The sequence below is a fragment of the Daucus carota genome, chromosome 1 (genome assembly GCF_001625215.2).
Source record: "Daucus carota subsp. sativus chromosome 1, DH1 v3.0, whole genome shotgun sequence".
NCBI lineage: Eukaryota > Viridiplantae > Streptophyta > Magnoliopsida > Apiales > Apiaceae > Daucus > Daucus carota.
Genome location: NC_030381.2, coordinates 36,652,392 through 36,772,732, shown reverse-complemented (window position 1 = coordinate 36,772,732; position 120,341 = coordinate 36,652,392). Strand labels below are relative to the sequence as shown.

Sequence of the window (120,341 nt, the reverse complement as noted above, 5' to 3'; positions counted from 1 at the left end):
ATGTTTCAAGAAAAAAAAAATTTTAAAAAATATTCTGTTAGTTTTTATTGTTGAAAATGCGTAATACGTGATATCCCATTGAAGAATATGTAACAGGTTCTTTAAAAAAATTAATAAAAATATTTATTTAATTTACTCATTCTGTAACATACAATATCCTAACTAGAAAATACAATCATTCTTTCATAGAGTGATATTTACGTTAGAATTGATAAAATGCGATAATTTTGGTTTTTAGAGTATCTCTAATGTACTCTTCAAATAAGTAAACTTTAAATTTAAAAAAGATGTGAAAAAATAATATTCCAACGAGCTCCTAGTGGCTTTTTAAAAATTTAAGTGACGTTTGTCTCTCCTCTCTTATAAGAGAAAATGCCTTAAATGACTAATATCCATGTATTATGTGTCCAGAATAACGCATGACGGGTATTATGTCTTTTTTACCTACCGACATACGCATTTAGGAAATGCGTGAATGCGTAAAGTTGTTTTAAAGTTGTTTTATTACATTGAACCAAGATGATTTACTGTATCTCTGTTCTATCTCAATATCAGTGCTTCCTCCCCATCTTCTCTATTACAAGCACTCTGTAATTTGTATACACACAGACTTTCATTCAATATATCTAGGTGTAGGACTTGTAATTAATATTATATTTCTGGGTTTGTAATTGATGATAAATATGTGGAAAAGTGTTGACGTGATGCCGATTAAATTGACGGCGTACAAATTGTCTACTGAGGTGCGCTTGTATATGATGTGCATGGAGAATGAAATGTAATCAGGTTTCGCATCTCTTAGATGCGTAGGGATCATGGATACAGGAGATACGTAGTTATGCTATGCGTATATAAAATCTTACATATACCGGATCCTTGTAGTATTTGAACTTCGAATATGTGTGTCCATACATGATTAGATGCTCGCATTCACAATATGCGTGTACTGTACTCGCATTCCTCAAATGCGTAATCAACTGGTTAGTTTGGGCATGTTTACTGGCCATTGTCATTTTGGGCGTTGTTTGATCAGAAAAGGATATTTTAGGCTTTCACCCCTCTTATAAAGACGTATTCCTAACTTATTATTACTAAATATTATATTCATTTCTCGTCCATTATATTCACTTCTTTCCTATTCTCTCACCAAATTTTTCTTCAAATAATAATAAATATGAATAAAAAACAAGTATAAAAAATAGTGTCGGGATATTCATTATATTGATTTGTTAACACTGGTATATTATATTCTTTTTAAAAAATTAAGGGGCCCCACCGTACTGTAATACCACACGCAGATCCTAAAGATAAACACTACCGTGTAATGAAAACCAGCAGGCGGGGAGGAGACTAGCAGAGTAATAAAATTGCTGTGATTTTTATCATTTACTATCATTTAGCACACAAAATAAAAATGTTCAATGGCTTGCATGGCTTGATGTATGGTCCAAGCAGGAAAGGTAAAAATTCTCTCTCACACAGTCACACACACACAGCGAGTAGTGCAACTGCAGATTGTTATGCTTATTTCATCACAAAGACTGACATATTTACTCTTGCTACTGCTGCGTTTCTGTAGTTTTGTACCTCTGTCTTTCAGCGCCACTTGATTGGTTGGGTACACACACTTAAAATATTAAATTGCATCACTTAAATTGTCTGTAAATGCACTCATAATGAATATACATGATCTGTGTACTTGTAGTCTGTACATATTTTTTATTCGGTTTTTCTATGGTGTGCCCATGGGCACACACTAGCCAAACCGTTTTTTATTTGATGCATGTATATAGATGGTTTCACCGTGAGTCATAATTCAAAGCCATCAGGGGTTCGAGATTTCATCAAATAAATTTTATATAGATATATATAGATGGTTTTATCATCCACTGAGGCGGATCTAGGAAAAGGCAGAGGGGGACACGTGCCCCTCCTAAATTTTTTTTTTTTTATATTTTTTCACCATTCTAAACTTTATAAAATTATAGAAGTGCCTCCCAAAATTTGAAAATATATAGGTGTTTTCTAGAAAATTTGCTTGGTGCCTCCCTAAGATTTTGTGTCTAGATCCGTCCAAATCATCCATGAGTCATCATGAATCATAGCAATTGGGGGTTTGAGATTTTATCAAATTTTTTTATATTTTTTTTTAATTTTTGTGAGCTGTTCTTTTTATTTTTCTACTCATTAAAATTTAAAGGGACACCCTGGTCCCTGCTCATGAACTTTTATTTTTACCACGATTTTTGGTTTTATGGGCCACTTGAAAAAGATATTATTGGTGTCAAACTTTAGTCCTTGCTAGTTGGTCACTTGTTTTGATGGGGACGGACCCAAACCATGACTCGCTTTAATTTTAATATTTTTTCTGTTGAGAGTTTGTTTTTTTAAGATAACCCCATCAACGTCATTTCAATTTCTTTGTCAAATGTTGCAAAAATTGACCCCTTTTTAGGTTCTTTTTGGTCATCAAACACAAGCTATTAATTTATGTGTTTTGGGTATGCATTTATGTGATTTTGGGTATTCTGGAATCTGTCCATAACTGGAAATGGGGATAATACTAGTTTAGGTTTTAATCTACCGAATTCCGCAACTGACAGTAAATACTTATAAAAACAGAGAATAACTCGATAAATATCTTGCCTAAACAAGTTTTGAGAATTCGAATTCATGACCTTGTTGCGGGGTTAAGGGAAGGATAGATCTTTATTTTATAGGCTATCTGAAATCCTCTGGGACATAATTACTTGCAAGTGTAACAAGCTTTATAAAAGGTTTTTGTTTGAAAGTTGGTTGAAGTGTCTTAGTCTTATAGGTGTCATATGGGTACTAGGTAACTTCTCATTATGATGGACTTGACACTGTTCTTGCCATGATGCCAGTTAGTTATAGTGCTTGAATGAATACCAGAGTACATTTTGTTAAATTAAGGTTTGAAGTCCTAATGCTATGTGGGTCTCAGTGTCTCACTGATTAACTTGATCACTTTGGTTGATTCAACATTTACGGTATCTGTGTTGAAATGAATCTTAGTTCATTGTTTCGTTGATTACCATTGACATACCTTACACAGCATTATTCCTGGTGCCTGATTTTCAAAAGACCATCTTTTGACATTAATAGAATTTTTTTACTGTGTGGTGTTACTGAACTGATCAGAAATGATTGAAGGATACTCACTGAAACCGTAAATGGAAGGTTTTTTTATGCTAAGATTTTTGTTGGGCATTTGCTGTGAAAATTGCGGTTGCTAAATAGGGGATTTTGGTTATTAGTATTTTGTTGGGATCAAAATTGGAAAACTGAATAGTGTTGTTATCCATTATAGACTTTTGGCTTCTTCCTTGCTTGATTGCATTTTGGTCTCTTTCACATTTCACACAAAGCATGAATTATTACCAGTATTGAATTCACCGTCACCATTTATTTTCCCTTTTCTTGTGTGTGTGTTTCTCTTTCCTCTCTCTACTTTGTTCAATTTATCATTTATTAGTATCTTGATTTTTATAGTTTTCAGATATATCTCATGCTCTAACTGAAACTGTTGCCTTTCTTCATCAATAGGAGTCAGCAATTTTAAAGTAACCAATTCTCCAAGAAAATCACCATAGAATTAATTCTAGTTTTTCTTCTGTTATGATTCTGTTATGATATTTATTGAAGTTTGCCTATGGTGCAGCTCATTTAGCTACTTTCGGGGTCTTTCTATTTTTGCTTACCTCGCGGTGACACGTCTACTTCTTACAATTTCTGACTAGTACCAGTTGTCTCTTCATACCTTTTTATGTGAATAATTCAGATCCCAAATTCAATTGCTTTTCTAGAGAATTCCATAGTTGTCAGGATAACTATATGAGATTAGATGGTGAATCAGTTTGCAGTGCATCTTGTCTAACTCTTTCCTTGTTGACATAAAAATAAATTGTAGGCTGGATGAGTGGCGATGAATCAGCTAAATGTTCTATTTGGACCAGAGAACAAGATAAGAGCTTTGAGAATGGTCTGGCAATTTATCCTGAGGATTTAGAAGATCGATGGGAGAGAATTGCTGCTGACGTTCCTGGGAAAACTGTAGAGGAGATTATACAACACTACAATATCCTAATTGGTGACCTTTCAAGAATTGAGTCTGGCTGTGTGCCACTGCCTCGTTATGATACTTCTGCAGATGACTTAACTGGCCAAGTGGGTGACGAAGGAACTGGTAGGAAAGGTGGTAATTCAGGACAATATGGAGTTGATGGTGGCAAAGCTTCTAGGGCTGAGCAGGAGCGTCGGAAAGGGATTTCATGGTCAGAGGAAGAGCACAGGTGAGTGATATTATCCCTCCGTATATGTTTCTTGATGTGTTTGTCTTCTGTTAGATACAATTAGAATTTAGAATTTAAAAATGATCTTCGTCATTTCTATATTGTTTTTGTGGGTTCTAACTTCTAATCAACCATATAATTAATGTCTGGATTATGTGTATGTCAAATCTCTTAGTATATATTAATGATTTTACCTGCTGTTGTCACCGAGTCAGCTATCTTAACTTGCTGATCGCTCATGTAGAATTCTATTGTTATCCAAATAATTTAAGGTTAGTGAAGGTGATGTTGATTAAAGTGTACATTCCGCAAAGTAGAGTATGTGACATTTCCTCATATCTTGTGCTTAGGCTCTATGTGCTATAGTTTCCCTGGAATGTGCTGTAAGTACTTGAAGTCTTCTTTATATGCTATATTATTCACATATATTCCCCTGAGTTGCTTTGCTTGAATTGAACCACACTAGGGCTATTCGCTAAACATTTGTGGTTTTACTTGTACACGTATATGGATGAATCTGATACAGATGAGGTCAGGAAAAAGTATACTAGACAGAGGCTGTAAAAGGACACTTAGGGTTTGCATCTAATCTATTCTTAGTAAAAAGATTAGCTTCAGATCATATTCATATGTTGAGAGAGAGATGCACACACAAAGATTTTTCTGGAGAAAGCGTTTGATAGTAAGCAATGGCAATGCTAGTGAAACATAAAAAAGCCAAGTCTGCATGTTGAGATATTGTGTAAAACAAACATATCATTCTTGTGACCCGTAGGTTGTTTACATTTTTACCTTATCTTGAGAAGTCAGAGGTCACATGTTATCTACCTCATTAGAACATGCTCTAAGCTTGTTTTGGGGAATGGTTATATTTACCCTTTTTCCTTAAAATAAGTTTGCTTCATGCTGGGAAAGGGGATGCAACATAGATAATTTGGTACTCCCTCCGTCCCCTTTTACATGTCCCTTTTGAAAAAAATTTTTGTCCCAAATTACTTGTCCACTTCTCTTTTCAAAGCAACTTTTTGTATGTTTTTTCAAAATGTAACAACTTCCAATGTTTGACTAGCATATATATATACACAACTCTATCTAATTCATTACATTTATTAGGGATATGTATGAAAACAAGATATCCACCTAACATTTTCTTAAGATGCGTTATTTTTTCAAAAGGGACAAGTAAAAAGGGACGGAGGGAGTAGCTAATTGGAGGTTGTTCCCTTTATTGTGTTTCTTCCTTATTTTTCATGCGCCGAGCTGATACATTTTTCTGGCTTCGGGGTTGGAGCATGTTCCCCCTAGATTTGTGGCCCTACGGTATCCCCTTGCTCTTTGAATTTATTTTGTTGGGTTAATATAATTACCACTCAGCAGAAAAGCAGTAAAATATGTTACAAACGTCATTTAATTTACTACCTAGTTTCGTAACTGATATGTGTTCCCTTTGTTGGAATATATTTATAGTTAAAAAACTTTCTAGATTAGGTCATTAGTCTCAAAGGAGCAACCGAGCAGGTCACTATAAGTATAGCATTTATGTAGCAGTGTCGTAACTCTAGTTGTTGCTGCATACTATACACAACACTAATGTGTCGCTGCAGTCTGCAGCTTTGTACTAAGCAACTTAAAAGCACAGAGAAGAGTTTGCTAATTGTTGTCATGTTTCTTGCTTTTATCTTGCATTTATACTAAATAATATAAACGATTAAAATCAAAGAGGAACAAGTATTGTTACTTAATGAATTTCACATAAATTGATTGCTACTGGGCAGAAAACATAGTTTACTTTGAATACCCCCAGAGTGACACTATGCTACCTCTCTCTCCCTCCCCCTCTCTACGCCCTCCTGGTAATTAAGAAAGCACGATCTCCAAGAGCAATATATTAATTAGCATTTCATACACCAATAACTTGACGTGGTATGGTAATAAAGCTAAGGCAGTAGTGGTCCTGCGTTATTAAGTCATGAAGTCTTTTTTTTTTGCTACTACATTTGATGGTGTTTTATTGTGAAGACGCTGTGGACTTTGTTGTTAAATGGGCTCCAGGAGACTAATTGATGGAGTGTGAGATGGGCATGGTCATATATATGTTCCGGGTTTGAGTCTATCTCCAGTTTAGTATTAAGATTTTACCCCTTTGGTTTATTTTGGGAGTCTATAAATGCCGGTGTCCTGCATCTGAAACAAATGCAGTCTAAGATCCACAGACTTCACTAGGCAACATGCAGTTAATCGACTTAATTTTTTGTTGATTATATAGCTGTACTGGGAGATGTCATAGGTATGAACCTTGGGCTCAAAGCTTCATGCCCAAGAATTTGCTTTTCTGATGTAATAATCTAAACAGAGAATTTTTGGTCTGCCTAAAGACTTAAGCCATGAAGTATCTCTAAGTTTGCAACATTTTCTGTTAGATTGAAACAAACACATGCACGCTCTCTTCAATCTTTATCTTTTATTTGTGTACATGGTGATACGGTGCTTGTAGTAGTGCTAAAGCCTGCATTCTCCTCCACCCCCTTCTATTTTTAGTTCGTCTGCACATTATTCCTTTTAATCTGTGGTAACATACAAACTGGATTACTATATGTCATATATGTCATAGGTATGTTTTGCCTCTTCAATGAAAAGTATATATCCTGATCATCTTTTACATGTGCACATGATGTTGTGTTTGAGATCATGCCCCTGTCTTGACACTACGATGAATTGATTTTTTTTCCCTTTTCTGACGCAGGCTATTTCTTCTTGGTCTGGAGAAATATGGGAAAGGTGACTGGCGAAGTATATCTCGCAACTTTGTAGTGACAAGAACACCTACACAAGTCGCCAGCCATGCACAGAAGTACTTCATCCGTTTAAACTCTATGAATAAAGATAGGAGGAGGTCAAGCATACATGATATCACTAACGTCAACGACGTAGCAGTGCCTCAAGGGACAATAACTGGTCAGACAAATGGTTCATCAGGAGGCTCATCTAATAAACCAAGCAAAGAACTTTCTCAAGCTCCATCACTTCTCGAAGGAGTTCTTGTGTATGGTGGAACCACCATAGGGCAGCCAGTAGGAGGACATCTCGTCTCAGCAATTGGAACACCGGTGCATCCTCTCCAGCATATGGCATTTAGTGTGAGAGCCCCAGTTCATGGACAAATGGTTCCAGTCGCCCCAATGAACATGGGTGCCCCAGTCAACACGGTTCCCGGGTCCAGCGCTTATCCAGTGCCTCACTCATCTGCTCATAGGTAAGCGATATGTATACTTACAGAGGAGGGTAGGGGGGGCTATATATCTGGCGCTCATTTTGTCAGGAGTTAAGTTTCTCTTTGACAAGAGCAAACATAATAAATTCCAGTTTTGCAGACATGTTTTAGCTGGATTTTCGGTGACAGTTCTTGTTAAGTTCACTTTGTAAGAAATGAATTGCATGCATGTGTTGTGCTGCTGGGATGTGAATTACAACATTCTAGTATGACTTAGTAATGCAGGAGAATTATATTGGAAAAGGAAAACATTTGCGAACTTGAATCTATGATCGTTTGGTACAAGGGCAAGGCCACAAGATTTTAATATGGCTCAAAGGCTGAGTTACTATGTTCTAGTAATACAAATTTCATCTTGTAAGAAAATGTCAATTTATCACAAAAATGAGAGAGTAACACTTCTAGAAACAAACGATTCTGCTTAAGATGAAAGAAATAAACAAGATGGAGTTTTCTTACTAGGCCAACCAAGATGATCTTCGATCCATCCTATAGATTGCTTGGTATAGGAGGGAAAACCGTATAGTCAGTGAGAATCGAAAAAAAAACAGGAGAAATTACCTAATGAATGCTAATGTGCATGCCTCCAATGTGAAGGACTTGAAATGATGCAATACGTGAATCCCTTTTTCGGTAAAGCAATGTACATCGTTATTTGATGCAAGTACCTTGCTGGAGGACTTGAACATTTATGCAAGACTGAGAAGGTTGTCTGTTATTGAAATTTTTTAAAAACTGCTGGTAACTGCTATCATGTGACTTGTGAGTGATATCTTCGAGAATAGTGGATTTTTCTTTGGGAGACCAGAGTGTTTTACCAGATATAGTTTTCTACCATTCTCTCCCGGTATCGTATGGTGCCTGAGAACATTTGCTCGGACTTGGTTTTGGTGCTCTAAAACCCGAGTTGAGACTTGGTTCAGTTACTATTTGAATCTGATTCACGCACGCTTTAAAAGGCTGCAGATGATGCATTTGAACCCACCAAGGATCAGTTGCAGAGAACTTTACACACAGAAAGATAAATGTGCTTGCACGGATTCTTGCCCAAGTCGACCAACTGTTTTAAGAAAGATGAATCATAGATTCAGAGTTTCGCGGTTGATATTCACTCATGAATTATGGCTGGCCTACACTCAGCTCCTTTACACCTCAAGAATTTGAAAATAAAATCAAAGAATGTCAGAAGATTGTGATCCAGATGAGATTTACTTTAGATACTAAGGTCCCATAGCCTGTGAAAATTTTCTTTGCCAACCAACTTAAGCAACAATAATTACCAGTTCATTGATAAAACAAAAATTTCTCCAATGGATTCTGAATACCTGGAAATTCAGTCACCATTTCTTTATTAGAGTTCAAAGATTTAGATTAAAGAAATACTGTCTAAAGAGCATAATGGGTTAGTTTCTAAGGCATTTTGACTTTTCTTAGCAATATAGCGTACCAAACCAAACATATCCGGTATGTCCCACTCGTAAGTAGGATCCCACAAAGTTGAGATGTATGCAAAACTTACCTCCTTGAGGAAGTAAAGAGGTTATTTCCGTGAAAACTACTTCTCATAGAAATATAAGACAATAAATCCCATTTATTTACAATATCAGAAGTGTTATATTTTTGCACTCAAAAAACACTCCTTATATATAAATACTTCTCTTCAAACATGGAGTAAAAGTTGCAGATTCTGAGGATGATTTTAGGGAATCTGCTATGTTTATGGTTTGATAAATTTGTTCCTTGATTATTTGATTTCAACTAACATGGTATCAAAAGTCGGTTTACTTGCATCAGAAAGCAGGCAGGCCATCTCAGAAAGTTCTCTTCAAAATGCTTACACAGTCAGCCTAAAACAAACAAGGTAGCCACACTGAAGAAGGCTTGGCCCTTTGAACAAGCTCCTTTTGCAGCTAGCAGACATGCCATCTTCTATATACATTTTCTATTATTCAACTTTATCCATTCACCTTTATTGATATTAATGGTGGAATGACGAAAAGATGACCAACTAAAAGTAAAGATCCAGATGCCGACCTTATTCTATAAATACCGGTTGAATAAACATATTTAAATCCATCTTACACTAAACCAGTCATTGCCTCAGAGTTGTAAGGGTATTATATTACCTCACAATGAAGAACCAGGTTGGAAAGAATGTTATTCCATATTCACGAAGCTCTGCAATTCCTGTTGAGAGGTCTCTGAGAGGAGTTCTAGCCGTCCCTGTTAGCCGTTGCCATGCATCACCAAAATTCAGATGGGGTAATTCTTGATTCTTCGTGTTCATTTAGGGATGATGATTTTCTATATTATATAGCATGCAACAGTCAATAGAAACTCATCGATTTATATTGTTCTTTGGAAACTGCAGGTAGATTTGATTCAGTATTTAGTCGGATGACCAGCTTTGGTGAAAAAATTGATTCTTTAGCAGAAGGCATCAAAGAGCATGGTAATTATCATTTCTACAAAGCAAAAAATTTAATTTCCTTTATTTTTTTTTATTTACTAATTACTAAAAACAATATTCTTGGTTGTACACTTTTAGTGGATGGTAATCTCAGATTGTTTACTAATATCTTGTCTGTAATTTTTGCAGTGAGAATAAGGTCCGTAACTGAAACTATGAAAGGGAAGTTGAGTTTAGGGGCAAAAATCTTACAAGTAGGGGGAGTGAAGAAAGTGTTCAGACGAAATTTTAGTGTGAAAGAAGGGGAGAAGCTACTGAAAGTTTGTCAATGCTATTTGTCGACCTCAGCAGGTCCGTTAGCAGGCCTACTCTTTATTTCCACTGATAAGGTTGCCTTCTGCAGCGAACGATCAATCAAAGTTTCTTGCCCTACTGGAGAGTTTCAAAGAGTACATTACAGGGTCGTGATCCCACTAGGAAAGATAAAGAAAGTGAATGAGAGTGAAAATCTGAAGCAGCCTTCAAGGAAGTACATGCGGATAGTTACTAGAGATGATTTTGAATTCTGGTTTATGGGACTCTTAAATTATGAAAGAACGATCATATCTATTCAGAATGCCCTCTCTCATGCACAATGAATTGAACTCGGATCAAGAATCAGCGGTTTTACCCCTGAATCTCTGATGCAGCTGGAAATACACTGAGCTATGCTATGTTACCCGGACTCGGCTGAAAGTGTCCAAACTGGATACGTGTCCGAGTGTCGGACTCGGCAATATTTTGAAAATTTCATATGTTTTTGGCCTAAAATAAGTGTCGGAGTGTCCATACCCATGTCCGAGTGTCGAGTGTCCGACATGGGTACTCGAGGCAAAATGAAGAGTCCGGGTAACGTAGGAGCTATGTAGTTAGTAGTGCACTAGTACTAACCTAGCTTAGAGTGTACATATTTTGTTTCTTAGAATTCATCTGCCTTGATGAAAAGATTTGCTTGTAATTTGAAAATGAAGATGTCAATTAAACTTGTTTATATAATGTGTTTCACCATGATTCGGTTGCTATGATCCATTGTCTTCTGCATTTTGATATCATGCAATCTTGATGTCTTATGTACTCCTTTAGCTAGGAGGGACTAGGTATGTGCACATTTTACGCTCCCCATATCCTACTTTCATGTGGATATACTGGTAGTTTTGATTTGCAGTGAACGGAGAGTTATGTAATAGTTGGCAAGTAATGTATGCATCTTAGTCTCATCATATCCAACTTGCTAGTCAGATACGCTGATAGTTAGTCACCATTTGGTACTTTCATGTGGACGAACGCCCCAATGATCAGTTGCAGAGAAGTTTGCAGTTTGCACACACACAGAGATAAATGTGCTTGCATGGATTCTTGCCCAAGTCGACCAATTGATTTTAAGAAAGATGAATAACAGATTCAGAGTTTCACGATTGATATTCACTTAAAAATGATGGCTGCCTACTCTCAACTCCTTTACACCTCAAGAAGTTGAAAATAAAACTTAAGAATGTCAGAAGATGATGATTAAGATAAGATTTACTTTAGATACTAAGGTCCCATAACCTGTGGAATTTTTTGGCCGAGCAGCTGAAGCAACACTGTTCAGTTCAATATTAACAGAAAATTTCTTTAATGAATTCACAATACCTGGACATTCAGTCACCTTCTTTTCTTTTTGAGTTTTCAAAGATTTGGATTTGGAAAAACTGCATAAAATTATTCCCAGCGGAGTGTTTTAGAAAGACCAAACCGTTGGCCTTCAGGTAGTTATTCTGAGGGCGGAGCTGATGGTTAGTTCCAAGGCATTTTGACTTTTATTAGCTATTATAACATGCTTAATCAAATATGACCGGTATATCCCACTCCGGAGTAGCATAAGATATTTTGATTTTCTCATTAGTCACTACCTACCTGACAAACATATCCGGTATGTCCCACTCGGAAGCAGGATCCACAAAGCTGAGATGTACACAAAACTTACCTCCTTTAGGAAGTAGAGAGGTTATTTCCGTGAAAACTACTTTTCATGGAAAGATTATTGACGTGGAAACTACTTTTCATAGATATAAGAGTATAAATCCGTTTCAGATATATTATTTCAAGTAAATAAATTTAAAAATTATATTTTTGCACACACACAAAAAAGACCCTTAGTTATAGATCCTTCTCATCAAACATAGAATTAAAGTTTCAGATTCCTTAAGATGATTTTAAGGAATATATAGGCTATCTTTGTGGTTTGATAAATTGTGTTCCCTGATCATTTGATTCCAACCACTCCTAGTATGGTATCAAAAGTTGATTTGCATCAGAAAGCAGGCAGGCCATCTCAGAAACTTCTTTTCCAATATGCATACACAGTCAGCCTAAATCAAAGCATGTTACTGCCTACCCTAACTACCGGATCATTTTTACTTTCTATAGCCACACTGAAGAAGGCTTGGCCCTTTGAACAAGCTCCTTTTGCAGCTAGCAGACATGCCATCTTCTACACACATTTTCTATCATTCAACTTTATCCATTCACCTTTATCAATATTCAAGATGGAATGACGAAAAGATGACTCAGGCAACTGAAAGTAAAGATCCAAATACCGACCTCATTCTATAAATACCGTTTGAATAAACAATATTCAAATCCATCTTACACTAAACCAGTCATTACCTCAGAGTTTAAAGGGTATTACTATTTACCAGAGAGTTGGTGATCCAGATAAAACGCGAAGATTCTACAATTTGCTCACAATGAAGAACCAGGCTGGGAAACATATTATTCCATATTCACCAGGCTCTGCAATTCCTGTTGAGAGGCCTCTAAGAGGAGTGCTAACTAGCCATTGCCATGCATCACCAAAATTCAGATGGGGTAATTCTTGATTCTTTAATTGTATTTAGTCAAGGGATGATGATTTGTCATATTATATTGCATGCAACAGTCAATAGAAACTCATAGATATTATTTTTTGGAAACTGCAGGTAGATTTGATTCAGTATTTAGTAGGATGAACAGCTTCGGTGAAAAAATAGATACTTTAGCAGAAGGCATCAGAGAGCATGGTAATTATTTATTTGCAGAATTTTGCTATTCTTTCTACAAAAAATAGCACTGTTTCCATCTAATATCCTTACTAATGTTTTATATGTAATTTTTGCAGTGAGAATAAGGTCCATAACTGAAACTATGAAAGGGAAGTTGAGCTTAGGAGCAAAAATATTACAAGTAGGTGGAGTGAAGAAAGTGTTCAGACGAAATTTTAGTGCGAAAGAAGGGGAGAAGCTATTGAAAGTTTGTCAATGCTATTTGTCGACCTCAGCAGGTCCATTGGCAGGCCTACTCTTTATTTCCACTGATAAGGTTACCTTCTGCAGCGAAAGATCGATCAAAGTTTCTTTCCCTACTGGAGAGTTTCAAAGAGTACATTACAGGGTCGTGATCCCACTAGGAAAGATAAAGAAAGTGAATGAGAGTGAAAATCTGAAGCAGCCTTCAAGGAAGTACATGCGGGTAGTTACTAGAGATGATTTTGAATTCTGGTTCATGGGACTCTTAAATTATGAAAGAACGATCATATCTATTCAGAATGCCCTGTCTCATGCACAATGAATTGAACTCGGATCAAAAATCAGCAAAATGTGCAGTAACCTAGATGAGGGTGTACATATTTTGTTTCTTAGAATTCATCTGCCTTGATGAAAAGATTTGCTTGTAATTTGTAAATGAAGATGTCAAAATTTGTTTATATAATGTGTTTCCCCATGATTTAGTTGCTATGATCCATTGTCTTCCGTATTTTGATGTAATGAATTCTTAATGTCTTATGTACTCCTCTAGCCGGGAGGGGCAAGGTATGTGCACATTTTAAGCTCCCCATATCCGACTTGCTAATCAGATACGCTGATAGTTTAGTCATCATATGGTACTTTCATGTGGATGAACCCCCCACTGATCAGTTGCAGAGAAGTTTGCACACACACACAAAGATAGATGTGCTTGCATGGATTCGTGCCCCAAGTCGACCAATTGATTTTAAGAAAGACGAATCACAGATTCAGAGTTTCACGGTTGATATTCACTTAAGAATGATGGCTGCCTACTCTCAACTTCTTTACACCTCAAGAAGTTGAAAATAAAATTTAAGAATGTCAGAAGATGATGATCCCATAACCTGTGGAATTTCTTTTGGCTGACCAGCTCAAGCAACACTTTTCAGTTCAACATTAACAGAAAATTTCTTCAATGAATTCACAATACCTGAACATTTAGTCACCTTCTATTCTCTTTGAGAGTTCAAAAATTTAGATTTGGCAAAACTGCCTAAAATTTTCCCAGCAGAGTGTGTCTTAGAAAGACCAAACCGTTGGCCTTCAGGTAGTTATTCTGAGGGCTAAGCTGACGGTTTGCTATTATAGCATGCTTAATGAAATATACCCGGAATGTCCCACTCCGGAGTAGGATAAGATATTTTGACTTTTCTCATTAGTCACTACTCACTACAATACCTAACAAACATACCCGGTATGTCCCACTCGGAAGCAGGATCCAAAACTGAGATGTACACAAAAACTTACCTTCTCTCGATAGCAGAAAGATTATTTACGTGGAAACTACTTTTCATAGATATAAGAGTATAAATTCTTTTCAGATATAATATTTTAAGTAAATAAATTTAAAAATTATATTTTTGCACACACAAAAAAGAACCCCTTAGTTATAGATCCTTCTCTTCAAACATAGAATTAAAGTTGCAGATTCCTTAGGATGATTTTAAGGAATAGGCTATCTTGGTGGTTTGATAAATTGTGTCCCTGATCATTTGATTCCAACTACTCCTAGTGTGGTATCAAAAGTTGGTTTGCATCAGAAAGCAAGCAGACCATCTCAGAAACTTCTTTTCCAATATGTATACACAGTCAGCCTAAATCAAAGCATGTTACTGCCTACCCTAACTACCAGATCATTTTTACTTTCTTTAGCCACACTGAAGAAGGCTTGGCCCTCTGAACAAGCTCCTTTTGCAGCTAGCAGACATGCCATCTTCTATATACATTTTCTATTATTCAACTTTATCCATTCACCTTTATCAATATTCATGATGGAATGATGAAAAGATGAGTCAGGCAACCAAAAGTAAAGATCCAAATGCCGACCTTATTCTATAAATACCGGTTGCTTAAACATTATTCGAATCCATCTACACTAAACCAGTCATTACCTCAGAGTTTTAAGGGTATTACTATTTACCGGAGTTGGTGATCCAGATAAAACGTGAAGATTAATCTACAACTTTCTCACAAGTCACAATGAAGAACCAGGCTGGGAAACATATTATTCCATATTCACCAGGCTCTGCAATTCCTGTTGAGAGGCCTCTAAGAGGAGTGCTAGCTAGCCATTGCCATGCATCACCAAAATTCAGATGGGGTAATTCTTGATTCTTTGTATTCATTTAAGGGATGATGATTTGTCATATTATATAGCATGCAACAGTCAGTAGAAACTCATAGATATTATCTTTTGGAAACTGCAGGTAGATTTGATTCAGTATTTAGTAGGATGAACAGCTTCAGTGAAAAAATAGATTCTTTAGCAGAAGGCATCAGAGAGCATGGTAATTATTTATTCGCATAATTTTGCTCTTCTTTCTTCATAAAATAGCATTGTTTCCATCCAATTTCCTTACTAATGTTTATCTGTAATTTTTGCAGTGAGAATAAGGTCCATAACTGAAACTATGAAAGGGAAGTTGAGCTTAGGAGCAAAAATCTTACAAGTAGGTGGAGTGAAGAAAGTGTTCAGACGAAATTTTAGTGTGAAAGAAGGGGAGAAGCTATTGAAAGTTTGTCAATGCTATTTGTCGACCTCAGCAGGTCCATTGGCAGGGCTTCTCTTTATTTCCACTGATAAGGTTACCTTCTGCAGTGAAAGATCGATCAAAGTTTCTTTCCCTACTGGAGAGTTTCACAGAATACGTTACAGGGTCGTCATCCCACTTGGAAAGATCAAGAAAGTGAATGAGAGCGAAAATATGAAGCAGCCTTCAAGGAAGTACATGCGGATAGTTACAAGAGATGATTTTGAATTCTGGTTTATGGGACTCTTGAATTATGCAAGAACAATCATATCTATTCAGAATGCCGTCTCTCATGCACAATGAATTGAACTCGGATCAAAAATCAGCAAAATGTATTATACCCTGAATCTCTGATGCAACTGGAAATACACTAAGCTATGTAGTTAGCAGTGCACTAGTAGTAAGTAGTAACCTAGCTTAGGGTGTACATATTTTGTTTCTTAAAATTCATCTGCCTTGATGAAAAGATTTGCTTGTAAATGAAGATGTCAAAATTTGTTTATATAATGTGTTTCCCCATGATTCGGTTGCTATGAGCCATTGTCTTCTGTATTTTGATGCCTTGCAATTCTTAATGTTCTATGTACTCTTTAGACAGGAGGGGCAAGGTACGTGCACATTCTACGCAGATAGGTAAGGTATGTGTACATCTTAGTCTCAGTCATGTTCGACTTCCCAGTAGAATATACCGATGACTTTGTTTTGGTAGTAACCCCTGATAGTTTAATAACAATTAGATACTCTTATGCATCCTTAGAACTCATATACACTACATTTTAAACAGGAAAAAGGGAAAAAGTGGTATATGACATATGAGAAAATAAAATTGATTTTAGAAGTAAAAACAGATCGCTCCAATATACTACTTACTATAAGTTTATAGCATTCTTCCTTCACATACATATGATTCAGGATAGCCTGCTCAAAATTCTAAAACCTGACTAATTTTAAGAAATGAATCCGGGGACGACAAGATAAATACCAATGTGCCTGTCAAAAAATAAAATTAAATTGATGTTCAATTAATTTAATAATCAGATGATTTGATTATTGCACTAATTTATGCTGCAACATTCAGATATATGAAAATTTTCTTTAAGTACCTTCCATGGTTTCAGTCTAATGTCCCCACAAGGCAACAATCCATTTCTTTACAGCTCAGGATAAGGCTATAAGAAAATAAAAAGAAAGTTAGACGATAAAATGAATTGCAGAGTGATGTCAGTCCAGATAAGCATCTGAAACTTTGGCACCAGCAGCTGTTTATGACCTGCATGTGATAAATCTACTCTTTCCTTTGCTTAATCAAGTTCTTATTCAAAAGCAGAGCCATAAAAGGTATGCTGCCATCACAAAGTGTCACTGCGCAGATTGGAAAAAAGAGAAGATTATATATTATAATATGCAGAAATGTATCGGCTCTTGGTGAACATATGCAGACATGAATATTAACATATATATTGTTTTAACACAAAGAAGGGCCTATGTAAAGTTTGGTAACTTGGAGTTATTCAAATGCTGACACTCTACCTCGGATTATCTGCAAAAGAAGACGGAACTGAAATTGTTTAACTATGAATTAGCAATTAGTGTCATGGTTAGCATGATATAAGCTAAATAAACTCTGCAAGAAGTCTTTTATTTCTTATTTCATTTTCTGTCAGCAGACTTTTGTCTGTTGCACACATGAACACTTTTTACTTCACATCCTATCCACCTGATCATGTTTCTGTAGAAGATGCTAAAAGCTGTAGCGCTGGATCTTATTTAAGATTATATCTTGAACAAATGAAAGTTTTTCAGGACATCTTGATGAAGGAGCTTGAGAGCCTCTGATTATTTGATTACTACCATTTAAGTGCATGCTAGGGTACATGCATAGTTAATCCATATCTAGTCCAGTCTAGGAGCAACTACCAGTACTGTTTTCAGTTAGTTCAATACCTTCTATTGACATCGAACATGCCTTCCAGTCACCTAACTGCCCTATCGACATCGAACATGCCTTCCAGTCAGCTAACTACCACTAGCCGGACTTTTTATTGCCCCACAACCAACTTTTACAATAGCAAAGATATAAAACATATGCAGAAAAAAAAAAAAAAAAAGCTTGCTTTCTTAAAGAAAGCAGGCATACAATTTTCTATCATATCTTATCTTAGAAATTTATGCACTGTCACACTTGTCTCATAGATGATCCCAAGATGAGTCATGCAACTTAAAGTTGAAAGCCACTAACTACCTTATTAGCACTATAAATACCATGCAAGCCGCGTTGATTTAATTCATCAGACAATATACATCTGCAAGAGAAGAATATTCAATCAGGCTTTAGAGACAGAATCAAGCATTTTACAGTTCATCAGACATGAAGAACCAGATTCTAGGACAGGTTATTGGAATTCCAGTCAGTTCAGCAGCATATCCAGCTGAGATGCCTCAACAAGGAATTTTATGTATCACTTCCGATCAATACTACGCATCTCCAAAATTTAGACAGAGTAAGTATCTCTTTTCTTTATCGTGCACATGAAAAGAAAGAAATTGGAAACTATATATGCATACACATACTTATTGATTATAGGCCAAGATCGTAAAGTAACGTTTCTCTTCTTGATATTGCAGGTAAGATGGACACTGTTTTCGATAGGATGAACCAATTGGCAAAAGGCATCCGTGAACATGGTAGGTCTTGAGCTTACAAATTTAATAGAAATTAACAAGGACTCTGGTTTCAAGAAAACATAAATATGGGTTAACATGATTATGCTGTTTGATTTATAAACTTGATCACTGATATTCTTTTTGCTTTGAAATATGCAGTGAAAATTGGGCCTAAGTTGAGTGAAACAGTGAAGGGAAAGTTGAGATTAGGAGCTAGAATTCTCCAAGTAGGGGGTGTCAAGAAAGTGTTTAAACAAAACTTCAGTTTCAGTGAAGGAGAAAAACTGTTGAAGGCTTCACAATGCTATTTATATACAACTGCAGGTCCAATAGCCGGATTACTATTTATCTCAACCGACAGAATTGCTTTCTGTAGTGAAAGATCAATGAAGGTCTCTTCTACAACAGGGGATTTGCTTCGGATTCATTACAAGGTTTCAATCCCATTAAACAAAATAAAGAGAGCAAATGAAAGTGAAAATATGAAGGATCCATCAAGAAAGTACATTGATATAGTTACAAAGGATGACTTTGAGTTTTGGTTCATGGGATTTCTTAACCATCAAAGAACTTACAAGTTTCTTCAGCAAGCAGTGTATGAATCTCAATAAACACTATAAAAAAAAACCTGTTCATTCTTCCCTTGTTCCATAACATAATTTGTGTTATGGGATTAATATGTAAGTATAGTACTAATGTCTCTGTAATCTAGAATTCATTTTCTTAATGAAAATTCACTTGTTTCCAGATATGACAGCAACACTGCACACTCTCTGCTACATCGTATTCTTGTAGGTTTCAAAAATTTAAGAATCAAAATGCTGAAGACAACCAAATACATATACTGAAGATCACAGCATAACAGCATAGCATTTGTTTGAATTTAACAAAATACAAAAATCTTCATTCCTCACTTTCTTAAATTCCCTATAGTCCTAATGAAAACATGAAAAAGATTGCATGTTTTAACAAGTCCTTGGACCTGAATCATATTGAGGTATTCCAGATGTTATTCATTCATAAAACCATTTACCTTTCTCTCCAGTCTCTCAGATTTAAGAAGAGGATCTGGCGTGGCAAGGCGCGGTGATGATTCTGTATTCCACAAACAAGGAAATTATTAAAGAATATATGATGACATGTATCAATGCAATGAACAAGTGGGATCTCACAAATCTGAAATCTTAGTTAGTTGAAGCTTTTTCTTCCAACAACTTGATTTGAATTCTCATGCATGCATAGATGGCCTTTCCATAAAGCTTGTTACTTTCTTGTGAAGATTTGCTTTGTCCCTACTACATTTAGTGGAACAATATTATAGCTAGAGCAAAGGAGGCAATTTTTTATAAAAATAGATATTGCCAGTAATTTCCTTATTACCATGACCCGCAACAGCTTAATTCTTGGAGTCGGTCGTGACTAGGGTCACAAAGAGAGTCTTATGCACCGTGCACAACCTTTGGGGAAGACCCAGAGAATTTGTATATTACAAATTATTTCCCAAGTTGCCTAATAAGAAAAGCAATTCATTAATAGTATAACTTTAATATAAATATTTGAGGAATTTTATATTAATGAATATTACTGCCTCACCGGAGTATCTGAATGGTACAAAATATTCAATGACAGTGACTTAAAGACAAAATTTTCCTGAAAATCCTCTGGGATTCACCTGATTGTGGATCCTCAGAGACTCAAATGATTGCTGTAGAATCCATTTTTTATTTGGCCTTTGTACAATGAATCTTAAAGAAACAAAATCAACAATGCGTTATGTTAGTTGAGGTAGAATGAATAATCACCTGAAAGCATTTTGTACCTACCACTTATGTAAACACAGTCTGGACCTCACTGAGGAACATTATTATTAGGTTGGTTACTATGATAAATTCAAAATTTTGTAAATAATCAGTCTCTCTAATGAACACTACCAGACCAGGGAAGATATTGATCCAAATCGAATATACATGGTATGTCTATCCCGGAAGCATGGTTGAAGAAGGTAAAAGACATGCAGACGTTATACTACTCTAAGGAGTAGAGAAGCTGTTTCCATGACATTACATAGAGGATGGGGTCGACTACTTGTAGATATTAGTAATATTCTACATCCGTCCAGATAAGGAAAGCTACATGAACGGTACCTATAAAATCTTCTTGACTACTTTAATTAAATATGTAAAATCTTCTTGACTTGTAAAGTTTGGTGCCAAAAGCAGGCTGGCCTCACAAAGCTAAAAATCCAGCTCAGTTCTGTGTCAGCATACAAAGACTTGCACAAGTGCTAAGATTGGAACAGTGGACAGCTGAACCAATTCAAACCAAAGTTGGTTGTGTGTTTAAGAGTTAAGTATGGGGACCTTTGATGTTGTTGATGACATGGGTATGACTCATCCGACTAAAACCTTCTGTGCACCTACTACGTTTATGTTCAGATAGTCATCTTCAGCAAGAAATCTCTCATGTATGAAGAATCAAGTTCAAGAACATGTTGGTATATTCTAATAAGCTCAACCTCTTAACGGACCATAATCACGATATCCAGTCCTATAATCAACTTTTTGATACGAACTCCAGACTCAATCAGAGTAAGCATCCCTCTTATTCTACGGATAAGTTCAGTTTTATTGTTCCAGTACCAATTTATGCATACTTGACTTAGAAGGTGATTTTTACCAATGTTCTTTGCTGTACATGCAGATAAATGAGAAAATTTCAGGACAGACAAGCTTGTCACAGGAACAGGAAGTTTTGCACATAGAGTCAGAGAGCACAGTAATTACTTCCTAAACATGATCTGAATATATACATTAACTACATGAACTTGATTATTTTAATATATATGTAAGGTGCCAGAGGGGGAAAACCTTGCATCTTTTTTGGATACCAATAAAAAGAGAAGATTTTATTTTATTTTACCGACAATTGCAGTGAGACTAGGCCACAAGAAAAACTGAAACTCTAAGCTGAGTTCGGGCGGGAAGATTATCCTGTTAGGCAGGATTAGAAAAGTTTTTAGCCAGAAAATTAAGAGTACAGAAGGTTAAAAGTTCTTAAAACTTCTGAATGCTATTTATTGACTACAGCATGTCCAATTTGCAGGACAACTCTTTATCTCCACAGACAAGGTTGCCTTCTGCAGCAAAAGATTAGTCAAAGTTTCACAATGTAAAAGATAGAGGGAAAGAGCGAGAAAATCTGAAACAGCCATCAAGTACATAGAAATAATTACATAAGATGTATTCGAGTTCTGGTTTATGAGACTCCTAATTTATCAAAGAACGATTAAATACATTCAGAATGATCTTTTCGCCCACTAGAATTTCACTCTGGTCAGAACTGAACAAAATGTGTTTTACCTGCTGATGCAGTTGGGACTATGTTAAGCTCCTAGCCCAGGGTGTTCATATTATATTTCTTAGGCTTTATCTGCTTTAATACAAGATTAAGGGTCACAAAAATCAGCCTTTCTTTCCTGTTAATCTTGGTTCAAATTTACTTTTAAAATTTTCCCTAAAATACTATACTTGGGGCATTTTTGCTTCGATAAAAGGATCTGACGTGGCAAGCTGTGGATATTCTCTATTGCACAAGCAAATTTTTTTAATAAAGTATCATGACATGTACATGAACAAGTGGGATCTCACAAATCTCAGTCGAAGCTTTTTCATGCATTCAACTTGATTTGAATTCTGATGCATGCATGGTTGGCCTTTCTATAAAGTTTGCTACTTTCTTATGATTGCTTTGTCCTCCTACATTAGTAGAAGTGTAGAACTATACTATATGCAGCAAAAGAGAAGGTAAAAAAAAACAATTTGAGATAATAATTAAAAAAACGATCTAAGAGTACAATTTACTTGCATGGTTCAAGATGCCATTGAAAATTTTTACCCCTCAGCAGAAGGCAAGGTGTCCTAAGTCCCTTATCTTTAACTTCGTATCTACACTTTTCAGTACGTTCAGAGTTTTAATACGTGATCTACTGGATAGCCAGTATACAAAATCCGAGTCTATATGTTATCTAGCGGATAGCCACTAGAAAATTTGACCATCATGCTAAGCAAGACTTACATTTCCACCTCAAGATGAACATACCTGAAGGCAGTTAGATTTTATAAAGGAGTGAGACTAATCAATACATCTAACATAGACATGCACAGTAGAAAAAAGGTTAATTCAAGCAAGATCCCTTGAATGCTCCCCTCAAGATTCGATTGTTGGTTTGTGACCTGATATCACAAATAAAGAATTCTGCAAATTCTACTGAATTTGCCAGATTGTGGATTCTCAAATGATTAAAAAGAATCCAATTTCCTTTTACTATTATTTCTCATGAGGCAAATACAATGAATCTTAAACGAAACAATGTGCTGTGTTAGTTGAGACTCAATTATTAAACACCTGAAAGCATATTCTGCCTACTTATTTAGACACGGTTTGTCCCTCACTAGGAACATATTAGTCCTACTCGGTAACATGGAGGGTAAAATATACACATACATTAATTAACCTAATCCGAGGAGCAGAGAGGTTGTTTCCGTAACATGATATGATCATGCATTCTCTGGAAGCAAACAGGCAGCAGTAATTAACATGAATTGGAGGTCGACTACTTTTGGATATTCAAATTTGACATACTTCAGCGGATAAGAAAGCTACATGAAGCTTAACTGTGAACCTTCTTGACTTTTAAAGTTTGGTGCCAAAAGCAAGGTGGCCTCACAAAGCTAAAATTCCAACTCATTTATGTGTCAGCATACAAAGACTAAGCAATGCACTAATATTGTAAAATTAACAGCTGACCTAATTCAAATCTAAGTTGGTTGGGTGTTTAAGATTTATGTACTAATGGGACCTTTGACATTGTTGATGACATGGATATGACTCATCCAACTGAAAAACCTTCAATGCACCTACTCAGTTTATTTCTATATATACGTGCACATAGGCTAGCAATATTCTATCTACCCGATTATCTACTCTATCTTCAACACAAACCTTTTCACGGCAATCTCTCAGATATGAAGCACCAAGTTCAAAAAAATGTTGTTGGGGTTCCTGTAAGCTCATCTGTGTATTCAAATAAGAGATCATCAGGCAACCTCGTAACAGACCATAATCTTGCTATCAAGTGCTACAATCCGCCTGCAAAGACAAATTCCAAATTTAGTCACAGTAAGTATTCATCCATCGTTCTCTGAATTAGTCCTGTTATCTATTTTCACTACCAGTTTATGAATAGATGTTTAAAGGAAATTTTTACTAATTTCCGGTCTCTGTACGTGCAGATAAACTAGTATCAACAAATTATAGGACAAACAAGCTTGTCGGAAGAACAGAAAGTTTTGCACAAAGAGTCAGGGAGCACGGTAACTACTTATATACATGATTCATTTAGATAAGGGCTCTTTTTTGTATCTTTCCAAGCTTGACATGAGGTTTTATTGCAATTGCAGTGAGATTAGGCCCCAAAATTACTGAAACCCTGAAGGGCAAGCTGAGTTTAGGAGCGAAGATTCTCCGTTTAGGCGGAGTTAGCAAAGTTTTCAACAAGAATTTCAACACAAGAACAGGAGAGAAGTTACTAAAAGCTTCCCAATGCTATCTGTCAACAACAGCAGGTCCAATCGCAGGACTCCTCTTCATTTCCACCGACAAGATCGCCTTCTGCAGTGAGAGGACAATGAAAGTATCTTCTCCAACCGGAGAAATATTAAGAGTACATTATAAGGTGCCTAATTACTCTTAACTTATTAAGACCTCGTAACACTTTAAAGTTTTGATACAATTATACTATAAGAATACAATCTGAAAAATGTGTGTATACTTTGTGCAGGTGATGATCCCTCTAGGGAAGATTAAGAGAGCCAACAAGAGCACAAATATCGAAATTCCATCACAGAAGTATATAGAGATAGTGACCGGTGATGATTTTGATTTTTGGTTCATGGGATTCATTAATTATCAGAGAACTTTCAACTATCTAGAACAAGCAATCTCTCAAATGCAATGAAGAAAGAAATGTTTTTATCCTTTCTGCCTTGCTGCATGCAACGCACGTATATAACTTGAGCTATAGATTACACATATGGAAGTTGGAAGGTGCATTCTCTGAAAATATTTGGATGTAAAACAAAGTGTAGATACATGAATATTTCAGTTGGATTAGATATTAAAAGTTCATGATTCTGCCTTATCTGTGTGGCTTATATGTTTTAATTTAAGTGCATGATTTTATTTGCAAAAAATATTCAAGACTTACTGAACATTAATAAAAAAAAAAAAAGACAAATGATCCAGAACATACGAATGATACCGGCATACATCCTGCGGGGAAAAAGAAAAATCTGGACGTGAAAAACTCTAAGAGGGGTGTATTGGATTGGGATTTTAAAACATTTTTTTGCATTCATGAAATCCGAGGGTATTCGATTGGGATTGTTTGAAATCCATTAAAATCTTGAGGTATTCAATTAGGATTTCAAATTATGCTACCAAATCTGGTGGTATTCAATTGAGATTTTAAATTATGCTTTAAAATCCGATGGTATTCAATTGGGATTGTTTGAAATCCATTAAAATCTGATGGTATTCAAATACTGATGGATTTTTTTGCATTTCATAAAATGATGGATTTTGGGGCATTCTTCAGTGTATTTTAAGTTTTTTGAAATCCCATCAAAATCAATGGGATTTTGAAGCATTGTGATTAAATCCTATCAACTCTGAGACATTTTATCAAGAATCCGCACAAAATCAAAATCCATAGACTAAAAACAATCCATTAAAATCCCAATTGAATACACCCCTGTAAAATAATGCAATTTTTTGCTGAATGACACTGTAGCACCTCCTATATATACCATCAAAAAGTTAGGGTTATCTGTTCAACGCTTTTCTTCCGCTGAACGTATACTACTAACATACGTATGTATGTCAGGGATCCGGACCCGATAAAAAAATTGTCAGTATGCTGACCTACTGCGACTTTTGATTTAAGTTTTTCTCAGAAACAGAGGATTAATCTGTTGGAATCTTGTAACAGTAAGGGCTTGGTCCCAAGGTGTTTGTTCAAGAAATATCAGAGGTCCCCAAGAATTATCAGAATTCAGAGGTCCCTAGTTTCCTATAGTAAACAAGGGCAACCTACTTCCGGGGAATCCTAGCGGAGCCAGAGTTGAATTCGAGGACCATTTTTCTTTTGTTGTTTTATTTTTTCACGACGAAAATTATAAAATACACAAATGAAACACTCAGAAAAAATCTATCTCGAGCTTACACTAGGATCGCTCATTTTCAGATCGTATGCCTAAGCCAGAATATCTCATCAAATTTATAAAATTTGCTGAAAAAGGGGCAAATTTAAGATAGTAGAAGTTGAGTTATCAAAAACAATTAATAGGAGATGTTTAATGTTTTGATGAATCAAGAAGGGTTCTGGACTTGACAACACAATTTATTTAATACACACTTCCAAGACGTGAGATCTATATTTCAAGGGTTCAGATTAAAAGGCGGAAAATTATGTCGGATACTTAAAAAAAAAGTTTCAATCCAGACCCTTGAAATACAGATCTGATGATAATGAAGCTGTGTGTTAGATAAAGCCTTCACGACAACCAGTTGTTCGGACCAAAACCCAATGAAGAATTACCATTGTTAATGTATTAATGTTATTTACGCCAATTTGTTTTTTTTTTTTTTTGACGGAAAGCCAATTTGTTTTGATGAGTAAAGAATGACCAGTTACTGCATTATGGTTATCTAAATCAAGTCCGAGTTTTGAAAGAAACACATGTATTCATTCAAGGCCAAAATAAAGCAACCCACTCCTACGAAATTCTGTCAAGCCTCTGACGGGATTAGTCTTACTCTTACCCAATGTATCCATGAACGCATCAATAGTGGGAAAAGCTCCTGGAACACCACTGAAGTGAAGAGTCGTGCATTGATTCCATGACGGTGTTAATCAGGCACATAGGATTCAGACTGCTGATCTTGCGGACACTTGGGAAGGTAGTCTCAACAAGTTATGTCCTATTTCATACAAGTTTTAGGATTCAGATCATAACCTAGCAAACAGGAGCCGAACATGATCTAGCAGAAAGTTGGAAAATATCCACGCCAGACAGAGCCTGGAAAGGTCCTGTACTATTTATATGTTCCCAAGTCGATCCGAAATCAATATACTGTCTTCAACATCACTTCAGTGGTGTTACTGAAGCTTGATCACAGCCATCAGCTTGAGACAAAATGAGATGTACATTTCTAAGGTAAAATAATGCAAATGATAGACCAAATGAAAGTTATAGCATCAAATCCAGTAAAGAATAATGGTACAACTCGCTATCAGATTTAATAAACAAACAATTGAAACAAGAAAGTCGACGGCAAATAGTAAGAGAGCAAAACAATGGACAGAAAATGAACATACACAGCCTGAGATATATTGTCAAGTGGCAGATGATCAACTGTACAGAAAGCCAATATCAAGTACTGAGGTAACTCATTCTCCATCCACCGAAATCAACAATTGAGTGAATATGTTACAAAGGGAATTCTCCCTTCACAGGGCGTTCTCTTGTTGACGTCATATCAACACAGCAGGTTCTGCTAAACTCCCAGAAAAATTTATTTTACAACAAGTAGGGAACTGCAAACCAGCCTCATCGCAAACAGATTTCTGAATGTGGGGGCATGACCTAACATCAAGATATTCTAGAGTTTTACACGACCCCAAAAGCATGCCTAGTCCCACCACGGTAATCTTCGAACAGTTACTGACCTTTAAAATCTTCAAACTTAATTCAGATCCTTCACTACCTAATCCCTGGAAAGCTGCATCAGTCACTTCATCACAGCAGTTAATGTCAAGAATCTCCAAACTTCTGCATTGCAATAGAATGCAGTTCACTAAAGAGTCCGAAACATTCAAACACCAATCCATCTGAAGTATCTTTAGATTGACGCTACAGGCAGTAGCCACCAACTTAATTGACTTATCAGATAAGTTCCTGCAGCCACCAATAATGAGAACCTCGAGATTATTGCAATATTTCGCCAATGATAACATAGATTCATCTCCCAGTTTATAACAATCTGACAATTTCAATATCTTAAGAGAAGCCGCGCAAGTTTTTGATATACCACATATCCCAGTGTCTCCGACATTGTTGCACTTACTGAAGTCTAAACACTTTATCTTTTGACACCCCTTAACCAGAAAGGCCAGTCCAGAATCAGTGATGCAGGTGCAACCTTGCAAAACCAATTCTTCTAAATTGTGACAATGAATTGAAAGAGCTTTCAGTAGTGCATCCGTAACATATCTGCAACCGCCAACATGTAAACTCTTCAAGTTAGGACAGCCCTTAGCAACAGCTGCCAACCCCTTGTCTGTTAGCTTTTTGCAGTTAGATACATCTAAGAACTGTAGATGAGGAAGAAATGACCCAATTTTTGCCAGCCCGATATCAGTAATACCTGAAAAATAACAATGTCAATTTTCACAATTAAAATTTTATAGGTGGGGCCACAATCTCAAATATGATTCCATAACAAGGAAGCTCCAACTTTAAAATGGTGCAACCAATGCATCAGAGCAAATTGTAAAGCAGAAATAAATACGTAACCAGAATACCAGATCCAGGACTGATGAATGAAGTGGCCAACCAAATACATAAGTAAACATGGTTTCGTGTTTAGAACCAAAGATAGCATGCTCTGCATGCTAATGAGTAAAACAGAGTTTAAATTCTATTTTAGCAACACAAGTGAACTTTAAATGGAGTGACATAAGTTCTATTCTAGCAACAAATTCATTTTTTTTGTTTGCAAATCATAGCAATGGCTATAACATACTAGCATCAGCAATGGATTTGCTCTTTGGGGATAAAACTAACCATAAACAACCAACATCAAAAGCCTTATGTAATATGATTCTTCTGCAAATTCTAAAGAAGCAATAGAACATAACTATATAAAGTTTCACCTCTAATAAGCAAAAACCATGGATAGAAAGTGGATACCAAAAAAGGAAATAACCCCGAAGCAAGCATAAAAAGAATTATCCTCCAGGCTCTAATCCAAGATGGTTATAAAGACAAAATGTCATATGATCAATATATAAGACAAAAATTAGAGATTGAATTTCCTTACTACTTCAATAAGGTCACAAATTATACACACAACAAGATTATCTTGATACAAACTTTGCCTCGGACAAAGTCAAAGATGATACACGATCCAATACATAACAGAGATAAATGTAAAGCTTTATTGAATTCCCAGATGACTACGGCTTTAAAATATACAAATTATACTAACAGATGTGTACAATTCATCTAAGACTTTAAAAAGTTCTTCATCATATTTTCGGTCCCATTATAATCTAAAATCATCCTCTTAAAATTTCAAAAGCAGATTAATAAATTCCTCCATCAAAAGGGCCACCTAGAATCCAAATTATGTCCACAATTTTTAACAATACATACACTAACCCTTCACAATCTTCTAAAATTCGAATTGAAAAAACCCGAAACATGAAAAAAAACGCACAAGATCAAACCTTTAAGGTCCCTAAGCTCAAGAATCCTCAAACACCCAAAAGAAGAAGCAATCACAGAAAGATCAGAATCAGTGACACCCGGGTAAAAAGATCTGTTCACAGACTGAGACATATCAAGATGATGAAGATTGGTGAAACGGGCAGCCATTTTCTGAAGCATGTGGGGCCCAGCACGGACACAAAGCTTCCTCCTCTGACTGCTCTGTAAGAAGAGCCATCTCTTACACACCAATCCAAACACTTCCTTGTCTTTTTGAGTCTCTAGTTTTGAGAGTATAGAGATGAGCTCATCGTCTGTTAGCTTGTTGTTTATGCAGATTTGGTCAACTGGGGCGTTGACTTTTGAACCCATCGGATAATGCTCGGATCGGTGGTGGTGGGTTTCAGACGGCCGGCGATATATGTGTGTATCTACGGTTTATAGTGTCAGATGAAGTTGTCTTTGTGTTGTGTTGGGCTGGCTCTTTTAAAGCAAAATACCTAAAATAGCCCTCATCTCAAAATAATTATTCCCGGAATTTTGAGTAAATTTTAATAGTTTATGAAAAGTAATTGAAATATTCTTGAAACATTTTTTTTTTATATTGCAAGATTAGTTGTGGTGTCAGGTGTGTTTACTTTAAATTATAGCCTCGTTTGGTAGCCTGTAACCCAGCGCAGTAACTCATGGTTCCATGTAACTTCTACTAGTTACACCGTTTGGTTGCATCACATTATATTTATACACAGGAACTCAAATTTCCAAGGAATTTGTAGTTGCGGTAAAACGCTGTAACCTAGTTACACAGCTCAGGCGCGGGTATTGTGAATTACATAGCTGAGCACAATTAAAATATTATATACTAAATTAAACACAACATCAATATTATAATTCAATATCAAAATTTAATACTGAAAATTAATTCTGAAAAAAATAATCCATATTAAATGTTGTAATATAGTAATCTTTCAAATTTACTTATATTATCATTATTTATATACAAATCAATTTAGATTTAAAATTTATATTCAGTTTAAGTAATGTTATATATATTTTTTATTTTCTATTATGTATAATAATATTATACATATATATTAATTTATTATCTATTTATACATTTTTAATAATAATATATTTTAATTTAATTTTATATATTTTTCTTAATTTGTTTGTTATTTATCTTTTAAAATTAAACTTATTAACTCATTATAATATCTATTTAACAAGAAAGCCTTATTGTCGTTATTTGAATTCTACATTTATTTTCTTTATTTAAAATTTGTTAAACTTTTTTAATATATACATAACATAATTTCTTATATAATAATTAACTATATACTTATTAATCAAACACTACCAAAGCAGGCATCAACTATTCATTATTTTTAATATTATATAAACATATTGACTCATCTTAATAACTATTTTAAATATATTTTATAAAGCTTAATATTTTTTAAAATGCTTTTTGTAAATAATTAAAATTTATTTCAGTAATGCATCTAACTTTATTTTATTTTATTTAGATATTATATAAATGTATTTAATTTTATATTATATAAATAGTTAACTTTCTGCACAAAATTCTAGTCACACACCACACATCATATATAAACCAAACACAGGTTTTTTATTTTCACGGGAAGTGCAACACTGTAACTTGGTTCCAGGTAACTTCAAGTTCCTACGCAACTACAAAATCGTGAAAACAAACGAGGCCTATGTTTAGCGGTTGCATATTGCAATGGAACTCCCAGCAACCAATAGAAACAAAATTAGCAATGCAATATCATTATTTTACTTTTAGCACAACTTTATCTTTCTTTCTTTATATCGTCAATCTTCTTTGTTTGTTTTCTAAGATAGGAGCAGGAGTAATCAACATCTTCATTGTTTGTATTCTAAGATAAGTTTGCATTTGTCATTCATTCATTGCTTTTCTTTCGTATCAACATCATGTTTATGCATGCGTACATATATAATTTCATTCTTATTATGTTTGGTTTAATTTGTGGTCTGAATCTCTATTTTATTAGCGTCCATTTAGCCGGAAAAAGCGTCAAACGGTTTAATTTTTTGATTTATATGCAAGACACGAATACACAGAATTATTCACCCAAAAATTGTCTCATTCTGGGATTAAGTATCATTCGGCGAATATTATCTCATCCTAAAATGATTTTTTGATTTATATGCAAGACATGAATGCACAATATCATTCAACGAAAAATTATCTCATTCTGGGATTTAGTATCATTCGGCGAAAATTATCTCATTTTAGAATTTTTCACGTTCAGCATATTTTTTCCTGCTCGATGTATATTAATATGACTGATATGTTCTATATCTTCCAGGAGTCGTAAAATTTTTCACGTTCAGCATATTTTTTTTCTGCTCCATGTATATTAGTATGACTGGTATGTCCTATATCTTCCCGGGGGTCCAGGTATGCCAAATCTATTAACCGACATTCAACTTCCTGACCGTTGGATGAATATCCAGCGACCACGATTAAAACAAAAGTAGAAAAAGACCCCAAAAATCCTGGCCGTTGGTTAAGGGTTCCTGGCTGGACCCATCTTCCAGACCTGCCTGATCTTTTGCCATCTGCATATTCGTAATATGAGAATATGCACGCACACTTGTATGTTGCAAATACTTGATAAAACATGTCAAAATGAAGATCTTGAAATATTGTACCAACCTAATTGAGACATATCATTCACAACTAGCAACTTGGGTTCGCTTCTCATTTCCCCTGATTGTAATGTAAAATGATTCAAAATTGAGTAAAAGACCATTTGGTCATGTATTTGTATATCTTTATCTTGCAAAGGACAGTATTGTAACTGTTAATGATGAGTGAGAAGGAAAGAAAAAGGAGGTGTTAAACTATGGTTTTGGCTTTAGAATGCAAAACCTCTAAATAATAATTTTTTTAAAAAAATCTATAATAGCTTAGGGGTTGGGATCTTGTTTGCAACAGAGCATGCAATCCTCCAAAAATTGGGTGAGTTGAGATGTGTACAGCTCTGGATCATTTCGAAGATGATCAACATGTGGCGTGGATATGAAGTTGCAAGACCGGACTTGATGTCCTATCCTTTGCTGCTCGGTTATGAAAGACTCGACATATTCGGCAGGAATGACTTTGTCCGCAGAGCTGTAGATGTATAACTGCGGGCAGCTTGGTTGTCTGGACTTCAATTGACCCATTAAAGAAGACAGCCTCCTGTTGAAAACAAGAAATAACCCGTTAGTACAACCTGGGAGAGGGAAGATATATGACAATCCAGGTCAAATCCTATATGACAAACTGACAATGTGCCTATCCCAAATTCAAATCCTAAATACGTCCCTGTCTAAATGCAACCAACTTGGGTGTTCCACGAAACCCACCATCGGGCCCAATTTAAGTCAGAAATAAAATTAAACTTGTTTTTTGATAAAATCTTCTAAATTGCTTAATCCAAAATGTGACAACTACTAAGTTGAGCATGAATTAGAAAGTCTTACCCATCCACGGCAGGAAGTTTCAAAACCACCTCAAAAACTCTCTCTAATACGACTTGCAAAGCTGCTTCCATAAATGCCGGCTTGACTTCCTCAGACACATTGTTATTACCTGAAACTTCAAGATTTCTTCTATTTGCTTCAGTGTCTTGTTTTGTTGCAACACTTTGCTTTTTCAAAATAGCAGCAGAGAATCCTGCAGCCCATACCTAAGGAGAGAAGGTATTCAGTTAAAAAGGTTCAGCATAAGTAAATGAGAGTCTATAATAGAAACCTAACTACAGTAAGCTTCCTGGAATTGATTAAAATCATTGAGGAAACCTCAACTAGTCAAAATTAAAATTTCAATATCAATGGCAGAACCACATGGTTACTTAGACCTTTGTTTTTTGACAAGTGAAACAGTAGTTCATGTTTAACGGGACCTGGAATGCAAGTGTCTAGATACTAAAACAATACTACAAACCAAATACAGTTGAAGTCGTTGCAAAAAGCACAGGATATGGCCAAGTGGATGTAAGCTTCTAAAGCTCATTAAACATTTTGCAAACAAGTATGACATATATGAGCAAGTAGGTTCTACCTGTGGATCAGGGGCTGCTACAGGAGCTGAATCAACAATACATCCTTTAATTCTCTCTATTAAGCCATCATCCTCCTGCTGAAATTTTTCCAAAATAGCTCCATATCTGTGAAAAAAAATTATTATGATTATCATGAAGGATATTTGGGCAAAGTCAAGAACCTGTTAAAGAAGTTAAAAGAGGGAAAGCTTACGTTAACCACCCTGTGTTACTGAAAGTGTGAAACACAAGATTGTTTCCATGCTCTTCTTCCAGCCAATCAGAAAGATGATTGACTAGCAAATCTACATGCTCTTCAGCTTTCCAGCCAGCCTGATAGCTTAAAATCTCAGACATGGGGAAGGTAAAGGTAATTACATGAAATCCTCTTGAAGTATAATATTCTGCATATTTCCTCATATGTTTCTGTTTTGCACCTAACCATCCGAGCAAAACTACTACTGTCCTAGACTTGGCCAATGAACAATCAGAATTATCAGCTGTATCAATGGTATTACGTTGGGGCAAATGCCATTTATACAAAACGTCTTCAGATAAGGGCGGTACAGGGAGAATAGGTGTATATGCAGTTGGCTTAGCACTGGCCAACTCTGCAGAGCTATATAAATTCAAAAGGACAGGAGAAGAGATGGCAGAAGAGAATAGAGAGTTTGAGACAGAACCCTGACTCGTAACAGGAACAGGGCATCTTACATAAGGAACAGGCACCCTAATCCTGGCTACAAAAGATAAATCAGACAGCTTGGAAATAGACAATTGAGATACCCTTGAAGGATTTGTTTCAATAGACAGTTGTGAGGTAGAAGTTGATTGTTCCAAAGAAGAATCAGTATCTGATAACTTTGATGGCATAAATTTGTCATGAAGATCAGTAGAAACAGAAGCTACCGCAACAGCAGAGGCTGCAAGGAATGGTCTTTGAAGGCTTCCCGCTAAAGAACCCATAATAGAAAACAAGCTGACAGTCTCTTATACCATATAAAGTTATGTATGGTAATGGTAATAGCCACTCGCAACTTCAAACTCTGATTAGTACAATCACAAAGCCAAAACCTTGATTGAGAATGAATAACCTGCAGGAGCAAAATGGAAATGGATAATTATTTGTGAGGCCAATGCTTAATAGCCTTATGTATATCCAACAGATGTTCAAAGAAATGTGGAAATGAAAATAAGCAAAATGAGAAGGAAAAAAAACTAATGTTGGAATCTGACATTCCAATAAGCATGCCTTGTTATGTCATACATGGTGCGGGTGTATATTATATTTGCTTCCAAAAAAATTAGCCTGTTGACACAGCATTGACAGCACAGCAAAAGTGAATATATAAAACCATTAGTAGCCGGCCAAATTTGATCCCCAAACACACCCCACAAGAATGTAGGAGCTGAGTTTGTCGATGTACTTCGGATTGACAGTCCTAAAGAAGATTATTTAGAAACATTTAATTCTAAAAGAGTAAAAGTAATATTTTAACTTCAGATTTAAAAAATACTTGGCCAGGAATAATTACTTCAAATAAGCTAAAGAAGCAATGCCATGTTAAGATAAAGCCTATGGAGCTGCAAGAAATGCCAATCACAACGCAACATGTGTTTGATTATTGACTTCCCACTTGTCAATAATAATATTCTTTCCCACTTTCTTTGGGCCATTCATGTGACAAGTTGGTTAGCCTTCTTTCAAAACAGCTATCATTTTGAACAGCCTCGCCAGACCTTATTGAAAAGCACAATTTTTTTAGGTAAAAATATACGATAACAACCGTCCAAACTTAAATTCTCTTTTTTACGAATTACTGCTGACTCCAAAAGTAAATTCTAGAAAGCAACACAAAGAGGTACTTATTTCTCAGGAGACAAATATAATTAACAGCTTGTATTTATTCATAAATTATAATACAAAAGTTTCATCTTCAAACACAGAAGCATTCAAACATAATTTGATTCATTCAACACCACAATTATATAGTCCAACAAAGTAGTCAAAACTAATGAAAACTACATACATAATCCCAATCACTCTACTAATAAAGCCCTAAAACACAAATACAAATTGTGGCAAAAACTAAAAGTTGGGGAATAAAGCTCGGATCTTTGAATGAAAAATGCAAAACCCAAAAAAACCCAGATCAAAATAAGCCTAAAAATTGAATCTTTACAAAAAAACACAAACAGATAAACACATTCAACCAAAAAGAAAGTAACAATAAAAGCATATATAGATTGAACATGAGAATAGAAATGAGAGAATGGAGAGCATACCAAGATGGAGTGGATTGAATGAATGTCTTGTTTGTTGTTGTAATACACGAATATAGTTTACAAGATATGTGTTTGTGTGTGTATTGTAAGAGAAAGGGTGAATGTGTATGTGTGAATGTATCTAGATATGCGGTTGCCTATATAGTTGGAACAGAACAAGAGGGTTTTGTGACGCGTGATTTGTATGTATGTATATGTGTATCTGTGTGTATATATCTCGCTTTTTTGGGTATAAAAAAGAGATTGTCAAGAGGATACCAAGAATATTCACAGTGTCAAAGTGTCAACGTTCTAGCCAGACAGTCAATGCCCACGTTCTTTTTTCACTATTTTGAGTTTTTATTTGGTTTTAACTGAGAAATAGGCTCATATCTCACAAAATCCGGAAATAATGTTCACAATGATAGAGTCAAATATCAGTTTTTAGCATTGTATTATTTTAATCCTAATAAAAAGCTACGTGATATTACGTTCTGTTATGATTAATCTAACGTTTAGGATTAATCTAACATAACGCTACATAGATTAGCGTTCTATTCTTTTAACTCTAACACAACTATAGACGTATTCAAAATGTTACACGATACACTGTTAATAAATGACATTTGAGATTAGTTTTTCATATCTTGATATTTAGCGCATTAATAATGAATATAATTATAATCACGACCAACGACCTTTTTACAACATAAACACATAAATAAGTAAGAAAAGAAATTTAGGGTCTTATAACTCGGATTTTATTATTTACAGATTTTAATAAGTCGCGTCTGATTTTGATTTTACACATTTTTCATATAAAAATGTCGTAAATTTTTAGGATTTAAACATAATATCTCAATATTTTATGGATTATGTTGAACTTCAAAATGTACAAAATAAACTGAACAATCACACAAGATCAATCATTATATAATGTCCCAAGAAAATCCACCAACATCTTAATACTATCGAATTTTAATAGATCTTAAACAATTCTAATTAAATATTATCAAAAATTTAATTTAATTTAAAATTCTAATTGAATATCATATGATTTTATAATATAATTTATGAATATCTCAGTATTTTGATATATTTGATAAAATCTGAGTTAAATATATCCAAGTTTATGAATTAAAAAATATCTTAAAATTTTAATTGAATATACCTTTCGGATGAATTAGAAAATCTTATCTTGCCGGAGGATTTAGACGACATTTCTGCTCCCCCCTCACCTAAATAAATAAAATTTATAAAAAACAACGTGATTTAAAATGAAGGGGGAGTACAATACTTCCTTTTTCACCAAAAAAGAAAGAAGAGAAAGAGAGTATATTAAGGGGTCGTTTGGTTGGACAGAGTGTATGAGGTTGGAATGAGGAATTGGGTTGAGATGGTATGGGGTTGGGGTATCATTTTTAATATCATGTGTTTGGTTAGGTGCTGGAATGAGCATATATAATTTAAATATTTTTAAGTGATTAATTATAATTAATTTAAGAATATTCTTGAAATAGATTTTTTATATATCTATGAGTCATCAACTTCATGTGGTACTAATAATTTGAATTTAATGACATAAATAAAAATAAGACAAACAGAGTTGATTCCTCAAACCTATGTTTCATACCCACCTCTTATATATGAAAATTTCATACCTTATAGGTTTGAGGTATGGGTTTGAAGGAAAAGAAAATCTAACCAAACACCAGGTATGGGTTTGAAATGAACAAAACCCATACCAGAAATGTGGGAACCAAACGACCCCTAAATGGGATATTCCTTATCTATGTCATGTCATCTCCATGACAAGAAAAGGCATTGTGTTGGAAAGTGTGGGGTGAAGATTTGAACCTCCCTTCCCTTGTACAACTTGTTAACTCTGTTCGTCAACATCGACCCATCACTTTGAAGCCATCTTCTCCCCGTTCTACGCAATACATTCTCCTCACTTCTTATTACGATTATCAGGACGGCGGGTCTCACAATAATAATTTTTCATCATTATAAATTTTATAAAAATATATTTCGAAAATTTTATCACTTCTTGTAAATTTCCAGAATCACATAATAGTGCCAAGGTTCAGTGAGGATAGGATAGCTTGTATCCCCACAGGCCAAGGTTCAGTGAGAATCACATAATAGTGCCAAGGTTCAGTGAGGAGGAGACAAATTTTATCACTTTGTGTGCTTGTAACATTGTTAGCCACAGAATACTTAGCTATCACTCACATGTTCATCTCTCACTGACTTGATTTAAGTTGCAATGCGATATCGTCCACATTGCAGCGAAATCAGCAGCACCGCTAATGCTGAACCTCGTCTTGAAAGGCGTTGTAGTGGAGTCAGCATCACCCGACCATTGATTTTGAATCTTAACTGAAAAGCATTATCCGAATTGTCAACCGCTTTTACAGGCTTACATTTGATCTCCACTGAGTGCAAGTTTCCATCAAAAAGCTAATGATTGAGGATGCATATACACAAATACCTTTGCGCAAGATACTAAGTAAAGAGAAACTATAAGATAGCCGTACTAATAAATAAATAGATAAAATTTAGAATAATATAAATCCCCAAATTTAATTTGAATAACTACAGAGTAAGAACTAAGAAGTGCAGGGTCCTGTGCAGGCTGCAAAATACAAAATGTAGCAGAACTCCGGAGATATAATTCTAGAACAAGAACTGCAACCTCCTCAAAATCACCAAACAGACGGTATCCGACCAGAATCAGCTTGCAAAGAAAATTTTAGACCATAGATGCAACAAAGTTTATATACATATTTTATAGAACAATTGTGAAACTTGTCAAACATATCAAGGGATGCAAAACAAAGAGTTGGTTGTTATTGTTGTCATATACAGAGAAAAAAGTGTCCCGGAGCAACAAACTTTACATATGAAATTTGAACAGCCAAGCCTGGCATATCATGAAAGTATATAAGCAGTATACACAATATCAAGTAGTAACAACTAATACCCAAAAGCATATACTCCTGTGCCCTCATTAGTGTGAGCTCCTCTACATAATTATACAATTACAAACTATGGTAACCACCTCTCAAGCTTTAGACTGGAAAAAAAATATGAACTGCGAGCTAGTGTATTGCTAGTTTAACATCATGCCAGAACATCGACCCAAGAAGCTACAAATGATCTTTAGCTTACGGCCAGAATACAGTCTACTACATTCTTTATGTTTTTGCTGTAATTAGTAAACACTACTCAAATTGAAAAATGAAATAAAAACTAACAGAATTAATATATACCAGAATATTAAGCTAAACATGGAGAAATGAAACAGAATAGAATCACAAGTAAGAGCCAGCTGCAAAGAAAATCTGACATGTCAAATTCCAGTGGTATATAAATATTACCTGTGATCTAGCTGACAATAAGTCTGTCTCCTTTAGCTCCCGCGCAGACTTCAATCCTTTTTCCATGGATCTGAAAAGTGCAATGTGCAGAGCAACAATTTCTAGCCAAAAATTAAATATTAGTTTGTGAAGGCTTTGAAAAACTTGATTCCTACAAGGTAGATAACTAATACAGAAGAGAAAATAGCAAATGAGCCCAATAACAAGCAACTATATACGACATCAGCAATTCAGTACATATGTTCTCAGCCAGTAACAAACAATGAAACAAGGAGAAGTTTGTAAAAATGGAAGCCAAGTCTAGTACACCCTGATGTAAATGAATAAACAGCAAGTGATGCACAGCCATTTCATACAACATTTATCACAATGGTGGATAACCAACAGAAATTAGAAGTTTAAAATATCCAGCACCGTGTTGAGTTTTCAAGTTCAAGGTATGCCTTGAACTATGTAACCAGAAATAGTATTGTAAAGATTCTGGTTTACATATCATTCCCAAAAGTTATATTGTGACCATAATATAAACCTGTCATAATGAAACCAGAAAATTAACAAGAGCATTTTCAACCAAACGCACACTGTTCCCTCAGTCAGAAACCATTCACATTTTACATTACGTACCATCTGTTGGTTTCAGCAAGTTACATCGATGTCAATAAAATCTATACATTTATAAAGTAATAGGTCAAATATGCATACGACCATCGCATTTCATTGAATGTATGAAGCTAATACCAATAAACTGACCATTGCTCCTGCACAAGAAGAACCATATTGGTAGTTACACGTGTACAATTTGCAAATATAGCATAGAATTTAGTGAACAAAATTGAAAGGGAAAAATACTTAAGAAATCACAAACTTTAGCCAACAAAGTCTATACCCAAGAACCGAAAGCCTTGAGATAATATATGAATACATGTTTCTATGTCATCCAACTCCAAATAAATATGTGTAGTATCAATATTTACTCTGCATGGTACAGAGTTCTCGTCACCAATCACAACTGAGCAGTTCTCATACAGACCCTCTTTTGGTGGGAGATTTAACAAGCAAGACTTTGAAGCTGATATCCTATTATTTTCCCTAGTAAACTTTTCCCCAGCATTCCACATCAACATAAGACGATGTTTTCGACCCAATAACTCTGAGACATATTTCATATCTCCCATGTCAAGAGCATGACGTACCCGGGTAGATGAAACTTGTCCTTGCTCCTTTGGATTATCAAGACTTATGGCTCTAGAATCTTGTTTTTTGTCCATGACAGAGTTTATTATGTAAGCTTCCATGCCATACTCCTCGCACAATTTCACCAGATCTGATGCATCACCAGAAGCTCTGTAACCAAATCTGTAGTTTTTTCCTAGATAATCATAATAACAATATCACTATTATAACTCAATGATCAAGTATGACGACAATAAACTTGAAAGCAACAGTAATAGTAATAATAATAATCTTCTAATGCACCTGCAACAACTCCACATACTCCGAGTTTCTTTGATAACTTTTCAACAAACTGACGAGGTGTCAGAGATCGAACTTTTGAAAAATCAAGCTCAAACTCAGTGGGGGTGACATCACCACAGTATGGAGCCCATGAAGAAAGGATCCGCTTACGATCACATTTGGCAACTATTGGAGCCCTGTTACAAGTTATTAACATTATAATAATTCACAAACCCCTATTCACCTTGGCATAAAGACATCAGTTGCGGATACTGAAGAACAAACATTAGCATCACCGATAATTATACCGCTTATATGAAATTTAAGATAAATGCATGACGAGAATATAAGTGCTACACTTTTCTGAATTAGACTACATGCAATTTACATCTATAATCAAGATTATTAAGGAGTATACTTAATAACCAAAAAAAAAAAATCATCATTAAGAGCAGATAATAAAGCAAACTTGAATTTTAGATTAACTTGTTGGATGTACAGTAGGCAGATCTTGTATATATTATTGGCCCACTATACAAGACCATTGTATATATTGTTTCCCCATAATATTACTTCTTATCAGTTCTTATTGTTCTTTTGGGGTTGAAGTGGTTAAATAGCTTATCTCTGAGAGAAGTCACTTCCCCAGCATATACAATGTTTGCTACTGATTTTCTAACAAAAGACATGCGAAGAGTCATACCTAGGCTCCCAACCTAAAACTTCAGCCATTCCAACAAATGATAGAAGAAATGGAACTCCGACCTTTGCTGCTTGTATTGCAAGTTCTCGATGACCAACGTGAAGAGCTTCAAATTTTCCCAGAGCTACCATACCTCCTAGAAAAACAATAACCAATAAATCTTAAAACATATAGACTAAAATAAGATGTATTATCAAAGAGACATACAAACATGCCTGATATTTAGAACCTAATCTTAATGATAACTTAAATATTTCAATGTTAAATACAATATAAAAATCACTAAATAGCAGTCAGAATATATTTTTATCTTTATTTCTTAACACTTTATCGACATGATTAATGAGATAGCAGCCAGGTCTTCTATATATACATTTATCGCTTCATACTCAATCGACATAACTAATGCAGTTAGGAGCTACCCCCTATTCCAATCACCCGATTAACATCTTGAATATGCAGTGTGCAATATGAACAATACACAGAATTAACAAGTTTGTAATAACATAAAATTGATTTCATTCTGATCAGCTGAAAAAATTACTAACATGAAAAAAAAAGAAATAGTAGTATCATAATATTAAACCTTCCACTTCTGACAGTCGTTCAGATGGAGGCTCGCTGTCATCCTCCTGTTCACTTCATAAAATGAAAACAATAAGATAAATACAAGAGCACTCACATTATCACGAGAAGACAGCCAGATGAACATAATACAAATTATAATGTTATTAATTTGTGTTACCACTCATCAAATGAGTTAATACAATGTTGCACGAAGCAGCAGGTAGCAAAACCAAACTTATTTGGGCTATTTCACATCTGTGAATAACTATTATTCAAATATTATTAATGGGCTACACAAGCAAAAACAAAGATAGATACTTGGTTGTATTCATTCTAAGGAATTTTATTGTACTTGCAAGGAGAATTCTGGTTTTAGGAAATACGAAGATTTAGTAGAGTATCACTGATTTTTCATGCTATGTTAGGGGTTAAATTTCAACAAATAGGTAAAGTAATTCTTGCATACTAAAGAACCTAATAGAAGCTATGACCCTGATAGAACTCATTGTTGACTATTGAAAATTTCCCCTTTGTATGCTTTACATTCCATTAGATTTTTAGGAAAAGAAACATCTAGTTGACATATTACAACGGCAGTAGTAATTCTTTGATTGGATCACTATATTTCTATCCTCACATTGCTTCAACCATTTGATTATTTACACTTAATTCGTGTCACGCACCGACCATTCCTTTCAATGCTTTCCAAAAAAAAAAAAAGCTCACAATCCATAATTTCTTCATTATCCTGACATTAAATTAAACAATTTTTTCCAACCTAATTCGAATCAAAACACAGTAATAACAATATACAGATAACAGAAATTACATACAAACATAAATTTCACTAGAATAACAGTGCTGCAATCATAAAGAGAGGAACTTTAACAAAAAAAAAGTTACCAGTCTATAGAAATGAATACATACCTTAAAGAATGAGAAAGAATGGGAGTTTGCGCAAATGGGGAATTAGGTTTGATGCAATCAGCAACAAGGGGTGCTTTAGAATCAAGATTTGATGAAGAAAATTCATTCAACTTCTTCTTCTTCTCAGAAATAGAGCTAAAGGGTAGTTTCAAATGGAGCTTATTAGTATTAGTAGTATATATAAATCCAAAGCCAAGACCAAAGTGATTACAGTGTTGTAAATGGTGGGTCATGCGAGACGGCCCAGATAACATTGCTCTCTTGCTCCAACTGTAATTACCAAACGCAGAGAAGAAGATACAAGATGCTGTTTATATATAGTTGGATACAGTTTTACATACGCACCCAACTGCATACGGGCCAAATCCGTAAGAACTGAAACCCCAAAAAAATATGAATTGAAGTTCAGATTTGTCACTTTGTGAAGAATGATTTTTATTTTTTAACCGAGAAATTCGGGACGGATTTGGGATGGTGCAGTATACCTAAATCCGGCCTAAAAAAATATATAATTATATCAAGATTCAAGATTATTTTAATAGTTAATCTTTGAAATTTAGTTTTTTAGCAATACTTTTTATGGTGAAATATAAAAAAAAATTAATTTAATTATTTTAATCAATTTATATATCATTTTAAAAAATTAGTTTTCTATAATTTATTAAATTATTAACTATATTATGATAAAATATAATTATATATGATAATATTTTTTAAAATATTTATATGCAATATTTCAAGTTGAAATTAGATTAGTTTTAAAAATTTTGGTTGTAAATTTGTCTTTCTTATAAAATTCAGATCTTTCTTAAGTAAAAATTTCCTATACATATTAACAACAAACCATTGCATTCAATTTATATTAATAACATTTTCAGGGGCCATTATTTTTTCATGGACCGTATCTGTGTGGAACTTTCTATACACAAGTTTTTCACTCAAGCACGATTGCTGGCATATACTACACAGTAATCTCGTTGAACTGCACACAGCAACTACAAGGCTGGACTCACATTCTGTTAACCGGACTCGTTAACCAGACTCATTGGTCATAACGAAACGATCCTATGTTTATTCTTACCCCCTACTTTGGTAGCAAAGCATAGTATATATCAAAAAAAAATTAATTTGAGCTCATACTCAATGAATAGATCTCAACTTCCAGTAGGATAATTTGGAGAAGTGATAATCAACCCTCATGTAGTTTTCCAGTGGTGACCATTTTAGAGCATGTAGACGTGTATATATCTATTATGTAAAAATCACATAACATGCACTAGTCTGTTGTGTAGTATATATTTGGATATATTTAACCTATTTTCATCAACTCATCCTTGTGCTGTTTAATCTTCCCCACCATTTCTTCTTCATTTTCTCACCACTTCCTCCATCACTTGCTAGCTTGTTCAAGATCACCTTTGTTTCCCTCAGTCTCGATCCGTAATCTTTTTTCCACCCTTCGAACATTTGCTTTAGCCTTCTGAGTTCCTGTTCCGGGTCCAAATTTGCATCCACCTGACCGGATTTCACTTCCACCAAGAACTTGGCATCATCACCAAATATTCGGCTCCTCTGATCAAACTCTTGGGCCAGTCTGCTTATAACACTCAGACCTGTATTTGTTGGCCTCGTATAGTCAACTGGTGATCCGTAGCTGGAGTCATTATTGACTGATGCATCTGAATCATCAGCGGCTAGGCTTCTCTTTGCAATGGATAGGCTTGATTGCAGTGATCTCATTTGTTTCTGCCACATTTCTTCCATTGACTTCATTTTCCGCTCATATTCTGACCATCGGTTGTCATATTGTTGGATTCTTTGTTGAAGAATGTCGTTCTCCCCATCTTTAACTCTTAATGCAGACTCGGCTTGAAGTACCCGACGCTGGAGGTCAGCAAGGTATGATGCCTTCACTAGCACATTATCTGTCTCATGACCCTGATTAGAATGTCATGGTTTTCGAGTGTCATTAACTTCCCAGCAAAACAAGTGCATTGAAATATAGCATATTAAGACAAAGGATAAACTCTTTAATCTTTTTAGCATTACTACCCTAACAATTAAGACTTAAATCAACTCTTGTGACAAATGGATGAAAACAATAATCACAAATCTCAGTTCCATGCAAATGATTGATAAATTTTTGGTTGACTGCACTGGTTGCCTCGCCTGTAGTGAGAACAACCAAAACATAAATACCCGAAGGCTCTAATTATATTCCACTTGATAAGGATGTCTAAACTCAGAAGTATACTACTAGAACTATTAGACTTAATAGGTAAAGAGGAGTACTTGGTGAAGGGGTTGAGATGTGTAAATGTTAAGCTAAAACTTTGTCAAACTTTGTTAGAACAATATGCATTTATTACCTGAAAAAGTATGGTCAAACACAAGAAAAAGGGAAAAAACGATATGTTTCCACAAGCTAACAATAAAATGAAGAGTCTAAGAGTACCTTCATAACCCCAAATTGTAGTAAAGCTGCGTCTCCCGAGCATCTTCTAACTAACCAGCCACGTATCACTGAAAAATAATCCATTCAGTTGTAGCACAAGAGTGACTAATGTACATATACATACATATGAGGCCGGCTTCCGGTAAAAACCTCAAATAATTACCAATATGATTAAATAGATTGAAAATGCCAACACAGATAAATGACAATGAGCGATCAATTAAGAACAGACTTGGAATATGGTTATCAATTTGAAGTTGTTCCAGAGATTGACCCTTAAACAAATATATGTTCTGTGGAGAGTTATCAAGGTTAAAATGGAAATTTTACGTAATTTTGATGGGGAAGTAGCTACTTTTTGGCCATTTTTCTGGAAGAGCCGACTGAACAAATTGTGATAACTTCAGAATTTAGGTTTGATAGGCTGAACTCAAAATTTAAGGGTGTCATTAGATTAATGTGACTAACTTAAAGGTTACAAATGGTAATAAGCTGAAAAACAGGAGAGAAGGCAAATTTAGCTCTTTCAGTTATTAATTATTTGACCTGTCACTTTGTACTTTATGTGACAGGGGCGGCGGTTCTCTGCTAATACGGGTATGGGAATCTATATAATTGTGAAAGAGGGTAAATTGAACAACTTTACTATTAATCATTATACTCATTTAGAAAGGATGATGCTAAGCAGGATAATAATGAGTCTGAAGATATCGAACTATTACATCATGCAAGAACCTGCAGTATTAAAGGGTAAATTATTGCTTTAAATGTAATGAATCAGCAAATACAGCTACACGGTTAGTACCTGATTGCAACAACACTGATGCATCTTGGATATGTTTGAACTTTTCCCTACCAATCCTGCCTTTAAATTGCTTCTGAATAGCTACAGCTGCTCGATATTGTTTTAATAAGACTGAATATTCCTTCCTTGTTTTCTCAGCACGGATAACTGCAAAGCATATCCAGACATTACTCTCCAAAACCCTCAAGATAGGTTGTTTGATTAAACACCCTGCAAGTGCAAGGAAAAAACTAAATGCTATGAAGACATACATGACTGGAAAGCAGTAATTCTTCTCCTTTGATCCTTAACCATAAGGCGAGCTTGATGACCTCTGAAACAGCTTTGCACACGCAATATGCTATGGAGAGTACGATTTCTTGTGTCCTCGAGAACACTAATCTGGTCAGGAAAACTTTTGCTAGTTAATTGAAAATTAATAATCTCCTACCATAATTAACTAACTTTTGGCTATGGCTTACCATTTTTGCTTGATGAAATATAAGAAGTATACTAGTTTCATCCATATGAACCGCATTTCATTTTGAAATATGACATAAAACAAGAGGCAAAACAAAGAGAAGACCTAAATAGTGGAATAAAAAACAACAGTGCTAAACATATCTACCTGTCCCATTCTAAAGAACAATTTTGTGTATCCGATATGATACATTTCAGGCAGAATACCGAATTGATGAAGAATCGAGACTGAAACACTTAGTGGATCTTGGGATGCTACACTCTCGAGAAGGAGGAATCCGTACCTAATTAGATAATCTCATCAGAAAGGAGAAAATGGAACCCAGGATATAGCAAGGACATATCATGTAGGAAGTTCAACAAAAACAAATTGGCCACACCTTCTGGCAAATTTTTTATGAGACATCCTAGTAGGAAAACCAGATCTCGATATCCGAACAACTTCGAGGACCCCACAACATTTTAGCTGCTGCAGCACGAGTCCTTGGTCATATAAACCTGAAGACTGATTGTTATTGGGCTTAATACAGCGGATAAAATGTGGTGTTGTATTCTCTAAGCGTTTCATTAACTGGAACAGCTGGCCCTGAGCACCAAAGAATATGTGCACTATATCAGGTACAAGAAATTATCAATGCTAAAAGGATGACAGAGACAGAAGTTTAAGGAAATACTGCATGAAAATTAAGCAAAGAGGTACCATCTTTAACAATAAATCAGTTTTTTTTAAGGTCAAAAAATCAAATTAATGTGTATTACTTCAGCTATGTAGCTGATACAATTATTAATACTAAAACTATGAACAAACTATTATTAGCCTAAAATACAAGTATACTAGCATATAATATTATTAACTGGAAATGAGTCGATTTAAAGAAATCCTAATTGCGCAAGCTTTAAATGTGGTTATTATTACTGATTGTGTATGACATTTACAACTAGGTCAATTTAACACAAATATAGATAATAAAGTAGGGCCTATAAAATGAACATCATAACATAGAAGCAGCAAACTACACTACAAGGAGGCGCTAGGATGATATCTTAATGATTTACATATATTAAATCTGAGATGTTAGCTGGAAACTAAACGGAGTCTTATTGTAATCAAAAGGAAATTAAAAACCCAATATCCATAATGCATTTCAGATATTACAGTACTGTTTCATACGAAAGCATGAATAAGAAACATCAAGATCCTTGAGAGCCTATGTACCTTAAATTTGGTTGCAACACTTAGCTTTTGAAAATCTGCTCCGCCTGATTTATTTAATAGACCACTTAGACTCGACTCTGATTGAGCAACTAAATTTGCTGCAAAAGCCTGAGGAAGGTTGGACTGGCAAGAAGATAATAGTTGAATGGAATCCAAGTGCAATAAATCTCTGTTCTTTTCCAGAAACCCTGTTGTATCGTACATAACCTATGAACATATAAGAAGAAAACCGGAGCTTAGAAGCGACAAAATCAATATATGATCTATTTTCTTCTTACTTTTTTCGTAAAAGTCTAAACTTGCAAGAACTAAAAAGATTTACAACATGTGATTTGATGCATGCTACCATCCTGGCTGAAAAGTATACAGGTTGATGAAACAACTCTGATTAGACAGTGGCGCTTTACATTAGTGCAACGCCAATTTTTTATATATCTATCTGTTTGTCAGGGTATTATGAGGTAGCAAGAAAGATGGAGAAACAGAAGCAAAAGAAGGAAGGGTATCAGTGACATATTACATACTTCCCCTGCATAGTGGCACACAGTAAAAGCCTTTTCTCTTTCTCCTCTGAAACAAGGATCAGAATGAAGGTGCTCCTTAAGCTTAGTTGCAAATGTCAAGTCTGTGCCATTAGGAAAGGTGGATTCCTCGTCTAATAGAGACAATAACCCCAACGGTTTCTGCATAATAGTAAGAACGCAAGGTTTGTCAAAAGTGAGATACATATATTCTGCTTGCTTGTCACTGCAATAATAATGATGCTATATAAATCAGACACATTTGTCCAGATAAATAAATGCAATGCAATTGATGCACACAAGCTTATGTTGAATTTGCACACAAGTTTGACACTGTCTGTAGTAATGGTTTAAGGACAAAATGACCTCTCAATAATTTGGAAAATCAAAACTGTATTCGGTTCTGATTGTAAATGATATTTGGAAAACAAGAATTATGCGACAATGCAAATCCAAGTAAACCAAATCTGTGGTTAACATCCTAACAAAAGTTGTATGAAAAAAACAAAAGTCAAGATGATACATTAAAAATCTTGCAACAGAAAGGCGACCTTCTCAAAAAGACTTAGACAATCTTGATTGTCTTCAAAATCCACTCTGGCCCATTCAATGCCATCTTGGATATACTCCTGAAAAAGATATATAATAGAAGATATCATGATAAGGATGAAATTAATGACATGTTTTCCATATAATTATTAAGAAAGGAATTTAATGTAATGGAAAGTGTCTGATGCTTAAGAAAGGTAAGAAATCATATGTATGAGATAGATATAAATGAGATTTACCTCTTGCTCCAATTTAAATAAATGACGATTGAAGTGTTGCTGCAGTCTCTCATTGGCGTAATTAATACAGAACTGCTCAAAACTATTTCTCTGGAAAAAAGAAAGTAGTTCTCAATAAAATGTGTCTGTAAAAATCAGAATAAAAGACAAACACAATGAACGTCAAAAAAACATACAATGAATGACTCGAAACCATAGATATCAAGAATGCTAATGGATCTTCCAGTACGGCGCTTGCCTACCACAAGTGACTTGTTAATTTGTTCTACCAGCCAATCAAACAAACAAGAATATATTGATTTCGCCAAGGCATCTCTTGCGTCAATAGCCTGAAACATGGGAACAACACTCACATAAATATAAGGAGCCCATCTGATACAAATCTCTGAAATTAGAGTCCGCATGTTAGGCAATAAAATCTGTATATTGAAAATTATGATAACTTTTGGCCATACCTGAGATAGAGTCAACCTTTGCACTATATTCTCGTTTCGTACTTTCATATTCCGAGTTGACAAGGCTAACTTTAGGTCCGCAACATTACACCCAATCAATTTAGCAACAGTCACCAGACCTGAAATACAAGATACCACCTTGAATTTTCACAGGAAGTGCATTTATAAGTGAAGTAGCTATATCAAAGCTTTTTACAGTAGATGCCTTGGTACAAATTAAACTCGAAAAGAAAATACCTTGCAAACTACAATCTAAGGGACAGATAAAAAAGTTGGATCATTAGCTAAACATTGCACATATATAGATTAGTTCATATAGATTTTGCTTTGAATCATATAGTTGCATTACTTGTTAGTTTCATTGCATTGCATTGCATAAAATATCATGATCCCATAATATTAATAGTCCAAGTCAGTAACCTATGATGATATTATATGTAGCTTGTTTTTTATTAAGGGGTCGTTTGGCTACGGCTTAAAAGCTGGCTTCTGGGTTTATAAGTTAAAAGCACTTATTTCGTAAACCTATAAAAAGCTGGGAATACTAGCTTTTATTTCCTGACTTCTACTTCTTTCTCAAACACTTTAATTACTTGCTTTCCCAAACACTTTAATCACTTATAAATCGCTTATAGCTTCTACTTCACTTTTTACTTTAGGAAGAAGCACTTATTTTAATCTCTTATTTTAATCTCAGCCAAACGGCCCCTAAGTCTTGCTATGATCACATGTTAATGGTGTTAAATGTGTAGTGTCATGCACATATTATACACTGACAGTTTCATAACAACCGGTCCTTCAGAATGTCAAACCTCATTCCTACTTGTTGATCTATTTTTTTTAAGTATACATAAACATATAGAAATTTTACATTGGACTACTAATAATATCTACACAGCAGGGTAGTTAGTAATAATGTAAATCTAGCCTGAAAAAAGTTGGTTCTTTTAGAAAAAATAACCTTCATCATTCACAGGTTCGACGTGATTTTCATCATCAACAGCCGCAAAGGATACATTTCCTAGCCACAGTACTGCAGAAAGCATTGCAAAGACACTCTCCTGGTCTTCTTTGCTGACATGAACAACATCAAGTGCTTCCTGAGATTATGGTAAAAAGGTTGTTAAAAAAGGGAGATACTAGATGTTTGAACTCACTGCAAATATATAAGAGGAAAATACAGTTAAGTTTTTCTGTTCAAACTATACAAATTAGTGCAGTACCGTTACAACACGAAATTCTTTTGCATCATCAACCCCAGGAATTGAGTAGCAACTGCTTTGCCTCAAATAGTTATACTCCATTGCTGTCTTCAAATTCAACTTCTCTAAAGTAGGAAATCAAGTAAGATAAGAAGGCAGTATAATTCATTAACAAAAATTTGACACAATATAATTCTTGAGTTCACCCTCTAACATGGTGTTTGTGCATGGAGATGGCAAGCTTGATTTACAAGGCTGATCTACAATTTTTATATTCGCATTTCCAAACACTATGTTTTAAAAATTTCCGTACATGACAGCCAGAGTTTAGAAGTTTCTCAACTAAAACATCTCTTTTGTAGGGGGCACATTTAGTCTTACATCCCAACATATGATGATATATGTGAAATTACTTATAACTCAACCCAAACTGTGTGCCCTTATAGTCTTGGACATATCTAGAGCAGGAGGAGGGGGTAAGGATATCAAAATCTTCACAGCTTCCTAAAAATAATGTTGAAATGATCATAATTATGAAGCATAGCAGGAGAGGTTAGTTATATCAAAATCTTCACAGCTTCCCAATAATAATGTTGAAACGGTCATATTTATGAAGCATTTCCCGATACCTCAACATTCCTAAGTCCTATCAATTATTTTCTAATTTTGTTATCATCAAATCATTATTCTTGTAAAACCCCCACCACAGACTTTCATCTTCTGTTACTGTTGAATTTATTAATTACCTAATAGAGACGTCCTTAGAATTACAAGGTATTATGATAAGCCGAATTGTTAATTCCATTACAAATATACAGTTCTATCAATGTTCTTTGGAGCAGCAGATCTCAAACCAAGACGCATACAAGTTACAACAGCGTAGGTGGCAAATAGTAGAACTTATAGTAACGGTATTACTAAAAGTATTAATAAACCACAAATATGTAGAAAAATATCATGATTAAGGTGAAAGAATTTAAACCTCTAAGAGAAGGTGGTGCTCCTGCACAAAGCTGATAAAATGAATGATACGACCTCTCTCCCTCAGCACATTGAACCACCCGAGACTGTTCAAATAAAATTAGTGTGTTGTGTTAGGAAGAAAGGCTTGGTAAAATGCATGATCAATGTATCAAAGATTTACCTTCTCAAGTAAAACTGTGTGAACCAAGAATTCCGATCCAGAATGATAGCAAGAGAGCACAAAAAGAAAAAACAATCAGCCTAGATACATTTTAAATGTATAACATGTATTGAAAATTAATATAAAGAAAGAGGACCCAGTGGCACCCAAAACAAATGGAGCCTTACAAGTCTGAATGTTGGCACCGGATATCCTTCCAGTTTCACTAAAGTTAATTTCAATAAGTTTCCCCTGTCATAAGATTAATATATAGACTACATCAGATGCAAGTTGTCACCCAGGAAAGACCAATTTCACAACATCTCCAACATGATTTCATGGAATAAGTTAGAATGTCCATGTAAAAAAGTATGACTTACAAATCGACTTGAGTTGTTATTTCTTGATGTCTTTGCATTACCGAAGGCCTCCAGAATAGGATTAGTTTTTAATATTTCATATTCTATGCCACTTCCGCCTCCAAGTGCAGCCAAATATTGCATTGCAATCTTAGCCGTTTCAGTTTTTCCCGCTCCACTTTCACCACTTCACAAAAAAAAAAATTGCTGATCAGTGCAAGAAATGGATTTTTTTATCTCACACATAAGACATATACTTCACTGGGCAAAATAAAAAATTTCTTGTTAGATAATTACTCCCTGTACAACACTTAATCCTTGATATAAAGAAGAAGATAAAAACTCTGATTGTTTGAAACTGATTTAAGATTCCTAGATGTCCATTGGACATTCTTGCATTGATGCTACAAAAGATACTGCACCTCTGTACTGGAAATTTTGTATAGCAAAATCTTACAACATTAGCAATATAGTATTCATTTCACTGCAAAGGGCAAGCATCAGAAAAAATAAACAGAGGCAATTCTCAGCAAACTGTAGCTAGGTATGATTCATTTAAGCAATAATATATAGATTGGTATCGTAGAACTAACCTTATTACAATGGACTGATTTACTTCATCTGAAAGATAAATTAAAAAGACCTGGTTCAGCACCAACAGTAATTCTAGATGTTGAAAATCAATCTTAAATAAAGATACAATAGTAAACAATAAGATAAGTACCTCGTATCATTTCCCGTAAGGCTGTATCTGTAATGGCATATACATGTGGACTTGCAATGGTTTTACGCCTATATCCTTCAATGAAATCATTTCCATACAAGGGAACCTTTTTGAAGGGGTTAATGGCAACCAAAACCGGACCTGCTTTCGTCTAGAAATTAATAGGTACAAGGCCACATCATTATTAGATACACTACAAGTGTCAATATTAATATTATAGATAAACATGAAAAGGCATGCTTATGCTTACATATATCATATCCCGGTCATATCTGAACTGAAGATTGTGTAAAACTGATGGCTCATTTAGATAACTTAATTGCATAAGATCATCAACACCATCAAGGATATCAGGATTTGCAGGTGTCAGAGTATCACCACTCACCTTTAGAACCTAAAAGTTGAAAAATAATGAGGATGCAGAGTGTGCCAGTTAAGTTTAAGTATATACTCAAGATTAACATAAGACTGCTTACTTTCTCATCTGACAATGATATGACCAATTCTGTCCCCGAAGTTGTCAGGATTTTTGCCAATTCCCAGTTCCCATCTGGAAGTTGAAACCAGGACTGAAGCTTCTGAAATAGTCGACTCAACAAGTAAGCCAACCAATTAAAGATTAATTTCCTTAACTACTTGAAGTATTATGATAACCTGCATTGCAGAGAATGTACCTAACAAATATTTCTTCACTTCTATTCTTATGCTAAGATGGATGAAATACACAAACATGCGTCTAAATTGACACTCATATTTAGTCTTAGAATACCTCAAGCATGTGTTATTAATTTTTTGTCCCTACAAAATGTACCTTCTCAACCAAAAACGTGAGAAATGAGGACATTATCTTTCTTCAGGAAAATGGAACTTTCATTTCTGTCTTTAATATTATGATAGCATAATACGAATCATGAATTAGGAAAAAGACAACGAACTGATGTTTGCAAATGCTCTAAACGAATAGTTTAGACAAATAAATATTGATTTACAAGTCCATAGACGTATATAATATAATATAAATGAAAACTTGCTAAACTATAAGTAGAATTTGAATATACATGTACATATAGATGAGTAAACTTATTTAAAAAGGATTATACACATAAATAATTAAGACAGATAAGTATGATCTCGTCCAGTTTTGACAAGAATACAGTGGCAGAAAATCCAGTAGTGGAGAGTAAATTGTAATGCTAAGTATATAGTTTTACCACTTACCTTCTTTGCATCATAAGAAGTGTCACTCCATTTGGAATCATTAAATGATGAGCCATATGATTGCGAAGTAGAAGCTGCAGAATTCAAGCTTTCACCCCTGTAAGGCCCTTTTCCGTAAGGTGATTCATCAAAACCATTACTATCAACCTTATTATTGATATTTGTACCAACCACCTCAACATTTTTGGTGAGACTATTATAAACCCTAGTACTATTCATCATAGTTACAGTCTCCGAATTCCTGGAAGAATGATCTTCTAGTGCATCCTTTAATCTAAAGTCAACAGGCAATGATCTGATCGATTGAAGATGTGGAGCCCTTTCAACTTTATGAGACATTTTTACAAATCAAACCTTCTTTTGCTTCTTGCAAGAAACAAACCTTGGCTCAAAAGATCAGATGGTTAATATATTTCACCAATAATTCACATCGGTCTCAGACACTTATCGCCCCACTGTAGTGGAGGGTACCACAATATGCTCAAGGATCACCTCAGTGCTGCTCACTGATCAGTCACCAATAATGTTAAATTCGATATCAAGAACCTAAACTCCGCTATAAAATATAGCCCCAGACAGGCCCTTGAAAGTGATTACTATTCAATCAAGAATTCAAGATCACTTGAGTCCACCCAAAATTAGGTTATAATTTCAACCAATGTTTCTTTAATCAAGGATCAATTATCAAAATTTACCCGAACAAGACAATAATAATCAAGTATCACAAAAAACAGATCACACAATCCTCAATTCTTCAAAAATCAGATCAAAACCCTCAGAAAATCACCTTAAGATACTAAAGATCAGATCTTTATCAAAGTTGGAGAAAACCCAAAACCCCTTACCTAATTCACCTTCAAACAAATCTGTCAAAAGGGTTTCTGCAGCTTCTGTTATACAATCCCACAGCAAGATCACAACACAACCCTTGTAATAAAAAGATGATCTTGATCAAGATCCAACAAGTACTAACAATTCCAAGATCATGAAACACATACACACAAATGCATATAAATGTATATGTAACAGCTTAAGATATTAAAGGAGCTGATCAAAATTGTTGAAATAATTAGAGAGAAGAAATGAGAGAAGGGTTTAAAAAGTTGTTAAAGAAGATTGAATGAGTCTTCTTTAAAATATAAAAACAATAACCCTTCTCTCTCTACCTACATGTTCTCCTCCAATCCAAATATATATTCTCAGACAGAATAAAAGCATATGGTTTCAGTTTCGTTTATTACATGTATGTCTGACTTGGTACTTTTACCCCTCCCATAAATTCTCCAATGTTTCCGGGTTGGTTCTTGTGGACTCTTTTGCCCTTCACATTTTCTTGAAATGACATTTAAGATTTCAAGAAACAACAGCTAGAGACTAAAGTGTGATGATTTTTGTGTCTGTTTATATACTACTAGAATATTATTTGGAATCATTGAGTTTGCTAAAATGTATGCACTAGTGTCATGATGAAATCTTCAGCGATAAGATAAAAAGTGTGGCTCTGATTCATTATCATATTTTATGCCATTAATCATGGTTACTGTTTGGTGTTTTTATATCAAAAAGAGAAAAGATTGAAATAAACCAGCCAAATCCATGCATAAAAATTGATGCCCCTTCTGTTTTAATACGAGTCGTTTTATTTTTTAACACGTATTTTTAAGTTTTTTAATCGGATTGTTAAAACTATGATTTAAAAAATATGAATAACAATACATATTTAATATTTTAATTTTAAAAATAATAATTTTAACTGTACAATCATGGAATTTCACATTGCGAATTGCAAAATTAAACAACCTTATATTTTAAAACAGAAATATACTTAATCAAAATATGTGTTTTTCAAAATACTAACCGATCATCATAATCTTAAATCTCAAATTTCGTATATATGCATGATGAAATTAGGTCGATAATAACTTTCAAAGTCAAATATAATAGAAAGAATATGACGAATAAGAAGTACAATAATTCAATCTCGAATGGTTTATGTTATTTGGTACCAGCCTATCAAAACTAGTTGTGAGGTGAGTACAGATGGTAGGACAATAGGCAATAAAGAAGGCAGGGGCAGAAAGGTCAACTGGTGAAATCAAACCACCACGTTACGTTGCGGACAACAAGTCGTTAACGTTTGGGGAGGGAAATGGAATCAAAGGTCAAAGGCGCGAGACACTTGTTTTGACCGTGCCTCATTATTTAATTCAGAAGCTTCTCCCATTTAAATATTCCGTTTTTAATCTGTCAAAAAAAAATATTCCGTTTTAAGAGAAAAAACGTTTTATAACACAAATAATAAATACCCAACATAATTTGTGAAAAACCTGTCCTTTTTTTATCATTGTCAGACTTTCTTAATATTAAGTTTTTAGACTTTCGATTATATTAGATGTAAATAACAAAATTATTAACAAGTACAAATTCGGTTATATTAGATGTGAATAACAAAATTATTAACTAAGTACAAATAGAATATGTTTGATTCCAAGTGACAATTGGGATTGGATCGGATATGACAGTATAAAAATTTAAATTCAAATTTTTTTTATTCATATTCGAACTCGATCAGCACCCGAAAAATATCTGAAAGATGAAAATCCGAACACGCTATAACGGATTCCAGATCGAATTCGGGCGTAAATTTATAAAAAATAAATTCAAATCGGATATCCGTTGATAGGTATTATTTTTCTCATCTCCTGATTAGGGTGTGAGATATGGTTTAAAATAGCAATATTCGGAATGAAGAAAAAAATAATTTAACAACTATTTTATCGATAACAAAAATATATATTGTTTATTCATTGGGAGTGGAAAAAGATACTAGTAAAATTGTTATTATGTGGATTATTATTAAAATTAAGATTTAACTGTATAGCGTTGGAAAATCCAAACAATTGATTATAATTTATTAATTTACATTTATTTTATTAATTATTAGTATTATAAAAAGAGTTTCCAAGACCATTTGTCTTCAAGGGTGGAAGTTCTTGAGTATTATTTTCCGTGGTCACATTTAAGGGCCGAAGTTGAGCCTCGTGAAGATTGTGCCAACTGCCAAAGCTCTAGACCAGCACCGCCAATGTGCACCTCCTTTTCCCTTTTAGAAAATAATGAAATTAAAGAAAATACCCAGATTAGTATTTTTAGTTCCAGAACATATTCAATTCTCAGCCTCCTTGCATCTACACAAATCATACAATTTCAATACATATTCTTGCAAATTGATCTGGATATTAAAAAATCGCTTTGGATATAACATTTCCTTTTCTCGGGATATATTGAAATTTTGTATACAGGATCAAAAACAATTCAAATTCATAATAAATTTAAGAAGAATTCTTCCGCTTTATGATACCAATATTACTTGATGTTTTGAACTTTATCTGTATGTTGTAGATTTTCTGATTAGATTTATATATGAACTGTGCAGTAAGAATATATGAAGTAGGGAAGACCTTTTAATATTCTGTCGTTCAACATATCTGAAAGTCGAATCCAAGAATTGGAACCCTTAAATCTGAGACACGAATCTAGCTACTAAAATCAGTAATAAAGAATGAGAATGAAGGTAATAGAATAAGTAACCGTCAAGTTCACGTCTTCTTTGATTCATTTTGAAAGTTGGTTACCTTTTTTTGGTTTGCTGACTAAAAGTGCACACCTGATTGTATAACTAGACCTGATGGGTTAGGTTAAGCCTCGGATTAATTATGCAATACTTCTGTAATTATTAATATAGAATATATGATATTTTAGCCGGCCATTTCATAAAATAATCGCACCGTCATATTTATATAAATCCTTTTGCTGGGAAATAAAATATTTAAAATGATTGGACTAAACTACAAAATTATTTCAACAATTTTCAAAATAATCCAAACAGGGAAGAGAGGATCCTCGTGCATGTACTTCTGGTTACTTGTACCTTTCTCGACGCTCTCACATGTTTTTCTGAAGCATTTCAATTTTCAGGCAACAGGAATGTTGGGCTCGCCTAGATTAACAAATGCCTGAGCACGGACTATGCGCACCATTGCCACGTCCCATGACACAAGGTGGTTCATGAACACGTTAACATACTTGCTTTTATCATTCTGCGAGAGGATATAAGAAAGTGCGAATTTACTTGGTACTCAAAATGGACAAAATTATTTGGTAAAATAAACAAGGAAAGTGAAGGAGATACCCTGTAATCCAGATAATAAGAATGCTGCAAACAAAGTAAAAACATAATTAATACAAACAGGATGGGTAGCTGATTGATATTTAGAGAGATGAAGATTATACCTCCCACATATCCAAACTCATCAGAGGCTGCAAAAGTAGGAAAATGTTAGTTCAATATATAAGGTCGCTGAGACGATATGAAAAAGTAAAAGAATCCATAGGACCTCACTTACAATTTCGTCCCATACAATTGGGTTTATGGCATTTGATGTCTTTCTTATAGCGAGTCGCTTCTCATCTTTTATTACTGAAACATCAAGGTGAAAATTGCATTATACAGGCTGTTGAATGATCTGAGTTGGACGTTAAGGAAATTGAATCACAATCACATTGACTAAAAAGAAGAAGCATACTTAGAACATATTTTAAACATATAATATGTTATACTATCTCATATTCTGTAGATAACAACAAAACTTAATCAGAAGGTCGAACTTTATTTAGTACTAAAATAACCTGGTTAGACTTGTTAATATAATTTCGATACTTACAAACAAGCCAAACCCAACCAGAACCAAATAGTGTCAGTGCTGCTTCTATAAACTTCTCCCTAAAGTTGGTAAAAGATCCAAAATCCTTTTCAATCTGCTTCAGTAAACCCAATACAGGCTGATGACCGCCTCCTGGTTGCATTGATTCCCAAAAGAAATCATGATTCCATACCTGGAATAATAACTCAATCAGATAACTGAATTTAGACCAAAAGATTTTGTGGATCTTAACAACAATAAATAAAATATTTTATAGATATAATTGAAGACAAGTCTGAATTTTCATATTACAGTAAGAGCCGACATGCATAAAGAAACTTCATGGAAGTAAAATCAAAACAAACATCGGAAAAACTTCAGCTTGCATTTAGCAACAAAAAAAAAAAAACTTCAGCTTGCAACTAGGCCATGGGAAGGCCATTAGGCATTGACTTTTAGGTGCCACGATAATGTAGGAGTCGTACAATCCTACATTATAATTAATAATTTAATATCATTTGCTACTGTTGAAACTTGAAATTAATACAATTGTAAACCCTTGAAGTCCTCGAAGGAAGAGGTTGGGTAGTTGGGTAAAGTTGTTGCTATTTTGTTAAGTGCAATATGAACAAAAGTTTATTTCACCCATCGCAAATGGCCAGTTGGGTCAAAACAGATGTAGGCTGGGGAACTCAGGTTTGGGCTTCCTGACATAAGACATGATTCGTTACATCATTGATTGGTCCGCGAGACATCCCAAGTCTTAGCAACAATAAATAAAAGATTTTCTTGAAATAATAGAAGACAAGTCTAACTTTTTATATTACAGTAAGGGCGCAACATGCATAAATAAACTTCTGGAAGCAGAATTGAAAGAGCAAACATCAAAATACACACTCGCTAAAGTTGACAAAAAATATGACTGCAGCTGGCAACTAGGCAATTGGGCCATGACTTTAAGGTGCCATGACATTGTTAAGAGGTGCTGCAACACATAGAGATAAGAAATCGGTACAGCAAGGAGTCCTACAATTCTACAATACAAATAATATCATTTGCTACTGTTGAAATTAATACAATTGTGGAACTCTTGAAGTCCTCGAGGGTGAAGTTGGGTAATTGGGCTGAGTCGTTGCTATTTGCTAAGTGCAAAATAAACAAAAGTTTATTTCACCCATCCCAAAAGGCCGATTAAGTCAAAACATGGTGACCAGACACCTTGCATTTTTCTGGCACCGGGAAGCTAAGTCATTAATATGGCAACTCCATGATAACCATGCTTTGGATTCACACTTTAAGTTACACTGATCAGGGGATGCAAATCTCATCATTATCAATGCCATTATAAGAGATTGTGCGGATATCTTCTATAGATATTATTTAATGAGACAGATAATTTTCTAAATGATAAAACTCATTGGAGGCTCACTATAAGAGGTCAGACTCGGTTAGTTCTTAATGCCAGAATGAACTTTTACAGAATTCCCAATTCTTTCCCGACTGGCTTCCTCTAAGGATTTTGGCAGGACGTGTTATACCTAAGAGGACTTGCATCTAACCCCTTTGTCCCTCTCATTTCTTTACTTTTTTTTTTTTTTTGCATTGCTTGACACGCATTTTAAGGCGCATATAAATCATAGTTTCATAAAAAAAATTGAAAATTTTCTTTTCTGTATAAAAATTTAGATAGTAAATAATTATTCAGAAGAAAAAAAAATCAAAATAATTTATCAAACTATATTTTATGAGAGCATTAGAATGCGTGCCGAGCCCCCGTCTCCCAATGTAAACAATTGAGGGGGACGGGGGGATTAATAATTAAGGAAGCCTATTAAAGTCACTAGCAAGCATATTCGGATTAGAAGTTGAGTTGAAAGAAATATATACGAAAACTTAAAATGTGTAAATATTAAACAAGCTTTGGCTACTTCATCTCAATGTGTACATATGCTTTGAAGTATCTGGTCAGGACAAGCCAACGAAGCCAGTCCCACACAAATTCAAACAAGCCTGAACCATTTTTTAAGGTGCCTGGTGCATAGGGACAGGTTGTAATGTAAAACAAGGGTGGTTTGGTTCTGTATGCAGGGCTAGTGAATGAAATTACATATGACCATTTGCATGCATCATATATACATACACATACATGCACCACACAAAGTTCTAGAATAAAAGAAACCTCAGTTAAACAGGTTTATTGATAACTTAGAAACATGTAGTGCATGCATTTTGCTACATATACATAGACATACATGCAGCATACTTAAGTTCAGAGTGGAAGATGACCTCAACTAAACATGTTTATAAGTGATTTGGAAACATTTAGTGCATTCATTGTGTTAATTTACATACACATACATGCACTAGATTGCAGTTCTAAACTATGGAAGATGACCTGAAGTAAGCATGGTTACTAGTAACTTGAAAAAACCTGGGCAGCGTTGTTGAATTCAGGTAACGGATTGCCATTGTTATACGTCACTTTGATAAGCTCTTCCATAGTCAGTCCATAAAGTACGTCATTCCTTTCAAGCTGTTTGTTTAGACCCTCCACATAATTATGATGATGCCCTCCCCAATGCTTCTCAAGCGTCTTCTGGCTCATATATGGTTCTAGGGCATCCTACATATAAATACACAAACACACACAGAGATAGAAGTAAAAGCTGTGTTCATGTCGATCAATAAAAAGAAGGAAAAGTTAAACCGAATTATAAATGAAGAGGCTGCAAGGCCTCAATGGTTTCAAAATAGGACACTCCACAGTCAAAACTGCATAGGAATGGATTGATATAGTTTCTGAGAGGCATTCTGGTTTCTCAACCTCAAAGGTTGAGGCCATGCGGAATCTGTAATTCTAGTCTGACATTTAACATTCATACAAATTAGAACAAGTAATAATAATATCATACTATTACCTATGGTACCATGATTTTATGAATATAAACAATTCTATATTAGGCATCCTATAGCTATATCTAATCCCAAGTATGAGAAATGTCTGGGCTCGAGCAGATACCATATTTAACTATAGTTCCACATACGCTAAACAATGACACTGAAAGCAAAAGGTAGGAGAACATATGTTAATCTAATAGTTTGTACGAGTAAGATTTCGGGCCATAATACAAAAGAAATATAAAAGGTAAAATAATATATATCCAATAGAATTTAGTTATAGGAATTGGAGAAGATACAAGTTTACTTACAAGTTCGTATGGAGGAGTTTTCAAGCCATAATAAGCGCATATATCTGTTTCTCTGCCAGACTTGCTTAACCTTCTTTTTGGTCTTTGGGCCTGCTATTGAATAGGATTGTCAGGACTTATAGTACATAATAATCTTATCACCACGATCCAGTTTTTTAAGTAGAATATAAGAAATCAAAGAAAACAGCTCCTTCAACAACAAGCAATCGAATTCTGAATTGTCAAACTAATAGTTCTCTATCATTCAATGAACCTTGATCAGTGTATCATAAGAGTGAAAATCATCAACTGCAACAAAATTATCAGTCCTGACACCTTGCCTGCTATCCTAAAAGAGTACACGTTATGTTATTTGAGCACTAAACTCCCAAGTTCAAGTTTAAGGCTTAAAGCTTGGGAGAATGTAGTTCAATAACTACCAATTCTCAGTTAACCATTAAACCATATTTTAATTTTGTATACGTTAAGGACATAGTTATTTACATGCCAATATAAAGTATTACAATGTGTAGACATCCTTGAAAACAATTTAGCTATGTAGTGCAGAAAGGCCAAAGATTCACTCTCTCAAAAAATGACCAGCAAAGTGGTACCTAAAGCTAAACAGATTCCCAGCACTACAATGTAAATTCTTCTCACTTACACCTTCTAAGCAAACAATATACCGACATATGAAAGAGCAACTCACACAAACCATTCAATTGTGTCAAAACAAGAGAGTACATAAGCAATAAAAAACATACCGGAAAAGAAACTTTGTTCCCATTAAAACGCTTAAGATCGTAACCTATCGCCAGAAAATTAGAAGTTGAAGGACAGATATTACTACAACAGGCCCAGCTCATTTCGTCGAATCCTAATCACAGCTACACCAACATAACAGAAGGGCATCAGAATTAGATATTCAGTTCTTCGGGGGGGAAACCCAATCTAAATGTAAGCACAAAAAGAGTAAAAAAAAGCAATGACGTCTCAGTGAGGCATTTCATCAAACACGTTACGTACTACATACTATAATAGATCCGTTACGTCAAGAGTAGAATTTATATCTGTACCTCTAAATATAAAACTGTGTTTATGTATACGGTAACAATCTCTATATCTCTCACAACTTCTTGTTGAAAGATTTCCCGCCAAAATGTTGGGAGGAGTGCAGAAGATAATGAACCCTTGGTATGCTTTCTGGCTGCTAGGGATGGTTTGATTCGCTCCTTTATTTATTGATTTGGTGTGTACTTTGATATTTTAATGGTTTAATTTATAGATTTCAATAAATTTCATGCTATTTTGATTTTTTGTGAATTTTGATAGAATGCGGTAGGGTTGGATATAATTTTTTTAGGCTTTAAAGATAATATAAATATAAATTTTGATTTTGAAAAATCTCAAATTGAATATCTCAAATTTTTTTGAATTTAAACAATCTTAATTTTAAACAATCTCAAATTGGTCACTGAAGTGAGTTTAAAGTATCAAGTTGGTCACTGAACTCAAAAAATATCAAGTTGGTCACTAAAATCACCATAAATATCAAATAAATAAATAAATATCTTAAAATATGAGTTCAAGTAGTAAAAATATTATTTATAAAATTTTTACGCATTATTTTTAAATGTTATCACAACCAACTAAAAGGTTAGGACTTCTACTATTTAAAATAATATATTAATATTTTATCAAGTTTATTTTATTTATATTTTATTATATAGTTATTTTCTTTGTTTTAATTAAATATAAATAATAAATAAACTTAATAAAATCTAAATATATTATCATAAATATTAGAAGTCATAACCTTTTACTTTGTTTTGGTAACATTCAAAAATAATGGGTAAAACTTTATAAATAATATTTTTACTGGTTGAACTTATGTTTCAAGATACCATTTTGAGTTTAGTGACCAAGTGACCATCTTGATACCATTTTGAGTTTAGTAAATAATTAACCACTTCGATAAATATTCGGAGAAGATCCATTTTTTATAGTCCTCCATGGCTTCATCTCAATTACATCTTTTTTTCGTAATATTTTTCAATTTATTGAATATATGAATTTCAGGCACTCATAATATTCTTATCTTATTTTATTAAAAAAAATTTAATATTAAAATATACACTCTCCATCCCTTTTTAAATGTCTTTTTTGAAAGAAATATTTGTTCTAAAATATTTGTCTCATTTCTTTTTTCAAAACAATTATTTTAAATGTTAAAATATCTTTTGAATACAAGTTTCCACATTTAACTACCACGCATAGTAGCATATACTGATAACTCAATTTAATTTATTATATTTATTAGAGCTAGACTAAACAAGTCAATCAAATACTCAATTTTTTTTTAAAAAATGCCTAATTTTTCGAAAACGATATGTTAAAAAAGAAAGAGAAAGGAATTGATTTTTTTAATGAATATCCGATTTCCCGTTAATTCAAAATCTTTATTCAGACCGGATCTTATTCACGATGTCTATCATTACTGCGTAATATTAGTCTCGTAATAAGCGAAAGCGGGAGATTAAACGCCTTAATTTGAGCAAAATCGGGTTACTAAACCTCTTACAAATTGCATATATATATGAGGTCTTTTTCTTCCCCAATTTACAGCCCCAGCCCCCCACAATCACCAGCGAAAAACCTAACCCCTGAGATGGCGAAGCGAACCGAGGGGGTGGAGAGGTTAAGTGATGAAGATCTTTTAACCGAGGTGCTTTCTAGACTCCCCGTAAAATACTTACTCCAATGCAAAGCCGTGTCAAAACCCTGGTACTCTCTCATTTCGAACCCTAGTTTCATCAAATCTCATTATCAACGTCATGCTATTACAATCAACGGCGCTGTGGATGATAATAATGAACAAGCTCCTACTCTCATTGTACGCCTTTTCAAACAAGAAGATCGTGATGACCATCCTGAAGAAGACGGCTCCTATTCACTCTTCCGACTCGGTAATCGTGATGAATATGTAGCCGATCTTGGTTTTCCTTTCTCCAGAGGTGATTATCCCTTCACGCCTCCCTCTATTCTCGTTGGTTGTGTTTGCGGAATTGTTTGTGTTTGTGTTGATCCTTCTGCTCCTATTGATGCTATTCATTGCGTGCCTGCTTGTGATAAAGCTACTGACATATACATTTGGAATCCCGCAACTAGGCAATCCAAACTCATTCCCTCGCATGCTCTTTACAACTGTGATGATAAGAATAAAGTTGCTTTAGGCTTCGGGTTTGATCCCGTTGATTTTGATTTTAAGGTTGTTAGGGTTGTATCTCGTGCTATTTTTCCTCAGGTCTATTCTGCAAATAGAGATACTTGGCGAAACATTGAGATTAAGTTGATTGATATTCCCTACAACTGTGCGTTTGATATATGCCTCCATGGATTTTTGTTTGCCATGGGATGTAGTGGTATGATGGCTTTTAATCTAAATAAGGAGGTGTTTATTTGTGAAATTAAGCTACCTATTAAACCTAGTGACCCTCACAAATGTTACGATGCCCGAATTGTTGATTTCAAGGATTCTATAGCTATTATGTTCTCTAATGACGAGGAGCTGAGCAGCGGAAAAATTAACTTGTGGACATTAGATGACGAGGCATGCCTTCGTGATGGTGGAGTTGAGGCGTCATGGACTTTCATGCTTAATATTGACGTAGGTAAGGAATTCGACTATCTCAAGGGACTATTCAACAATGTTGAATTCTTATTGATAGATGGTGACTGGATCTCTTATAACCATGACAGGAAAGTCGTAATTGTATCGAAACTAATCCTTGGTTTGATTTTGATGACGTTTTCAAGTATACAGAGAGCCAGCAAATGCTGCTAGTCACAGGATCAAAATTAGTCAATTGGTCTGATGATGAAGATGTGGAAAGCAGTGTTGATTTGGAAGATGATTCAGAAGGTGATAATGAGGAAGACAGTGTTGATTTAGAAGATGAAAATGAGGAGAGTCAACAGTATTTCTCAAGCTGATAAGCAGCTTAGAATCTGACGATTATTGCGAGGAAAAAGTGCAGATCCTGAAGGTGATGATGATATTACTCATCTTGATTATTGTATTTCTATGTTCATGTTCCTCAATTCATTTTACATTTCTAAACCGTGTGGGATAATTCGACGTTTCTCACCATGACTTGGACATGAATAAATATTTTATAATGTGTGTGTTTTATCCTGGTGCTAGTTGACTATATTAGCTATTGGATTGAGTCAATCGAATTGAGAGATACAAGTTATGACATTCTTGCAGGTCGAGGAACCCTCTTAAATGGGTACACAGGTATATGAGGATCCCATGAAGCCATACTAAAAACCATTCAGCGAATGCCACACATATGATAGAGGCCTAGTTACACATTGAAATCTCCTTTGTTTTCAAGAACATGATTGTAATTTGTACATGGAGTATTATTTACTCCATAAATTCTATATTTAATCAATAAATTCTCGATTAGTATTATACGAAGGTTGCTATTTGATTCAATTAATTTTTAGAAGTTTTCTTATGGGAAATATATAATCATTTACTAAATCAAAATAATATATTACTTTAAATATGAATAATTGTAAAATTTTAATATAATAAATATATATGTGTGAACGAATTACTATTAATTAATAAAATAATAACTAAATATTATAATGTGTAATAACATCATAAAAAATGTATAAGCGGGTGCAAACCGGCGGATTAAAAGGTCCTGATGAGAGCAAAATCGGGTTACTGAACATTGTAAAAATTGCATGAGTACTGAGGTCTTTTTCTGCCCCAATTCACAGCCCCACCCCCAACAATCAGCAGCGAAAAACCTAACCCCTGAGATGGCTAAGCGAACCGAGGGGGTGGAGATGTTAACAGACGAAGATCTTTTAACCGAGGTGCTTTCCAGACTCCCTGTAAAATACTTACTCCAATGCAAAGCCGTGTCAAAACCCTGGTACTCCCTCATTTCCAGCCCTAATTTCATCAAATCTCATTATCAACGTCATGCTATTACAATCAACCGCGCTGTGGATGATAATAATGAACAAGCTCCTACTCTCATTGTACGCCTTTTCAAAGGAGAAGATCTTGATGACCATCCAGAAGAAGACGGCTCCTATTCACTCTACCGGCTCGGTGCTACTGATAATTATATAGCCAAGCTTAACTTTCCTTTCTCCAGAGGTGATTATCCCTTCACGCCTCCCTCTATTCTCGTTGGTTGTGTTTGCGGAATTGTGTGTGTTTGTGTTGATCCCTCTGCTTCTATTGATGCGAATTATTTCTTCCCTACTGCTGATAAAGCTACTGATATATACATTTGGAATCCCACTGCTAGGCAATCCAAACTCATTCCCTCGCATGCTCTTTACAATTGTGATGATAAAGTTGCTTTAGGCTTTGGGTTTGATCCTGTTGATTTTGATTTTAAGGTTGTTAGGGTTGTGTCTCGTACTGTTTTTCCTGAGGTCTATTCTGCGGAAAGAGATACTTGGCGAAACGAGGTCTATTCTGCGGAAAGAGATACTTGGCGAAACATTGAGACTAAGTTGATTGATATTCCCTACAACTGTAGATTTGATATATGCCTCCATGGATTTTTGTTTGCCACGGGATATAGTGGTATGGTGGCTTTTAATCTAAATAAGGAGGTGTTTATTTGTGATATTAAACTACCTATTAACTGTAAAGGCCCTCGCAAATGTTACGATGCCCGAATTGTTGATTTCAAGGATTCTATAGCTGTTATGTTCTCTAATGACGAGGAGTTGAGAAGCGGAAAAATTAACTTGTGGATATTAGATGATGAGGCATGCCTTCGTGGTGGTGGAGTTGAGGCATCATGGACTTTCATGCTTAATATTGATGTAGGTAAGCAATTAGGCTATCTCAAGGGCCTTTTCAACAATGTTGAATTCTTATTGATATACGGTGAGTGGATCTCTTATAACTATGACAGGAAAGTTGTCAGATATATCAGAACTTATCCTTTGTTTGATTATGATGACGTTTTCAAGTATACAGAGAGCCAGCAAATGCTCTTAGTCACAGGATCAAAAATGGTCAATTGGTCTGATGACAAAGATGTGGAAAGCAGTGTTGATTTAGAAGAGATGATTCAGAAGGTGATAATGAGGAAAACAATGTTGATTTAGAAGATGAAAATGAGGAGAGCAACAATATTTCTCAAGCTGATAAGCAGCTTAGAATCTGATGATTATAGGGAGGAAAAAATTGCAGATCCTGAAGGTGATGATGATATTACTCATCTCGATTATTGTATTTCTATGTTCATGTTCCTTAGTTCATTTTACATTTTCTAAACCGTGTGGGATAATTCGACATTTCTCACCATGACTTGGACATGAATTAATATTTTATAATGTAGACTGGGTGTGTGTTATCCTGGTGCTAGATTTTATAATGCAGACTGGGTGTGTGTTATCCTGGTGCTAGTCGACTATATTAGTTATTGGATTGAGTCAATCACACATATGATGGAGGCTTAGTTAAACTTTGATATCTCCTTTGTTTTCAAGAACATGAATGTACATGGAGTATTCTTTGCTGGGATGCAAGCGTTCTTACATCTAAAAATTAAAATATCTGCTCATGAGCATACCAAAAACTGCCAGGGCCTTGCCCAATGCCCATAGCAAGAAATGACACAAAAACTATTGTAATCCTGTTGGCAAAAACTCTAAGCCAGTTTTTTGACTTTATGTCTTCTTTTGATTTATTACATAAACATACATTTTTTTCATGTTAAAATCGGAATCGGCTTGAAATCGGAGTTAATAAATCCCGCCAAGTAGCCTGGACTTGGCAAGAGTCTGAAAAACCACAGGCATCGATGTCGATATGCATATTTGGGGATAATTATAATTTGTACTATAAGACCCTTCGTCCCCTGGATAATATATATTAGAGAAGAGGGACGGCACACACTTTAATACTCCCGTAAAGTATAAGTATAGTTGTGTAATTTATTTTTAAGATTTGTTTTTTTTAATATAGTTTGGATGTTAAATTTTTATTAAAAAAATTCTTAAAAATAAGTTACAGACTTCTAGAATTAAATGGGACAAAAGGATTAAGTCTTTTGACCGCAGATATTTTCATCACAACTGTTCAAAATACCGTGAGTTTTGTATAGTGGCTAAACTCTTGCAACATACTGTATAATTGGCATGAAGATAGCTCACAAACAATTGTTTGACTGACAGTTGACATAATATTAGTATCTTGCCACAAGATGAAGTTCCTGATTTAAATTAGTAAAAAGGACAATTAACTGTTCTTTTTGCTAAATAAAGGTCTTGGGTATTCCAAATTTTATTGAAAGATAGGTCTGGTGATTTATGATATAGGGGAAACAAGATAAATATATCAGTATCCCGTAATAGTAAAAATATCAGGATGGTAAAAAGCGTTAATTGGTGATTAATACCGATTTTTTACAACAATGAAAAATATAAAGTTTCAAATGATTTGTAGTTTTGCATACAACTTAAGACAGAGCAGAACATAGATTTCTAAGTCTTTGTAATCCTATAGGAAGAAGCAATATTGACAGAGTGGCATTTGTGAAAGATAAGGTGGTGGAGAAACTTGATGCAACACAACCTTATATTTAGATGGATGTGATATGAAAGGCCATTGAAGAAAGCTAAAAAAATAATAATGCAAATAACAAAAATGCAAGAAATAAACACAAAAGCATAGCCATATAATGTGCAAGACCTCTATCTATCATTCATAATCTCATCCACATTCTCTTTCCCAAATAAATCCTTCTCATTTCTCATCTCTTTGTACTGTCACAACATCACACTAACCATGGCCTCTGCTGCTCTTTCCATGGGCAGCTCATCTCTCCAGGTCTCTTACATTCCATTTCTGCTAGTCATGTTGTTAAATTTATTTATTGTGATCACTGTCATTTCTTTTTAGTCTGTCAGTACTGAGGAATGTTTGAAAATAGCTAGACAGTAGCAGATAGAATGTTTTATGGCTAGGCACATATCATGTAAACGTGAAATCATGTTATGTGCATACTATGTTTTTCCAAATCTTCATTTTGTTTCGAGTATCCATGTCGGACACTCAACTGGAACATGGTATGTACACTCGGACACTTATTTTAGGCCAAAAACATGTAAATTTATCAAAACATTGCTGTGTCCGGCACTACATATATCCATGTTGGACACTTTTAGCCTAGTCCGGGTAACATAGTGTGCATATAATTCTACTTGGCTGCAAAGTAGTAATGTAAGTTGGTGATCAATGTACAGGTGAACAAAGGGTTCTCAGACTTCGCGGGCCTGCGCTCCTCTGCTGCTCTTCCATTCAACAAGAGAACATCTGATGACTTGCTCTCTCTGGTTGCATTCCAGACCTCTGTTGTAAGTCTCCTCTTTTAAGTACTGTAACATTGTAAGCACTAGATCATATTATTTCCTAATGTTGATCAAGCTCTCACATTACTGCTTATTCAGAGTCTGTTTAGATAGGACACAATATTTGTAGTAAGTGTGCATTACCTTAAGACCACTAAATAAAGCTATATTGAGCAATGAATATTCGAATGACTTAGATTGGAGGAGGCAACAAAAGGGGAGTGGTGGAAGCCAAGCTTAAGGTTGCCATCAACGGATTTGGAAGAATCGGAAGAAACTTCTTGAGGTGTTGGCACGGAAGGAAAGACTCCCCTCTCGATGTCATTGCCATCAATGACACTGGCGGTGTTAAGCAAGCGTCTCACCTTCTCAAGTATGACTCCACCCTCGGGATCTTTGATGCAGATGTCAAGCCTGTTGGTACTGATGGCATCTCTGTTGATGGGAAGGTCATCCAGGTTGTCTCAGACCGCAACCCAAGCAACCTTCCCTGGGGGTATTTACACCTAGTCTGTGTTCATTACTGTTGTTATTGACTTGTGATTGTCACATTTTAACAGAGATTTGTTCTACAAAAACTTACAGGGAACTAGGAATCGATTTGGTGATTGAAGGAACCGGGGTGTTTGTGGACAGAGATGGTGCTGGCAAACATCTTGAAGCCGGAGCTAAGAAGGTGCTCATTACAGCCCCGGGGAAGGGTGACATACCCACATATGTTGTTGGTGTCAATGCAGAGTTGTATAATCACTCTGAGACCATTATTAGTAACGCGTCCTGCACTACTAACTGCCTCGCACCTTTTGTCAAGGTTCTGGACCAGAAATTTGGTAATACGTTCTTTCTTAAGCTTTTCTTGTTTCTTTCTTAAGCTTTTCTTGTTGAAGAAAGTAATGCTGCTATGATCTTGAGAGCTGACATGTTTGAGTATGACCTAATAGGTATTATCAAGGGAACTATGACTACTACTCACTCCTACACCGGAGACCAGAGGCTGCTCGATGCAAGCCACAGGGATCTCAGGCGTGCACGTGCTGCAGCACTCAACATCGTCCCAACATCAACTGGTGCAGCAAAGGCAGTGGCCCTCGTCCTGCCAAATCTCAAGGGCAAGCTCAACGGCATTGCCCTCCGTGTGCCCACCCCCAATGTGTCAGTTGTGGATCTTGTTGTTCAGGTCTCCAAGAAGACATTTGCTGAGGAAGTTAATGCTGCATTCCAGGAGAGCGCTGACAACGAGCTCAAAGGCATCCTAGCTTTGTGTCTGGAGCCACTCGTTTCCGTCGATTTCAGATGCTCAGATGTTTCCTCAACAGTCGATGCATCACTCACCATGGTCATGGGAGATGACATGGTGAAGGTGATTGCCTGGTATGACAATGAGTGGGGTTACTCACAGAGGGTGGTCGATTTGGCCGATATTGTTGCCAACCAATGGAAATAATTTCTCCCAGGATTGGTCATCTTAATTTCTCCCATCTGTAGATTTCTGATTTTGTTTCAAATTGTAATATGAGTATCAACAACTTTCTCAATTTATGTTGGAATCTGAAGTTCAGCTTAGAACAAAGCCACTAGTGGACTTATTCTCAAGTTTGATGCTTCAGATTTGGGGAGCTTTTCTGTATGTAAAGCATTTTAGGCATTATATATCATAATAATAAGAATAAGATATACAACACATGTCTTGCCTGCATTATTGAATTTCTACTGAAATTAGCTTGCTTCTAAACACTGGCTATTTTTCTGGTGTCTGATATGTCAATGCCATAATTTATACAGACAATGTTCCGACACAGAATATTACAGATGCACAGGGTGCCTATCAGCATATTAACGTGTTTGTGTACAATGCATGTTAAGACATTCTGTAGTCGCGTAGATTTGTCAAATGACTGGAAACAACAAAATGTTCATGCAGAATTGAACTGATTTCTACCATAAAGCAAGAAGGCTTTTAGACTACATATTCCATTACAACTGGTGATGTTTACAGACTGTGATCTGCAGTTAGCTGGAAAATTGGGTAACATAGTACCAAGATTATACTGACATGCCTATGAAAGGAAGCTGATACATTCATATGCCAAAATTTTCTATCATACACCATCACATTTTGAGACATGAAATGGAACAGAACATTTAGCAAAGCACAAAATTGTACCAATCAAAGTGGAAACTTTGATCATAAAAGGTTGGCATTCTCATATGAAGTCGAAGATTTGTAAAGAGATGGCCATACATCAAACCATTAGCATAAGCGTGGTCAGTCACAAAACTATCTGCAGTCTGCTCCAACTGCTTCATGAATAGACTTGAAGCCATCCCTTTCTAAGCAACTAGCAAGTTCAGCCTAAGAAAGAGCAGAAGAAGTTAATTAAATGATCGCAAATGATGATTAATTGGACATAAAGTCTTCTGTGTTCAACTTATGTAGATATTTTAAATTATGTGATGTCCGCACACGGCACACCTAATAAGTGGAACCCTGAAATAAAACTAGAGAAGCTGATCCCCTCCAGAGACAAGTGAACCCGGGGTATTATCAATTTTAAATTAGACTGCAACTTCTTATCACATTAAATCATAAAGAGCAGAATTTGTTTGAGGGAACTACTAGAGAAATAATGCAACAAGGAAGCCATTGTAGTGGCTGCAAGGAAATCGAAGAAACAAATAATGTGAAAATATCAATGCAACTCATCTCCCTAATCTACAGATAATTACTTCATCGGTTCCTCCCTCTTCGTTTTAAGCACACTCTTCAGTCTTTACTTTAGCTGAATATTAATATTTCAATAAATTGTGACACACCAGTAATCACTGGTACAGCCCACAACCTTGGTACACATGCACTGAAGTTTTGTTCATAAGCTATGGCTACTTCCTAAAAAATACAGCTAGAGAAGTTTAACCTTTTACCATTCATGGTCAAAAAAGTGTAAATACAGAGAAAGAAATGCATTAAAATTTTCTAATAGTTGCTACTCATGCATCAACTTCTCTGTGACATCCCAGAGCACGAGAGTAGTACCTTGATCCGAGGTATTAGGGCAGGTCCCCCATAAGCAAATGCAGTGTAAAGCTGAACAAGAGTTGCGCCTGCTCTTATTTTCTTGTATGCATCTTCACCACTAAACAAAGTACACAGTCAGTTGATTATCCAAATTAAAAAGTACAGAGTAAAACAAATAAACATAATCAAAATGGCCATGTCAACAAACACTTACCTGCTAATACCTCCACAACCAATCAAAGGGATCTTCCCCTGATTTAAAAATAAACAAAGTTTCAGGTCTAAAATGCACAGAATCAGGAAAAAAATGATATAAACTGGGCAGAAACCAAAACAGAAAGGGTAACATACTCAAGAAAAAGTTTGCCATTATACAATATAGTTTGTGGATATAAAACACAAGGATGTCTGGTTTGCTCCGCTACACATCTAGTTTTTCAAGATATTTAGCAAAAGAACTCCCTATAACTGTAATGTAAAAATGATGAACCTTGGAGCAATACTTCTTCGTCTCGCTTCTTTTTTGTCAGGATAATTTAATCAAAGTTAAAGGTTATAAAAATTGAAATTATCTGACAGCTTCTGATACATAACTTACTTTCGTTAATAAATATGTCTCCTTCAAGATACTGGTGGATAAATCAAATAGAGGCTTCCCACTTAAGCCTCCAGATTCTTTAGCAAGTGGGTCTTCCCTGACAGGATCTGGCCTTGAAATAGTTGTGTTTGATATAATCTACAATGATTAAACAGATTATTTAGATGGCTTAATAATAAAATCTGGCATTCGCACCACAATAATGAAGATTAAAGATATAAGCTAAATAATATGTGAACACAAAAAAAATGTTAATCAACACTATGACATGAAATTAGAGAAAAGATATATATCATCCTTCTGAGCTAAAAATAGTCCGAGTCAAATATAGGAACCCAGAGGTGACTCGCAAACAAATATATTAAGAGCGACTGTTTCATTTTTTAAATAAGTACTTCCAAGGTTTTTCTTTCATTTACAGTATAAAAAACAGTTAGACAGGCATCTGCCAATGCACAAGCTTATATAGCTCTAACAAATAGGATATGTCTGCTTAGCAACAACCATACGGTGTTATTGTACAAATAAATACAAAAATATCATAACTACAATTATCTATTAAGGTTTGTGGTAGTGAACTAACCAATCCATCCAAGTGAAGTGCAAGAGCAACCTACAATCAAAGAGAAAACAGATAAGAACAGATACTATAAAGGAGAAGCTTCACAATCAGAAGGGTTTTCATACTGCTGCAATATCTTCAAGGTCTTGCTTAGACAAGTCTGGAGCAATTTTTACAAGCAAAGGAGGTGGCCCCTCCTCACCCCATTGCATTTCGTTACGAGCTGCTTGAACCTTCACCAAGAGCAAAAGTTAAGAAAAAAAATCTTGAAACCTTTTGCTTCATATTCCACAAATAAATCACAATACCTTCTTTACGAGGTCCTTCAGCTGCTTTCTTCCTTGAAGTTGGCGCAGTCCAGGTGTATTGGGAGATGAAACGTTAATAACCTAGAGTCACAAACGTTTACAAGTATAAAGGTGACATAAATCCAAACTTGGAAACTATGATAATGTAGATTTTATAAAGTAGGAAAACTGGCTCCACTAGCAGGCACGCAATATGTGATGCCCCAAACCCTTTTATGATCTTTGTGGAGGCTGTTCTTTCACTTTTCATTATATTATTTTATTTTCTCGGTTTTATTTCTGTTGGTGACACCAAATCTAGACCCCATATTTGGGCCATCACAGTTGGTATCAGAGATACAGCCTGCAGGTTATAAGTTATTAAAATCAGAATATAGATGGTGATAACAGGCTTGATAAAAGGAACACATAGAGGTATTGTAAGACTATTTGGGGATGGTTTTTGTAAGTAAAATAGAATCAAGTTAGATGATAAAATTTTAAGTGTTTATAATTATAGATATCACAGTTTTCTTATTTTAGTGTAATAAAGTCAGAAACTCAACCTTCAAGAGGTGGCCGAGTGGTGGTTGTGGAAATTGTTCGAAAATTTGTGGTTAGGGGTTCAATCCCTGTGAGCGGCATACATTTCTTGGGGACCACCTACCAATGCATAAGCACTCGATTTATCTGGTCTTGGGTCTAGTAGGGTGAGATTTCCTTAAGTCTTCAGTTCGTTGATCGATCTAGAGTTGAGTCCATTTGAAAGACGAAACATAGACTTATCAGATGAACCTTTATAACCAAAACTAATTGAGGTCAGACCAGTAAATATTTTCACACAACCTCAAGTATTCCCGATATATAGTTGATTGGTTATCATCAACTCTTCTTATCGAAGTTTATCTAGTAATGTAAATTGAGTTGTAATAAAGTTTGATAGTTTTGGTTTCTGATTTCAATACTGTAAGTTGTATGTAATCCTGTTTTCAGGGGGTCGAATTGATTTTTATTTAAATTTTTTTTAAAATAGCAAGGATTTTGATTTTTTTTTTCTTTTACTTCCTTTTATCAACACAGGTTTTATAATATCAAGGTTTTTGGGTTAGTCACACCAGATCTAGACCCCCGGATTTGAGGGATGTCACACAATAGATAACTACTTCCACACCTACAACTTTAAGTAAAGAAACTCCTTGTAAACAAACTTAACATCCAATCTTTGAATTTTTTTTATTTGAAAGCATTAAGCAGTGGTCTTCATTCCTCAGAAAGCCATCAATAAAAGAAGGTTAAATTAATGAGTTAGCCTAAAAAAGAAAGATACCAAGTAGTCAGCATACTGAGATAATGTGTGAACCCCTTGTACATAATCTGCATCTGCATCTTCGCTGGTCTTATTCTTTCCAAGATTGACTCCAAGTATTCCAGGACCGGCTTTTCCTCCATGTGTGACTCCACCACTTGATTGAGATGAAGATGTTGATGTTTCATCAAGTTTCCTCTTACCATGCTGAGCTCCCAACCGTTTCGCAACAGCAACGATTCCCTCGCTATTGAAGCCACATCTGTTGATTATAGCACTGTCCGGGAAAAAAAAAAGGAAGAGTATAATTTGACTTAGATAGAACAACAGCCAAGTAAAGCTATATACGAATACTACACACAAAAAGTAATATAGGTTAAACAAGCTTCTTTCATATGGCCAATTATCAGAGGAAACTGTAATTTCTTAAGCAGAGAGTTATTATCATGGTTTAGCACTTTTCTTAAACATAACTTGCTTACAAATGAAAATAAAATAAATGATAGAATCATATTCACTTTAGTTCAAAATTCAAAAATTTTAAAAATGTAAGTGGAAAATGTTAGGCAAAGATGAATTTTTTACCCTTCATTTCGCAATCTGAATATACGAGGTTTTGGGTTACCCTCTTGTGGAACAGGTGTAACTGAGCCAACCTCTACAAACCCAAAACCTACTGCTAGTAAGCCTTCAACCGCCTCAGCATTTTTATCAAAACCAGCAGCGAGGCCTAGAGGATTAGAAAACCTCCTCCCCCAAACTTCTAGTCCTAATATTGAAGGATCAGGCCTCTTCTCTCTTGGAACCCATCCACGAGCTGCAGCTGATACAGCCAACCGATGAGCAACCTCTGGATCAAGAAATGCAAAGAATGGATTTACAATCTTCGTTGCATTGAACAGCCAGCCACTGCAAAATGAAATAAGTGCAATAAGCCGCCAGTCATCATAATAGAAGTTCTACCCATATCAACCTAAAAAAACAACTGGCTTCATATCATGTATTAAAGATAAACAGTGATAACTACACATAACACTGTACAGATTAAACCCTTTCATCTGTACTACATTATCCAACAGTAATGTTGGCATACATTTAGAAACATAAGAATTACCAGCATGGGCCCCAAACACATCATAGGAAACTAGGAAAGTAAAGCAAATTCAATGTCGAAATTGGTCAACTCATCAACTTGAAACAAAGTGTAGATATTAACCTAAACAAGTTCATATACTTAATATTTTATTTGTGATATGCTCCAAATGCACAAGCACTGAAAACAAATGAACATGAACCTTTTTAGCTCCTACCAGAAAGTTGCTTCGTCCACAGTGCTTGCATAAGCTCCTCCCCCAATAAGCAAGCTGAGGGTGGCTCCCGTCAATATTCTCCCCTACAGTTCAAAATAACCAAAATGCCTTGGAGTGAGAAAAAATGTAGACTTTCAAAAGAACCACTTCGAACTCAATTTTTTTCAATAAAATAAGTGGGTGTTTGGCCCTCCCTTTTAAGCCGAACTTCTCGACTTATAAGTTAGAAGCACTTATTCGTACTGTTTGTGTAAGAAGTCAAGAAGCACTTAAAAAAAGTTAGGAATGCTAGCTTTTGTCTCAGGATTTCTACTTATTTCCCAAACACTTTAATCACTTATAAGTCTTATCTTGCTTCTAACTTCTACTCCACTTATTTATTTTAAGAAAGAAGCACTTATTTTGAGTTCACCCAAACGACCCCTAAATTACTTACACAGCAAAAGTCGCCAAAAAATCAGCTACTTTATCAATACATTGCATATAGAAGTCCGTCTAATATTACAATAAAGCACATACATTTTATGTTCCGATGGTCAATAGCCCTTTTCTAAAACTTGACTTAATTAGCATAATATCTAGTTCACTAGAGCAAAAACAAGTTCATTTGCACATAACTACAATTCCAGCTTAAATATTATATTAGTACATGGGTCAAGTCTAAAACAACACAAATTCACCTATTAAGATAAATTCTGAGCAGAATAAACACATACAGGGAGGGAGGGAGGGGGGGGGGAGAGTGGAGTTTAAAGAAGTTACTTTTTTGGAAAACTGAGGAATCTTGGATCTAGCAGGGGGAAGGGGAGGAACAGATGAAAAATGAGCAGAAAATTGTCTAGAAGCAGCAACCCCAGGCTTAATCTTATGCAAAACATGTTCCTTCAAGAATTTAAAAGCAACCCTTGTGGTCATTCTCTTCAAACTTGTGCTTCTTCTTGTTCACACAAACTAAAACCTCAAAACAACGCAACCTAATTAGAGAGAACCCAACTTCCAAAAAGCAGACTTTTTATGAATACAAGATATACATATATGTGTATGCCTACAGAAAGTTAAAATCTTGGTAAAGTTTGGATTTAGAGAAGGAAGAAAAAGAGAATGAAGGCGGGGAAGATATGAGAGGTTTATGCAGCCTGTTGGAAAGAGGGCATCGGTGGAGGGGTTTTAGCAAGTTAGATTTTTAGAAAAGATAGCAAATTGCAATTTTTTTTTAAGTAAATGTTTTTGAGAATTATATAGTTTATTTATAATATTAAGTATTACATAAGCTAAATTTCATATAATATTATTATAATACAATTTTATTATTATTCTCTCTTATGAGAAGTGAAAAATAAATTCATTTCTCCTTATTTTTGAACTATCAGCTTTATCAAATACATCATTTCAAAGAATTATGATTTTTAAAAAGACATTAATTTAATATAAGAATAATATTTTTCTTTACGACCATATTTATTTAAGTCAAGCATAAGAGTATATATTATTTTAATGATGATATATGCCTCATGATTACTATGTTTAAATAAGAATCTATCGGTCATGTGTTACAAGAGAAAAAGTAGAAACAAAAGAAATCAATAGACATTATTAAAAAGCACACTGTAGATAAAATTATTAATTTTATATCTTTTTTCTTGTTCCTTTACACAATCGTGTTCAAAAAAAATAAAAAGTCCATAAAAAAATATAGATTACTCCACAAAATTACAAATGCATCAAGATTAAAAATTCTGAACACAATTGATTTGAGTTGATGGAATCAGAAAGAAATCGATAAAAAAGAAATCGATATATATTACTAGTGAAATCCTTCGAATCTCTTGACCAATTTAATCATTGATGAGATTATTTCACACAATATAGATATCATGAATCATATCAAATAAATCGATTTTGGACCAAATTTTGACACATTAAAAATAGAATGACGTATCTTTCAAAAAAAAATAAAAATAGAATGACGTAGAAGTGTTAACATCATCATTGGACATTGTCTAATACCACACCAAAAGAGCACGCCTACTTGCCAACTAATCAAAGTCCATGCTCTCTTTCTTTCCCTTGTCTAGGGGTGGATTTGGAATTTTTAAAGCTAAAGATGGTTGTTAACCATTTTTAAAGGTCAATCAACACTTTAAAGTATTTTTGTGATTTATGATTCATTATTGCTGTGGAAAAATATTAATAGACTCTAGGCCCCAACTAATTTCTTTCATCCCTTGGAGGCCTCTAAGTGGTCAGGAGACTCAAGAAGGACCCAGGCACCCATAGTAGGTGGCTCTAATATTAAATCAAAGAACATCATTGTTGATTCTGTAACCAAACCAAACTTAAGGTTTGTATCAGAACATGAGGACTCAAGATTGACCGACAGTTCAGCAACAAAACTGAGCTGCCTCTGAGTTCTTGAAAGATTTCTCTCAACTTCAGTTCTTGAAGTTATGAGTACTACTATCAAGAAAGATTATTCTCTTCTTTATCATGGCGCAGCTGATTCCAAAGATGCAAACACAGCATGCATTGTTTCCGGAGTAATTCAGAATCAGAAACCACCTCGGTCTTCACTTAAAAAACATCTGAGTTCACTGAAATCTGCATCTAACTCGACACCCAAACAGGCCGAATCAAAGTGCACGTGGGTTCCCAAGGCCTCTTCCTCTCGTCGTGGAGTTTCACAAAAAAACATAAATTTGATCAGCACAGACGCTGCACTGGAGGATCTTGAAAAACCTTTGTCTGAACCATTCATTGAGTCAAATTTATCATCGTCTTCGCCTTCATATAGTACTGCAACTCCACATCCTCCAGAATATCCACTCATATCTGTTAACCCTGCTTCATCTTTTGGTTTATCTAAGTCAACAAACCGACAGACTAAAGCCAAGTGCATCCAGCTCAGGAAGGATGCTTCCACACATGGTTTAGCTTCAGAGGATCGCAAATATGTGATCAAGATGAACACTATACTTGAAAATTCTGAGAATCCTGACTCATCACCTACTTTTTCTCCAAAATCTCCTCCAATCTTCAAAAGAACTCAGAAGAACAAAACCAAGCACATCTTAGTTAAGAAGCGCGCACTCCCTCTGTACATAGTTCCCAAGCATATAAAAAAATTGATCAAGAGAGACATTGTACCAATAGTTCTCAGGAAGCCTTTGTCACCCTTGACATACAAGGATTACTTCGCTACGCTGCTCTATGCTGAAGACTACTATTTCGAGGTACCTTTTTTTTCCTTTCCTGCAAGTCAACAGTATGAAGGTTTAGTTTATTTCAGCATATAATTGTCTACAGATACCACATATCGGGCACTATATTTACTTTACAGTTAGATTGCGTTTGAAAACATGTATTGCATTTCAAATTTTGGATTTCAAATGACATGATTTGACATGTCATATCAAATTCACAGATTTATACTAGTATTTGAATGATCTGGATTTCAAATGAGCAACAAATCCAATTTCTTTTGTGTATCCGAAGTTCAAACATGTCACTTGATCAATTCAAGATTTTCAAATGAAATTCAAGTTCCCGAACAGGCCATTAATTTCTATATTTCTGAACACAAAAGGAAAGTGTAATGAGTCCAAGTCTGGTTAGAAATAAGGTTTTTAGAAGATATTGATTAATGGATAAATTTTCTTGTAGAAGTTATCTCATTTATTCTCATATAACATGTGGATTTGAATCATTAATACATTTACTAAGCTAGTTGTGCATTTCTCCCACTGTTCTAACAGAACTTCTATTTTGCTGAATCAGAAATGGGATGGATTCGAAATGCTAGATGTATCTATGAGGAATGTGAGTTTGGAGTTGCACAAGGCAGTGATGCACCGAAGAAAAGGAAAATCAAAAAGCTTAAGTAGAAGTGAATTAAGCGATGATGAAGATGTCAGAACTTTAGTACAATTTGAAATTGATTCCATTCCTGGGAAGAGGCCCTTCCTTTTATCTAAAGACTTCGCCTACATTCGACAATCTGGCACAGAAGACACCCCATTCAAGGTTTAGCTCACACATATTTTATTAATTAATACTCTATTATTCTTACCATGAACTTTTCCGAGGGTTGCAGATTTGACAATATATGAAATTTGATTTTGTTTCACTTGACGTATTAAATAGGGTATCATCTATCGCGTTGAGAAGAGCAAGAACTTGTTTGTTGAGTTCGGGGTAGAATTCTATGATCAGCACTACTCAGGATGCAAATATGATGTCAAATTCTCATTAAACAGAGTCTGTTTAAAACGGACTCACAACGCAATTGAAGCTGCATCAGATGTGTTGTTCAAGAATTTCCTTTTTCCTGACTGCATTCCAAGTAGCAAAAATATCTCTCTGGAGGAGCTTTGGCCATTTCATCTCACACTTAAAGAGGACCAACTGCGCGCTGTACATAGGATTGTAATGCATCAAGGCCCGTCTCCTTATCTCCTGGAAGGTCCGCTTTCTGTAACCAGGGCAAAAAAACATACAAGAGACAGAGTCATTATTGCAGAAAAATTGACAAGTACTGGAACCGTGATTCAAGAAGCAGTACTTCAATTATGGAAGGCCTCTTCAGTAAACCGGATACTAATATGCACAAATTCAAATAGCGCTTGTGACGCGCTCATGAGTAGCTTGCAGAAGGAAATCCCTGTATCAGACATTTTTCGGTCCAATGCTGCATTCAGAGAGCTGGATGAGGTACCTGATGACATCCTACCTCATTGCCCTTACGAGGAGAAAGACGAGCTTTTTTCTTGTCCTCAGCTTGCAGAGCTCGAAAAATTCAGACTAATCTTGTCAACTTTCCTGAGCACATCACGGCTACATAATGAGGGTCTTAAGCCAGGGCACTTCAGTCACATTTTTCTTGTGGATGCCTCGTCTGCCATCGAACCCGAGACTCTGGTGCCACTGGCCAATCTAGCAAATGAGGAGACTGTGATTGTTGTCAGTGGTAAACCACAAAACTGTTCGAGATGGGTTCGGTCCAGCATTGCAAGATATAATGGCTTGCAAAGATCATACTTTGAGAGACTTCGGAATAGTGAATTGTACGTGACCCTCAATCCAGAAGTTATATCAGAGCTGGCCTGAACTGAGAGTTTGTGAATATGAAAGACATATTCAGTTGTTCTATCTGTGTCTGTTTGCTTGTTCCATATCTTGGTTTTTGGTTTGAGCTTCTCTATCAGAACCTTGTAAATCTGTTTAAACGTTACAGTCTTTATGAGTTTCTTTTTCTTTTTGATATTAAGAAGATAATTGGCAATGGCTCTTAACTCATAAGAGCAACTCCAGCAGCTTCCCTATTTCATGTCCTAAGTCCAATTATAAGGAATGTGACATAAATTAGTGCTCCAGCAGTGTCTTAGAGGTGCCTTAGAGCAACTCCAGCAGCTTCCCTATTTGGAGTCTTAAACCAAAATATGAGGAATATGGGAAAATAATCTGCTCCAACAGTATCTTAGTGATTCCCTAAATCACTAAGATCCACTAGCCATGCCTTATCTTTAGGTAACCTCTCTCCTCTCCTAAATCTTATTTTATAATAAATTTTGAATACAAACATGTTCTCTCTCTTCACCTATTGCAATAATGGTAACTTTTAATAATAAAATAGTATATAAGGAATGAATATAAGGAATATTGTTGGAGGTGAGAATAGCTATTATTATCTTAAATCACTAGGATCCAATATTTTATATTATATTTAAGGAATGGGCTAAGATGCTGCTGGAGATGCTATTGCCAAATCAATACGGACTATCCGGTGTCTCGGCTCATATCCGGCTCGAAAATATGATACATGTCTCATATTCGTTTTGAAAACGATCCAAATCTGGCGGAAATATTAAGCCCGTATAATATATGATCCCGGATCTGAGCACACCTGTACCCGCTCGGACTCGGTCTCATATAATTTTTCATAATATGATCCTACCCGTATACCCGAATATGATCCACGGTTCATATTTAATTCAAACTCATATACATATTATATTTTAAATCCATTTGTAAGTAAATAGTCATCATTTTATAAAATTTTAATATCTTATTTAAGTTTATGTCTTCATAAAATGTGATTTATTTAATCTGATCATGCTTATTATCTTCATATATATTTAATAAATGATATATACCAACATATAACTATAGGTTTTAATTAAAATTATTATATTTTATAATATTATTTTTACTTAGACTAAATGATAATTATTTGAATAATAGAAATAATAATGATATTTAATGTTAGTGGATCATATCCGGCTCATATTCGATGGATCATAAACTACCCGTTAAAAAATGGAAAATACGATACTGGATCATATTCGGTTCAAATCCGAATCTCAAATACCCGGGATCGGTTTATATCCGAATAAAACGATCCCGAACCCAAATCTGGACAAGCTAAAAGTTATATGATCCGGTACTCGAGCAGAGGGGTACCCGGGATCACCCGGATCATTTTACAGCCCTAGGCATGGCTAGTGGATCTTAGTGATTTAGGGAATCACTAAGATACTGTTGGAGTGGATTATTTTCCCATATTCCTCATATTTTGGTTTAAGACTCCAAATAGGGAAGCTGCTGGAGTTGCTCTTATTTGATTTCTTTAATAAAAAAAATCATTTCTCTCTCCTATTGTAACTTATTTTCTCTCTCTTCCTTCCATCTTTTATCAATCCTTTTCCAAATTTATTATTATAATAATAATAAGGAATGAATTATAAGGATCATTGTTGGAGTTGAAATACAAAATCTTGTCCTAAATCACTAGGATTCAATATTTTATAATATTTATAAGGAAGACACTAAGACACTGCTGCGATGCTCTAAGCTAGTTGTCGTGTGAGAAAATGCGAGACCTAAAAAGTGTTTCCAAACTTTTACCAAAAGTTAGGGCTGTACATTCAATCCGCTCAACCGCATCAACCGCAACAACCACCCGCAACCGATCCGTGTATTATGGATAACCGCACAATGTGGACGATCGCGGATGGATTTTTTAATAACCATTAATTTGCGGTTTGGTTGCGGATTCATTTTTTTTAAAACCGCAAAAAACCAACCGCAACCGCCAACCGCACATTATATAAATTTAAATATTTTTATTATATATGTTTATATATTTACATATAGATATTCACATAAATTAAAAAAAGTTACTAAATTAATGAAATTTGGACTCTTTGAGCAAGGCCCAATATAAATTAGTCAATGTGTCCATGACTGTAATTTATTTCATGCTCCAAATGGAAACTTATATCAGAGTGTATGATAGAACTTCTTTGTCTAACTATTTTAGCGGTTGAACCGCAACTCAAACCGCAACCAACCGCAATTACGTGGGTGGATTTGGTTGGTTTTTTTTAACCAACGGTTTGGTCGCGGTTTGAGATTTTAGAAAACCGCAAGTTGCGGTTTGATTCGGTTATTACCCTCCAACCGAACCAATCCGAACCGCGTACAGGCCTACCAAAAGTGATTATACATTTGTTTGAGAGAGACATTGTAGGCGTTTGGCTTAACTTAAAAGTGTGACTTATTGCTTAAAATAAAGAAGTGGATTATAATTGATAAGTGAACTTGACTTATAAGTTATTAAAAGTGTTTGGATAATTTTTTCTTATAAGTCAATTGAGTGTTTGGTAATTTAAATGTATAAATTTTAAAAAAAATCAAATTATTAAAATATTAAAAACTTTATTAAAAAATAAAGTTTATTATATATTAAAATTTTTAAAACTTCATAATAAATGCAAATCACGGGAAAAGCTCAAAAAAAGCTAGCATGTTTAGCTTCCAGCTTCTGGCTTAAAAACCCAAAATAAGCACTTCTGCTTATTTTTGCCAAACACCACGTAAAAAGTAGAAGCTACTTAAAGTGCTAAAAGAAGCCCGGAAGCACTTATAAGAAGCTTAGCCAAACACCCACATTAACATGCTTTATTTATAGAATCATTGTAGTTGCTTAGTTTATAAGCCGATTATTTTATAAATGCAATAGACCCGAATATCCAAGATTGTTAAGTCAAGATAAGTGCAGAAAAGTGACCTATAGTTGCATGACACCATATCACTAGCGTCTTGGAAATAAGTATTAGTAGTTGCATCCTCCTCCGTAGCTCATAGTACAACTTTTTTCTTGATATGCTCCAACATAAGTATGGAGACTTGTAGCAAACCTTAATTATGTATCCTCAAGAGAGAGCAGTCTCATTGTCTCCTGTTCTCCATGTTTAGGAAATGTAAAAAGATCTTGTTACAACTTATGGCAATTTACTTTGGTCATCTCCTTTGATTTCTCTCAACTCATCAAGAAACAAAATCTCTGATCAATTTCAGGTAAGCCCTCTACTTCCAAATTAGTCATTACACACACAGAATCCCAGAAGCAGCAGCATGCATGCCATTACTTTGTCAGAATGAATTAATGAAATGCTGTTTATTAATAGACTAACTCTCATTTTTCATTATTTGTATGTGTATCAGAGGTAGAAACAACATGTTGAAGTTCTTGGGCTGGATTTTTGGCCGAAAAGACACACCAGAATGTCAATCTGATCCTAACCATGAAATTGAAATCTTGGGCACAAGTTATGTAGATAAAAGTAACGCAACTAAAAATCAAAAGCACCCCTTTTCTGATATTCATCAGATTCATACAAGTTATGATCCTTTCCGGGGTACTCATCACCTAGGCCATAATCAAATGTTTAATTGCTTGGATTCCTCAAATATATCATCGAACTTTAAGGATAGATCATCTACTTTAAGGACCGAGGCAGTGGTAGTTAGTAGTTCTTCAGATAGTAAATCAGAGAAGGTTATTGATGATTCTCATAGCAAGCCTAACACTAGAGTAGGAGCATTTGAGCATCGGTTAATAGATCAAGAGTTAAGCAGCAAGCATAGGTTGCATTCGTCCCTTGACTCTTCTTTGGTTTCCTATCCATCTTCATATGAGAAACCCCTATCTTCTCCGAAAATTTCTCCAATCTTCAAACCAGTTTTGTCTTCAGATTCGTGTAGCTCAACAACCCAACAGAACAAAACCAAGTACATCTGGGTTGAGAAGGGTGCATTACCTCTGTTCACTGTTCCGGAGGATATCAAAGATTTGATTAAGAGAGATATTGTACCAGAAGTTCTCAAGAAGCCTTTGTCACCTTTGACATATAAGGATTACTTTGCAGCTCTGCTTTACTCGGAGGACTACTATATTGAGGTACCTAAAAAACTTCCATTCTCCTCTAGGTGAATAACATGAAGAATTCGTTGATATCACAGAGTATATGTACCTAAAAGTAACAAGTATCAGTATTAAATTTTTACATTTAATATCTTAATTTATGAACTTACAAACCAGGTCCATTACAAGTAAACGGTGTACTAAAATACTAGCATGCTTTATCATTCATATTCCTCATTCATGTTTGAAATTAATTCCTGAAAGAAGCTTGAAATGAGCATGAAGAAAATAAGTTTACTGTTGGTTTAAATTGGAGGTTTGTTTTATAATTCTTGAGTGGTGACTAGTGTACATGCCCTGTGAAATTCTTGTACAAGGTAATTTCATTTAATCTTATAAGTTATGCAATTATCTTTCAAATTGTCAATACAACTTTTGTTTTGTTTAATTCAGAAATGGGATGGGTTCGAAATGGAGAATGTATCCATGGAGGTGAAAATGAAGAATGTTTCTCTGGAGCTGCACAGGGCAGAGATACATCGAAGAAATGGGAAATCCAAGAACTTGTGTAGTAGTGATGACAATGAAAATAGAACCTTTGTGCAATTTGAAATGGATTCCATTCCTGAGAAGAGGCCTTTCCTTTTATCTAAAGACTTTGCCTATGTACGGCCATCAGACACAGATGACACACCATTCAAGGTTTAGTTCTCTTATCTAGTCAAATTTCATCAGCTGATACACTAATACAAAGAGTAGAGGCACCTTTACCTGTAGAAGCATAATGCATAAAAATTTCCTCCTTGTGTTGAACCTGCTTCGTCTATATTCAGTATTTAAAACAGTAACCATTTAAACTAAAAGCTATTTGATTAACAATCTGCATGTTATTTATTTATATTCTTCAAATGTACTATTTCAAGTCTTGCAGATTTCACAAATATGAAATTTCATTTTGTTTCACTTGATGTTATTAAACAGGGTATCATCTATCGCATTGAAAAGAGCAAGCATATATTGGTTGAGTTTGACAAAGGATTTTATGATCAGCATTACTCAGAGTGCAAATATGATGTTAAATTCTCATTAAATAGGGTCTGCCTAAAACGGGCTCACAAAGCGGTTGAAGCTGCATCAGATGTGGTGGTCAGGAATTTCCTCTTCCCCGACATCATTCCAAGAAGTAACAATGTTTCTTTGGAGGAGCTTCATCCGTTGCATCTGACTTTTAAACGAGAACAAATCTGTGCTGCAGAGGAGATTATAATGCATCAGAGACCATTTCCTTATCTCGTGGAAGGACCACTTTCTGTAAGTAGAGTAAGGAATAAATTGGTTTCCAAAGAAACATTGACAAGTACTGGAAAAGTGATTCAAGATGCAGTGCTTCAATTATTAAGGATCTCTCCACTAAATCGGATACTAATATGCGCACCTTCAAACAGTGCATGTGATGTGTTCATGATAAACCTGCAGAAAGAAATTCCTATATCGGATATGTTCAGATCGAATGCTGCATTTAGAGGGTTGGATGAGGTACCTGGTGACATACTACCTCATTGCCCGTATGAAGAAGAAAAAGAGCTTTTTCCTTGTCCTCCACTTGCAGAACTCCGAAAATTTAGATTAATCTTGTCAACTTTCATGAGTACATTTCGGCTACACCACGAGGGGCTACAAGCAGGACACTTTAGTCACATCTTTCTTGTGGATGCTTCGTCTGCAGTTGAGCCAGAAACTCTGGTGCCTTTGTCCAATCTTGCAAACGAGAACACAGTCGTAGTAGTTACTGGTAAACCAGGTAACTGTCCCAGATGGGTTCGCTCCAAAATTGCAAGGAATAATGGATTAAGGACATCTTACTTTGAAAGACTCCGGAATAGTGAACTGTACATGACCCTCGATCCGCAAGTTATATCACAGCTGAGTCTGACTGACTAGACTCAGACTCAATCCCAACTGACTTTCCCCAACTCAAGAATGGCTGGTCTGACAGAGCATCTGAACATGTCACTTGTGTATTCTAATTGTGCTTGTTACATCTGTTTTTCCCTTGATTGGGTTTCTACTTTAGAACTTTCTAAACTGGTTTGAAGTTGTGTATGGTCTTATGGAGCTTGTTCAATTTAGACTATTTTCTAGACATAATACTGTTATCAAGTCTTTGGTCATCCCTGCATAACACTAATTCTACATTTTCCTGGGGCCTTTTCCTTCAACAAACCATAAACTTGAATACATAAATGGTAGCAACTCTATTATGGCCCAGCCTGAATGTTATGTTTATTAACAAAGAGAATGAAAGAGCATCCCTTGTGTGTTTTAGAGTAAATCGAGCATTCTAAAAAACATATTGGTTCAAATTGTATACCATCAATTAGCCAAGTGGTAATCATGTAATCCTTCGACTACAAACATCATCTGATTTTAAAGCTGAATGTCTATATAAAGCTGATATTAAAATAATCAGCCCAAGTTTAAGCTCAACTTGAATCCAACAGAACAATGGTCACAGATGTATCATTGATTACACTAAACAAACCAAACTACTATATTGTAGATTCTACTCTCACTCTACAGTCTACAGTTCCAAAACTGAAGTTGATACAAGTTCAAATATAAAAAAATCCCCCTTCATCGCATGTTGCCCTCTTGTAGGACATCGATCATGTTGTAGAGCCGCTTTTCTGCTCTTGACCGGACCTGCAATTTCACATAATAATTACAATCAGCCTAAAGGATAGACAAATGAAAGAGCAATGACGTTAAAATAGGAGCAGCATATCTTGCTTTAGTGGTATGATACCTATTTCTTAATGCATTAGGTTTTTAAGAATAGGGGGAGGCCATGTAGAGGCGCAAGGGAACGAGTATTCAATCCTCTAACAAGGTCATGGGATCGGGGAGAATGACATGTAATAAGTTTATAACTACAGATTATATGTGAAGGAAAGGCTGTAGCCAGAAAGACAAATATAGGATGATATCAGACTAACTAAAACATTTCAGTCATTTAGGGTTCGCAATAGGGATTGATATAAGGTGAGAAGACACAATCACCTTTTTGGCAAGAAAAAATGCGGCATCAATGCTACCCTCTGCATAAATGGATCTACCACAAACATTATGCTGAAATTCAAAAGAAACTCTGCAAAGCACTAAACTTGGTGAGTCCTGGGACATAACAGAAATTAGAGAAACCGAAAGGAAGACAAGCTGAACTTACGTTTCATCAGGGGATGTAAGATGATACATATGGAATGCATGACCAGATAGGTACTCCTCGGGGACACCAACCAACTCAATTTGTTGGTCTGGGTCGCGAATTTGTTGTACCTAATAATATTCATATAAAAATTTCGTAAGTCATAGACTTGTAGGAGTAATAGATTAGGGATCCTTCAGATGGTCAAACAGTATATAAAGTGACAATACAAACCTAAACCAATCTTTATAGGCAAGAATAAAAGTGTAAGAAAGCACAGAAATAATATTTGAAGGTCATAATTCATAAACATGCCTGATCTAAGTCAAAGGACACCCCTAGTTTCTGGAAACAGGAAATGACAGCCTTGGCAGTTCCGGATATATCCAACTTGCTGGCTTGGTGGGACTCCAAAACCTGGGGAGTTACAGTTAATAAGCATCAGAATATATTGAAAAGTATACATTACATAGAAAATGTATTGATTATTATACAACTCTAACGTAGCTTCTGTAGTTTAGAAGACTTCAATTTAAAACTAATTTGCATGCTAGGTTCATTGGCTGGTTTATCCCTTCTTATATACATTCTAGTTCATTTTAAAATCCACTAAATTAATACATAATCTGAGTGAACCATTGACAAAAACATTGCACATGAAGTAGACTGGTGGTGACTCCACATGATGTATCCCAGCCACATCGCAGAACAATAGATGTGTGCATTAGAATTGTTAAAAATTTACACAACTGCAAATATTAATAAATTAAAGATGATGGGATATACTGATGCATGACCTTGGATAGCATAATTATTCACCCAATATCCGTGGCATCTTAACAGAAACAAATGTACCTGCATGCTATACCCTGAGAAGGCTCCAGGAAATTGTGTGGCCATATATTCCATTGCAGCAAGAAAAGCAACGACCTAAACCAAAATTGAATAAGTAAAATTAACAAGAATAAAAAGAAAATGTGACATAATACCAGGTCTACTATATAAATGATTCAACACCTGTTTTCCCATCTGAGGTGAGATCACAGCATAATTATTTGAGTCTTTAACAGTTTTGTACAGTCGTTCCCTGTCGCCGCCAGTGGTTCCCATTACAAAAGGTACTCCAAGTTTGCAGTATAAATCAGCATTATCTGATCGTCATGTTCAGTGGTTTTTCAAAATAATAATGTAGCTTATCAATACATATTTATAAATCAAAGTGAATAATAACTCAACTTCCAGATTCATATGATACAAACTCTGTATATAATAGTCTACTTCTACACCAACTAATGGGACCATTTTTCACTTAGCTACACATCAAGTATGAACATCAATGCTAAATCTGAGGGAAACATTACGGAACACAAACTTCTGAGAAAGTTGATGTAGACAGTCTTCTATTAATACAAGTATAATTTACAACTTGAAATAGGCAGGATAGGCAGACTAGTGCATCCATAATTTCAACTCTAATATAAAATAACGAACCCCTTCTTGGTATTCAATGTCTAGGATGTGGCTCTTTTAATATGAGGAGTTTCTGGTTTAAGCTCATATGCTGTTGTAGCGCTTATGTAAAGAGGCCAATGGTAATCCAGAACATACAGATTCATATGGGTAGAGACTGATTGTATCTCTATAGCACTCGGGTGTTGCTTTTATCTTGGTTGGAATATACGTAATTGGGAGGGAACGGAATGCAGTTTATACATGAGCGAACATTTATTTTTGATATCTTCCTTAGTTTATTTTTAGCAAATTAAACTAGTGCTCAATCCCACCAATTTGACAGAGAAGGCTACATTCTCCTTCCTACTCATTTTTCCTACAAATGCATCACACTCTCTCATATTTGTTAAGAGTATATATTTGATCTCCGTTTCAAACAATATATAAGGCTTTCAAGATGCAGAGATCTGTAAAAGAAACATCCGGTTCTTTGTTCCTTATATTACCCTATAAAATCATCACAAATGCTTACCATTCACAGCCATAGGCACTGTGTAGTCCACCACAATCAAACCCGGATTTTCATTGAAAACTTTGGCCAGAGCATCCTCTCTTTCCTTAGGACCGTACAGCTCAAAGTCCTTTCCCCCAACTTCAATAATCTTACCAGAATCCTCCTCACAAGAAAACGATACAGGAAGCGGATCAAGCCCAGCATTCATCGCTGCTTCTATAACTGACTTCCCCATTTTCCCAGTACAACTATTCACCTAAATCAAAACCCAAATCAACCTTCCATTCACATCAATACCAAATGTAAATCAAGATTGTACAAGTACTAATACCATAATAGGAAAAGCAAACTTCTGCGAAACAATCGAAGTGTTCTCCTCAACAGATTGAACTGGGCTTTGCGATGTAGCTGAAACCAACACAAAAGATCTCGCCTTTCGAATACCACAAGCATAATTAGGGGGTCTTCTGCTACTTGAGAATGAAAAATTGTTTCTTTGTCCAAAGACATTAATTGGGACTTCAAGAACTGCCATCATTATGTATACACCAATCCTAAACACATAAAAAAAAAATTAGCAACATAAAAATGATAACTTTTAAACATTAATCAAGAATTCAAGAACTAGGGTTTAACACATTTAAGCAGACAATATCATAACATAAGTACAATTAACACCACAAGAATGCTTTAAAATGAGTAAATAAGGTGAGATTTACCTGTTTATAAAAGAAATAAGTGATATAAACAAGACCCAGATGTTAGATTTTGCAGCTGCAGTGGTGGAGCAGTGCTATCTTGTATATATAAGTTTATACACACTTGCTGCTACATATGTGTAGGCAGTGGCAGACCCTAAAACCCCTCTTGGGTTTATTTTGGGTTGCACTCATTTTATTTTTCTACCATTTTGGAATTAATTTATTTTTTGTTCAATATTTTGGTTTGTGATTTTTTGCAGAACTTGAAAAATTATCACACTTCATGGGTTTTTTATGCACGTTCCGAAATGAAATTAGATGGCAGTGAATTTATTTATGAATTTATCATCTTTCTCTTATTTTTCTTCAAAAAAATAAAATAAATCTTTCTCTTATTTCTTCCTTCAGTTAAATTAAACTTTCTCATCCGATTCTTTTTCGTCGGGAACTTTCTCGTCCGATTGTTTTACTTTTTAAGGAAAAAACTCTTTTTTTAAATACCCGAATGTAGCCACAGCATAATTTATGAATAAACAGGGGAAGCACTCGTCAGCTGTTTATTAATTCCAAATCTGACATCATCAAATTTTGTTAAGAATTTAATAAAGATAGATTTTCTTTCATAATATTCTATAATCTATCTCCAATGGAAATAGAAAATGATGAAAAATGAGAATCAAATTTTGCATATTATTTCAATCTGAATGCAAAAAGGAATAGATAACAATTGTTCTCTTTTTTTTTTCAATTTTATCAATTAAATCTTTCCTCAACAATATTTATATATTTTAAATGGAAATAATTTTGTTATGTTCAATTTTGTCCATGAAGAAGAAACATATTGGGGCTGTTGGATTGCTCATGCGAATTTTAATGAAGGTTTGAAAATGATGACTCCCATTGAAGGTATGAAAAATGCAGACCAATTTGGCTTTGTTAAGGTGTAAGTGGGAATTCTACATTCCATCAAACGTGCAAAAAGTGCTCTCATTGTTCACATTCCACAATCTACAAATCATAACTTCTTCTACAACAGAATGGAATTCCTCGAGGGCATGATTAGAAGGCGAATTCACCAAGGCATTTAAGCAATCTTATGTCTGAGTTTGATCCGTGCAAACTCATCATAGATCCTTCTATATCCTATAAACTAGGCTTAAATTGCCATAAGACAAACACAGGACCGTGCTATCTTTAATATAACATCACTTGTATACTGGAACATGGAGTTCTATTTCAAAAGAGAAGAGCTGAGGGAAGCATCACTTGCTCTGAAACATGCTACTCTTTAACTAACCGAATAAAAACAAACCTATAAATGAAATGTGCCACTAGTATGTGCACAGATCTTACACTAGTCATAGAAAGCCAAATTTGACACTAGATCTTCTAATCCATTAACTAAGATATGGTCATATCCTTAAAATGTGTTGACCAAGGTCCTGAGCACAGTATTACTGTAATACAAGTCCTATTGGCCTCAAAATATACGATACACATAGCACATTACATGAAATTTTTTAAATGCAAAAATCAAGATTACAAATATATGTATCTTGACATGAAATCGAGAAAATCTTTCATTTTAACACAGGATGATATAAAATTAGAGAACTCATGAAACATAAAACTGCACAATCTGCCATACATTTAGAATTCTCAGCAAGAAGTAGCTACTACTGTGTATAATCATTTCATAGGTATCAGGATAGCCACTTCCATTTCTAACCTTTGGGGGTGAAATTACAACTAAAGTTCTTTAAACACATGAAACATATCCAATCATTTATTAGCAAGTAACCTCTCTCTCTCTCTACATATATAGGTATTTCATCCCCGGTACTCTCCATTGCTTACATTCTACAGACAAAAGTCATGAAAAGCGTCATGTAGCTTATGTTGACTGATACACCTATTCCCTGAAATTGTAAAAGCATCAGAATATATTAGCATAATGATATATGAAATGAGAAAAAAGGAACCACTTTAATCAAGGAAAAAAAACGGACAAGCTGCTTAAATTGTGGTTACAAGGTATGCGTAAAGGTGTGCTTTAATGCAATTCTAGCAATTAAATTTCATAGTCCATCAAAGGTTTAAGATTCAATAAAAGAGCAAAGAACTACATGAAGACAGAAGCTATGAAGTACACTGTGGAGGTGAAACAAAGCTTCGGTATTTCAAATTGTGATTACAACTCCGGACTCCACTAAATTGGTAACATAAAACAACATTATGGCAGTGCATAACTAATATATATGTAGTGTCTGCCACTAATTCCTATTTAGAAAACAAGGGATGGTGTCAACATTAAAACTGTAAATGAGCTTTATCAGTGAAGCATTATATATCATCAGGATCTCCACAGTTGCAATAAAGTTATGTGCTAGTTCGCTAATGAGTAAAGATCAGGGACACTGAAATGTTCTGGTCGCATCACGATTCAGGGCTAAAAAGACATTGCTTTTTTATCATGCTATCAATTACACCAAAATTTACTCCAAGTAACCCAAAGGAGTCTCCCTTGGCCAAACAGGTATAGAGTAAATTAAATCAAACTTGAGACAGTAGCAAATATTGATATCCTACTTTCATACAATACGTCATTCTTTCTGTATGTATTCGATCCAAAATGGATCTATTGATAAATACAGTATATATATATCAACTTCTTATGAAACATATTGCATGCATAAGCAATAAAAAGTTGAAAAGCCATAAGATGACAATACACCCTGACTTCCCGACATCAAATTTATATCTTCCTTGTTACAAGCTAACCTAATTTTGTTCTTTGCCTCCCGATAGCTTGCCATTAAAGGTATTGCCGAGTTAAGTTTGTTAACTACATATGCACACAAGCTATTAATTATTGTTCTAAAGCAATAGCGGTATCGGATTCTTTTACAGTTCATAGAGCATATTATATTAACTAAAAATTTATATTATACTAAGCTAGATTAGTAAGAGATAATGACTTGCACCATTAGAATTTCAACTCCACAATAATTACTTAACTCCAGCATAGGCCTACCGGCTATTGCATATCCAAAAGTAATTAGTAACTGCTACAGCCTACAGTAATCAAAATCAAGTATAGATATCTTACCACGGAATGATCGATCCAAACAAGAAATGCTGCATGATAGGAACCTTCTCCAAAACCTCCACCTTATACATCTTAAGCAACCCACCATTAACCTTCTTCCAATTTGGCACACCGCTAATATCATCCAACAAAGGAGAATGCTCCGCAAACAAACCCTTCTTCACCTTCTTCACAAACGCAATGCACGATAGATACAGATACTCTTTCGAAAAATTCTCAATAATATCATCATTATGAATCGACTTCGGCTTCATATACTTGTGATCAACCAACTGAGACGACCCACATATAAATGGCAGAAAATGATAATCATCAAGTCCCCAAACACCATGAGACCCCGCAGGCTCAAGACTATAAACCAGCTGCAACCTCCTCATCAAATCCAAGTACTTAACAAACACTCTCGAAACTACAGCATGATAATCCTCACTCTTAATAACACCTAACCTGGCCAAACAATACAAAAACGCAGCAAAATTCGTCTCGTGACCCGTCCCATAATCAACCCTATTCCAATTCCCAAAACTATCAGTAAAATAAGGAACTAACTCGACAACAGCCCCCTTCAGCTCATCACTCAGCAACTCCCCCACAAAAGACTCAGCCTTTTCAGTCATTCTCTCATGCCAATCTCGATACGCTAAGTTCCCGTACCTCGCAGCCTGAGGCAACGGAGGAATCTCATCAACAAACCTCTCTAGGGTTTCAAGAACTGACAAAAGGCCCAATATTTTCCCTGATTGGTGACATGGGTCAGACAATTTATGCCCCCTTATCGATTCAGAGAGCGAAACAACAAAGCCCAAGAAGTTTTTACAAACGGGTGATTCCTTAAAATGCTGAATGTCAGATTGAGAAGTGATTTTCTTAATAGGGGTCTGGAAATTAAAAGGGGGTTCAAGAATTGAGATTTCTTGGGCCTGGGGAACTGGGGTTAGGATGATTTGTTGTTGGGTGTTTTGGGGATTTGGGGGGAGATTGATTGCTGGAGCTCGAATGGGAACGTAGACTGGCGGCGGTGAGTTGATGTCGGAGATGTGTGGGGGTGGTGGGAAGGCGGTTGGGCCGCCGCAGTTGATGCAGGCTGAGGTGTGGTGGTGATTGGGGTGGGACGGGGGTGGATCCATCGGTGATTTGTTGAGTTTGTCAAGGAAACAATGTGTCTGTGTTGAGAAATGTTTGAAAGGAACTAACGAAGGTGAAGCTGACGGGGTATTTGGAGCACGATTTGAATACATCTATATAATTCTTAAAGCATGAGTCATTTTTTAAGGCTGTTTTGGTAATTTCACTTTCTCTTGGATCAACCCATTAAGCTTCGGATCGACCCGGCAGCTTTCTCATTCAACTGAACACTATGAAAAAATATTCGGGATTTTTATGCGACCCACCCGATTTCCACTGGACATGAGCGTGGCATTTATTGTTGTTCCATTGATCAAGCCACTCATTGAGCTTTTTGTATGACAAGAGAATCTTTCAGTATCACCAGCGTTGTTCCAGTTCCATTGGACTGTCTAGGAAGATCGGAAATTGTTTGCACATCCTCTTTTTTCAATGTTTATGTTATTCTAGCCTTGGAACAGGTCTGGATCAGGTCTAACGAGGTGGCATCCTGGGTCAAACATATGGGTAATATGTTCGAGATGTGGTTTTGCCGAATACATATGACCGCGTTTAGTTTTCCATAATCGTGGATGATCGATAATAGATGTTTACAATTTCATTTTTGGTATTAATATGGATTTTCTAACTTTGTTCCTGTAGGTTATTTCAAGGAACAACAAAGGTACCTGGACTAAGAGCGATGTCTCATGGATGCAACAGGTGATGTTCTTTTACTGGTCTTTTTTCAGAAAGAATTGTTCAATGATGTAAATCTCCATGCGTAAATGGAATTTACATCAGGACGCAAAGGGAATCTGCCCGGATCAACTTCTCCAAATGCTTCGCGTATTTGTATGCTTTGTCTCTGACTTGCACCATTTCATACACACTGTATAAAATTAAGAGTCTATTAATTGCATTGAATGTGTTTTTGTTTGTGCAGCCCAGCGACGTAGGATTGTTCCGACCATTCCAGATGAAAGCACCAATCCGCCTATTTGTGATGAAACTGTTGTTAAAGCTCAAGCCGGTCGTGATGAATGCGGTAATTCTCCCTGTTTTGTTGATATTGATTAAACTTTTCTTGATATTGATTTTTCATGATTTTTTAAGACCGTAAGTGTCGAGCAGGCCACATAATTGTTGATGGTTTAGATTGATTAACCCAAAATTCACGATCCTCATCGGAGGTGAAAGAAAATCATGATGCTCTACATTGACAAAATAAAATTCACATACCTCAATTGTGACCGTAGCCTCTTGACGGAAGAGGATATACATCCCAAGGTCTTCACCATGTATTTTATTTTGTAGTACATAGAATAAATTTGACTTCGTAAGGTATGGAATATTGAGTGTTGCTGATCTTTTGTTGATATCCAGGTATCTAAATAGCGTTACATGTTTATTTCTACTTTATGGTATCTAAACTTTTTTGTTTATTATTAAATAGAGTGATAGATCGACTACAACTCTAAATTAAAAAATATACATTTTTCTAATGAATTTTGTTTGACCTTCACAAATGGATTAATGATTAGTTTACATCCTTATCATATATGTTGGTATCTGATTACTATTTAATCACCAACCAGGAACCATTACTGGTAGGCACTGCATAAGAATTTGAGCAAACATCTCATTTAGGCAAACATGACTTTTTAGTGCAGTGACACTATGAAATATCTGGATTTTACTCTTTGTTCGATTTACATTCAACTCTATGAAATATTGTTGTCCTAATAATTTCATTATTTTTTTGGTGCCTATCACATGGACTGGTGTGCAGCAACTGCCAAGGACCCTAACTGGTTGGAGCAAAGGGAAAAGAAAATTATGCTGATTGAGCTGGGATGTTGTTGTTTTGTGTCTTACATTTATATGACGCCAAAATTGAAGAGTGTGGGACAAATTTGGTATTTTCTAAACTGTTCATTTCCTTCAATGTACAACTGTATGCTCTGATTAACTTGCAAACTGCATTATTTATATGAGTAAAGACAACATCCTAATTCCTCCAATCAAATCATTTTCTTGGCACTAAGAACCATTTTAAAGAATCGAAGATGAGGTCAATTGCATTTACCTATAATGCTAGCCTTCTTCACGGGGATTAGAGTTCTTACCTCATTGTGGTACATTATTATTTATTACTTTGATTGTTGCTCTTTTGGTTCACTGATTTGATCATTGCTAATGTTATTCATTATTTTACTGTTGCTTATGACCAGTTGCATATTATGAATGTAATTATGAAATTAATAGCGATGTAGAAATTGGTCATGCATCTATCTTGAATGAGAAGATTTGTGTTCTCTTTTTCTTTATTTTTTGTATAATTGCTTGAGAGGGCAGTGCTACATCTTATTTCTTGATATATGTTGATTCGTGGCCTGATTTCTTATATCTTAAGTTTTGATTCAGTGATCTGGTTGCAACTATCAGCTTAGATAATGGACTCGTGGTTTATCACACATGTATGCTAATTCTATATATTTAAAGTTGTTCTTTTTCAGTATAACAGAAATATAAGACATAACTTGCTATTGGCCAGTAACTATTTTAATAATGCTACAGAGGTCTCAAGCGAGTTCCCATGGGTCTGGTGTTAACTCTGTTTTTAGCATAGAATGGTAAAATATATGATCGATTTCTGATCCTTTTTTATTTGATCATTCTTATTTCTTACTAAATAATTTTTTGTCGTAACCCAAAACATTCTTCCGTATTTTTCTATTTAAAAGTGCTAGATCGTACAATTTGTCTGCTTCATATAAATCTATTATAGATATTCATTTTAATCTAATTATTAACTTCTATTATGTATATAATTATAAGATTATAGAGAGTATATGATGGTTCTCCTAATTTATCATAGAGGTTATATGATGTTAATTTGTCGGATCATAGAATTATATCTGATAAATATAATATAGGTATAGGGGTTAAATGGCATTTTGATAACTTAACTCACATGTAACTTGCAAGTAGGTCATTATACTGAAAAACCTTGCAGTCAAATAAGCAATCTAATTAAAATTTTCAAAAAGGCTACTCGCCGTTACAAACCGTGAAACTTGGATGGAAAGATGACTGTGCATGCTAACATGGCTGGTGCAGCTTTAAAAATTTTGTTCGCATCTGTTGTAATGGAACCCAAACATATGACTAATTAAATAAAATAAATTAAAATCATGAATCCTCTTCGTATATTTTATATACAGTATAAGTTTAATAGTCAATTGATTAAATTATAATGGTTTAAAATTTTACATTTAACATTAATTAATTATTATAAATAATTTAATAATTTTAATATTTTATAATAATATATTTTTAATAAATATAAATGAATATGAATATTTTATGATGCAATATATCAACATGATACAAGAAATAATATCATTTTTTCCTATAAATATGAAAAATATAAATTTGTAATTAGTTAAGAAAAATAAAAAAAAGTAAAATCATCAAAAATAATATATTAATATTAAAAAATTGATATATAAATGATAATATCTATATATATTATTTCTATTACTCATTTATAATATATAAAAATTATTATAAATATTAAATTTGTGAGAGAAATGTATATGTATGCTCCTTGACTCCACTGATACAAGGTGTTCTTGAATTGTCATTACTTGTTCATTAGGAAAGCTGTAGCCCTGGATTCTCCTCTGGGCTGAAGGCCATCGCCCCATTCCTTTTCTCCTAGCCGGGCTAGCCACAACCATCTTCACCACCCCTCCCTCGTACACACCCATCTCCACCTTCCCCTTTCACCATCACAAACTCCGTCTCGATCTCCCAACTTCCCATCCATTTTCACATCCTTCCTCACCCCTCTCCGTCCACTTCCATTCTAGTCTATGCAGATGTTAGAACATAAATGTTTTGCTTTTTGTTTTTTTTTTAATTTTTTTTAATTTTTTTTGTTTTTGTTTTGGGTTTTGTGAGGTGTGATTTAGGTTTTGTTTTAATTTATTGCTGGCCCAGGTGTAGTCCATGTGGCAATAGTTAACGAAAACCGTTTAAAGTCAACTAGATTTAACGTCAGTGAAAGTTGAGTCTGAGTTTAGTCATTCAATTGCAAGTTCACTTGCGTTTAATCACCCATTTGCAAGTTTTTTTAGTTTGATAATCTATTTGCAAGTTGGGCTTCAGTTGGATGATCAAATAGCCATTTAACCCTATAATATAGTATGTATGTATGTATTCTGCAGTTGCCTTGAATTGCCTTCTTTACTATTCTCTTGGTCTCTTTTATTTCCAAAATTTCAAAGATAGAGCAGTCTATATCTTGAAGCAGAGTCGATGTGAAATAGGTTCAAAAGAGAAGGGTTTTATATCTGAATCTTTCTGGTAATCATTCATGTTTCTTTTTTAACAAGATGCATGATTTTATTCATGTTTCTATTCTAATAAGATGCATAATTTAAAGTCCTAGACGCCTTGCTATGTATAACTAATTAACTATCATATAATTATACTGATTATGCTTTGTGCAAGATTTTTATTAATAATTACTTCTCGGTGATCCATTTTTAATACAAGCACGTATGCGTCAAATTAGGAGTAGAAGAGATGATGATGTATCCCTGACACAGAAACTAATTTTTCTCTCTTTATAAGGAGATTGCCACGGCAAGGCTACTAATTAAGTAAATAATCAAGGTAAATGGAAAGAGTCCACTTCAGCTATGTCCTTCCCCATGTATGCAGTTCTTTGACGTTATTACAAATGTAAAATTTGATGGTCAAACTATTCCAAGCTGATTTCCTCTTTTATTTTGTATGGCAAGGCTATGAAAAATTGAGGGACGTTGTCTAATAATTTATAAGATGAACAACCCAAGAAAAAAGTACGGTTATGTAGTCATGCAAGCCTGCGGATTTCTGTTTTACAATGCCGGGCATCACTTGAATCATAGATAAGTTTGCATTTTTTATAAGAAAGTTGCTTAGGTGTGTTTCTTGACACAGTTTTATTGTTTATAATTACTTTTGGTTTTGGTGGTTAATTGGCTATGTCACTTTGCAATATCTGAGTAAATTGGATAATTATTAATTCCGGTTGAATGGAGGAATCAAAAAAGAGAAGAGAAAGGCTGAAAGCAATGCGAATGGAAGCTGCTCAGAGTGGTGCAGATAGTGAAGGTGGGAATTCTTCTCGGACACAAGGCCTCCCTAATCCATTGCTTCAAACAGCTGCAACTAACCAAGAATCATGTCCTCAGAGGTTTGGTTACTCCACAGACCCAATGGCAGCATTTTCAGGAAATAACAGGAGCAAGGTCAGCCAGAATATTGCACAGGAACATCTTGCACCTTCAGGTAATAACATACTTTCTGGGTGTTCTTTCCGTTCATGCTTTAATCTTCACTTAATTGACTTTGCACACGTAATAAAAAGTCATCATTTGTCTTCTTAATTTACGTGTCAAAATTTATAATCTCTCTATATATCCTCAAAACAATTTGGTGATGAAGTGAATGTATGGTGAGAATGCTACCTTTTTGACAATAGGGGAGTTCAGCAACTTAATTAAATATACTATATATGTTTATCACGTTCTCCCCTTTTGGCTTGAAAATCTATCTACACTTTCACTGTACGTGTGAGATTAGATTATGAGAAATTTACTTCATTGCTTTGCCAGTACAACAGATTACTCCTTGGCCCCTTCCAAGTCTAGGTAAGTATCAACAACAGGAATCTGTCTGGAGTCCAATGGGAATGGTTCGTCCTTCTGGCATGCAGCCTGGAACACCTCATGGTGCCTGGAATGGACATGGTTCCACATATGGCTACAACATTCAAATTTTATCATAATTCAAATTTCTTAGAAAAATCTCATTATAAGATCGACTCAGAGAGAATATGCATGCCTTCTTAATTAGTATAATAGCACAGAGAAAAATACCAAGTGCTGTGATATATTTAAAATTTTAGTTTTGTTTGTAAACAAGTATTATTTTACTCCTTGCAAGTTTACAAGTGCATTTTTTTGTCTTTCCAAATTGATATGTGTAGGTGGAAATAAAACTCTTCTATTAATTTATTTAAATTAAGAGATAAAGGTGCTCATTTTTCTCAAATCTGAAATTTTTTTTGCCCATGCCAGCATGAATTTTTTTTCGTGCTTAAAAATTTGACAAGTTTTTCTACTCATATTTGCAGTTTTTTTTCCCAGCTCCAAAAGGTATGGTGACTATTTATACTACCAAACATTGCGTTCTTATGGAATCATAGTACATATTTGTCGACTAATTATTTTGTTGCACATAGGCCAAATTCACACAGATCATCCCAAGAGTACATCCCAAGAATGTAACACTTCCGGTGTTAAGAATCTGATATAAGCATTTAATGAAGCTGGTGCAGAAAAAATGAGTGATGGAAAAAAGCTGCAATTCTTTAATGAAAGACCTGTTGAACCTTTCATCGTCAACTGCCGAGCAATCAAGAAAATGCAGGTTAGGATTAGAATATTAAATATCTAAACCACGCTGCTTATACTATATATTTGAAATAAAGAAGTATCAAATTAAGCAACAGCTAATGTGACAATGTAGACATCAAAGTTGCATTTTGTCTAATTGCCCTAGAGCTTTGCAGCAATAATTCGAATTTAATTTACTATGCTAAGGAATTTGTTGTTTAAGTACCTTTAGCATTTCCACTTTGTCTCCAGCTTAGAGATACAAAATCCATCAATACTTCAGCAGCAAATCTACAATTATAATGGCCATTATTAACACTAATTACATATTGTCATCAATAACTATTTGCAGGAACAATACTGTCTATAATCAGTTTGCCAAGTTTCAGCCTAGAGCTTTTGCACATGTTCAGGTCAGAAAAACTTTGGACATAAGTTTATAATGCTACTCCAGTACTGGTATTAAGTTATTTAATAGTTTTATAAGCAAAGTTTTTTAAGGCTTCCCCTGAGTCCTGAGAAAACTTATTTATTTGTTGGTGTAAAATTCTAGAAATCACCATAGGAACTTAACAAACGAAAATAAATAATCAAATATACTTGCATTATATGCCATCAACATTTAGCAGCTTGACTGATATTATTTCATAGAGGTATCAAGAACCAAGCATAAATAATAGTTAATCACCATTACACTACAAGCACTATGCATGGTCATTAGTCATTACTATAAAATATGTAATACATTCCTTCATGTTCTTTATTATTCATACTCATATTCTGTGTTGGATTTCTAAATTTAATCTTTTACTTTCTTCTTCCTTTTATTATACGACTCAGGTTTGATCTGATTAAACTTTTCTTGATATTGATTTTTCATGATTTTTTGAGACCGTAAGTGTCGAGCAGGCCACATAATTGTTGATGGTTTAGATTGATTAACCCAAAATTCACGATCCTCATCGGAGGTGAACATTGACAAAATAAAATTCACATACCTTAATTGTGACCGTAGCCTTTTGACAAAAGAGGATATACATCTCAAGGTCTTCACCATATTTATATATTTCTTAAAGCATGAGTGATTTTTAAGGCTATTCCGGTAATTTCACATGCTCTTGGATCAACCTATTAGCTATCTGGATCAACCCGGTCTCTTCCATATTCAAATTAACATTATAATTTCAAATTTCGGATCTTCATGTAACCCGACCCAGATAATGTTGAATCTCATAGCATCTTCCAACCACATGAGAGTTTGAAAAAGGTATTGAATTCGGTTCCTCCAATCATGACACTCATTACTACGTCTGATTGATTTCAAATTCAAACATGATAGTTAATCATAACAAATCCATGTTTAATTATCTTAATCAATCTATTCCTCCTCCATTATGCTCTCTGCTATTTTTTTTATTTGAAATTCGAAATTCTTATAATCAGCTTACATCTGTAATCATTTGATCATTTTTTTCCTCTCTCGATTTGCAGAGTGTTTGGTAGTAACATTTTTTTTTATATTGTAGTGATAACGGTGGTCGTGTTAGCATGAAGACGGATTCAACGTCGTCAATAGGTTTTGCAATCCTTTTTATGATAGGTCATGTTGCGTTGATCCGTGTATGCATCAGGTAGTATCCATCAAATTCCTCTTGCGACGATGCTTCGACAAAAGATGATGTCTCGAAGTCAAAAAGAGAATAACACCATTCGCCGTGAAATAGGTCTGCACTATATCTAGCTTAATTTACAATATTTGCTCCATTGTGTATATTTGTTCATTCTATTTTTTTTTGAACGGGTTTCGAGTTTGTTGTTTGAACGGTGCAAGTATAATAATCAGTACATGATTTTGTATTTAACGTGTTTGATCATTTGCTACAGAGAAAAACTGAGAGATCCGTCCTCAAGATTTCTATTGATTTCATGTTCTAGGAATTTGAGAAAAGGTTCGAATACTTTTGTGCAAATGAAAGATTTGTGTTGTGACATAGAACTTGAGATTATTTTTTGAACGTCATTTTTAACTCTTCGTGTCGGGATTTGTGTTGTGCAAAAAGTAATCTTAGTGTTTTCTCTTTTAATTCTTCTAGATTCAATTTATTTTGATTTTGTTATAGTTTGTCATGTATGATTTCTGATTTGTGGTTAGTATAATTCATAGGTCATGAAGTGTTTGTTAGAATGTCTAAACTAAACTGTTTGTTCTTTGTGTTTTTTGATTCATTTAATATATTTTTTTATTCATAACATGTTAATCTCTTCAAACTCTATTTGTGTTTCAGATTAATGTTAAAAGAAATGCATGAATATCTTAGAGTGAAATCGGTTCAAGTATTACAAAATAATTTCGTAATTGATTTCCGCACTAGAGTATAGTTTCCATACGCATTTATTTTCAAGATACAATACTCTTGGTCTTGGTTCCTAGAAAGTCTTGGACGTGATCGTATTGTTGTTAACGTCTTCATGTAGAATCATTTGTGTGATATACAATAATTTGTAATAAGTTTGTGTCTGTTATTTAATAGGTATTCTCATGCGGGGCGCTCATTTGATTCACTTGATTTTAAATTAAGGCAGTCACTGGGTGAAAGTTTGGAACGCGGGAGAGGCTTTTATGAAAGTGTATGACCTCCACATATGGGATTATGGCTTAGCATTGGTGTATGTTCTATTTTTTGTATTTTTGTTCCAGTTTTTAAGTTTTTTTATTATATATAGATGACATGATATTTGTAATTAAATTTCTTACATTATTTTTGCATAATTATTCATATTGATAGTGATTATGATGCATATATGTCCTATAATGCATTTATCGAGCCTCTTTTTATTATTGAGTTTTCCTTGCAGCTGCTGAATAAAGATGATTTGTTTAGGCCACTATCGAATGCTCTTTTTATTCACTTTTTCTCAACATCTGCTCATTGATCAAGACTTTTTATTTACTTCTTATCGCGTGTCATTGTATTTTGACAAGAGGCACCGAGAATGAATATGACACAATTTCTGTCCAGATACATGAATCTAGCATGCTATAACTCATATGTGAATAGTGTAATGTAGTCAAAATATATTTGATTTTCAATGATTTTGGCATTAATCCTTTTTTGTATAATATGTAGTGGTTTCCATATTCACTATATTCAATTTTCAAATCTAGACTTTTTGTTATAATTTCAAATTAATGGAGTCCTTTTTCACTCCACAATTTTAGCTCTTGATAAGGAAGTTTTTATATATTAGATTTTTAAATATTCGGATACATAGATCTAAACTGTTATAGCTCATATTGAAATAGGGAAGTCAAACTTTATTTGATTTTCATTGATGTTGACATTAATTACTAAAATACCATTTACATTTAATTTTTGCAGTTTCCACGTTCATTATATTCAATTTTCAAATCAAGACTTTTTGTTATAATTTCAAATCAATAGAGTTTTTTTTCACTCCATAATTTTTGCTCTTGATAAAGAAGTTTTTATATATTTGACATTTTAAAATTTTTGGATACATGGGTCTAGCATGCTATAACGTATATGTAAATAAGGAAAAATAGTCAAATTTTATTTGATTTAACTGATTTTCGCCGTTATTATTACAATCTTTTTTTGTACGATATATACTGGTTTCCATATTCAATACATTTAATTTCTAAATTAAGACTTTTGATATTTTTATATATTTTCCGATACATGGATATAGATTACTATAATTCATAGCAAAAAAGGAAATGTAGTCAAACATAATTTGATTTTCACTTATTTTAGCATTTAATACTACAATATTTTTTCCTATAATTTGTGTAGTTTTCATTTTCACTATATTCGATTTTCATATCGACTTTTTGTTATAATTTCCGATTAATGGAGTATTTTTTCACTTCACAATTTTAACTCTTGATAAAGAAGTTTCTATATATTAGATTTTTAAAATTTTCAGATACATGAATCTAGCCTGCTATAACTTATATTTAAATAAGGAAACATAGTTAAAGTTTATTTGATTTTCAATGATTTTGGCATTTATTATTACAATCCATTTTTGTATAAAATGTAGTGGTTTCCATATACAATATTATATTTAATTTTCAAATCAAAATTTTTTGTTATAAATTCAAATTAATGGAAACTTTTCTCACTCCATAATTTCAGCTCTTGATAAGGAAGTATTCATATACTAGGTTTTTCAAATTTTCGATACATGGATATGGACTGTAATAGCTTATATGCGAATAGGAAGTCAAACTTCATTTGATTTCCACAGATTTTGACATTTATTACTACAATACTTTTTCGTTTAATTTATAAAGTTTTCATATTCATTACATTCAATTTTCAGATCAAAATTTTTTGTTATAATTTCATTATTAATAAAGTATTTTTTTCATACCCGTATCATACCCGTGTGTGTAGCACAGGCCAAAATGCTTAAATAATTTTCATGTGGTAATAAATGAGCATATTTTTATTTAAACAAAATTAACAATAAAATTTTTTACATTTTCTCAAAAAAAACAATAAAATTTTTTACATGCAGTTTATTATAATTTTTTGTTATTCTATTCAAGATACGAGGTGTTGTCGTTAGGCGGCACTGAGAAATTTTAATTATATAGTCATTACTATTTTCATGTCTTTTATAAATATTTTTGAAAAAAATTGTTTTTTAATTATTTTAACTATACAATTAATGATTTAATAACAGATCCATGAACTTATAAATGTTTATTCCAAACATAAAATATTATTATTATATTATAATTTGGTTATATTAATGATACCAATGAAAAATCTATTCCGTTACAAAATCGATTCTATTATAGATATTTATGACGTATGTATTCTTATTATCAATATAGGCAATAATTGTAGCATATAATTTTAGTAATGTAACTGAATTATGACTACATATGTATTTTTTTTTTAAAATCACATATGTATTTCTTTATTGAGGTATTCCCACAAGGTTAATTATTTCTTAACATGTTTATCAATTTTTATTAAGGACGGGAGGAAACTCTATCAACAGCTTCTATCAGAGTTCTGTTATATTAATGATACCAATGAAAAATCTATTACATTTTCTTTCTTAACTTATATCTCATATCATACTTTTTGTTAATAAAAAAATGTATAGCTTCACTGGAAAAAAAGACAAAAAAAATCTTATCAGTGTACGTAGCACGGGCCAAAATGCTATGAGCATTTTTTTTTGAATAAAAATTTGATAGATGAGCATCGTTTTATTCAAATAACTTAACAGTAAAATTCTTTGCATACAGTTTATTATTATGTTTTGCTATTTTATTTAAGGTATGAGGCGACGCCGAGAAAGTTTATTTATATTTTAGATAAAAATTACCTAATATTTTTTATTATTTTAACTATACAAATAATGATTTAATAATATATCCATAAACTTATGGATTTTTATTCCAAACATGAAATACTATTATTATATTAAATATTTGATTATATTAATGATATTAATGAAAAATCTATTTTGTTATAGATATTTATCAATTTTTATTAAGGACAGGAGGAAACTCTGTCAGCAGCATATTCACCATAATTTTATAATTAATGAATGGAAGAAAACTTTATAATCAGCATAACTGGGTTAAGTTTATAGTTATTTATGTTTCGAAATACAAAGATTTATATAGTACGCGTCGTTATAATTTCTGTTACGTGATTTTATTTTTTTTTCAATCAACATTCGTATATATTATCTTTAACATCTACAACGTATTGATCGCCAATAACATAACTCAGTTATTTTGACTGTTACCTACATTGCCTTTCAGAACTTATATCTCATATCATTACCGTTTGTTAATAAAAAAATGTATAGGTTAACTAGATAAAAAAAATCAAAAAATCATACACGTGTGCGTAGCATGGGCCAAAATGCTATGAGCATATATTTATTGAAATAAAAATTTGATAAATGAGCATATTTTTATTTAAATAACTTGAGAATACAAAATTTTACATACAGTTTACTATAATTTTTTGTTATTTTATTTAATATTCGAGGGGTCGCCATTAGGCGACATCGAGAAATTTTAATTATATAGTCGTTACTATTTTGGTGTCTTTTATAAATACTTTAGAAAATATTACCTGATATTTTTGATTATTTAACAATACAAATAATGATTTGATAATAAATCCATAAAGTTAATAAATTTTTATTCCAAACATGAAATATTAATATTATATTAAATATTTGATTATAATAATGATACTAATTAAAAATCTATTCTGTTATAAAATCAATACAGAATCTATTCCATTATAGATGTTTATCACGTATATCTTTTTATTATCAATTTTCAATACAGGCAACAATCGTACCGTATAATTCTGTAATGTATCTGAATTATGACTACATATGTATTTCTTTATTGATGTATTACCTTAAGGTTAATTATTTCTTAACTTATTTATCAATTTTCATTAAGGAATGGAGGAAACTCTATCATTTGCATATTCGCCTTAATTTTATAATGAAGGTATGGATGGAAGCTTTATATTACGCATAGTCAGGTTAAGTTTATAATTATTTATGTTTCTAAATACAAAGATTTATATAGTCCGCGTCGTCATAATTTTCGTTGCGTGATTTTATTTTTTTCAATCGACATTCGTACATATTATTTTTAACATGTACAACGTACTGATCGCCAATAACAAAACTTAAGTATTTTGACTCTTACGTATGTTGCTTTCATAACTTATATCTCGTATCATACTATTTGTTAATAAAAAATGTATATGTTCACTCGACAAAAAAAACAAAAAATCATACACGTGTGCGTAGCACGGGGCAAAATGCTAATAAACATGTAAAATTCTATAATTTAAAACTCATAATAAATAATTTGACTGCGCCGATTACCCGCTGGATTTGGGGTTAATCACGACATAAAGTATAAATTAAGTTGATGAAAATCAAAGAATCAATACCCGTGTGCGTAGCACGGGCCAAAAAAGCTAGTAATGTGATAACGTCCGGGTTAAATAGCTAATTCATCGCTAACCTGGCTCGAAACTTGCAACTGAGTCATGTTGTTGAAAAAACTTTCAAACGCATCACCAAGTAATTAAAAACTTTCAAAAGCATCATTCTCCGTCAGTTCCGTTAAGTAATTAACGGAAAGTTCAAAAACATTTTTTTAAAAAAATGAAAAAAAATCTGAAAAACACTTAAAAAATTCAGACAAATTTGGAGGAAAAAAAAATTCATAATAAATTCAAAAAATTCAGAAAAAAAAATCTAAAGTTCAAAAATATTCTGAAAAAAATTCAAAAATCTTAAAAGAATTTGAAAAAAATTAGGTGGCAAGTTTTTTTTTCGGGTTGTAGAAAAATTGAAAAGAATAAAAAAAAGGTTTGAAACTTTTTGTTTTCCATTTTTTTAATTTTTTGATTTTCTTTTATTTTATTCACATTTTTCAAAAAAAAAATCAGGTTTTGTTGAATTTTTTCAGAATTTTTCATGATTTTTTTCCAATTTTTCCAATTTTTTTGGTTTTTTTTTTAATTTCTTTTTTGAACTTTCCATTAACTACTTAACGGGACTGACGGAGAATGATGATTTTGAAAGTTTTTAATTACTTGGTGATGCGTTTGAAAATTTTTTCAACAACATTACTCAGTTGCAAGTTTCCAGTCAGGTTAGTGGTGAATTAGCTATTTAACCCAATAACGTCCCAAACCATGGAAAAGGTCCATGTTGTCACTTTAAAACACAAATTCGCGTTGTTTTATATTTTTCCAATAAAATATAACATGAATACGAAGATATGTTTTGATGTTTTTCAATTTTTAAACAAGCGAAACGTAACATGAATTTATATTTTAATGACTAAAAATGTAACACTAAGTTACGTTTTAGATATTTATTTACAAATAAAATATGTTTAAAATTAAATCGGCTGATCGTTTGGGTTTAGGATTGAGGTTTTAGGACAACCCTAAACCCAAATTTTTCAATAAAATACAACATGAATACAAATTTACGTTTTGACGTTCGATATTTTTTAAACAAGCAGAAACGTAATATGAATTTACATTTTAATGACTAGAAACGTAACACTAAGTTACGTTTTAGGTATTTATTTATACATAAAAAATATTTGAAATTAAATCGGCTGACTGTTTGGGCTTAGAATTGAGATTTTAGGGCGATCCTAAACCCTTGAGCCTAAACCCAAATTAATTTTAAGTTTTAGGGTCTCTCACGACCCTAAAGCCGAGGAACCAATGTAATAAAATTAATATTTGAACGTAAATTAACAGTTATCATATTAGGGTTCACATTTGGATTTTGGCTGACGGTTAGGGTTTAGGCCCTCGAACCTAAACCCTAATTAATTCTAGTGTAATAAAATTCATATTGGAACGTAAATTAACAGTTGTTAACATTATAGGGTTCACATTTGGATTTTAAAATAATTTATTTATACCTGAAATTAAATTAGCTGATGGGCCCTAAACCCTCGAGCCTAAACCCTAATTAATTCTAAACTTAATCTAAAAATTAATAGTTTTTAATATTTTAGGGTTCATATTCGATTTTTAGAATGTTTTATTTATACTTAAAATGAACTTAGTTTTTAAAAAAAATAGAAAAATAACAATATTCAAAACACAACTTTTAATTCCGTTTAGACTGTAAAACACAACTTAAAGTTACGTTCTGAATAAAAATGGCAACTGAAATTGCGTTTTGACATAGACGCAAGTCGAAGTTGCGTTTTGAAGTAACAGTCAGGGCCATTTGAAGCGATCGTGACATTAAGGACAATTTTCTCTCCCAAATGTGACACTGAGGTCCAACACCATTGTGAAAGTTACTTTGTTAAAGCGTAATTTTCTTAACAAAAATATTTTCATGAGTGATATAAAAAACTCTAGTATGAAATATTTTTTTTTTTAACTATATATTTTTGAAAAAACACACGCGCAGGATGGTTTAACGTATGTCTCTTCTGTTTTGAGAGTCTCTTGTCTCTTCTTTTTGAGTCGACTCCCGTCACTTCTTCACCTTTTAGATTCCCCTTATCGTTTAAGCCCTTTTTCGCTCTCCTATCTCCTATTCTATATTTCAGTTTTTCAATAAAATCAAGATTTAATCTTTTTTGGATAAGATCTTATTGAGTATTTTGTTATCAAGATTGTTAATTATACCCATATTTTTGGGATGTTAGTATGTTATGTTTTAAAATTGGTGTGTGTCTTCCCACGGATGTTGATGTTTTATGTGAGAATGATTTATATGATATTTTGGCTGATCAATAAGACTTGCATCGATTTTGGGATGGTGGTGGAAACTGCAAAAACTCATCTTTTGCAACAAAAATTTGTTCATATTTTGAGGGTATTTATTGCTTCAATATCAGTTGATGTAAGTGATAGTTCTGAACGTTGGGTTACAAATGATATGTATCTGAAGGTCAACTCCGATGCTATTAGTTTCGGAGGTGATGTAGGTTGGATTGCACTGGTTTATATTTAGCATGTGTGTGTGTGTAACATGATGAAAATTCAATTGCTTGGTAATTCTTCCTTTTTCTCCTCTATATATTTTAAAATTTATAACTTTAATATTTTGATAAGACATTTTCAATGAGGAAATGACTTTTCACAAGTTGCATGAGATTTTTTTTATTAATCTTTTGGATTAGCTCTTTGAAAATTTTACTTCATCATTTTTAATTTGTGAATATCGATGTTTTAAGACTTAGGATTTTTTACGACCACTAGCTTCACCTTTTAAACTAGAAAATTAATCTCCAAAAATTTTAGACTTCAAACTTTTATGGAGAGTACTAAAATGTAAAGTTTTAAAGAGGTAATTCAATTTTAAAATCGATGATAAATTATTAAACCCCTCTTCTAGCTAATTATGATGTCGTATTGGATCTAACACAATTTTTTAAGTTGCCTATTATTGCACTATATTTTAAACAAGATATGTGTGAGAGATTAAAAAAATAAATAAATTATGTCACATATTAATGATTGACAACCTTTGTGGTAGTTAATCAAAGAGTCTTATTATATTTATTGTTTACAGCAATCCAGTACATGTATTTTATTTGGTGGACCCCAATTTATATTTATTACTGTAAAAGTAATAATGTCATTTGTATTCATTCTAACGTCCGTTACTAGAGAGAATTGTCAATACATGAGTTACATCTCAAAAACGGTTCATGTATGTATATATATACCGAAAACAACAATCAATATTCACCAACATTCGATAGTGAATTATTAAGGCTCAACCTTCACTAGAAGCTTTCATACAAATAATTATATCATAATGGATAGATCACTAGTGAGAATCAGTTCATTATTTTTAATAGTTATAGTAATCAGTCATATTGTTTTGGCTACAAATGCCCGTGTTATATCTAGTACAAATTCCATTGATAAGTTAGCGGTTGGTACCTCCACCAATAAGATTTCAACAACTCTAATGGGTGAAGAACCAACACCTTTGAGGGGTGAAGAACCAACACCTCTAATGGGTGACGAACCCACATCTGCTCTCACCATGGTGCAAGAAGCATCTGAATCTTATCCAATGAGTGAAGAACCTGCGCCTCACTTCACAGAGATGCAAGTAGCATATGTACCTCTGCCTCACTTCACAGAGATGCAAGTAGCATATGTACCTCTGAGTGAAGAACCCGCGACTCTTTATTAACGGGTTGGTAAGATCCAAACTTAAGGAACCGATGGGCTAGAGCTAGCAACACAATCTTGTTGAAAACGAACTTAAGTCATATGTATTCATTTTCATGTTAATGAGTTTAATGAAAAGCCCAAATCAAGAATATTCTAAAATATTATGATTTTGAATAATAAAAGCATATGTCGTTATTACATAATTATCTATTTTTATAATTTTTTTGTATTTATTTGTAAGTCCTCTTATTTTGACATGTATTAAAGTAAAGAGAAAAAATTTAGATTGTGTAGAAGTAAAGTGAAAAGATTCTTGATGGATATGAGTTACTAAGATTTGAGATATCTATATTTCGAGTAGCAAAAATAAAAAGAATATTAAAGAATTATTGTATGTAAAAATTAAAGTCCAAGCACAAACATTGGAGGATCTATTAAGGAGCGAGCGACGGCTGTAGTTCCCGGAACTTAACAAATAATAATTTGATATATATATATAAAATAGTAATATTCAATTTAGCCCCAACAAAATTATTTGATCCCACATTTTTTTATTATATGCGACGCATTCGAACGATGTTAATGTTTATGTATTTCTCATTTATGATTCTTTCAAACTACAGGTTAGCTCCACATAAATACAAATCCTAGGTCCACCATTTCTCTTAGCACATATGAACTATAAACAAGACATTTCTATGAATATGATTATGATACATAATTTATTACCTAAAATAATGTAAAGCATACATCATGCATTAATCAAGGAAGAGATAATATTCATATAAATGTCTTTTAGATCATAATAATATATATTTGAATGTATCTAACGGATGTCTACCTCCCTCCCTCCCCCTCCCCCGTATAGAACCTAGAACCAACCCTAACCCGCCCCCCGCCCCTCTCTCTCTCTCTCTCTCTCTCTCTATATATATATATATATATATATATATATATATATATATATATATATATATATATATATATATATATATATATATCATCACCCCATACATGATATCACCTACCTAGGGTTGATCCCCACCTCCACTCAATCCATTTGAGCCTCGCCAAGACTCCGAACAGGTCTTGAACAAGCTCTAGACATCCCTAAAAGCCAAAACATGACCCTATGCTATCAAGTTCCCATTGGGCTCCATTTCAATCCTACTATGTCCTATCTAGGCCTGCTTTGGACGTCATCCCCAGAGGAACAAGCCTTTTTATTCGACTTAATTGCACTAGTTTATATTTAGTTTGTATTGGTGTAGGATCATATATATATATTTATCATACATAACGGGATAAAATTTCAATTACTTGGCAATTTTTGCCATTTTTCCTTTATTTCAAAATTTATAACTTTTATATTTCGATACCACATTTTCAATGAAGAAATGAATTTTGCACGTCGCGCAAGAATTTTTTTATCTTTTGGATTAGGATTTAAAAATTCTAATTCATCATTTTTTATTTGTGAATATCGATGTTTTAAGATAAGATTTTTAACGACCACTAACTTCGCTTTTGCAATTAGAAAATTGATATAATTAGACAACAAACTTTTGTAGAAAATACTGAAATGCAAAACTTCAAAGATATAATTTAATTTTAAAATTGATGATAAGTTATTGAACCCCTCTTCCAGCTAATTATGATGTCATAATGGACCAAATACAATTTCTTTTCTTTTTTTTTGAGAGACCGAAGACAATTTCTTAAGTTGCCTACTATTGCACTATATTTTGAACAATTTATGTGTGAGAAATCAAAAAAAATTATATTGTGTCACATATTAATGATTGACAATCCCCACAGTAGTTAATCAAAGAGTTTTATTATATTTATTGTTTACTACAATGCAATACATGTTTTTTATTTGGTGCACCCTTTCATATTTTACTAATACTAGCTTTTTAACCCGTGCAAAACACGGGTTGCTTTAAATTATTTTTTTTAATATATTTTATATCTTTTTGCTCATCTTTTTTTAATTGAGATTATTTGTATTATAAAATTAATTTAAATTTTATATTTATTTATGTTTTAAGTCATATTATATTGATGTCTATATCCTCACTATTATGATATTTAATAAAATATAAATACCCAAAAATACACTATTCCAAATTTTATTATATAATTAAATTACCACCCACCTAAAATTATTGAAAATTATAAAAAAATGAGGTTCTTCCTGAATTAGAGTCTTTGGCATATAGTTATATATTATATTTATAAATATTTAATATATATATATATATATATATATATAAATATAATTCTATTAAATCATAATAATTAAATATTCTAAAATCGGCCGTTTAATTGATTAAAATATAATCAGACAGATTTTTAATCCAATTCGGTTAAATCGATGTTGGGGGGGGGGGTTTTAAATTTTAAAAATGATTAGATATATATTATTTATATATATACAATATTAAATTAATTCCAAATAATGATCATGTTAATCATTTCGATTAATCATCGATTTTCTGATTCTCGCTTTTTACGATACTGGATATTTACTTGTTTGTTTGTTTATTAATTAAATCATAATTATAAATATCATATACATATATGTATTGGAGTTTTAATTATTAAATAATTAGTGTATATTAATGAATAGATATTAATGTCTAATAAATAGGTTACTCATTACTGTTGTATTAGATATATAATGAAATTTGGCAAAATTCGATTAAAATCGATGATTAATTGGGCAAAAATTGGATTAATTGATTAAAAGTTAGGCCGAAAATTAAAATTTACAAAATTTGTGGGGAACATTTAAAATTTTAAAATTTATTATATATATTTATTATTTTTACATATATAAAATAAAATTAATTCTGAATAATGATCCTATTAATCATTCTAATTAATCGCCGATTTTATGATTCCCGCTTTTTATAACATTGAATATTTATTTATTTACCATTAAATTATAAATATAAATATATTATACATATATGTATTGGAGTTTTAATTATGAAGTAATTTAATGTATATTAATGAATAGATATTAATGTCTAATAAATACGTTAGTATTAAAAGTCAATAATGACCTTTATATATATAAATATATGTATAATGCCTAAAGGATAGATTAGTCATTTCGAATTAAATTACTCAAGGTTGCTCCATTAGATATATAATAGATAATAGATTTTACATCTTGATATTTGATACTCCCTCTTTTTTTTATTATTTGACGCTTTGAATTTGGGCACACACTTTTAAGTGTTTTGACCGGGTAGTTAAAAATATTATTTTCTAAATTTTTTTTTTCTAAATAAAAATATATAACCAAAATTTTTATTCACATAAAAAATCAATCAAAAACAATAAATTTTACTATCCGGTCAACCCACCAAATTTAAAAAACAGAGGGAATACTTATTATGTTCCACCCAAATAAGATTATTAATAAAGGATGTTGATTAGTTTAGTTAGAACTAGTTGATTTAACAAAGAGTCATTGGAATTGTTCAAACCGAACTCGGGGTGTATGATTCATGGTTAATGAGCCCGGTTAACGGGAATCGAAACCTTAATCTCATGACAAGTGTTTGGATTAGTTATTTGGTGTCATGGAATAGGAACTCCAATCCTTTTAGGTGGTTAAATCATACCCTTCATATCTCTTGAGTTACCATGCCTAGGGCTGTAAATCGATACGGACTATCCGGTGTCTCGGCTCATATCCGGCTCGAAAATATGATACATGTCTCATATCCGTTTTGATAACGATCCAAATCTGGTGGAAAAATTAAGCCCGTATAATATATGATCTCGGATACGAGCACACCTATACCCGCTCAGATTCGGTCTCATATAACTTTTCATAATATGATCCTACCCGAATAACCGAATATGATCCACGGTTCATATTCGATTCAAACTCATATACATATTATATTTTAACACCATCATATTTGCAAGTAAATAGTCATCATTTTATAAAATTGTAATATCTTATTTAAGTTTATATCTTCATAAAATATGATTTATTTAATGTGATCATACTTATTATCTTCATATATATTTAATAAATGATATATAACAACATATAACTATAAGTTTTATTTTAAAATTATTATACTTTATAATATTATGTTTACTTAGACTAAATGATAATTATTTGACAACTGAAATAATAATGATATTTGATGTTAATGGATCATATCCGGCTCATATTCGATGGATCATAAACTACCCGGTTAAAAAATAGAAAATACGATACTGGATCATTCAGATCCGAATCTTAAATACCCGGGATCAGTTTATATCTCAATAAAACGATCCCGGACCCAAATCTGGACAAGCTAAAAATAATATGATCCGGTACTTGAGCAGATGGGTACCCGGGATCACCCGGATCATTTTACAGCCCTAACCATACCATTCTCATTCCCATTAACCCACATTCTCATACCTGATTCCATTCCCAATCTTAATCCAAACGCCCCCTAGGTTTGAAGTATTAGCTAAGAGCTGGTATTGATTCGGGTATTGCCGCACTCAAAGCTCTTGTTCCATTCCAGTATTACCCGAACTCGACTCTGAGTAGTGTTCGGTTTGATCTCAATCAAAAAAATTGGTTTATATAAACTTATAGAAATCAGCTTGATTTGATAAGAATATAGTCATCTTCAGCCGTTGTGATTCAAAAATCCAAATTTGGATCACCAACTGATCCAAATTTCTGACCAACTCCAGCAGCGTGATCCAAATTGTGATCCAACTTATCTTTTGTATATTATATTACATAAATTTTATATTAAACAATATAATCTTAAATTTAATGTTTAATCATTATTAACTACTTATATTATATTTAATTAATTAATTTAATTATATTTTTAACATCGATCAAAGTATTTAAATTATATATATAATTGTTAATATTATAAAACAAAATAATGTGTTTGTTGATTTCATAAAAAAGATGAAACTCAAGGATCCCAAAATGATATGAATAGCTACGGACAATATTTTGATTATTTCGGAGGAAACATAAATAATCTGTTTCATTGAATCAAAATTTTATTTATCATACTGTTTTCTAGTCATTTCCTGATATTGTAATTTTATTTTATGCATTTTAAGTACTTTTTATTTTCTGCATGTACTCTTTTTTTTAATTTCAATGAAATTTCTTTCCTACTATTCTAAGTTTTTACTAAAACATTAATTTTATTAATTATTTATTGTAAACTATTATTAATTTATATTAATAATCACAAATTAATTTTAAGTCCGATAAACGAAAGATTTAGAAATAACAAAATCATTATTATATAATAAAGTAGGTGATCCAAATTTGAATCACTGCTAGAAGAGAATTTGGGTAATCTGCCCCAAATTTAAATATTTGGATCACTGCTGGGTTTGCCCTAACATCAAGTGAAAAAAAGATTGCTGTCGAGTAGAACAAAATAGTGTTCTGATCATTTTGTTTACTGGATCCAATTTTAACAAAAACTATATATATTAGTACAAAAATATGTCATCTATCTTAAATATAACTCTTAAATTTTTTAAATTTCAATCAAAATTTAGTTAAGATAATCTGTCACAAAATTAAAACTTAATAAATTAATGGGTTAATTATCAAGTTGGTCACTGAAGTGGGCTTAATGTATCAAGTTGGTCACTGAACTCAAAACGGTATCAAAATGGTCACTAAAGTCACCATAAATATCAAACAAGTACCTTTTTTTTTTTTTTTGTAAAGGATATCAAACAAGTACCTTAAAATATATGTTCAAACAGTAAAAATATTATTTATGAAGTTTTACACATTATTTTTCAATGTTACCACAACCAACTAAAAGGTTATGACTTCTAGTATTTAAAATAATATATTTATATTTTATCAAGTTAATTTATTATTTATATTTTATTATATAGTTATTTTTTTTGTTTTAATTAAAAATAAATAATAAATAAACTTGATAAAATCTAAATATATTATCACAAATAGTAGAAGTCATAACCTTTTACTTGGTTTTGGTAACATTCAAAAATAATGTGTAAAACTTTATAAATAATATTTTTACTGCTTGAACTTATATTTCAAGCTACCTGTTTGATATTTATGGCCACTTCAGTGACCATCTTGATACCGTTTTGAGTTCAGTGACCAATTTGATACATTAAGCCCCAATTAGATAATTAACCCATAAATTAATTAAGATTAATATATATTACACTGCGCACATATATGACCCCGCAATCTATCTATTATATATATAATAGACCTATATATAATAGACCAACATGCCACATTTTATTTACTATGTAAATTACTCTTTTAACCTTCTCTTTCATTAATACATATAATTAATTACTTGCAATTAATATTTCTTTCATTAATACATATAATTAATAACTTGCAATTAATATGCATAATTATATCTAAAACTTTGAGTTCATAATTAGACATATAATTAATGTGTTTACATGCTTTATTAATACATAAAATTAATATTTATAATTAATATGTGTGATTATATCTAACATATTAATTTATTCATAATTAAATTTGTAAATAATATGTTAATTACTGATGGGTAGGTAATTAATTACATCATCAAAGCATGTATAACACAATAACTAATTTATAGTCAAAAACATCTAATTTTGCATAATTTTTAACAAAAATATGTTAATTAAGTTTTTGGATGAATGCCTATCTAGATTATCCAATTTTCAATAA

General features: G+C 33.8%; 20 protein-coding genes and 1 long non-coding RNA gene across 40 annotated transcripts; 12 read left to right on the top strand and 9 right to left on the bottom strand.

Moving 5' to 3' along the window:
• Window positions 1–3,300: 3,300 nt before the first annotated feature.
• Window positions 3,301–7,766, top strand: LOC108204772 (transcription factor SRM1). 2 transcript variants are annotated; one of them, XM_017374381.2, is made up of 3 exons: window positions 3,301–3,445; window positions 3,932–4,313; window positions 7,057–7,766. In XM_017374381.2, the coding sequence occupies exons 2-3, from the start codon at window positions 3,937–3,939 to the stop codon at window positions 7,568–7,570; spliced, it is 891 nt and encodes a 296-aa protein (XP_017229870.1). In that variant the 5' UTR covers window positions 3,301–3,445; window positions 3,932–3,936; the 3' UTR covers window positions 7,571–7,766. The 2 variants fall into 2 exon arrangements, with proteins under 2 accessions (XP_017229870.1, XP_017229869.1); XM_017374380.1 differs by lacking the exon at window positions 3,301–3,445 and adding an exon at window positions 3,454–3,789.
• Window positions 7,767–9,187: 1,421 nt separating this feature from the next.
• On the top strand, window positions 9,188–11,029 carry LOC108204774 (GEM-like protein 4). Its single transcript, XM_017374383.2, has 3 exons — window positions 9,188–9,846; window positions 9,956–10,036; window positions 10,184–11,029. Exons 1-3 carry the CDS (start codon window positions 9,717–9,719, stop codon window positions 10,630–10,632), a joined length of 660 nt encoding a protein of 219 aa, XP_017229872.1. The 5' UTR covers window positions 9,188–9,716; the 3' UTR covers window positions 10,633–11,029.
• A 1,613-nt stretch (window positions 11,030–12,642) lies between these two features.
• LOC108204775 (GEM-like protein 4) lies at window positions 12,643–13,788 on the top strand. Its single transcript, XM_017374384.2, has 3 exons — window positions 12,643–12,883; window positions 12,994–13,074; window positions 13,173–13,788. The coding sequence occupies exons 1-3, from the start codon at window positions 12,763–12,765 to the stop codon at window positions 13,619–13,621; spliced, it is 651 nt and encodes a 216-aa protein (XP_017229873.2). The 5' UTR covers window positions 12,643–12,762; the 3' UTR covers window positions 13,622–13,788.
• A 1,423-nt stretch (window positions 13,789–15,211) lies between these two features.
• On the top strand, window positions 15,212–16,400 carry LOC108194793 (GEM-like protein 4). Its single transcript, XM_017361733.2, has 3 exons — window positions 15,212–15,439; window positions 15,546–15,626; window positions 15,724–16,400. Exons 1-3 carry the CDS (start codon window positions 15,319–15,321, stop codon window positions 16,170–16,172), a joined length of 651 nt encoding a protein of 216 aa, XP_017217222.2. The 5' UTR covers window positions 15,212–15,318; the 3' UTR covers window positions 16,173–16,400.
• A 273-nt stretch (window positions 16,401–16,673) lies between these two features.
• Window positions 16,674–22,047, bottom strand: LOC108205344 (uncharacterized). Its single transcript, XR_001803935.2, has 6 exons — window positions 19,914–22,047; window positions 19,567–19,828; window positions 18,112–18,172; window positions 17,140–17,231; window positions 16,973–17,038; window positions 16,674–16,859 (listed from the first exon to the last, which is right to left on the bottom strand). It is a non-coding gene; the product is annotated as an uncharacterized LOC108205344 (long non-coding RNA).
• LOC108205343 (GEM-like protein 4) lies at window positions 18,144–19,284 on the top strand. Its single transcript, XM_017375269.2, has 3 exons — window positions 18,144–18,370; window positions 18,495–18,554; window positions 18,693–19,284. Exons 1-3 carry the CDS (start codon window positions 18,238–18,240, stop codon window positions 19,142–19,144), a joined length of 645 nt encoding a protein of 214 aa, XP_017230758.1. The 5' UTR covers window positions 18,144–18,237; the 3' UTR covers window positions 19,145–19,284.
• Window positions 22,048–23,482: 1,435 nt separating the features above from the next.
• LOC108205342 (putative GEM-like protein 8) lies at window positions 23,483–24,732 on the top strand. The gene is made up of 4 exons (XM_017375268.2): window positions 23,483–23,711; window positions 23,825–23,905; window positions 23,993–24,267; window positions 24,373–24,732. The coding sequence occupies exons 1-4, from the start codon at window positions 23,558–23,560 to the stop codon at window positions 24,547–24,549; spliced, it is 687 nt and encodes a 228-aa protein (XP_017230757.1). The 5' UTR covers window positions 23,483–23,557; the 3' UTR covers window positions 24,550–24,732.
• Window positions 24,733–26,827: 2,095 nt separating this feature from the next.
• Window positions 26,828–29,552, bottom strand: LOC108224958 (uncharacterized). Its single transcript, XM_017399768.2, has 2 exons — window positions 29,104–29,552; window positions 26,828–28,019 (listed from the first exon to the last, which is right to left on the bottom strand). The coding sequence occupies exons 1-2, from the start codon at window positions 29,453–29,455 to the stop codon at window positions 27,127–27,129; spliced, it is 1,245 nt and encodes a 414-aa protein (XP_017255257.1). The 5' UTR covers window positions 29,456–29,552; the 3' UTR covers window positions 26,828–27,126.
• Window positions 29,553–31,868: 2,316 nt separating this feature from the next.
• LOC108209725 (uncharacterized) lies at window positions 31,869–35,647 on the bottom strand. Of its 3 annotated transcripts, XM_017380800.2 has the most exons (6): window positions 35,446–35,647; window positions 34,695–34,899; window positions 33,374–34,253; window positions 33,180–33,285; window positions 32,600–32,805; window positions 31,869–32,315 (listed from the first exon to the last, which is right to left on the bottom strand). In XM_017380800.2, exons 3-6 carry the CDS (start codon window positions 34,123–34,125, stop codon window positions 32,042–32,044), a joined length of 1,338 nt encoding a protein of 445 aa, XP_017236289.1. In that variant the 5' UTR covers window positions 34,126–34,253; window positions 34,695–34,899; window positions 35,446–35,647; the 3' UTR covers window positions 31,869–32,041. The 3 variants fall into 3 exon arrangements, with proteins under 3 accessions (XP_017236289.1, XP_017236282.1, XP_063938222.1); XM_017380793.2 differs by lacking the exon at window positions 34,695–34,899; XM_064082152.1 differs by lacking the exons at window positions 34,695–34,899; window positions 35,446–35,647 and having other exon boundaries at window positions 33,374–34,669.
• A 3,958-nt stretch (window positions 35,648–39,605) lies between these two features.
• Window positions 39,606–42,905, bottom strand: LOC108206533 (FAD synthetase 2, chloroplastic). The gene is made up of 5 exons (XM_017376864.2): window positions 42,460–42,905; window positions 41,552–41,604; window positions 40,966–41,101; window positions 40,284–40,459; window positions 39,606–40,176 (listed from the first exon to the last, which is right to left on the bottom strand). Exons 1-5 carry the CDS (start codon window positions 42,711–42,713, stop codon window positions 39,674–39,676), a joined length of 1,122 nt encoding a protein of 373 aa, XP_017232353.1. The 5' UTR covers window positions 42,714–42,905; the 3' UTR covers window positions 39,606–39,673.
• Window positions 42,906–43,569: 664 nt separating this feature from the next.
• On the bottom strand, window positions 43,570–55,032 carry LOC108203233 (myosin-1-like). Of its 2 annotated transcripts, XM_017371992.2 has the most exons (23): window positions 53,785–55,032; window positions 53,043–53,144; window positions 52,817–52,960; window positions 52,567–52,717; window positions 52,436–52,463; window positions 51,864–52,029; window positions 51,672–51,735; window positions 51,505–51,518; window positions 51,343–51,427; window positions 50,382–50,485; window positions 50,120–50,258; window positions 49,159–49,277; window positions 48,880–49,032; window positions 48,704–48,793; window positions 48,467–48,544; window positions 47,919–48,077; window positions 47,395–47,601; window positions 46,559–46,764; window positions 46,327–46,462; window positions 45,971–46,100; window positions 45,720–45,866; window positions 44,915–44,982; window positions 43,570–44,397 (listed from the first exon to the last, which is right to left on the bottom strand). In XM_017371992.2, exons 1-23 carry the CDS (start codon window positions 54,121–54,123, stop codon window positions 43,783–43,785), a joined length of 3,444 nt encoding a protein of 1,147 aa, XP_017227481.1. In that variant the 5' UTR covers window positions 54,124–55,032; the 3' UTR covers window positions 43,570–43,782. The 2 variants fall into 2 exon arrangements, with proteins under 2 accessions (XP_017227481.1, XP_063938209.1); XM_064082139.1 differs by lacking the exon at window positions 51,505–51,518 and having other exon boundaries at window positions 51,343–51,453; window positions 51,669–51,735.
• Window positions 55,033–57,533: 2,501 nt separating this feature from the next.
• LOC108207726 (superoxide dismutase [Fe] 3, chloroplastic) lies at window positions 57,534–62,928 on the bottom strand. 2 transcript variants are annotated; one of them, XM_017378164.2, is made up of 9 exons: window positions 62,752–62,928; window positions 62,440–62,562; window positions 61,697–61,786; window positions 60,919–61,110; window positions 58,509–58,680; window positions 58,191–58,264; window positions 58,078–58,104; window positions 57,977–58,000; window positions 57,534–57,884 (listed from the first exon to the last, which is right to left on the bottom strand). In XM_017378164.2, exons 2-9 carry the CDS (start codon window positions 62,539–62,541, stop codon window positions 57,759–57,761), a joined length of 807 nt encoding a protein of 268 aa, XP_017233653.1. In that variant the 5' UTR covers window positions 62,542–62,562; window positions 62,752–62,928; the 3' UTR covers window positions 57,534–57,758. The 2 variants fall into 2 exon arrangements, with proteins under 2 accessions (XP_017233653.1, XP_017233647.1); XM_017378158.2 differs by having other exon boundaries at window positions 61,697–61,789; window positions 62,752–62,926.
• A 1,258-nt stretch (window positions 62,929–64,186) lies between these two features.
• Window positions 64,187–66,155, top strand: LOC108213058 (uncharacterized). Of its 4 annotated transcripts, XR_001805157.2 has the most exons (3): window positions 64,187–65,346; window positions 65,499–65,721; window positions 65,946–66,155. XR_001805157.2 is itself a non-coding variant. In XM_017384797.2 (2 exons), exons 1-2 carry the CDS (start codon window positions 64,272–64,274, stop codon window positions 65,666–65,668), a joined length of 1,245 nt encoding a protein of 414 aa, XP_017240286.2. In that variant the 5' UTR covers window positions 64,187–64,271; the 3' UTR covers window positions 65,669–66,155. The 4 variants fall into 4 exon arrangements, 3 of the variants coding, with proteins under 3 accessions (XP_017240286.2, XP_017240299.2, XP_017240307.2); XM_017384797.2 differs by having other exon boundaries at window positions 65,499–66,155; XM_017384810.2 differs by lacking the exon at window positions 65,946–66,155 and having other exon boundaries at window positions 65,492–65,640.
• A 362-nt stretch (window positions 66,156–66,517) lies between these two features.
• Window positions 66,518–67,834, top strand: LOC108222028 (F-box protein At1g30790-like). Its single transcript, XM_017395914.1, has one exon. It carries the CDS (start codon window positions 66,518–66,520, stop codon window positions 67,832–67,834), a length of 1,317 nt encoding a protein of 438 aa, XP_017251403.1.
• A 1,503-nt stretch (window positions 67,835–69,337) lies between these two features.
• LOC108205052 (glyceraldehyde-3-phosphate dehydrogenase A, chloroplastic) lies at window positions 69,338–71,762 on the top strand. The gene is made up of 5 exons (XM_017374819.2): window positions 69,338–69,560; window positions 69,977–70,087; window positions 70,279–70,577; window positions 70,667–70,911; window positions 71,023–71,762. The coding sequence occupies exons 1-5, from the start codon at window positions 69,519–69,521 to the stop codon at window positions 71,523–71,525; spliced, it is 1,200 nt and encodes a 399-aa protein (XP_017230308.1). The 5' UTR covers window positions 69,338–69,518; the 3' UTR covers window positions 71,526–71,762.
• Window positions 71,763–71,991: 229 nt separating this feature from the next.
• On the bottom strand, window positions 71,992–78,315 carry LOC108199386 (dihydroorotate dehydrogenase (quinone), mitochondrial). Its single transcript, XM_017367211.2, has 11 exons — window positions 77,923–78,315; window positions 77,161–77,243; window positions 76,436–76,759; window positions 75,872–76,127; window positions 74,566–74,646; window positions 74,383–74,490; window positions 74,279–74,308; window positions 73,696–73,833; window positions 73,312–73,349; window positions 73,116–73,215; window positions 71,992–72,434 (listed from the first exon to the last, which is right to left on the bottom strand). Exons 1-11 carry the CDS (start codon window positions 78,073–78,075, stop codon window positions 72,360–72,362), a joined length of 1,386 nt encoding a protein of 461 aa, XP_017222700.1. The 5' UTR covers window positions 78,076–78,315; the 3' UTR covers window positions 71,992–72,359.
• A 1,159-nt stretch (window positions 78,316–79,474) lies between these two features.
• Window positions 79,475–82,466, top strand: LOC108210783 (probable RNA helicase SDE3). The gene is made up of 3 exons (XM_017382201.2): window positions 79,475–80,390; window positions 80,935–81,180; window positions 81,301–82,466. The coding sequence occupies exons 1-3, from the start codon at window positions 79,608–79,610 to the stop codon at window positions 82,261–82,263; spliced, it is 1,992 nt and encodes a 663-aa protein (XP_017237690.1). The 5' UTR covers window positions 79,475–79,607; the 3' UTR covers window positions 82,264–82,466.
• Window positions 82,467–85,298: 2,832 nt separating this feature from the next.
• Window positions 85,299–88,504, top strand: LOC108194482 (probable RNA helicase SDE3). The gene is made up of 4 exons (XM_017361435.2): window positions 85,299–85,515; window positions 85,663–86,398; window positions 86,816–87,064; window positions 87,344–88,504. The coding sequence occupies exons 2-4, from the start codon at window positions 85,676–85,678 to the stop codon at window positions 88,301–88,303; spliced, it is 1,932 nt and encodes a 643-aa protein (XP_017216924.1). The 5' UTR covers window positions 85,299–85,515; window positions 85,663–85,675; the 3' UTR covers window positions 88,304–88,504.
• A 280-nt stretch (window positions 88,505–88,784) lies between these two features.
• LOC108204400 (probable 4-hydroxy-tetrahydrodipicolinate reductase 2, chloroplastic) lies at window positions 88,785–92,451 on the bottom strand. Its single transcript, XM_017373810.2, has 9 exons — window positions 92,253–92,451; window positions 91,865–92,087; window positions 91,552–91,789; window positions 90,585–90,718; window positions 90,423–90,497; window positions 89,883–89,984; window positions 89,589–89,698; window positions 89,423–89,510; window positions 88,785–89,065 (listed from the first exon to the last, which is right to left on the bottom strand). The coding sequence occupies exons 2-9, from the start codon at window positions 92,069–92,071 to the stop codon at window positions 88,997–88,999; spliced, it is 1,023 nt and encodes a 340-aa protein (XP_017229299.1). The 5' UTR covers window positions 92,072–92,087; window positions 92,253–92,451; the 3' UTR covers window positions 88,785–88,996.
• A 1,379-nt stretch (window positions 92,452–93,830) lies between these two features.
• Window positions 93,831–96,596, bottom strand: LOC108227267 (uncharacterized). The gene is made up of 2 exons (XM_017402360.2): window positions 95,344–96,596; window positions 93,831–94,153 (listed from the first exon to the last, which is right to left on the bottom strand). Exons 1-2 carry the CDS (start codon window positions 96,579–96,581, stop codon window positions 94,147–94,149), a joined length of 1,245 nt encoding a protein of 414 aa, XP_017257849.2. The 5' UTR covers window positions 96,582–96,596; the 3' UTR covers window positions 93,831–94,146.
• A 3,474-nt stretch (window positions 96,597–100,070) lies between these two features.
• On the top strand, window positions 100,071–105,741 carry LOC108205996 (protein SICKLE). Of its 12 annotated transcripts, XR_010285830.1 has the most exons (9): window positions 100,071–100,821; window positions 101,556–101,616; window positions 101,697–101,793; window positions 102,641–102,662; window positions 102,749–102,936; window positions 103,255–103,315; window positions 104,429–104,626; window positions 104,787–104,851; window positions 105,434–105,741. XR_010285830.1 is itself a non-coding variant. In XM_017376180.2 (7 exons), exons 3-4 carry the CDS (start codon window positions 101,538–101,540, stop codon window positions 102,290–102,292), a joined length of 429 nt encoding a protein of 142 aa, XP_017231669.2. In that variant the 5' UTR covers window positions 100,071–100,821; window positions 101,092–101,133; window positions 101,262–101,537; the 3' UTR covers window positions 102,293–102,662; window positions 102,749–102,936; window positions 103,255–103,315; window positions 104,429–104,626. The 12 variants fall into 12 exon arrangements, 8 of the variants coding, with proteins under 8 accessions (XP_017231669.2, XP_063938156.1, XP_017231677.2 ...); XR_010285828.1 differs by lacking the exon at window positions 100,071–100,821 and having other exon boundaries at window positions 100,828–101,616; XR_010285829.1 differs by lacking the exon at window positions 100,071–100,821 and having other exon boundaries at window positions 100,828–101,616; window positions 102,120–102,662.
• The last annotated feature ends 14,600 nt before the right edge of the window (window positions 105,742–120,341 follow it).

Coding starts and splice junctions, on each gene's coding strand:
- LOC108204772 (XM_017374381.2), top strand. CDS start 3,937: ATGAGTGGCGATGAATCAGCTAAATGTTCTATTTGGACCAGAGAACAA. Junction 4,314..7,056: donor TGGTCAGAGGAAGAGCACAG/GTGAGTGATATT, acceptor TTTCTGACGCAG/GCTATTTCTTCTTGGTCTGG.
- LOC108204774 (XM_017374383.2), top strand. CDS start 9,717: ATGAAGAACCAGGTTGGAAAGAATGTTATTCCATATTCACGAAGCTCT. Junction 9,847..9,955: donor ATCACCAAAATTCAGATGGG/GTAATTCTTGAT, acceptor TGGAAACTGCAG/GTAGATTTGATTCAGTATTT. Junction 10,037..10,183: donor AGAAGGCATCAAAGAGCATG/GTAATTATCATT, acceptor TAATTTTTGCAG/TGAGAATAAGGTCCGTAACT.
- LOC108204775 (XM_017374384.2), top strand. CDS start 12,763: ATGAAGAACCAGGCTGGGAAACATATTATTCCATATTCACCAGGCTCT. Junction 12,884..12,993: donor ATCACCAAAATTCAGATGGG/GTAATTCTTGAT, acceptor TGGAAACTGCAG/GTAGATTTGATTCAGTATTT. Junction 13,075..13,172: donor AGAAGGCATCAGAGAGCATG/GTAATTATTTAT, acceptor TAATTTTTGCAG/TGAGAATAAGGTCCATAACT.
- LOC108194793 (XM_017361733.2), top strand. CDS start 15,319: ATGAAGAACCAGGCTGGGAAACATATTATTCCATATTCACCAGGCTCT. Junction 15,440..15,545: donor ATCACCAAAATTCAGATGGG/GTAATTCTTGAT, acceptor TGGAAACTGCAG/GTAGATTTGATTCAGTATTT. Junction 15,627..15,723: donor AGAAGGCATCAGAGAGCATG/GTAATTATTTAT, acceptor TAATTTTTGCAG/TGAGAATAAGGTCCATAACT.
- LOC108205343 (XM_017375269.2), top strand. CDS start 18,238: ATGAAGAACCAGATTCTAGGACAGGTTATTGGAATTCCAGTCAGTTCA. Junction 18,371..18,494: donor ATCTCCAAAATTTAGACAGA/GTAAGTATCTCT, acceptor TTGATATTGCAG/GTAAGATGGACACTGTTTTC. Junction 18,555..18,692: donor AAAAGGCATCCGTGAACATG/GTAGGTCTTGAG, acceptor TGAAATATGCAG/TGAAAATTGGGCCTAAGTTG.
- LOC108205342 (XM_017375268.2), top strand. CDS start 23,558: ATGAAGCACCAAGTTCAAAAAAATGTTGTTGGGGTTCCTGTAAGCTCA. Junction 23,712..23,824: donor AAATTCCAAATTTAGTCACA/GTAAGTATTCAT, acceptor CTGTACGTGCAG/ATAAACTAGTATCAACAAAT. Junction 23,906..23,992: donor ACAAAGAGTCAGGGAGCACG/GTAACTACTTAT, acceptor TTGCAATTGCAG/TGAGATTAGGCCCCAAAATT.
- LOC108224958 (XM_017399768.2), bottom strand. CDS start 29,455: ATGGGTTCAAAAGTCAACGCCCCAGTTGACCAAATCTGCATAAACAAC. Junction 28,020..29,103: donor TGAGCTTAGGGACCTTAAAG/GTTTGATCTTGT, acceptor GTTATTTTTCAG/GTATTACTGATATCGGGCTG.
- LOC108209725 (XM_017380800.2), bottom strand. CDS start 34,125: ATGGGTTCTTTAGCGGGAAGCCTTCAAAGACCATTCCTTGCAGCCTCT. Junction 33,286..33,373: donor AGTAACACAGGGTGGTTAAC/GTAAGCTTTCCC, acceptor TTTTTTTCACAG/ATATGGAGCTATTTTGGAAA. Junction 32,806..33,179: donor TAGCAGCCCCTGATCCACAG/GTAGAACCTACT, acceptor TTCTCTCCTTAG/GTATGGGCTGCAGGATTCTC.
- LOC108206533 (XM_017376864.2), bottom strand. CDS start 42,713: ATGTTATCTGGGCCGTCTCGCATGACCCACCATTTACAACACTGTAAT. Junction 41,102..41,551: donor ACGACTGTCAGAAGTGGAAG/GTTTAATATTAT, acceptor TTGTTTTTCTAG/GAGGTATGGTAGCTCTGGGA. Junction 40,177..40,283: donor AGTATGTGGAGTTGTTGCAG/GTGCATTAGAAG, acceptor ATGATTATCTAG/GAAAAAACTACAGATTTGGT.
- LOC108203233 (XM_064082139.1), bottom strand. CDS start 54,123: ATGTCTCATAAAGTTGAAAGGGCTCCACATCTTCAATCGATCAGATCA. Junction 52,464..52,566: donor CTTACGGGAAATGATACGAG/GTACTTATCTTA, acceptor TTTATCTTTCAG/ATGAAGTAAATCAGTCCATT. Junction 47,602..47,918: donor TGTGCCACTATGCAGGGGAA/GTATGTAATATG, acceptor ATATGTTCATAG/GTTATGTACGATACAACAGG.
- LOC108207726 (XM_017378158.2), bottom strand. CDS start 62,541: ATGAGCTGGGCCTGTTGTAGTAATATCTGTCCTTCAACTTCTAATTTT. Junction 61,790..62,439: donor GGAACAAAGTTTCTTTTCCG/GTATGTTTTTTA, acceptor CCTATTCAATAG/CAGGCCCAAAGACCAAAAAG. Junction 58,265..58,508: donor TGGTTGGGTTTGGCTTGTTT/GTAAGTATCGAA, acceptor TTGATGTTTCAG/TAATAAAAGATGAGAAGCGA.
- LOC108213058 (XM_017384797.2), top strand. CDS start 64,272: ATGAGGTCTTTTTCTTCCCCAATTTACAGCCCCAGCCCCCCACAATCA. Junction 65,347..65,498: donor CATGCTTAATATTGACGTAG/GTAAGGAATTCG, acceptor TCAAGTATACAG/AGAGCCAGCAAATGCTGCTA.
- LOC108222028 (XM_017395914.1), top strand. CDS start 66,518: ATGGCTAAGCGAACCGAGGGGGTGGAGATGTTAACAGACGAAGATCTT.
- LOC108205052 (XM_017374819.2), top strand. CDS start 69,519: ATGGCCTCTGCTGCTCTTTCCATGGGCAGCTCATCTCTCCAG. Junction 69,561..69,976: donor TGGGCAGCTCATCTCTCCAG/GTCTCTTACATT, acceptor ATCAATGTACAG/GTGAACAAAGGGTTCTCAGA. Junction 70,578..70,666: donor CCAAGCAACCTTCCCTGGGG/GTATTTACACCT, acceptor AAAAACTTACAG/GGAACTAGGAATCGATTTGG.
- LOC108199386 (XM_017367211.2), bottom strand. CDS start 78,075: ATGACCACAAGGGTTGCTTTTAAATTCTTGAAGGAACATGTTTTGCAT. Junction 74,647..75,871: donor CTCAGTATGCTGACTACTTG/GTATCTTTCTTT, acceptor TTGTGACTCTAG/GTTATTAACGTTTCATCTCC. Junction 73,350..73,695: donor AGACATATTTATTAACGAAA/GTAAGTTATGTA, acceptor TTTTTAAATCAG/GGGAAGATCCCTTTGATTGG.
- LOC108210783 (XM_017382201.2), top strand. CDS start 79,608: ATGAGTACTACTATCAAGAAAGATTATTCTCTTCTTTATCATGGCGCA. Junction 80,391..80,934: donor CTGAAGACTACTATTTCGAG/GTACCTTTTTTT, acceptor TTGCTGAATCAG/AAATGGGATGGATTCGAAAT. Junction 81,181..81,300: donor CAGAAGACACCCCATTCAAG/GTTTAGCTCACA, acceptor CGTATTAAATAG/GGTATCATCTATCGCGTTGA.
- LOC108194482 (XM_017361435.2), top strand. CDS start 85,676: ATGTTGAAGTTCTTGGGCTGGATTTTTGGCCGAAAAGACACACCAGAA. Junction 86,399..86,815: donor CGGAGGACTACTATATTGAG/GTACCTAAAAAA, acceptor TGTTTAATTCAG/AAATGGGATGGGTTCGAAAT. Junction 87,065..87,343: donor CAGATGACACACCATTCAAG/GTTTAGTTCTCT, acceptor GTTATTAAACAG/GGTATCATCTATCGCATTGA.
- LOC108204400 (XM_017373810.2), bottom strand. CDS start 92,071: ATGATGGCAGTTCTTGAAGTCCCAATTAATGTCTTTGGACAAAGAAAC. Junction 89,985..90,422: donor TCTCAGGGTATAGCATGCAG/GTACATTTGTTT, acceptor GTAACTCCCCAG/GTTTTGGAGTCCCACCAAGC. Junction 89,511..89,588: donor CTTACATCCCCTGATGAAAC/GTAAGTTCAGCT, acceptor AGTGCTTTGCAG/AGTTTCTTTTGAATTTCAGC.
- LOC108227267 (XM_017402360.2), bottom strand. CDS start 96,581: ATGTATTCAAATCGTGCTCCAAATACCCCGTCAGCTTCACCTTCGTTA.
- LOC108205996 (XM_017376175.2), top strand. CDS start 101,538: ATGGAGGAATCAAAAAAGAGAAGAGAAAGGCTGAAAGCAATGCGAATG. Junction 101,794..102,119: donor GGAACATCTTGCACCTTCAG/GTAATAACATAC, acceptor TTGCTTTGCCAG/TACAACAGATTACTCCTTGG.